The sequence below is a fragment of the Physella acuta genome, unplaced genomic scaffold (assembly GCF_028476545.2).
Source record: "Physella acuta isolate Inbredline_101_S28 unplaced genomic scaffold, ASM2847654v3 ptg000265l, whole genome shotgun sequence".
Classification (NCBI taxonomy): domain Eukaryota; kingdom Metazoa; phylum Mollusca; class Gastropoda; family Physidae; genus Physella; species Physella acuta.
The window spans coordinates 40,295-184,473 of NW_026731784.1; the positions used below are offsets into that span (position 1 = coordinate 40,295).

The following is a 144,179-nucleotide window of genomic DNA, read 5'->3' on the forward strand; positions in this document are numbered from 1 at the left end:
TATAATACGATGTAACCACATTTGCAATATATGAAAAGGATAAATAATAAAATATAGCACTATATATGATATGTCATAGGTCTATATACAGTATAACCATACCTAATTACGCCGGGACTTTAAAATGTATACATTGGAGTGACACGAATTATTGCAACATGTGTCCAGTAGGTATGTTCTACATGTCTCTAACGGGCCCAGCATATGTCTGGCAAGGGTCTTCTTCTTCTTCTTCTTCTTCGTTTTTAATTATTAGTGTTGAAGGGGATCGATATGTATCTGCCAGTGGGTTTGAACTCGAGACTTTGTTCGAATTTATCAACCATGAGCTTTTTGCCGACTCGACCACGCCTCCAACACAATTAAGCGATACGTGTCAACTGGTTATGCGCCATTGAGGCCATTGACTCCGATTTCAGCCTGCTTTTCTTTTTGGATTTGCTTCCATAGCCTTTGTCCAACCAAGGACAAACTACAAGGCATCAGTTGTTTAATTTTGGAGTTGTCTCTCCTAGAAGAGTGGCTGTCCCCAGCTAACGAGCCTCATCTTCCTGATAGTTCGAACTCGAGACTTTTCGGTTTAGCAACCATGAGCTTTACCGACTCGACCACGCCGACCCCAGATGACCACTGAAGCGTGTGGTACTGTTAGCAGTTGGAGATCGATGGCGTAGTGGTCAGTTGTAGAGTTGGTCAGTAGAGGGTGTAGCGGTCAGTTGTAGAGTTGGTCAGTAGAGGGTGTAGCGGTCAGTTGTAAAGTTAGTCAGTAGAGGGTGTAGGGCAGTTGTAGAGTTAGTCAGTAGAGCGTGTAGTGGTCAGTTGTAGAGTTGGTCAGTAGAGGGTGTTGTGGTCAGTTGTAGAGTTGGTCAGTAGAGGGTGTAGCGGTCAGTTGTAGAGTTGGTCAGTAGAGGGTGTAGCGGTCAGTTGTAGAGTTGGTCAGTAGAGGGTGTAGGGCAGTTGTAAAGTTAGTCAGTAGAGGGTGTAGCGGTCAGTTGTAGAGTTGGTCAGTTGAGGGTGTAGCGGTCAGTTGTAGAGTTGGTCAGTTGAGGGTGTAGCGGTCAGTTGTAGAGTTGGTCAGTAGAAGGTGTAGCGGGCAGACGTTTTAGTTCAGTCACAGTTGGTCAGTAGAGCATGTAGGACAGTTAAAATGTGGGTAGTGTTAGACCATGCATGTTTGTTACTTTGAGTGGAGTAATTATGTCCTTTATTTTTTTTTAGTTATAACACTATCACTTTAACACATGATAGAGACATTAAGGAGTCGGTTATTTATTCGAAGATTTATCGTCACTACAAATTTAGTATAAAATATTATTTTTGTTAAAATACGAAGAAACACTATATTTATTTAAAAGTACTTAGACTTATTGTTTTTAAACATACTTTGTACAAATAAAAAAAACTGTAGCGATTTTTAAAATTTTAGTCTATTTTTTGTATTGCCAAATTGTATTAAGTAAGAATTATTTGTCCATATCACCCAAATCCAGCCACATCAAAGTCTAGAAAAACTGGAAACTTTACTACGGATGATTATTGGAAAGGTCATGATTTAGAAATAACACAAAGTGATGCTGAGGATAAACAAAAAGAATCCTCTCACACTAATACAAAAATGTTCTAGATCTGTCAGGCTGCGACAAATAGTGAGGGAGATTTGTTCAGGAAAATGGGAAAGTTACTCTCACAACTAAGGTACCATAGTAAGGATATAAATATAACGGTCATTGGGAAAACCATTTGCGAAAAAAAAGCAACAACCGGATCGAAATTTGGGAAAAAGCAACGTTACAACTGAACAGTTCTTAATTTTAAAAAACACGTATACAAAAAAGTAAACGTTTTCTTTTATATTTAATCGCATTATAGTTTTAATAAAATATTAACTTTACTATTCATTGTATGCAAATTTGCATACAATAAACTTACTTTTATTTTTCTTAATCGTATAAACTATTGGTTGTGTAATATTATAACGTTTTCTTGTATTAAAGTAGATGATTTGCTGTTTACTTAGTTTTGTCTCCCTTACATTTTCTATAAACATGAAATGGTAAAAAATCTGTAAATATTTTATTTTAATAACATAATATTTATTTCGACATCTAAACTGATTGAAACATTTAATAAAAAAGATACGTATTGAATTATTTGATATGAAGGTAATAATGTAGGCTATATGATGAAGTAAATTTAGACATTTAGACACAATTAAGTAAAACACAGGAGAGGTGTAGAATAGTTTAGAATATTATCTATTTTAAGCAGTCTCAGTAGGTAGGAGTAAGTACCAATCACACAGCCGACCAATCAAAAGAGAGTCACGGTCAGTTGGTCAGAGATAGCGTCAGTTTGCAGTCAAGCGTGTAGAAAGCCAGTCGAGTGTTAGAAGCAGTTGAGCAGAGATAAGTAAGTTAAGTTACAGTTGTGGTGTTTCAGTTGATAGAAGTGTGAATATATTGTCAAGAAATAATGGAATATGTTTTATGGAATGAGAAGTGTAGTATACTAGATATCGATATAATTAAGACTTTGGTATTTGAAATTGTGTAAAAATAAAAACGTTATTTTATTGAACTTGGAACAGTGCCAGTGGTGCTATATTTCACAATGAAGAAACTCTCAGGCCTCACATAAGAAAGACAATACCCATACACAAATACAAACAGTATGTATAAACATTCTCGCACAACAACATATGGTAGAGCTGTGGAATTTACAGCCTGTAAAGTATTGTGTGAATTAATGTGAAAAGATAAGAAACTTCCTGTGTTTCTGTGTTTCATGTGTTACTAATACCTGTTTATTCTTATGGTCCAGTCCAGTTATTTGATTTATTTTTAGTAACACATCATAAGCACTGATATGAGTATATATGTTGAATATATAGACCTTACTTTAGTTTGTACGTGCTATGTAACTGTGATAAATAATATAGATTTACAATTAGTAAGTCAGCTTTCAGCTTTTCTCAAAAGTAAGTATGTCAATAAATAGCAGCAAAACATGATTCATTTTGACCGGCGAATGCACGTTTATTTTATTTACCGACATAAGCACTTTCTTTGCTTACCCTGACCGTGAGATCGTTTTGACAGATTGGGCGAACCACGTGACATAATTATCCAATCACACGCTGAGATGGATATTAGGGTTATTCGTATGGTAGGACTAGGGTTGGGGTTAGGGTTACATGCAATGTATGATTTTAGATACTGATGTCCGAAAATATAATTGGTGTTTTGGGTTGTTAGTAGTATTATAATCTCGACTTATGTTATTGTTAGAAATTAGGGTTATTCGTATGGTATGACTAGGGTTGGGGTTAGGGTTAGGGACAGGGTTAGCATTGACATTAAGCGATCAATGTGTGTATTTAGTTAACTACCAGTAACGTAACAACCCTTTTTTTTTTTTAAGATTCTATTATCAGACACAGGTATAAATATTCCCCCGTGAAACTATGTTCGCATCAACTACAACATATATATTCGGCTTTCTATAATTCGGATGACACGCTATGTGTAGGCCTATATTTAACTTCAGCCTGTCAGAATATATTAGTCTTATAACAGCATTTAGGATTAGCTAATAATAGATGTAGACTGGCTGATCTTCAGATTTCAGCAACAGTAAAGTATAATTATATAAGTAGATCAAGACCCGATAGCAATGTAATGTAAGGTAATTTTTGTATAGAATTATATGTTTACTTAATTAAAAAAAAAAAAAAAAAAAAAAAAAAAAAAAAAAAAAAACATGGAATACTCGTTTCAGGCTTGTTCGAATTTCAGAAAAAAAATTGGAAATACCTCTTTTAAAAAAAAAATTAAAACAAGTTTCACCAATATGTCATTTTTGTGAGTGCTATCGAAAATCTCTGTTTTAATGAATATTGACTATAATGCTTGCTGTCTGTTAGTCGGTAAAAATAATATTAAGTATGAAAGTTATGTATGTGTAATGGTTTCTCGCGTTATGTTTATTATTATGTTTTTTTGTATTTATACTATTAGTTTTAAATACATTTCCTTTTAATGCTTTGTCATTCTTTATTATGCATTTAAAATAAAAAAATTATAATTAAGAGAAAAAATTGCTTTTTAATTTGTTTAGTGCAAATCTATTAAAAGGTGCTTAAGTGCACACATATTTGACTATTTAAAAAAGAGAAATAAGTCATGGAAGTGGTTTGAACGTTTGCCTATCTTTCACGCGTTGGATTTATTTTCAAAGAATTTTGCCGACAACAGCGTGTGTTTGATTGTAGGAGAAAGAGGACTGGGGCTGGTGTCTATAGAATAAAGATAATCCAACCGCAGCTACAATATTCTTTTTACAAAACAACCATCAAGTCAAAAATGCAAGAAAATTATTTTTTTAACTGTAAAAAAAATTGATTTTGGTCGGCTGTGGGCCCCTAAACGGCCCGCCCCCCCCCCCCCCCCCGCACTACGGGGTCTGGCGGCACTGTAGTTCCGCCCCTGATAGCAAGCTGACCGACTTGATAGTGACGATGTAACAGATGTAACAACAACATTTACTAAATGAACCTCTACTGTTCACTGAGAGATTTGAGCAAATCAAAAGAAATGAAAGTACTCTGACGTTCATAGTCATAGTACATTCTCTCAACACAAAAACAAATGAGATTAACTTTGAGCTATTTGGAATTGATGCTGGTTCGCTTCAAATTAAGATTTGAAAACCAAACATTTGTGGAGCAGTAAGTTTACTGTTTGACTGACAGTATCATTTTTTTTTTTTTTTTTTTTTTTTTTATTTTTTTTTTTTTATTTATTTATTTATTTATTTTTTTTATTTTTTTTTTTTATCATTTAATACAGTTTTTTTTTTTTTTAAATACTTTTATTTGCAATTTAAAACAAGTACATCAACATCAAATTCTTACATAATTTCGAACATCAAATGAAAACGAAATAGTAATACAAAATATTACAATATATTACAATAGTAATATTTCTTTCTTACTTGTAGCCTGCTTTCATTCATTTAAGATGGTTTACATATACATAGATGTAATACAAAACGTCTAAATATAAAGAAAAATTAAAAACCAACCTGAAACTGAAAATGCAAATGTGTAATTAAAATTAAATGATGATTCAAGGGATTTTTTTCTCGGCGTGGTGGGCTGAGGGGACGAGGGGGGGGGGGGGAGAGGGGGAATTTGTTTTTTTTAAAGTAGAGCTGAAATGAATTTGGGATTACAGAGAATTAAAATGATACACATTTTAAGCAATCGGAAAAGTTATGTTATTACAACGAGACACATCAAAGCAAACATTCTTCCCTTTCAAACATCTATATCTATACAGTCCTCAATTAGTTTTTTTTTCCTTTTATTTTTTTTTTTTTTTTTATTTTATTAATTCAATTGTTTTAAACATTTAAATCAGTAATAATTATTTATTTGATAGATTTTACACAGCATCAAAGACATGAACATCAATTGCATATATAATAATCAAATGGAGAAAATAAAATGGCATAAGAACTAGAATAAAATACGGTGTGCAAACTAAGCCTCTCCTTACTGCTTAGTTTACTGTGCTTTGTCCTTAGCTGAGGAGTCAAAAGTTCACATTGTAGCCGCCCATGGACAGAAATAGAAACGACCTTGGGAGAAGTGTCTCTGCAGTACACATACTGATCCATCATTCCAAAACTTTCCATGACATAAAATTGACCCTTGGCAAAGAGGTCACGCTACCTTGAAAAATCCGCCAGTCCGGTTGAGTGGGGGGAAGTGTGTGTGTGTAGGGGGGGGGGGGGTGAGGTGTGTATCTCTTTCTGCCATTCAGGTTGTGCACTTTTAAAAACCTGGGAAACAGAAGACTGTTCTAATGTTAATTTACTTGAGGGCTGATCGAGTGATGTTTAGCTTGAGACTGTCGATATTAATTATGCATCTAGTTTATTTGCTTCTTCTGTAGTTCAAATGTTAGTTTCCTTTAAAAGTAGGATGTCAATATTGTGTTTATTTATTATGTTGTTTATATAATGTGTTTGTCCCTAGCCCCCCTGATGTTCATTGTTGCCAGAGTTAGCATGAATTATTTGGGGTTTTCTTTCGAACATCTGTTTCTGGAGGGCTGGATGGTGGTGGTCTTTTAACGCCAAACTTTCCAGCCGCTGGTTTGCTATCCCGTTGGGCCCTGGTCACGACCCTTTGAGGTGGCTTTACTGTAGGTAATTGATTTTTACTTGAACTGATTGCTTGACTATATGACAGTTGACCTGATACCTTTGTTGCTGATATACTTTGTGAGCTTTTAATTTTCTTTAGCGGTTTCGTTATGTTTTCTGAACTAGTGTTATCTTGAAGAATATCATTTATTGTTTCGTTGACAGCCTCCAAATTTTCTTGATTCCCATCTTTTTGAGACCCTGTTACTATGGAATTTCTGATCGATATTGTCTCCATGGCTTCGGCCTCTATGGTGGTTTCTGTTACGCTTTCGTTAATTTGCTGTGATGCTGCAGTAGTATGATGTGCTTCAGTTTGGCCATCTACTCCAAAGGCATCTTCTACCTCTCTATGCCTTGCTTCTCTAAGCATTTCATTTTGTCTTTCTCCGTCAACATCATAAATGTCCCAATGCTTTAAGAAATTTCTATTGTTACTTAGATGCTCCCTAACTTCTCATTTAATACAGTTGAAAAAAAATCCTCTAATTCATGGATTGTGTAACGAAATATTATATTGACCAAATCAGTTGTCTTTGAAAAATGTATAACGCTTGGCTACTGTTTTAAAATGAATTTATTCACCTCATATTTTAAGAAGCTTTAAAGAACAATGAAAACCCTGTTTGAGTATATCAACAAATTATTTAGGTAATTTAAATGTGGGCAACTATCAGCCCTTTTGAGTATATAAAAAGAAAATGTAATGATATAAATATTTGTTAAAGTTAATTTTTAAATTATCGCCCTTAACTTGATTTTGGAATAAGACATGTAGTATTTTGGAAGCATTCATTTTTATTGCAATTTTAAAATTACACAACTCTAAACTAATTGCGTACCTACTTAATATATATAGGAATATTTTCACTGAATGCAACACTGTATCAGATATATCACGTTAGTAATCAACGTCATTTCTACTGTTATGTTATAATTAAATTAAAATCCTACAAGTATCTGGCCAGAGACGCGGACAGTTATTGGGCTTGTAAGTTGTTAAAAGTAAGTTACCAAGTTCTCGCTCCAGTAGTTGCCAGCTAGCGTTTTTTTTTCAAACCAAATGAGAATATTATATTTTTTTTTTAAGTTATGAAATCTACTTTCGCTTTTAGAATCTAAACAAACTCGACGATGAGTTGTTTTAAGTAAATTAATTTAAAAATAACACACAAATATATCATATTTTATATAGATAGATCTAGATCTAGAATACACATGTTTTTTGACGTAGGACTAGACTCTGTATAATAATAATAATTTTTTTTTAAAAATAAAATATGAGATTTATAAAAGATTTCAATCGTAAATCAAGCCTAGATTTAATTATTAAAAAATAAATATAGATCTAGTAAATATAGCCAAGATCTAGAGTCTAGATTTCTAGATCTAGAATTATAGATATGCCATATAGACTAGATCTAGATCTATGACTTAAAAATAGTCATCTTCAAAATTCCGACTTAGACAGTAACATACGAAATACAGGATTTTTTTATTTTTATTTATAGACTCAAGTAGAGATTTAGATTCTAGATCTAGTCTAGTTTTTTTATTTTTTTTTTTATCTTACAATGTAGTTGAGTGTAGACTTGAGAATTAGGAATTAATTTACTAAATTAGGCCTAATAAATAGGCTACTTACTTTAAGACAACTAGACTAAAATAGTTTCAATATAAATGTATATATTATTATAATCTAGATTATTCTAGATCTAGTGAAGTTGAGTGTAGTCTTGTTGTAGAACTTAAGAACTAGATCTAGAAATTAGAGAGTAGTGAACTGTAGTAATTTAGATCTAGAATCTAGTAATGTAAATTATGCAGTAAGTGTAGATCTAGAATCCAGACACTGACTAGATTCTTCTAGATTTAGAATCTAGATTCTACGAAATTTATTATTATTATTATTAGGCCTATTTGTTAATTTATATTATCAGGTAAATGAAAGTCAACACATCTAGCCTAACAAAATGCCATGAATTTAAAATATATTATGACTTAGGGGTCGTCCATAAATGACGTTACACTCACAGGGGGTAGGGGTTCAGATGGTGCGACGTCACACTTTTGCATTATAAAAAAGCAATGTTAGAAAACGAATTATAGACGTTATTTCGCGTTTTAGAAAACTGATTTAATAAATTGCAATATGAATTGATTAAAATATTCTATTTTGAGTTCAGACAAGATTTTGGAAAAAAATATCGATGTTTAAAAGAAAAAATTAAACTGCAATTTTGAGGAGTGGGGATGTAGGCTGAGGTGTGAAGTCATTTTAGGGGGGGGGGGTTGGCTTTTTGTGACGATGTGTGACGGAGGGGAGGTAAAATCGTCCAAAAAAGCGTGACGTCATTTATGGATGACCCCTTAAATAAAGTTTGGTGAAATGGAAATTAAATTTTTAAATTTATTGATGATGTGTAACTTATTTATATTATTCCTTTGGAGCTGATAGTAATAAAAAGTTAATGCAATTGTATAGTTTTATCCAATTTATGTTTCTAAAGCCTTGCATGAACTTAATTTAAATATATTTAGATGCCCAGACAAAGAACCCAATGAATTTTCCAGAGTTGGCTTGTCGTTTGACTGATGGTAACAAATAGAATCACCCAGGATCGTTGCTGATAAGAAAATCTGAAGACATACCTTATTTTTCTATACCTAAATGTGATTTGTCTAATGAAAATATTAATTCAGTGACTATTGCCAAAGATATGTTAACATTATTGCATACATCATCTTCTGAAATTTCGTTTTTTATCTCTAAACCTTCCACAATTTCTTCAAGAGATATTTTAGCATCTGTATATACTTCCCACAGTTTGTATGTTCAAAATTTGCAATATTCTGAGAGAAAAAGTAATAATAAATTTGTACCCAGTGTTTTAGTTTCAGCTCTATTAAAATACAATTTCAAAATTAAATGTGTCTTATCCCATATAAAAGTAGTATGTTTTATTTAAGAAAAATCACCTTCAAAAATTTAAAGTTTGGATGTCAATAAAACATAAGGACATGGACTGGTTTGTGGGTAAGCTTTTATACTTAATGTACAATGAAGATTCAGTTTTGGTGTCAATATAGTTGCTTCTGTAATAATTAAACTATAATCAATGGCATTAATGTAAATATCTCAATGGCATTTCAGTATACTCATCATTGATTTCAAATAACAAAACAGATCTACAGTTTCAAAATTGGAAAAAAAAATGAAAAGAATTTCATAAATGAATGTGTTTTTAATTACTAAAACAGAAGATGCATCAATATAGAAATACAATGTATATAATTTATATTTGTTTTCATGGACACTCTTTAATTCTAAATTAAAAGTCAAATTCAGCTTCCTTGTGTCTAAAATTCCACATCCATGCTGTTTCATTTACCTAGAAATTAAATAAATAATACTTTAAACAACTTTCAGTATTATGAAAAAATTAATCATTGATTAAAACGTTTGAAAATGAAATAATATGACTTAATATTTGTGTAAGGAGCTGGAGAGCCACATTAACCAAAGGAGCCGCATGCAGCTCGCGAGCCGCAGGTTGCCGACCCCTGCCCTATGTTCTAATACATGGCAACTTTAAATAAATTAAATATTTTTTGTGTGTGAAGTCAAGCTTTTTACTTAACCAAAAAAGACAAAATGATGTCAAGGATAATCAGTATTTTGAATATTAAGAAATTGGAACAAATATTGAGCTGATTATTGTCCTACGTTTTCAAATGTACACATATCCAGACTAAAAGTTTCTGCAACATTGCATGTCAAGCTTAGTGTACACTTTTATAAAGAAGAATAATATTCTAGTTGCTTTTCCAGTTTCATGACTGTTCACTGACATGATAATTTAGCTCTAAAATATCCTTATCATGGCAATATAAATCTTGCACTGCTTTAAGAGTTTAGACAAACAAAACCCAATCTACATAGACAGTATAGTGCAACCCTGTGAGAATCCTGAATGTGAAGTTTTTTCTTCAAGAGTGTCGTCAGATTGTTAATTGTAGCACACCTTGTGACACGAACATATTGTTTATCCAGCGTGTGTACATAATTGTTTGGCTCTAGGCAATGAAGACACAAAGATACTGGTGGAACAAATGAATTTCTGTGAGAAACTGGAGTACAAGAACGTTTTTGGATAGGTGTGGAAGTAATAGCAATGGGTGTTTTGGGCTGTACCTTGGCTTGATTATTATTCACATTAGTAACCTCTTTCTTGTGTTTTTTCAAAGAAAGCGTTTTTCTCGTTTAAGCTTTCTTTTTTTCTAAGTGTGGCAAAAGAGCATATACAACATCTTGTAACAAACCATCTAGTCTGATGTGAACAAATGAATCAGTGGGGTAAATAAGAATAGCACACATTGGACAATTTAGGCTTCTTTCCAGATGTTTAACAATACAATTCTAGCACAACGAGTGCATGCATTCTGTGGTAGTACATGCTTCATACAAGTAGCCTTGACACAAGCCACAAATCAGATGTGGGTTTACAGACTGAATGGGTAGCCAGAGTATGTTGTTTTGGTCTATGCGCCTAAACAGTGGATGTTTCAACTCTTTGCTAGAGCACTCATTTGCTAGATTTTCTTGCATTTTATTATTTATTAAAATTAATAGTCTAGTCTATATTTCTAGTCTTAATTATAATCTAGATCGAGATCTAGATTGTACATCTACTCTCTAGATCTAGATTATAGAACTTGTGTAAATAAATGATGTGTAGGTCTTGAGTTTATTTTTTTTCAGTGTTTATACTTATATTATTAACATTATCTTTGTGTCATTGTTTTTTTACATATGTACATAAAACACATAGAACATGTTACTTTGTTCATATACAACTCAATGTTCACTACTCTATAAACAAAAATGTTTTAAATATTAGTCATTGTATTGCAAATACAAACATACACACGGGTAATATTTGACAATAATTGTATTCATTTTGCCCGACAGTTAAACCACATACGAAAACTTCCAATCATGACGTAATAACAATCTATCTTTATGACGCTTTAATGAAGCGCCACGAGCAGCCACCATATCACCTGGCCTAGAAAAATTATAGTAAGCCAAAATCACATTGATTGTAAGGTTAGACGGTATGGTAATAGGGCTGGTAAGTCTTGAGTTTATTGCTCTACTTTAAGACAGAAAAAATGATAAAAGTATGAATGTTAGAACGACATGTTCATTTTTCTTTAAAATACGATTACTGTAAAGTCACTGTTTTTCATGTTCACAACAACATGCAACTTATTATAATAAAAACGTAGGTAGCTCACAATTACCAAGTTATTTGTCATTACAATTTAAAAGTGTTCGTTTTATTTCTTATACATTTTTATTTCTGATTTTTTTAAAAACACTGTATTGATGGCAATGAACTTTATTTTATCTGTGTTGTTTCCCTCAGATTTAAAAAAAAAAAAATAGAACTGGTAACTGAAACAATATATTTAACAGACTCTATTACAACATAGTGCACAATTACATGCTTACAACTGTTGTTATAACAAGATGTATCGTTGTTACATAACAATGTATTAGCATCAACTACAACATTGTTAAATATTATTTCAGCTTTCTAAAACTTAAACGACATGCTTATGTTTATTTCTTTTCAGTCTCTAAGAATATATTAGTCTTATAGTGACATTTGGGATTGCCTTATAATAGTAGTGGAATAGATGTAGATTGGCTTTTCTTCAGATTTCAGCAGCCATAAAGTATGATTATGCAGGTAGTTCAGGATTTGATGGAAATAAAGTGTATGATAATATTTGGCATTATTATTTAATTACTTAATTAAACAAAAAAAAATCAACTAAACAGCAAGCTGAACGATCTGATGGTGACGATGTAACAGATGTAACATTAAAATTTACTAAATGAACCTCTACTAGACGGTTTACCTTTCAGTATATCACACGATCCTGACAACGTCTATGTTAGACCCTTGCTAGACATATGCTGGGCCCGTTAGAGACATGCGGGACATACCTACTGGACACATGTTGCAATAATTTGTAGCACTCCAATGTATACATTTTAAAGTCCCGCATAATTAGGTATGGTTATATTGTATATATGCCGTATAACATATCATGGATAGTGCTATGTTTTATTATGTATCCTTTTAAATATTGCAAATATGGTTACATCGTATTATATGACCATTTAAATGTATCAAATATAGTTACATTGTCTTATATTGAAATTTACATTTTTAATATTTCACTGTTTTATTTTATAATTAAAAACATCGTTTATCTTTCAGATCAGACTGACCAACTCTTGGTCAGCTGACCGTCCCACGTGACAGGTCAGTTCGTTGTACTGTTATTATATTGTTTCTGCCTGATCAATGAGAGTTTAATACATTTTATTGTATGAACGCTAACAATTATTAACCATCGAATAGTAAAAGTAGCTAATGCATAGATTGAACGGGTTGGATCCTAATTCTTTAAAAAACAATATACATTCAAGTCACAGTTTTTTAAATTGTATAACCTAATAAGTTTTTATATAAAATTTAGCTTTCTTGCTTAATTTTTCAAATATTTTCTTAAAACGTATTAATTTTAAATATTTATTTTATTAGCAATATGTTATTTCTCAAGAATATGTTGTTTAAAGTTTTTATAATATATAGCTCTGTTAGTTTGATCGATTGGTCTCCCTTTACCTTTTCTATGTAATAAGAAATGGCTATAGTAATATGTATTTTAAGTTTTAAAAAAAAAAGACTTAGTTCTAGACAGTATCTAAACTGTTTGGGAACTCTCATCAATACAGAAGAAAACTTTTAATTTCCAGATAAAACAGTATGTGATATGTATAACGTTAAAAGTTTTAATTTTTTGTTTGTTTTTGTTTTACTGTGAAACACACTACAACGCTAAAGAAGGAGTTTGTCGTATTCAGGCACATGTCTTACGACACAACGAAAACTGGGTTCGATCAAGTCCATTGAGAAGAAAATTAGCTCAGGTTAAGCTGCCACCTTTTTTTTTTTGAACTAAAAAAAGGAACACCGATCATGACAGAAGTAAACTATGAGATAACTAAACCAAAGTTGTTGTGGAAAAGTTTATAGGTATACACCAGCCGTTACATATTTACAGTATCTGTGATTGGTATTACGCTAGTGATATATTTATACATAGCCGTATTGGTTAGACCTCGTTCAAACTATAAATAACCATAACATAATCGTATTGTTAACTTTAACATATATGTTAATACAGACACATTTAAATATTAAAAAACTTTTATCAAAATAATAGAAGAATAAATATATGCTAACTATTTTCCATATTTTAGCGTTGTAAATTATAATTAGATAAGAAGGCCTAGACCAGATGGTTATGCGATGTAACATAATCTGTGACACAATCAGATGTTGAGTTAATACAAAACTAATTAACAGCAAGTTGACCGACCTGATGGTGACGATGTAACTACTGCGATGATTTCACGTGATGTTTGGCTATCAAACTACTGTGATCATTCCGCATGATGTTTGACCATCATTTTAATGTGATAACTCCACCTACACCATCATCTGATACTACGTTAATTAAATATATGTTCTGGTTTAAAGTTCGTTTAAGCTTTGTTGAAAAAAAAAACACAATAAAAAATAATGACAACATGTGATAGCGAGAACGGCAATGGATTTAACCGAATGTTTTGCTGGTCTTTGAATTACGTATAATGTAACATCACCGTTTTTGTAATTATGTAACACTATACAATTTTCTTCTAACTAAAACGTATACAACTAAAATAGCATGCATGTTTTAAACAAACCAATGAACAAGATTGTTACTCGATAGTCTATGAGTGTCAATGTTCGGTTGCCTCTCTTTTATTCCTTATATTTAAACAATGGGAAATAATTTGTGAACTACTTCTATATGTGCATCGTATACAACGCACATCGTAATTTTCAGCTTGAAATAAAAAGCTACATATATAATAAAACCAGATGACAACCCAAGTGTGTCAGCTATTCTAAAATTACAATTTAACGTACGATCACTGTTACCGTTTGTTCATGAACTTATGATTTCTTTTTTTTTTATTGTTAGACTGAACAACGGCGACCATAGATTATTGTCCCAACTTCCTTGACAAAACCTTTAGTTTATTAGTATTTTTTTTAAAATAACTATTGAAAAGTGTCGTCAAAACTACCATAGCAGTTATCCTTTATCATCACTAGCATCATCAGAGCTGAGGTAGTAGTATATAACCATTTGACCAAATTCATTTTACCTGGGTTTGTTTTGTACGGTCAGAACTCCGTGACCCTAACATGTTTTGTGCGGTCAGAACTCCGTGACCCTAACATGTTTTGTACGGTCAGAACTCCGTGACCCTAACATGACTATGTAGTGTGTGGTCAGCACATTTTATCTACACAACTCAAAAATGTAAACGTTTATAAAAAGTTACACATTTTTAAAGAAAATACGTTTTAACAATTTTAACAGCGTGTTTAATAAGTAACATGGGTAGAGTAAAATGATACGCCTTAAATCGTCGTCTATAGTGTGAATCATATCAATCTTTTGCAGCTGTAAAATCACCTAAAACACAGTTAGGATGTAAACGCCGCTGTTTCATCGTTGAATCATTTAGTTGTTAATAATGGAAAATGTATACCAATTAAAACAAGTGTTTTTATCACTTCCCATGTTGTTATATGCACCATATTAAGGGAAGTAACTGACAAGGAATTCCCTTAGTCAAAACAAAACAAAAGTACAACACTGATAGGCAAAAATAACTAAATACGCTACAGTATCTATAAATCATATGTTTTAAAACACTGCGTCTTTAGAAAACAAATCGTATGTATTTTTGCAGAACTTTTAAATAAATATAATGTTGCTCCGTATTATATAATTTTTAGCAGTATTAATAATTTACATACATTTTGTATTTAGCGTAATCCTTAAAGTTAATCAGAGTTACTTTATCGAATTTATTTGCGTCTTAAGTGATATATCATCTCTACTTATTTAAACTTGTGTGTATTTCCATTTGGAACCTTGTGTGTGTGTTATTTTTTTTCTTCACATTTTATACATTGTAAGTACTTTTTTATTTCTTGTGTGTGTTGCCTGGGCACGGGTGGGCCTCACGCACAACTATGTCGGAAAAATACATCAAACGGCTATTCCTGCCTAAGTTTGGCTTGGCAGGACATGCGCCAAAAACTCTAGAGATTTTCATAGAAGAGGGTTTTTCTTTAGCTACCTTCACAGCTGACGAACTAAAAAGAGAGCTATGTATGTTATGTAGCCTATCACCAGCTGAATTTGAAGGTCTGTATAACTACGGGACATTGCGTAAATGGTATGTTACCATTAGATCAAAGGAACTATATGAGAAAATGCACCTAAAAGAATTTCACAGAGATTTGCCACCTGGGGTAACATCCAGATACAGAGTGCAGAGAATATCAATAACCCACGCCGATAAATCTGGGCAAAGGGGCATGCTGAAATGGCTGCCTTCCAAGACAAGCGACGATGATATAATGGCGATTCTGAAATCTATAAGCAGTCAGGACTCAACACCAACATTTAAGAGAATAGACCAATCAAATGTGGTCCAATTCACCATCTCTCTTGAAAAAGAAGATGTGGAGAGTGTCCCACACTATATTATACTTACAAATGAGGCCAACAAAGAAAGCAGAGTCCTTATAATCCTCAATGGGAGGAGGGTGCAATGTTGCCACTGCAACACAGACAGGCACCTGCCTAAAATGTGTGAGCATTTGAGGACTCGCGCTCTTGACGGCGTCCAGCTAGTAGACGGACAGTACAGGGCAATTGAGCCTTGGGATGCAAATGATAAAGAAGAAGTTAGGGAGCATCTAAGTAACAATAGAAATTTCTTAAAGCATTGGGACAGTTATGATGTTGACGGAGAAAGACAAAATGAAATGCTTAGAGAAGCAAGGCATAGAGAGGTAGAAGATGCCTTTGGAGTAGATGGCCAAACTGAAGCACATCATACTACTGTAGCACCGCAGCAAGTTAACGAAAGCGTAGCAGAAACCACCATAGAGGCCGAAGCCATGGAGACAATAGCGACCAGAAATTCCATAGTAACAGGGTCTCAAAAAGATGGGGATCAAGAAAATTTGGAGGCAGTCTACGAAACAATAAATGATATTCTTCAAGATAACACTAGTTCAGAAAACATAACGAAACCGCTAAAGGAAATTAAAAGCTCACAAAGTATATCAGCAACAAAGGTATCAGGTCAACTGTCATATAGTCAAGCAATCAGTTCAAGTAAAAAACAATTACCTACAGTAAAGCCACCTCAAAGGGCCGTGACCAGGGCCCAACGGGATAGCAAACCAGCGGCTGGAAAGTTTGGCGTTAAAAGACCACTACCATCCAGCCCTCCAGAAACAGATGTTCGAAAGAAAACCCCAAATAACTCATGCTAACTCTGGCAACATTGAACATCAGGGGGGTTAGGGACAAAACACATTATATAAACAACATAATAAATAAACACAATATTGACATCTTACTTTTACAGGAAACTAACATTGGAACTACAGAAGAGGCAAATAAACTAGATGCATATATCGGTATTAAAAACTCACTGCACAGTACTGGTTCCAACTGCAGAGGAACCAGTATACTTTGTACATCAGACAAACACAAAATTAAAAGTACATACACGGATAAACAGGGCAGGATAGCATGCATCACATTGGATATTGACAAAACAGAAATAGCAATCATCAATATATACGCCCCAACACATAGACAAGAACAAAAACATTTCTACCACACGCTTAATGAACTTATAAATACCGAATACAAAAAAAAACAAGACGATACTTTTAGCAGGTGATTTTAATATGGTCATTGATGATACAGACCTAATAGGACAAAATGACAGGAAAACGAAAAGGCTAAAACACGATAAAGAACAAATTAATACATTAAACAATATAATAAAAACGACAAGCTTAAAAGACACCTACAAGAATACACTAAATTTCACTGAAACAACGCACTACAGCAGAACACATCATAGCGCAGCTAGGCTAGACAGAATATATGCTCATGAAAGCATAACGGTAAACAAAGTAAAACACCTCGCTCAGACACTTACATTTACAGACCACAAAATAGTTATTGCTCAACTACAAATTAACCCCACTCACAGAACAAAGAATACATATTGGAAACTCAACAACACTCTTCTAGAAAATAGCGAATACATCACAGAAATAAAGAAGCTAGCATCAGAATTCACACAGAGAGCATCAAACACACATGCACTAGAGCTCTGGGAAAATTTTAAATATACGGTACGGGAATACTCTACCAAAATAGCAAGGCAAATAAACACAGATAGGAAAATTGTGGAAGAACTACTAGACAGACAACTAGATACGTTAATCAGTCATAATGCATCGCAGGACGAAATTGAAAAAGTAGAATCAGAATTAAACAAAATACAAACACATAGACACAAGGGAGCGCTAATACGTAGTAGAATAGACATGATAGGCAACGAAGACCCCTCCCATTACAACACAATTTTGGAAAAAATACACTGCAACAGTAAACAGATACGTAGCATAACAGATGACGACGGGACTATAACAAATGACCTGGAAAGTATAAAACGTCAGTTTACTTTATACTATCAAAACCTCTTCAATAAGGAAGATACAGACTATGAAATACAAGAACATTATCTTAAGTACACAACAAGGCTAGACAACAATGACTGTACCAAAATCAACGCGCCAATTACTAAAGAGGAAATATCCAAGACTATAGACGTACTAAAACAAAATAAAGCTCCAGGACCAGACGGACTAACCAATGAATTTTATAAAACCTTCAAAAATGACTTAATACTCCTTTTACACGCTACATTTCAGGACATACATGAAAGAGAGGATTGTGCTACAGATTTTAACAGGGCATATATAACACTCATTCCCAAAAATGATACGGACAGGACAAAAATTATAAATTACAGACCTATATCTTTACTTAACAGTGATTATAAAATATTGACAAAAACTTTAGTTAAGAAACTCGAACCTTTCATATCTAAATTAATACACCCCGATCAGCAGTATAGCATACCAGGTAGAAACATACACAACCACACGCACTTAATCAGAGACATCATACATTATAGCACGCAGAAAGACACACAACTAGCGATTCTTAGCATCGACCAACAGAAAGCGTTCGACAGAGTAGATCATACATGGTTAATAAAAAACAATAGATGCTTACAACCTAGGACACTATTTTAAAACATGGATAAAAATAATATATAACAATGCACATAGTCATTTATTAATAAACAACAGTGTTACAAGCGCTTTTCACATAAAGAAATCAGTTAGACAAGGTTGTCCTTTATCTCCCCTACTATACATCCTAAGCTTAGAACCCCTACTAGAAAACATTAGACAGGACAACTCGATTAAAGGACTGTACATTCCAAACACGATAAGCAAGAAAATACTTGCATACGCAGACGACACTACTTTCTTAGTACAAACAGAAAAAGCAATACAGACTGTAATAGAAAAATTCAACAACTTTGGGAAAGGGAGCGGGGGAAAAATAAACGCAGAAAAATCAAAAGTAATGGGTATAGGTAAATGGAAAGGTAAAGATAACTATCACATAGACATAACAATAACTGACAAACTCAAAATTTATGGAATAACCTATACTAGCGATCCCACAATAAACGACCAAGAAACTTGGACCACACTGAAAAATAAAATAAATCACAATCTGGAAAAATACCAATACTGCAATACAACCATTTTTGCCATTTTTGCATTAGTAAACAGATATATCATTCCAAAAATAATTTTCGTTGCGACGAACTCTACAATACCAAACTCATTTATTAAAAAAACAAACAAGCACATTAGAGAGTTCATTTTCAAAAATACGATTTGAAACATTAGCCACAAAACCTTAATACAAAATAAATTAAATGGAGGTATAGGGCTACACGACATTCAAACTAAAATAAACACCTTCCGATTAAAACACCTGGATAGAATAAGGATAGAACCACATTATCATCCATTAGCACAATACTACATTGGGTTAAACATAAAGAGCATTTTAAAATTAAACATCATAACACCACACTATGGGGGAAATGACATAGGCAGCTTTTATAAAGAAACGCTAGCAACATTCCAAGGAAACAAAAGCATTATTGGGGAAGACACAAAAAAAATATACGACATCCTAATCAAACAACAAGCGACACCCTTATACACGAGAATTAGTTGGGCCAGGGAACACAATATAATAGACATTAAAGATACATTTAGAAACCTACATAATAAACGCATTACACCAAAAGAAAGGGAAGTAGCATACAGACTGATTTTTAACACAACTCCAGTTTCACGAAATACAAAGTCAAATCAAAATGTTAAAATAACATGTCAAACGTGTAAACAAAATATACAAGAAACTGAGAAACACATTTATTTAGATTGTATATTAGTACAGAAAACAAAGCAAACACTTGCGAAAATATTAAACACCACCAATCAAACAGCCACAACAAATAAAGCAATCACACTTAATTTAATTAACACGACTAGACAAAGAACAGAAGACGAGAACAGACTAGTAGCAACGGCTATTTATAGATCGACTATATGGCAAATTAGGAAAAAAGTCAGATATTTTTTCACAAAATACACGGACATCGAGTTAAAAGAAACATTTCAAGCAAAGCTAAGACATAGACTGGGAACTCTCACTTAACTGAGAAAAAAAAAGAAATATACAGGAAAGAAATAAATAAAGTATTAATTTTAATTTAGACAGTCTCAAGCCAAACATCACTCGATCAGCCCCCAAGTAAATTAACATTAGAACAGTCTTCTGTTTCCCGGGTTTTAAATGCACAACCTGAATGGTAGAAAGAGATACCCACCTCAACCCCCCCAACACACACACACTCCCCCCCCCCCCCCCCACTCAACCGGACTGGCGGACATTTCAAGGTAGCGTGCCCTCATTGCCAAGGGTCAATTTTATGTCATGGAAAGTTTTGGAATGATAGATCAGTACGTGATTACAGAGACCCTTCTCCCACAGTCGTTTCTATTTCTGTCCATGGGTGGCTACAGTGTGAACTTTTGACTCCGCAGCACACTAAACTAAGCATTGAAGAGAAACCTAGTTTGCACACCTTATTTTAATCTAGTTCTTATGCCATTTTATTTTTTCCCTTTGATTATTATATATGCAATTAATGTTCATTGTTCATGTCTTTGATGCTATGTAAAATCTATCTATATATTATTATTACTGATTTAAATGTTTAAAACAATTGAATTAATAAAAATAAAAATTAAAAAACAATCTACCCCCTCCTCTCTCCCCCTCAATCCACTATACCCCCAGACATGATAACCCCTCAATCTCTTTAACTGTTCCAACGACCCCACCACCCACCGCAACATCAATATCCAGAACATATTTAAAGTTCTATTATGTATCGGTTATTACCAAAAAATATGTTGCCAAGATACTACACTTCAATGTATGTCATGTTTTGGATTTCAAAGAAACATGTATGCATACAGATCACTGTTTCAAAATATATAATTATATATTTTTTAAAATTTTAATTTAGCAAACAGCTTCACAATCTTCACGGTTTTAAAAATAAAAAAAATATAATTCTTTTATATTTACCTGGTATTTTTCCTAAAACGTTTTAATTCTTTATTATGATGAATTAAATAGCGATTATTGTGCATCTCCTTAATGTTATCTCCCGTGTTTAGTTTAAGTATTAAAAAAGATATTAAAAAAAAGCTCCAAAATGACTCAACAATCGACTGCCGCCAACAAGCAGAGCAGATAAATAACAAACAGCAAATAATTTCTTTCTAGCCAAACAAGAGAATAAAGAATTGACGTTACTGCATGTTTTTATTTATGTTTTATTTTTTTATGTATTTATTTATTTATTTTTTTTAAACACAGTTTGACTAATTAAGAATAAACCATGGGTGATTAAAGAACCGTAAAAACGGACTAAAATTTATCAGCTGACTGTGATTGTGAGTTATGTTTCATAAGGTGATGAGCTACCTGTTACACGTTTTTTTTTAACTTCCCTAGACATAGGTAGCTACACGGGGGAATGTATGGCTAAGGTTGTGTACAACTACCTTTATAATGTGGAGTATGTGTTTTAATGAGTGTTGGATAATATTGCTGCCAGTGCCACTATTCTACACATGATGGCTATTGATTTTAATACAATTTATTTTGTTTTCAGAATCTGACAGTCATAAACTCAAAGATCAAAACTTGTCGATTAAAAACGAGAATTAAGGGCATGGGCGGGTGATGAGTACCAACTTCCTTATTTCCGAGTCTAAAGATGTAATACTTGGCTAATAGTTATAACTCAAAGAGTTAAGCATAAAAATATTTTTTTAAATTTTTTAAATCTTCCGTTGCCATGGTGACGGCGGCCATATTGGATTTTATTGACGATTTTTAAATGGAAATAACTCAAAAATGGTTTGTTCAAATTTCATGAAAACTTAATATAGTCTGCAGACACATGTGTTTAAGACTTCTGATAGATTACATTTTCAAAAAAGAAAATAGTTTTTTTTTTACTTTTTTTTTAAAAACATTACTGTAAAAATTTCATTATTTCGTCCAATTTTTTCACTATTTCAACAACAAAATTTTTTTTTTTACAAAAATTCCAAAAGTGTTCTATCAGTTTTCTTTGAACATATATAAAGAGTAACTGGAGCAAATTTAGTTCAGTTCTGATAATTATTAACAAAGTTATTTCAACAATTGTACAAAAAAACATCAAACTGAGAAAAACGCAAAAAACTAACAAAAAGTTGCAAAAAATGAACATTTATCGCTGTATGTCACTAAAATCGACCACATTTATAGCCTGAAGTATGGTGCTGCTGAATATATTCCTTCTGAGCTTGTTCGGCTGTTAGTTTTCTTTTTTTCTGACGCTGTTTGTTTTACCTAGAGTTGTAGTAAAGCTGTTGTCATGGCGTCTTTTTTCGCGTCTTCACTGGGTCCTCGACTATGGTTTCCTTCTTTTGACAGCAATGCCATAGCATGCCTGGGCCCAAAATTGAATTATGCTATCACAGAAACAGCAGTATATTTTGCATGGTCTCATGTCTAAAGCCAATTATGATAAGACGTCTTTGTTTATTGTGAAAGGCCTTGTTCTGGATTCTTTTGCAGTTGTATACTTACGGTTTACAACATTTTTATTACTGCCACACCATGCTTGAAGCAAACCCTTTACACTGTTTTCATCAATAGTAGCCACTACATCACAGTGTGCGAGGAGATGTATTGATAACATCAAGAAGCAAATCACAGTCGACAATAATTCTGCATGGCTGTGGTTTACAATTAGTACTACTAGTACTAGATGTAACAGTGCTTTCTTCTGTCTGTAAAAACTGTGTCTTACATTGCCGCAGTTTCTTAGTAAATGTGCATATTACATCTGCACCAGTGCTTGTCTGAATAGTGCTAGATTTAGTAGAGGTAGCTGCAATCAGTTGCATTCGGACGAGCCCTAGCTTTAGTAAATTAGTTAGATGTGTGTATCTATTTTTAGCGAGTATTTTGTTCTACGCATTATCGAAAGAGAAACAAATTAAATCGTCTCACTGCTTATGATAATTCACACAAACTAATCTAAACTGTTAATAGTATATTTAATTGAAATAATTATATGTTAAAATAATGTAAGTATTTTACAGAAGCTTAGAGAAACAAAACTAGATCAAACTTAGCAACGCGCTGAAACTAAGGGAATGTTTACTCCCGAAGCGAAACGACCAATCGCTAACTAGCTTCCGCCGTCGTATGCCAATGAAAAAATTGAGGTCAAAAATTTGCATACCGGAAAAACCCGACTGAGTAAAATAAACAACTTTATGACGTAGAAAAATAATCACATTAAAATATGTATTTTGATTGGTCATTTAATTTTAGAACAAATAAAGAAAGGAGGTCACGGCCTTTCCATTGATATGAAACACATTAGGTTTCCGCGAAGCCTAATAGTACTTTTCTAGGTCGAAAAATTGCTATTTTTACCAAAAAATTAAACAAAAGACCATGTACACACTACATTGAACCCGGTTTTTCATAATTAAATACTGTTTTTAGGGTCATAACAATGTCATTTTTAGATTCAACGATGGTTATTCTGTATAGATCAAGTAAAAGTGGGAAATCGATGATTTAGTGGATTTATGACGAAAAGTACACCCGCCCATGCCCTTAACTAACACCTGTGGTTTAAACTATAAAATGAACCATTTCGGTGCATCGATTTACTTCAGTCAAATACATGAAGAGACGCAACTTAGTTATGTGTTTTCATTTACGTTTTATTTAATTGAAAGTCAAAGTTTGAAGTTAAAAAAAATTGTTTTTAAATGTTTTTGTTTTCATGTACGAGTGGTTAATTTTCTACTTTCGATAAATTACAAAATGTAAGAAAAAACAAAACAATATATATGAAATTGTGTACACAACAAATATTGCACTCAATATTTCACTAAACGTTGGAGCTATCTTTCATTTATCATAATTCAGAAAGTCAATATTTTTTAACCAATAGCTTATCTAAAAATTTAAGTAAAGATGGGAATACGGTGTATGTATGGTTGTTTGTTTGTCTGTCAGTGTGTCTGATTTAGATTAAATGCTGTCACTTTAAATTCATTTCAATTTAATGAATGTCTTCAAACTTCACTGGTACTTGATAACTGACAGTGTTATTTAATACAGTTGAAAATAAAACACAACTGCAATGAATCCGTTCGAAAAAAAATGTATTTTCCATCACCCTTAAATGTGCCCGCCCCACACACACAATCAAATAAATTACATTTGATAGAGTGCACCAAAACATAACCCCTCACATCAACAAGTTTCTCTCTGTGTCTAATGTAGACAACAGGTTATGTGTCGATTAAAGACAACATGTTATACATTTTAATCCGAACAAGTCACACTGGTGAAAATAATTGTATTGAACATTACAACTCTCCCTTATGTTAATTGTTCCTTTGTCAAAATTAACTTTTTTATTTTTAATTATTCAATTATAATGTATTTTACGGGCATTTAAACAAATGATAAGTGACCAAATTATATATTTCTTTGACAAAGTATCAAAACTTACAATCATAATTGACTATTATTTATGCAATACTTCCTCAATAATTATTTGTGAATCCCATAAGTAGTTGTTTGTACCAGGCGTTCCATCAAGCCAATATCTTTTCCAAAAAACTCAAGGCGAGTCTGCATGCCGGAAATCTGTTTGCGATCCTTTAGGCTGTACCCATGTCATGTGACATTTCTGTTCTATTTCATCAATAGATCCTCTCACTAACCCAAGCCTCACAGCTTTCATTACTATCAGCTCAACCAGTTTTTGTTAATTTTGGCAGTCTGGACAATACTATCAAATGTCCGTTGTTTATCTGTTGCTGGCCTTTGGAATATCATCTCCATCAAACATAGCATATTGATCTTGTTTCCTAGTTACAAGTTCATTGACTTTCAGATCCGGCTGAGTAGACCATTTATCCTTCTGTCCTATGAAGTTGTCAATATCTCCGCTGTTAAAGGCATACAGAAGATCAACCAGCCATTTTTTATCTGTGCCCTTCAAGGATGTCAAGATATCATGGGCAAGGAGCTCATCAAAATTGTATACACCCTCGCCTATTACATCTGCTAAATAAAACAGTATTAAAAGCTCTCTCTACCTGCTCGGTTTTTGGCTTGACTTTCAGATGTATGCAGCCTAAGAACCTAAGGCCCACTTGATAGTATTGAGCATGGTAGCCCATTAGTTTATGATAGTTGCTCGTTAGTTCATAGAAGCGTCCATGTACTGTGGTCACTCCATCTATATCATTTAAAATCTTCTCTCACTCTTCCATTAGGGTCTTCACTGGAGGGAATTCTTTATTCCGGAGATAGATTTTACCCATTGTAGTCATACACACAATAATTGACCTCTTCACTGGCTTTAACTTTCTCTTTCATTTTCTCAAGAAATTCTATGGCTTGTTTTGGATTTGATAATTGTTGGACAACATAAACACAAAGTTCAGGCAAAGAGAGAGAGAGAGAGAGAGAGAGAGAGAGAGAGAGAGAGAGAGAGAGAGAGAGAGAGAATGGGGGTGGGGGGATAGATTCTGTGCTCAAAATCGGACAGGGAATTGTAATAAAGCCGTAGTATTCCATCTCCTTTTGAAAGTATATTGTGTCTTACAAACTGCAGTAGCCTTAGAATTGATGCCATATTTTTTGTTGTATAACTCTTGAGTCCCTATTCAGTGGAAACATCACCCGTACTTTTCTTTGTTGTTCTGCTAGATAACCAGCTACGTTAGGTATGATTGATATGTTTCTAAAATCTATTATTTCTATCGTCCACAGATATTTCTTTCTTTCTGTGACAACATTTGACGTTAACATACTAGAACGCAAGTCTCATTGTCAATTGAACAGACCTAATATGTTGTCTTTGATAAATGTATAACTCGTGGCCTCTGTTTTTGTGATTAATTTAGGCACCACTTATTTTAAGACACATATATGAATAAAGCTTTACCTGTTTCCGTGTATCAATATATTATCTTGATAATTTAATAGTATGCAACTATCGGCCTTTTTTAGTATTTAAAAATAAAAGCAAATGACATCAATTGCAGTTGAAGTAAATTTATAGCCCTTGATATGTTTTGGAATAAGACGGTAGTGTATTGCAGTATTAAAATTGAATATTGAAAAACCGAGTTGGCACACAATGACGTTATATTAATGTTCCATGTCAACTGCTTGAAATAACACATTATTAGATGACCTGACATATGCCAGATTAGGCTGTCATAAACTGAATTATATATGTAAAATATATGTTTCATTTATAATTATAAAGCTCGATATTAATTAACCAATCAGTACTTAACACGCATTTAATTAGACCAATCAGTAAAAGAGAAACATTGTCTCTAAACAAAATCACTGTTTCTATGATTGTATAGACAGCGGTAGATTATCCAAACTGGTACCCCTGGCTATAACAACATGTTTGTAAAATAAAGAACAATCTAGAAGTCATTATTGTAAAATGAATTTAATTAAAGGACATACACGAGTCTACAGTCACATAATGTTTTTCTAGGCCGACCCATATAATTTGTGAGACAATGTTTGAAATAGTTTTCCAATGTATGTTACATGTTGAATAGAACATGTGATTATATTGTTTGGTTTGTTTCTATGTCGTGCGTTTTATTATTGTTATGAAGATATTTAGAGATATGATAGAATTCACACTATAATTTTTTTTGACACAACAGTTATAGTTTTTAAATTTATCTTTTTACACATAAATGCATGATAGAGTTAGCAAAACGATTATGTTAAGGTTACTTATAGTTTGTACGCGGCATAGACATTACGAGTATACATAAATATATCTATGGTGTATTTACCTTTTAGTGATATTGTAAATCTCTAATGTTTGAGGAATAACTATAGATTTTACCACTACATTTTTGAATCATATCATTGTTCATATTATCGTCCGTTCTAAATTTTCTCTCAATCACATTTTGTAATTATTAATTTTTCCAAGGCAAAAAAAAAAAATTGCTTCTTTAGGGGTCATCCATAACGCTTTTTTAAAAGGATTTTTACCTCCCCCCCCCCCCCACCCTGCCACTCCCCTTAGTCACATGTAGTCACAAAAAGACAGATCCCCATAAAATGACGTCACACATCAGCCTACAACCCCCCCCCCTCCTAAACGTCCGTTGTATGTTCCTTAAAACAGTTATATTTTCCCATTTCTTGTCTGAACTCTGTCAACATAAAGTGTTTTAATTAATTTTTATTACAATTTATTAAAACATTTTTTGACGAGAAAGAACAGCTAAAATTAGTTTTCTAGCATTGCTTTTTACAATGCGAAACAACCCCCTCCCTCTGATCACACACCGTCACAAAATTACGGACCACCCCCCTTTCCTCCTAAGAGTGTGACGTCATTTATGGACACCCCTAACCCGAGATTATTTTCTTCTCAATCGGCTTATGACAAATTCAGAAAAAAAAAAAAACATTAACGAATTTCGATTGCCCGAACGCCGTTTGCTATAAGGACGTTTTACCAAAACGTATTTGCGACAAACTCCTTCTTAAGTGTTGCGGTGTTTTACAGTTAAAAAAAAAATTAATAACGCAATTTAAACGTTATACACATATTTTACAGTTATACCATAACAATTAATATTTCATACTGTATTGGTTGGAGTTCTAAATCAGTAAAGATTATGTCTGGAACAAAATGTGGTTGTTTTATTTTAATTTAAACACATATCTGTCAAAGACCTATGCCATTTTTTATATGGAAAAAATTACAAGGGAGACAACGCAAACGAAATTACTAGCCGGTTGGTTTTTGTACATTTTAGAAAGATATATTTAAAAAAAAAAAGGTCATAGTATGAATTATCTCACATAGCTTTTTAAAGGTTTTAGAAAATATAAAAAAAATAGTAGACACGCTAATATGCATTAAAAATCTTTCATGCTATAAAAGTTGAAAACAGTGACTTTAATGTATACATTTTTCTAAGACAAGCAATTTATTTCGCTTAAACAAATGCGTACTCTTCCTTCGCTAACCAATAACAATTATTTTAGCAGTAATAAATTCATATTAGTAATATAAGCCAGGGGTCGGCAACCTGCGTCTGGCGAGCCGCATGCGGCTCTTTTGATGTCAAAATGTGCTCTCCAGCTGCTTTCACAAATACTAATAGTTAAATTAATTCATTTATAATTTTTTTTAGTTATTAGCTTCCTACGGTCGAGCTGGGTACTGGACGGTAGGGTACGAGTTTACCCTGGGCTCTGTGGGGTGGAAGATAAGCCTGGTGAGAACCAAAGGACAGAAGTGACCGATACACGGTAATCGAGCCGATACCCAAGCCAGTTAGTCTGAGTTTGTAGTGTCGATGGATGCCTGGCTAATGGGAGACACATCCAGAGCCGGTGATATCCGTAAAGAAAAAAAAAAGTTAACAGCTTCTAAAGTGGATTGGGAGAGTCCTTTAGTTATATTATTTGATTTCTAATTGTATTACGCTGGCAAAACATGTGTATGCTTTTTGTATGAATAAATATTATCTCACAGTTAAAGCTAATTATTTAAAATAACAAATCTAATTTATTTATCTAATCCTAATCAAATACCAAATATTGAAATTAAAATGTGGCTCTTTAAAAACTGGGAAATAGATGTAGATTGGCTTTTCTTCAGATTTCAGCAGCCATAAACTATGATTATACAGGTAGTTCAGGATTTCATGAAAAGAAAGTGTAAGATAATATTTGGCATTATTAGTGAATTACTTTTTTTTTAAAATCAATTATAGAGTAAGTTGTCCGACCTGATGGTGACGATGTAACAGATGTAACATCAACATTTACTAAATGAACCTCTACTAGACGGTTTACCTTCCAGTATATCACACGATCCTGACAACGTCTATGTTAGACCCTTGCCAGACATATGCTGGGCACATTATACACATACGAGACATACCTTGCAATAATTCGTAGCACTCCAATGTATACATTTTAAAGTCCCGGCGTAATTAGGTATGGTTATACTGTATATAGGCTGTATAAAATATCATATATAGTGCTACATTTTATTATGTTTCCTTTTAAATATTGCAAATATGATTACATCGTATTATATACCCATTTAAATGTATCAAATATAGTTACATTGCTTATATGGACATTTACATTTTTGATATCTCACTGTTTTATTTTATAATTAAAAGCATCGTTTACCTTTCAGATCAGACAAACCCATTCTTGGTCAAATGATTAATAAAAATAAAAGTAAGTTTAATGAATGAAAATTTGCATAAATTGCATAGTAAAGTCAATATTTTTTTAAAAACTGTAATGCAATTAAATACATAAGGAATCTTTTACTTTTTTGAATACGTGTTTTTAAGAATTAAGAACTGTTCTAAATTTTTACGACTCTGAAAAATCCTCTATTAGTTTTTTTTTTCTTCTCGCAAATGTTTTTCCCAGTGACCGTTATGTCCTTACTTAAGTATGGTACCTTAGTTGTGAGATCAATGCAACTTTCCCATTTTCCTGAACAAATCTCCCTCACTATTTGTCGCAGCCTGACAGATCTACAACATTTTTGTATTAGTGTAAGAGGATTCTTTTTGTTCATCCTCAGCATTACTTTGTGTTATTTCTAAATCATGACCTTTGCAATAATCATCCGTAGTAAAGTTTCCAGTTTTTCTAGACTTTGATGTGGCTGGATTTGGGTTGAGTGATATGGACAAATAATTCTTACTTAATAACATTTGGCAATAAAAAATAGGCTAAAATATAAAAAATCGCTACAGTTTTTTATTTATACAAAGTATGTTTAAAAACAATAAAACGTAAAAAAAACTCGTCGAAGTACTTTTAAATAAATATAGTGTTTCTTCGTATTTTTACAAAAGTAATATTTTATACTAAATTTGTAGTGACGATAAATATTCGAATAAATAACCGACTCTTCAATGTCTCTATCATGTGATAAAGTGATAGTTTTATAACTAAAAAAATTAAAGGACCTAATTACTCCACTCAAAGTAACAAACCCGCATGGTCTAACACTACCTACATTTCAACTGTCCTACATACTCTACTGACCTACTCTAACATTACCCACATTTCAACAGTCCTACACGCTCTACTGACAAACTGTGACTGAACTAAAACGTATGCCCGCTACACCCTCAACTGACCCTCAATTCTACAACTGACCGCTACACCGTCTATTGACCAACTCTACAACTGACCGCTACACCCTCTACTGACCAACTCTCCAACTGACCGCTACACCCTCTACTGACCAACTCTACAACTGACCGCTACACCCTCTACTGACCAACTCTACAACTGACCGCTACACCCTCTACTGACCAACTCTGCAACTGACCACTGCACCCTCTACTGACCAACTCTACAACTGACCACTACACCATCGATCTCCAACTGCTAACAGTACCACACGCTTCAGTGGTCATCTGGGGCCGGCGTGGTCGAGTCGGTAAAGCTCATGGTTGCTAAACCGAAAAGTCTCGAGTTTGAGCCCTCGGGCAGATGAGGCTCGTTAGCTGGGGACAGCCACTCTTCTAGGAGAGACAACTCCAAAATTAAACAACTGCTGCCTTGTAGTTTGTCCTTGGTTGGACAAAGGCTATGGAAGCAAATCCAAAAAAAGCAGGCTGAAATCGGAGTCAATGGCCTCAACGGCGCATAACCAGTTGACACGTAACGCTTAATTGTGTTGGAGGCGTGGTCGAGTCGGCAAAAAGCTCATGGTTGATAAATTCGAACAAAGTCTGGAGTTCAAACCCACTGGCAGATAAATATCGATCCCCTTCAACACTAATAATTAAAAACGAAGAAGAAGAAGAAGACCCTTGCCAGACATATGCTGGGCCCGTTAGAGACATGTAGAACATACCTACTGGACACATGTTGCAATAATTCGTGTCACTCCAATGTATACATTTTAAAGTCCCGGCGTAATTAGGTATGATTATACTGTATATAGACCTATAACATATCATATATATAGTGCTATATTTTATTATTTATCCTTTTTATATATTGCAAATGTGGTTACATCGTATTATATGACCATTTAAATATATCAAATATTGTCTTATATGTACATTTACATATTTAATATCTCACTGTTTTATTTTGTAAGTAAAAGCATAGTTTACCTTTCAAATTAGACTGACGAACTCTTGGTCAGTTTGTTGTACTGTTATTATATTGTTTCTGTCTGATCAATGAGAGTTTAATACATTTTATTGTATGTAAGTTAAAAATTATTCACAATCAGAAGAGATATTCCAGGCAGCATTACCTAAACGGGTTGGATCTTAATTCTTTAAAAACGATATACATTCAAGTCACGGTTTTTAGTTGTAAAACCTAATGCGTTTATATATAAAGTTTAGTATTCTTGCTTAATTTTTTTTAAATATTTTCTAAAACGTGTTAATTTTACATATGTATTTTATGAGCATAATGCATATTTCTTAAGCATATGTTTTTAAAGGTTTTATAATATATAGCTCTGTTAGTTTGATTGATTGGTCTCCCTTTACCTTTCAATCCTAATATATAATTCCCCATGTGCGCACTTCTCTCTCTCTGTCCGCAAAATATTTTCGCCGGACATCACGTCAGAATCGGCAGCGATTTATGGATACCTTTATACGGACTTTTGTTGAAAATAATATGTTAAATGTTTTAAATGTATAACCACAATTTTATTTAAAGAAGAAAAATAAAAAATAAAGGCGTATTCGAATGTAGAGAAACAGTATTATTTATGCAACCGGAAAAGCATTTATAAATGTGAAAAAGAACGCATAAAACTGTGACGTCACTAATGTTTATACATTAACTAATGACGTCATCGCTTCTCGGCCTTTCGGCACGATCAAGTGATAACCTTTACGCATCCAACAATGTCACAACCTAGCTTGACGACATATGCAAATATAATCCACGCCAGCAAAGGGGTTGCGCCCTTGGATGTTCCCCCTGGGTCGAGAGACTTGGGGAGGAGCCACCCGGACTACGGTCCGGGGGGTTTAATGAAATCCAGGGCCCAACCCTTTTCAGCTACTACAGCCATATTGGACCTACCTGAAGAAGACTGCCCGGAACTATTTCCTGCTGACTCACCCACCATCCAGGTCACAATCAACTCAAATGGTCAACCCAATCTGAGACGTCATATCCTTCGTCAACTAATAAGCAAACAACAGATCTTCCTCTTTAACTATGGACGAGCAGACACCTGGTTCTTCACATCAACTGCCTTCGACGTCACTACCTTACATAACACACACAAAACACACGGCCCATACACACTATACTTCACTATACACGAAAAGGACAGGATCAACGGAACCCTTAGATGGGTCCCACCCACACTAAGCGATCGTACACTTATAAAAGCACTGCAACCCTACAGTAACAAAGAACCTTCCATATACACAATTCCTCTCACCACTAACCGCAGCTTCTCAATATACACTGACAACCCAGCAAACATACCTCACTACATACAAATAAACTACAAAAACAAGTCACTCAACATTCTAATAGCCATCAAAGACAGAAAACAAGCTTGCCAAACTTGCTCGTCTACCGAACACTGGACCAACCGCTGTCAAGATCTCAATTCAGAATCAACGCCCAGTGATCAAACACCAACTCAATCTACAGCGCCACCCGCTCTACAAGACCCCATGCCAAGCAATCAGCAACACTCCCCAATCGAAGTCGCAGCATCTAATCCAAAAACACCGCCCAAAAAACAGCCTCCAGCTCAAAAACCAGCGCCACCCGCCCAGCCAGCAACAACACCAAGTATGCCAATAAATCCCAGCACAAATACAACGGAATTACCAACCATCAAATCTACTGCATACCTAACTGCCTCATTAACCACGACGCAACCAAGCACTAAAGGGGCAATATTTACATCCCCAAACATGGCCAGCAAACAAAACAATCTTAACCCAGAGCCAGCAATGGACACAAACACAAGCTCCAAAAGAAAAAAAGAAGACAGCCCCACAGAAACTAAACCAATAACAAAAAACCTTAAACCCACAAGGTTGATTTTCGACAATACACATTGCAAATTTTGCACCAAGCGATTCGAATCAATATCGGAAAGGGAAATGCACGAAGACTCAGTACACCTACACCTCAAGCAGTGTAAGATGTGTGGGCACAAAGAACACTACACGAACATACTTAAACATTATGAAGAAAAGCACCCCAGCGAACAAATGTACGATTGTAACGTATGCACAGTATCCCTCCCACTACAGGGAATACAGGAGCATACAAAAAACCACCACCCGAATGCCCAAAGTTCAAAATCGAAGAAACAACCACGAGGAAGATGGGTAATAAGTTCATAAAAATACCAATTTATATAGACGTTTTGTATTAGGTACGTAATAACCTGTATAATTTGTATATATTGTTCATGCAACCTCTCCACACAGCTAGCTCCCGGCTAGGAGTGAACTGTGTGGAAGGAAAACTATTAAACGCAAAAAAAAAAAAAAGTATCTGTTCTTATCAGCTTAATATCTGATACGTGGCTCATTGAGTCACTACGATATTAAACAGATTTTTGGTACTCGGCGGGATGCCCGGGGCTTGCTCCGCTCTCGCCACGGGTCGGCCCGGTATTGCAGTTCTTCCGGGAATGGTCCATTCAATTTCAATAATGTACGATTGGTCTCTCTCAATAAAAACAGCTCACTGCTGGTCAGTCAGAGTGATGTGGTGTTTATTCTATACCAGTCACTGCTTTCTTAAAATGTTAATCGTTTGAGCTGAAAAAAGAAAAAAAGTCATCGCTTCTCGGCCTTTTGGCTAAGATCAAAGTGTAGTATCTGTTATGGATCTACACGGATCTTGGCCATTTGGTTGGTCAGCCCTTTTTAGGGCTGGCTACCGGGGTCGAGAGGCGGTCAAATCTACTACTCTAACTCACGCAAATCTCGCCAACGACCGCTGTGGGGTTGCTCCCATACATCCCTCGAACGCACATGCTCTCGAGATGAGTCACCCAGTACTTGTACTGGGTGACTTCAATATACGAGCGGCTAATTTTCAACCTTCTTTTTTTCAGACTGACGACACCCATCTAGGAGAAATCTTAGGTGGGAGGTCTGTCAAAATCGCCAACAAATCGAACTCATCTACTACCTCAAACGCAACTAGATCGTTCAACAAATCGAACTCATCTACTACGTCAAACGCAACTACCTCGCTCCCAACAAACTCACTACCACTCTGACGACACCTACCTAGGAGAAATCTTAGGTGGGAGGCTTCCGTCAAACACTAGCAAATCAACTAACCATCTCTCAAGATCAACTACTAAACTTACCTAAACAAGCGCCAACAGCTCTACTTCGCCCACTTCAAACACTTCACCAAGCTCAAAACCATCGACTCAGCAACATCAGCAAACTTCACTCTTCAACGTCACCTCGCTCAACTCAATTCATCGAACAACTCTACTACTAAGCGCATCATACCTCATCTCAACGCAAGAACACTACCTCAACCACCCTCCCCAAGTTCTACACCATTCGACCAACTCCACCATCATCGACAAGACACCAAACTCACTCTCACCAAGTACAACTACCAACCAAGAATAAACCACTATCAAACCAAGAGCGTATCAAGGACAAGAAGCAAGGCCAAAAAAACAGAGAAGCGATCATGTTGTCATAAAAAAGAAAAAAAAAAAAAAAAAAAAAAAAAGTCATCGCTTCTCGGCCTTTTGTCCAAGATCGATATACTATTTCATCATCCCACAATGACATCACCTCGCATGTCATACGCAGATATAACCAACGTCAACAAAGGGGTTGCGCCCTTGGATGTTCCCCCTGGGTCGAGAGATTTGGGGAGGAGCCACCCGGACTACGGTTCGGGTGGCTTAATGAAATCCAGGGCCCAACCCTTTTCAGCTACAAGTTCAACCACCCTAACGATCGAGTTACCCGAGGAAGAGAGTCCAGATTTGTTTCCCAGCCAACCGAACACAATCATGCAAGTGGAAGTCCAGACAAATGGGCATCCAAACCTTCGAGGGCACACCATCAGGAAACTGATTAGCCCACATCAGATTCTACTAATGAATTACGGCCGCAGCGACACTTGGTTCTTTTCGTCAGACAATTTCAACGTAGCAACGATGGACAAAACGAGCAAACAGCATGGGCCCTACACTCTGCACTTTACGATCTATCACAGAGACAGAGTCAATGGCACCCTCAGATGGGTCCCGCCAACTTTAGGAAACGACGCCCTACTAAAGGCCCTAAGAATCATCAGCAAAAAAGAGCCAACAGTGAACAACATTCCTTTCACAAACAACCGCAGTTTCCCCATATTCTCAGACACCCCGAGCATCATACCACACTACATCAAGTTTAACTACAAAAACAGACCCGTCAACATACTCGTGGCCATACCGGGTAGACGACAAGCATGTCAATCATGCGACTCAACTCAACACTGGACAAGCCAATGCCTCCTATCCTCACCAACAGCTGAAACAGAGCCACTAAGAGTCACACCCCCTCCGCAGCAGCCAACAGCGTCCCAAAATCAGGCGAACCAACAAGTTGAACCAACCGCAAAGCCCAATGATCAACCCACAGCACAGGATATAGCAACACCTGCACCACAACTCCAGACACCAAGCAAACTACAGGGACCTCCAACAACAGACCTAGCCTCAGAAATGGAAACCAGCTCGTCAATGAAAAGGAAAAGCTCAACCAGCCCCACTGAACTAGGGAAAACAACTAAAGAAAAAAAAAAGGAGATGACGTCAAATGTGCGTACTGTGGTGAAACCCTCCTAACACACAACACTTTTCACCACATGTTAGAGCACCTCATAGACATCATGAATGAGGAACAAAAAGCAATACTACTTAAAGGCGTAAAGGACCAAAAAGCCCCTGAAGAAAAAAAATTGGGAAACTAAAAAGACACTGCTATGCTATCCTTGTTAAACGTTTAGTATTAGGCACAATTGAACTGGTATATTTTGCATTAATGTTATACTATGTATTACATTATAATTTATTTTAAACATGCAAACCTATCCATACAATGGTAGGAATTCTATTAAACGCCAGAAAAAAAAATATTGTTTTCGTTATAAAAAAAAAAAAAAAAAAAAAAAAAAAAAAAAAATATTTTTTTCGTTGGGAAAAATATTAACCGATACAAAATCAAGGGTCTCACACACACGTTGTCAGGATCGTGTGATATGGTGGTAGGTAAACCGTTCAGTAGATGCTCATTTAGTAAATGTTGATGTTACATCTGTTACATCGTCACCACCAAGTCGGACAGCTTTCTATTTATTATTTTTTTTTTTAAATTAAGTAAACATATAATTCTATACAAAAATTATGTTACATTACATTGCTATCGGGTCTTGATCTACTTATATAATTATACTTTACTGTTGCTGAAATCTGAAGATCAGCCAGTCTACACCTATTTTATTAGCAAATACTAAATGTTGTTATAAGACTAATATATTCTGACAGACTGAAGTTAAATATAGGCCTACACCTAGCGTGTCGTCCGCGTTATAGAATGCCGAAGAAATATGTTGTAGTTGATGCTGCCATAGTTTCATGGGCGAATATTTATACCAGTTTCCGATAATGGAATCTTCTTTAAAAAAGGGGTGTTAGGTTACTGGTATTCGGGCCTTTGTCGCATTCGGGCAAGTGTCCATTCGGGCATTTGTCGCATTCGGGCATGTGTCCATTCGGGCATTTGTCGCATTCGGGCATGTGTCCATTCGGGCATTTGTCGCATTCGGGCAAGTGTCCATTCGGGCATTTGTCGCATTCGGGCAAGTGTCCATTCGGGCATTTGTCGCATTCGGGCATGTGACCATTCGGGAAATCGGCCTTCGGGCTAAAGGTATTCGGGCAAGTGTTATTCGGGAAATCTTCGGGCTCCTGATCCAAAATGTCACTAAGAAAACGACACCAGTCATAATTTTGTGAGAACCTTGAAGCTGTACAATGTGGTGAATACAAGATAACTTAGGTAAACAATAACATTTGTAATAATTTTTTACTTAAAACAAAATGTCAAAGAAAATGCATATAAACAATATATTTACATGTTGGTTATTAATTAATAGAAACAAAATGCATTTTCAATGTCAACAGTTAATAATACCAGAGTCCGATAATATAATATTCTTTAAAAAAGGGGTGTTAGGTTACTGGTATTCGGGCATTTGTCGCATTCGGGCAAGTGTCCATGCGGGCATATGTCGCATTCGGGCATGTGTCCATTTAGTTAACTAAACACCCACAGTGCTGGTTAATGTCAAAGCTAACCATGTCCCTAACCCCAACCCTAGTCCATAAGCATAACCCTAATTTCTAACCATAAAATTAGTCGAGATTATAATACTACTAACAACCCAACACACCTATTTTATTATCAGACATCAGTATCTAAAATCATCCGTTTCATGTAACAACGACAAGTAATGTTATAACAACAGGTGTAAGCATATACACTATATTGTATTAAAAGCTGATTAACCCATTAAAGCCCAAAAGAAAACTATATGTAACAATTACATTTATTTTATTTATTATGACATATTGGGTAGATTAGCACATGCATTACAAAAATACAGAGAAATTCACATAGCCAAAAAGGTAAAGGGGTGTACTCAGCTGGGTACACTGGGCAGATTAGGAGTGAAATTGTCCAAGGTCGTTCAACACAATGTTTTTTTTTTTTTTTTTTTTTTTTTTTTTCATTTTTCACATCGCCAGCGGATCCAACTATGGCACATAACACAACGAGAGAGAACCCTATTGTAGAGAACCCTATGTGCAGGTCATCCAATATGCGGACCCCGTGTGCTAAGACATGCACTGGGAAACTTTGGGGGCTCAACCACACATGTACGTGGGGCGCCGACACCCCAATATTTAAACCATGTTAGGGCTATGATATAAACCTTTTGCGGGACTGTTAACTATTTAGGGAGTGGGTTCAAAGTAAAATTGTAAGAAGTGTATGGTTTACGTATAAACTGATCTTTTAAATAATTGTGACAGTCATAATTACTCAGTCACATCATGGTTTACCTTACAAATCGGATAATGAACCAGTGTGTTCTAATCTTAATGGCTATTTCACTGGATTACTAGAACTGTGTCTCTAACTGGTCCAGCATATGTCTGGCAAGGGTCTAACATAGACGTTGTCAGGATCGTGTGATATACTGGAAGGTAAACCGTCTAGTAGAGGTTCATTTAGTAAATGTTGATGTTACATCTGTTACATCGTCACCATCAGGTCGGTCAACTTGCTGTTAATATGTTTTGTATTTACTCAACATCTGATTATATCACACATTATGTTACATCGCATTACCATCTGGTCTTGATCTAATTATCTAATTATAATTTATGTTCCTGAATTTAAAAAAATAGTATTTTTTCTTCTACTTATTTGATAAACGTGTGTTAATATTTAAATGTGTATTTATAAGTATGTTAGAGTTAACAATACGATTATGTTATGGTTACTTATAAATAGAACGAGGTCTAGCCAATACGGCTATGTATAATTATATCAGTGACTTAGTTAACATTCACTGATACTGCACATCAGTGACGTTTGATGTTTAACTATAGACTTCATCACAACTAATTTGGTTTAATTGTATATTAATTCCTTTCTGTCATGATCGTTGTTTCATTTTAAGATCGGACAAAAAAATACAAGAAAAATAAAAAAAAAAAATAAAAACATGGTGCGTCTTAACCTGAGCGAATTTTTGTCTCAATTGACTTGATCGAGTCCCAATTGCCAAAGCCTCATTTGCCGAAATAAATAGGCCCGAATGCGACAAACTCCTTCTTAAGCGTTGCTGTAAAAAAAAATGCGTTAAACGTTATAAATATCACCCTAAATGTTTCATACTGTATTGATTAGAGTTCGCAGACAGTTTATGCACTGCCTAGAACATTTTTTTAAAGCTCAAAATACATATTACCATTGTCCTTTCTTAATGCGAAGTAAAAGTACAGGGAGATAAGTTAAAGAAACAAACAGAGCTATTTATTTTATTAAATTTAAAAATCATAAACTGAAAAAAATGGGCTGAGTACAAATAAAAACAATTACAAGCTTTTTTATTCAGAAAATAGTATACTAATTAAGCACGAAATGTAATTAAAATTATAAACCGTATTATGTTATAAAATACGAAAACTGTGACTTAAATGTATACATTTTTTTAAAGACAATCGATTATTTCTACTAATATATGTTGTTTCTTTAATACATGTGTATACAAAAAATGTCAACGTTAATACATGAAACATTAAATTTGTACCCCTTTTAATATGATAATCTTTAGATCTAGTCTATCTAGATTCTAGATCTAGAGAATCTAGTCTAGACTACTAGAATAGAGATCTAGATTGTGCGCTACACGAATCCATCAGATTGTCAAGATTCTAGCTATATTTTATATATAAAGGTGGCACATACGATTTCGAATGATAAAACAAATAAAAAGACTTTTTGTCACCGTGGGAACCACACAATTTGATTCACTGATCAAAGAGGTTGCATCAGTTCCTGTTCTGGATGTGCTAGCAAAACTTGGCTTCACTCATAACAATTTGCAAATAGGAAGAGGAACATATGAGCCAACGGAAATTGCAGAAACAAATATTACACCATGTATAACCTACTATCGGTTCAAAGATTCCCTTGTTGATGACATTGCTGAAGCAGACCTTGTTATTTGCCATGCTCTACGTGTTCTACATTTAACAATTTATCGAATATGTTTATTTCCTAAAAACGGTATAACTAAAAAAAATTAAAACAAATACTTTCTTCTTACTATTTGATGTATAACAAAAATGTGACGGAGTTATCGAGTGGTTGTTTCCATAGTTTCTAACACGTCAAGTGTGAATGTTGTGTCCACCCAGTACCTGACTCAAGGTGAGATAAAAACATTGTCGGCACGGTTGATTGCACGCCACACAATAGGTGTGGACCACACACTACATAGTTATGTTAGCGTCACTGAGTTTTGATCAAACAAAACAAACCCGGATAAAAGTAGTGTGTTCAGATTTTTATAAAGAACTACCTCAGCTCAGATTAGGCCAGTTGATCAAATATATCTACAATGGTCAACTTGACGGCCATGTTCTCCAGTTATGAAATAATCCTAAGCCCTACTTTTAAGTCACACTACATCTCTCTCACTCTAAGCTAAGAATTAACTAAATGTCTTATTAGAGAAGTGATGAAAGCAATTTTCGGTAGCCGTCGTTGAGGGTAAAGATATGAACGTGAAAAATTCATGGACATAAAATATGAACACACGAATAAACAACCGGTAACAGTGATCATCCATCACATTGTAATTTTAAAATAGTTGACATCCCGTGTTGTTATCTTGTTTTATTCTATCTGTAACTTTGTATTTCAAAACAAATTAAATGTGGGATATGACTACATGTCATTAACACAACATTAACACTTTTAGATTCAAACATTTAAATTGAAATATAATAGACACCCATTTGCGCAATGCTACGTATGGCAGAGTAATACAACTTTATTAAAACAAACAGACACCACACACCATTAAGGAGGGACAGCAAACTTTAAAGCAAAAATAAGATATAGATGGACATTCAGATAACATATGAAATTAGGCTGAAACAACATTTTTAAGAACGGCACCATATAATAAGTTTGACCAGAGAAAAGAAAACCGTATCTATTAGTAACACGTATAGGAATCTACATAGTGAACACATCTTTTAGCAAAATAGTAGTAGATAAATATGAGGTGACAAACCGACACTCATTAACCTAAGTGTCCCATTGTCTTTAAAATATGATTAATAAAGATACTTTTTAAAGTTCATATCAACATTCAATTTTTATTAACAAACACATGGATAGCTCACAATTTCCAAGTCATTTGTTATATAACAAGAATAAGCTTTTTTGTTTTATTTCTAATGTTTTTAATTGTGTCGATTCTTAAAACCACACTTTGTTGATAACCATGGATTTTATATTAGTTGTTTACCTTAGATTTTCGGAATAATTGAAATGATGAGTGACTGAAACAACATATTTAAACAACTTATATTACAACATGGTGTACGTGCTGACAGCTGTTGTTATAACCAAACTTGTCCTTGTTACATGAAACTATGTTAGCATCCACTACAACATTGTTAAATCTTCTTTCGGCTTTCAGGACGGCAAGTTTTAGGTATATTTATGGGTATATGGGTATATTTCACTTCAGTATGTCAGAATATATTAGTCTTATAGCAACATTTAGGGTTGACTAATTATAGTAGTGGACTAGATGTAGACTGACTATTCTTCAGATTTCAGCAACCATAAATTATGATTATACGGGTAGATCAGGATTTGATGAAAATACAATGTATGATACGTTTGAACAATGTCGAGTTATTATTTTATTAAAAACTAAATTAAACAGCAAGCTGGTCTACTTGATGGTGACGATGTAACAGATGTAACATCAACATTTACTAAATGAACCTCTACTAGACGGTTTAACAGATGTAACATCAACATTTACTAAATGAACCTCTACTAGACGGTTTAACAGATGTAACATCAACATTTACTAAATGAACCTCTACTAGACGGTTTACCTTCCAGTATATCACACGATCCTGACAACGTCTATGTTAGACCCATGTCAGACATATGCTGGGCCAGTTAGAGACATGCGGAACATACCTTAGACATGGAAACCCATGGTAAATACATGCTAGATACATGTATCAATAATACGTAGCACTCTATTGTATAGGTATTTAAGTACCGGCGTAATTAGATATAGTTATTATAGTATACGATTTAATAGTATAAAATTGATATAAAATCTTTTAGATAGTGATGTATTGTATTACATTGTATTATATGGCCATTTTTACATCTCAAATATGGTTACATTGTATCTAAACCAGATGCCAACGTCAGAGGCGTAGCGACCGGTTCAGATGCTCGTGGCGAACTATCAACTTTGCTTCCCCCATTTCTATAGTTATATATAATGCCGAGATCCTCTCCCACACAGTTGTATAGTTATTTATATTGGGAAAAAATCGTCCTTTCCCCACCCAATTAGGACATGTTGGAGGCGCATTTTACCAGTCACTGTCATTTAATGGTTTTTTTTTTCTATGTTGGTGTCAAACAATTGATGCTGAAAACAGCTAAATAAACCCGTCTTTTTAATTAACTTCGACTGTATGTAATTAAGTATACCAATTCAAAATCGGCTTTTAAAAAAGATCTACCAGTACGCTTCGCCCTCACCACCCCACCCCCTCGCAGCCCCACAAGAAAGGTTGGCGCCACCGGCGGCCGGCCCACACGAGCTTCCATAGCTACGACTCTGTAATATGTATTTTATCAAATTCTCATGTGCGTTTTATGAACATGTAAAATTATTATGGCAAATAAACTTTACGAATTATTATTTCCCATTGATTTTATGTACAATGTGGAAGAAAGACAACCGAACGGTAATACACATTGAGAGTCTTTTCAAAAACTGCACGCTTTATTTAAACTACAAATTTCTAGTTTTGTTTTCAAAACTAGAAGTTTTATGCGTTTTGTAATTCTGTAATTTTTGTTTATTCGTACACTATTTATATATAAAAAATATAGAAAAGGTTTATATTATAAATACTTTGAGATTAGTTTACAAATATTTTAAAGACAAGAGAAAACTTCAATGTAATTACCTTACTGGTCTAACTTTAATTTTCACAATTATTTTAAAGAAATGTCTGAGGCACACAAATAAAAAAATAAAAAAAATTAAAGAAATGAGAATTGGATTGTGTGGTACACTCCGCTTTGCCCACGTTCGCCCAACCATGTACGTTTACTAATGCGTTGTTGCAGATGTCTTATTGGTAAGGAGATTTTGAAGATCCATTCGGAAGCGAGAAAGAATAAATTTTGTTAACGTTGTTTTTTTTTTTGCTCTGTCACTCGTAGATCATTATCTACAATTGTTTTTTTTAAGTTACTATTTTCTTTTTCTAAATTACTGGCAATATAATTAGTGAAATTAAATATAATTAAAACGCCTCTGCCGTTGAATTAGGTTTTATTTATATTGTAACTTTTAAAAAAGAAATTAGCCCCACGGGACCATGTTGAATTTCGTTTTAACATGTAATTCAATTTTCTATAGAAGTAATATTAGAAGTAATGTTTTTTGTACGTTTTTCTGTGATTAGTGTTATTATTCATTTATAGTAAACTATTATGCTATTTAACCTTATAATAATAAACTTAAACTATAAAAAAACGAAAAAAAAACTGAACAAAAGACAAACCATATCGTATTCACTCGGCAACGCTCTAACCCCCATGTGGTTTATACAGATAATTACATTTTAATGTGATGCTAAATATAAGTCACATTCATGCATTATATTGAGAGAAGTATCAACACGTTGGGGAAAGTGTTCAAACAATGCTATAGCGACCCAGACTTTGCTTTGTTAACAGGAAAATGATCTCAGGACAAACGATCTCAGGACAAAATATACCAGGACAAAGTATATTAATGCACATGATCTCAGACAAAATATTTCAGACCAATATCATTCAATAATCATATTCTAAGTCAATTACATAGAGTAGATGTATATATTTTTCTACACTAAACTGGTCGATTTAGATATATACACTGTTGATTGCAAAAAATATGTTTAATTTAAATCAATACGATTTACCAATCACTTACCATTTATTGTTTAGAAAAAATATAAGGGAGACAAAACATTGAAATATATATCCAGCTGTAATATTGCAAATTTATAATAAAAGTAAAAAGAAAAGGTGCAGTAATATAATACAAAAGTTGACTTTGTCTTTTAAAAAATGATTTTGAATACATAATGTTTAAAAAAAAATTGCATCATTAAAATGTGAATAGAACAGTGTGTTTATTTTATAATGTTTATAACAGATGCAAAAATTCACATTAAGCAATGTTGTTCCAATCATTGAGCAATTTAGAAATATGTGGACTACTAAAACATACGGTTATACTGGGTGACACAACAAATGATCTTAGGACAAATGATCTCAGGACAAATGATCTTAGGACAAATGATCTCAGGACAAATGATCTTAGGACAAATGATCTCAGGACAAATGATCTCAGGACAAATGATCTTAGGACAAATGATCTCAGGACAAATGATCTTAGGACAAATGATCTCAGGACAAATGATCTCAGGACAAATGATCTCAGGACAAATGATCTTAGGACAAATGATCTCAGGACAGACCTGTTATACGGATAAAAAATATCAGACACAGTATCTCACAGCAAAATATTTTATTATTTAGGATAATTTTAGTCAATTAAAAAAATATGATCAGATGGATTGCATGTGATTTTTTTGTACACATTATAATTGTGAGATACTAACTTAAAAAGTTAAACTACATTTTTAAATAGCCTTTTGTATGCTAATAGTAGGCCTACTATATTGATAATTCATATGAAAATATTTAAAAAATGATGGTAGCCTTAGCCACATATTTTTTTGAAGCACGTGAAATAATTATCGAAAACGTGATTGTTTCTTCAGGCTCGTAAAGTAAAAATTATGTTTTTAGTGCATCATCAACCCACATGTAACGTTAACCTATCTTTGCTGGCTGTTGTCTAGCGTAAATCTGACTTCTTTAAAGTGTAGACGTCATTCTGTGATGTAGCGAAAGGCTGGGTAATCACCAGTGATACTGCTTTGTTTACATGCACGCTATGATTAATTTTACTCCACAAGGACTGTGATACTACTTTTTTTTACATGTACACTATGATTCATTTTGCTCCACAAGGACTGTGATACTCAGAGGCGTAGCGAGGGGGGGGGGGGCGGGGGGGACATATGTCCCCGGGCGCCGACCTTAGGGGGGGCGCCAAATTGAAAGTTTGAGGGGGGGGGGGTGCAAATGAAAAGTTCGAGGGGGGGGGGGTGCAAATCGAAAGTTTGAGGGGGGGGGTGCAAATGAAAAGTTCGAGGGGGGGTGCAAATCGAAAATTTGCTCCCGAGGGGGGCGCCAAATTGAAAGTATGTCCCCGGGCGCCGGGAAGGGTCTCTACGCCTCTGGTGATACTGCTTTGTTTACATGTACACTATGATTAATTTTGCTCCACAAAGGACTCCTGTCGTTTAAATTAGTATGTGTCACATGATCACGAGAGTGTGACCGAAATATCTCTATTGACTTGAAATGATAGCTGTATTGTTCACGAGGAGCAAACATCTTCTCCTTTAGGGCATGTCTTCTCCCATAAAACGAACGTCCACCTTGCTACATAGGTGTGTCTCCACAGATCTTTCATCAATAGATAAGCTGACCCTTTGATCTAGTTTTGTCCACTTGATGTGGTAGGATTGTCTCATGTTCGGCAAGCCCATCTACACTGTAGTTTGAATTAAGAATATTATATTTCTAATTTCAATTTTAATAGGTTTAACGTAATGCAACAAAACCTATTTCACAATTAATATGTATAACAAAAAGTAAAAAAAAAAATCAGAGTCATTTTATTAATTGTTAAAATTGACAAAAACCATCCTAAATACTACATTATTTTGATGTGGAATAGTTTGTCTAAGTTCATTTGTCCGTGATATCATTTGCCCTGTTATATGTTGTCCTAATATCTTGTGTCCGTGATATCATTAAAAATGTGCCCTTGAGATCATTTGTCCTGTTATATGTTGTCCTAATATCTTGTGTCCGTGATATCATTAAAATGTGTTGTTGATATCATTTGTCCTGGGAACATTTGTCCTGTAACTCGTTGGACTATTACGGTAAATTTAGAGTCAGAAGTCAAGTTGAGAATGGGTAAGTGTGACAGTCAACGCTGATGACTTGAAAAATCCACAAATTAAAAATGTGCGGAAGTCGATTCGCGTTGTTACATTGTTGATTTCAGTTGAAGAAATATGTATAAGATATTATATTATGTCTACATATATCTAGTATAATATACTACTAATTCCTAAAATATATTCCATTATTTCTTGACAATATATTCACACTTCTATCAACTAAAACACCACAACTGTAACTTAACTGACTTATCTCTGCTCAACTGCTTCTAACACTCGACTGACTTTCTACACGCTTGACTGCCAACTGACGCTATCTCTGACCAACTGACCGTGACTGCTCATCTCTCTTTTGATTGGTCGGCTACGTGATTGGTACATCCTCCTACCTAGTGAGACTGATTTTTTTTTTTAAAGCGTTTGTTCTACATTATTCTACCTCACTCCTTAGTTTTACATAATTGTGTCATATTATGTTTACGTCACAACATACATCCTTAACTTGATATCAAATAAGCCAATACGTATACTATCAATTCATTGCTTCCATCAGTTTAGATATCGAAATAGTGTGTATGTAATTACAGTACAAACCTACATATTAATTTGTATAAGGGAGAGAAACAATATAATATAGCAATTATGTGTACTTTATTAGATCTAAAAACTAAAATACAACACAAATAATACTTATAATGATAAATAAAAATTAATATAATTGTTTGGTAGTAAACGTTGAATAGATTAAATAGTAAGTTAAATATTGTGTTAAAAAGTATGTGTTTACATATTAAGAAAACTTTTACTTTTTTGTATACGTTTTTCTAAGACGTAAAATTTGTTTGGTTATATCCACACTTATAATTGGACTAGCCGTCCCGGCCAGGCCCTGCTCTGGCTTCTGTGAAAAACCTTTCCGTTAAAGACCATTACCTGTGTGTTTAGTAATCATCATAAACCCGGCATTGCCCACCCAAACCACAACCAACCAAAACAACAAAACGCAAACATAACGCTAACACAATTAGAAATACAAACGAAAACAAAAACCTAACAACAAACCCAACCACAACCACAAACACCAATACAAACACAAAGAAAAAACAAACGAAAACAAAAACCTAACAACAAACCCAACCACAAACACCAATACCAAAAAAAACAACGAAAAAGCAAACGAAAACAAACCAAATCCAAACGCAAAACCAACCAAAAACACAAATACAAACCCAAAAAAAAAAAAAAAAAAAACGAAAAAAGAAAGAACAAAAACGAACCAAATCAAAACGCAACCACTAACGCAAACCCACCTAAACACAAAGAAAACACTAACGCGAACATAAACGCCCGGGGCAGAATCGCCTGTTTTAGCTTAATAAACGACTATAGTACCCCAACTTATTCATAGTTTTTGCACTCACTTAAACGAACGCGCCTGTTTCAATTTAATGAACAATTATAATACTCCAAGCTTATCCGTAAAATACCTAAAACATTTGCACTTGATCAATCCCCGCTAATTATGTAATTATTTTTTTCCCAACACCAAAACAAAGTAATTAAAAAGTAAATGCTTTTCAACTAATGCAATGGTTTCATAAAGGGAAGTAATTGTGTTTTGCCTAATTTATCAAAGGGAAGTAAGCGCTATAGGACTAAATAAAAACATAATTAGAATTTTTGTAAAAGATGATATTTTTTTAAAACTTGTGTTTAATGAACATGCCGACAATTATTACTATAATTTGAAAAATGAAAATGATTTCCCAACACTTTTAATAGTAATTTTTTAACTCATAAATTTAGACAAACGCGCACGATAATTGATCTAACACTTAAATCCGTAGAAATGCCAACGACAAACATATGCGTTACAGAATTGAGCTTTATATATTATTAGACTAGCCGTCCCGGCCAGGCCCTGCTCTGGCTTCTGTGAAAAACCTTTCCGTTAAAGACCATTACCTGTGTGTTTAGTAATCATCATAAACCCGGCATTGCCTACCCAAACCACAACCAACCAAAAACAACAAAACGCAAACATAACGCTAACACAATTAGAAATACAAACGAAAACAAAAACCTAACAACAAACCCAACCACAACCACAAACACCAATACAAACACAAAGAAAAAACAAACGAAAACAAAAACCTAACAACAAACCCAACCACAAACACCAATACCAAAAAAAAAAACAACGAAAAAGCAAACGAAAACAAACCAAATCCAAACGCAAAACCAACCAAAAACACAAATACAAACCCAAACAAAAAAAAACACAAACAAAAACGAAAAAAGAAAGAACAAAAACGAACCAAATCAAAACGCAACCACTAACGCAAACCCACCTAAACACAAAGAAAACACTAACGCGAACATAAACGCCCGGGGCAGAATCGCCTGTTTTAGCTTAATAAACGACTATAGTACCCCAACTTATTCATAGTTTTTGCACTCACTTAAACGAACGCGCCTGTTTCAATTTAATGAACAATTATAATACTCCAAGCTTATCCGTAAAATACCTAAAACATTTGCACTTGATCAATCCCCGCTAATTATGTAATTATTTTTTTCCCAACACCAAAACAAAGTAATTAAAAAGTAAATGCTTTTCAACTAATGCACTGGTTTCATAAAGGGAAGTAATTGTGTTTTGCCTAATTTATCAAAGGGAAGTAAGTGCTATAGGACTAAATAAAAACATAATTAGAATTTTTGTAAAAGATGATATTTTTTTAAAACTTGTGTTTAATGAACATGCCGACAATTATTACTATAATTTGAAAAATGAAAATTATTTCCCAACACTTTTAATAGTAATTTTTTAACTCATAAATTTAGACAAACGCGCACGATAATTGATCTAACACTTAAATCCGTAGAAATGCCAACGACAAACATATGCGTTACAGAATTGAGCTTTATATATTATTATAGATACATGTGTCTGTACATTTTTTTCTCACAAAGGATTTACCCAAACTAATTCCATACAGATATAACTCGATAGCATTATTTAGCGAACACACAATTATTACGTCTAATTCTATATATTAAGTGTTAGAAGCAGTTGAATATCTCACAATGAACAAACTGTCAGGCCTCACATAAAAAAGTAAATGCCCATACGCATTTCTCTTCATATGCCGATGTCACAGAAACAAGTAAACTCTACTTCCCTTGCCCCATAGACCGTCAGGTTTGAAAGGAAAATATACACATTTACAAACAGTGTGTGTAAACATTCTCGCACCACAACATATGGTAGAGCTGTGGAATGTTCAGCGTGTACAGAATGTGTGAATTTAGCGCATCAGCACAAAGTGGAAGAAAAAGTGGCGCTGTCGACCTAAGTGACACATTACAATGAGCATTGTCAAACGGCCGCTGATAAAAACAACTCAGTCAAAAAAGCGCCAACAAAATAATTATACCAGACATGTGAGTTACACGATGCGACCAAGACGTTTAAAGGGAGACAAACAATAAAATACACAACACTAAAGTACATTTAGGTAACTCCCCCTGGTTCCTATGCAGCCACACTACATCATTAGACACGCACCACACGAATACACTACCCTCAAAAATATGTCAGACTAAAAATGCGATTATGAATAACCTTTTTAATTCGTTTATAGTCATATTTATTATGTTAAATGTGTATTTTGCTTTTAGCAGGTGGAGTTACTGTAGTAACATTACAAATGTATAGAAAAAAAGTGCACATATTTATTGCAGCACTTCTAAATAAATATAATAATGCTCCGTGTTTTAAAACATGTAACATTAATAATATTTTATGAGTAATTTTATTTATGATAAATCGTTGTTTAAATCATTGTTTGCTGAATGCTTTAGATCGGTAAAAATTACACTTTTTATCTATATGTTACCGAGTCTATTTGCTTGTAGTGCCAAATGTTACCGATTTCACTGCTGACAGAGCCAAATGTTACCGAGTGTATTTACTCGTGCTACCTTTGACCAGCACACAACATCGACCACAATATAGATACTCGGAAATGCAGGTTTACATTGATCTCTTTATTACATGAATCAATAGAAATGCTCCACATAACAATGTACCAATGTTCCATAAGAATACAATGAACCAACTGACCCCCACTGTCCTCACTAGTCCTAACATAACAGAATGCACGTGTCCATCGTTCCTATTCTCACGAATCACACACGTCTACACCGTTCAGTAACCAACTGGGTTCTGCCGGGTTCTCAACTGTCGCCTTCCTATTTTATCTCCTCGTATTCGTAATCGTATTCGTAATCGTATTCGTAATCGTATTCCTAATCGATTCTAATCGTTGCATCAGAATATTAATTGCGCAGCTCTGTCGTACAGTCTGATTATTAGACCACCTGCACTGTTGCGTCAGCCCAGTTTGGCCTTGGTCATGTCAAAGTTGACAGACTGTAATACGTTCTTATGTCTCTGGTAACTCTACTAGTTACATATAAAAAAAAGAAAAAAAAAGAATTAAAAAAAGAAAAAAAAAGGTGATGAAAACTGTAAAACTAAGCGAACAAACACAACTGACGCTGTAAAATTCATGTCTGAGGCGAAGAAAAATAAACAATAAAAAAAAAACTTTTTTTTCCAACGAGTCCTCCCCCCCCCCCCTCTATGTGATACCAACACCTTTATTTTACCTTACCCCTTTTCGGTAAATCCCTTTAAATTCGGATTACCACTTATACGACATATGACAGCCTGTAAAATATTCATCATGTACTTTTGTAAAATCCTTCGTTTTCATTTGATGTTTTGAATTTATGTAAACATGTTGATGTATTTGTTTTAAATGGCAAATACATGTTTTGAAATTTAAAAAAAATATATCTAAATTTAATTACATATTTGCATTTTTAGGTTTAAAAATAAAATTGTATTTTTAAAATGAGACTTTTTTGTATTGTGTATAAATAACTCTTCTTAGATGGAAAGCACATGTGAGAGAAGTATTACTATTGCAAATATGTATCAGTCCTCATAAGCTGATGATGAAATTGAAATTACTCCTAAGGCAAACACATTTGATGAACTTTTTTCAAGTATAATAATGCAATTACAAGGTAAATCAACAACACATAGCTGACTGTGTTGTTAAAGTATGATAGATACACACACATAAAACTAAAAAGTACATTAGTAAGAAATTACTAAATTACAGATTTTACAAAATAATATAACAATTATGTATTTAGAATTCGAATTATACGATATTATAAAACATTCAGTAGGCTTCATGGTTTTGCAAAAATGGCGTAATTGTGTTTTTTTTTTATTATTTAAAGATGTATTGTATAATTAATTAGGTTAAAGAACATTACTACATACATTTTATACCGTTTTATAAGTACATATTTGATTGCATTCACGATGTTTTTCGGTTAGTATTTTTTGTCTCTGTTGTTTCGTACATAAATATCAGTCATTGTAGCTTCCAACACTATTGTGAAAATGTTGTATTTTAAAATAGCTAAAACATGTTTGTATTTATACAATAAGGTTATGATAACTTAATATCGTACGGCGCTGATAGGCTGACATTCAAAACGTTGTAGTTGTATTTTTGGTTGTACTAGTCCTCTTTGTCTTTGTTACTTCTTGTGTGCTGGATCGTTACCTGGGTGCCAGAGTTTAAGATGTGCTTTTAGCTGTTTCTTTGTTGTAATGACAGCGTCTGGGGTCTCACAATATGAACACTTATAGGTTATTACCTTTGTGTATTTTGTTGTAACATTGTGCATGTTTGTCTCCATCTCTAGAACCAGACACTGATGTACTACATACCTGCCGTGTGTGTGTGTAAGTCAGCTGACCAGTGTGGTCAACACAAATGTTATTGTTTACCTAAGTTCACTTGTATTTACCACATTGTACAGCTTCAAGGTTCTTACACAATTAAGACTTGTGTCGTTTTCTTGGTGACATGTTGGATCAATGCTAGACGCTAGTTAAACCTTTGCTGGACAAATTTTGGATCACTGCTAGACGCTAGTTAAACCTTTGCTGGACACATGTTGGATCACTGCTAGACGCTAGTTAAACCTTTGCTGGACACATGTTGGATGGTGGATACTAGATGGTATGGCAGATGATAGATTATTGTTTGTGTAACATACATGATGGACTAATGCTGGAGACCAAATGGAACAACACTGGACACATTATAGATCCAGTCTAGGAACAGAATGACATAGGCTACCGATTAAGACGTTACTAAAGAATTGTCGGTGTATGTTAGAAAAAAAAAATTATAAAATTATGCACAATGTTTATGTAACTAGGGGAAGTTACCAGAGACATAAGAACGCAGTACAGCGCTGTCAACTTTGACACGACTGATGCAATAACGCAGGTGTTGGCTGATAACGATCAGAAAGCCAAGGCGTAGTATCTTGGGAAGCGATACGATAAGAACGCAATACGGTTTGTCAACTTTGATGTGACAGGATGCAGATGGCTTATTAAATCGGACTGTACGACAGAAGCGGCGTAATTAACATTCTGATGCAACGATTAGAATCGATTACGATTACGATTATGATAGAACCGAATACGATTACGAATACGAAGGGGATATATAGGAAGGCGACGGCTGAGCTCGATGTCTCTCGCTCTCTCTCTCGATCAGTCAGTCAGTGTGGCAGTATCAAGTTGGTTATTGAACGGGTTAGCCGTATTGTGTTAAGAAGGACGATAGACATGTGCATTCAGTTATGTGAAGACTAGTGAGGACTGTTGGGGGTCAGTTGATTCAGACTATTATTGTGAAGCATTCCTTTTGATTCATTATATTATTGTGAAGCATTTCTTTGATTCATGTAATAAAAGGATCAATAGCGAACCTGCATCTTCGAGTATCTATACTGTGGTCGATGTTGTGTAGAATGAGTGGTTAGACTCGGTAACATTTGGCGTTGTCGAGCAGAACTCGTTAACATTTGGCACTACAGGCAAATAGTCTCGTTACATTTATAATTATTTATTTTCATTATGATAAAAGTTATTACGTCGCTTATATAGCACCAAATTGTAACACGATATATACAGCTTGTAATCGTGTTGAGAAAATGCAATACTTATGTGAAAATATGTTGAGATTATTTAAAATACAGTAGAGAAATAAATAGTACACTTAGTTGTCCTACTAAAGACTTCGTTAAACAATAAAATACACGTAATATAAGTAATGTATAACTATTTAATGTTAACTCTGTCTTAGTGATTAACTTGCCAACAATCTTGACCGTTGAAGTAAAATGCCTGACTGTCCAGTAAATAAAAAAAAAGCACGTGTGTATGTATAATATATTCGATGATTACTGTTTAATCTAACATGTCAAAATGACAGAGACACATGAACACGATTTAAAAAGACGCAGCCAATGCTAACTAACAGTCACATCATTGCTCTTAACATTCCTGCACTATTGAGAGAACTGTGACAACAGATGGGGTTTGTCGTTAACAAACTCTCTAACGATCCACACCTTTCACATGCCACTGTTATTACTCTAGATACAAAGAGCTGGTCTAATGAATCGAAACTAGTATGACGTTTTAGCAGGACCAACATTTATTTCCCCACAGTCTGGAAATCAAGTTGACCACCTAGATAGTGCCAATGTTTGGAAATCAAGTTGACCACCTAGATAGTGACAATGTCTGGAAATCAAGTTGACCATCTGGATAGTGTCAATGTTTGGAAATCAAGTTGACCATCTGGATAGTGCCAATGTTTGGACATCAAGTTGACCATCTGGATAGTGCCAATGTTTGGACATCAAGTTGACCATCTGGATAGTGCCAATGTTTGGAAATCAAGTTGACCATCTGGATAGTGTCAATGTTTGGAAATCAAGTTGACCATCTGAATAGTGCCAAAGTTTGGAAATCAAGTTGACCATCTGGATAGTGCCAATGTCTAGACATCAAGTTGACCACCTAGATCAGGGGTTCCAAACTTTTTTTTTTACTCTAGAGCACATTCTGAAATATCGGTAGGGTGGAGGGCACCACCTATTTTAATTCGACAAACTCTTTCCATAACTAGTCATTTTCCCATCTATATATATAATTCTCTTCTGGGAGCCGTTAGAAAACAAGCTGCAAGCGCCTCCTTGCAGTCCCCTCTCTTTCTCTCTGTCACAATCACTACCACCCCCACCCCACCCCCACATTGTCTAGTGAGCTGTGGTCACGTTGTTTACATTTTACAATCATAAGGACGGGTTTGGTGACGGCTATTAGGGGCAGATAATTTAGTTTGAAACGATTTTAAACTTAGAGGAGGTAACTAAGAGGAGGCTGCTTTCACGTGGGGGGGGGGGGGGGGGGTTAGTGTTTTTAAGCAAATATTCTCAATGGCAGCATTGGTACTGTCGAATTCACAAATTATAAATTACTGAAAAGTAGAAAAAAAAACAACTAAATAGCGGCGTTTGATACGCAGCGGGTCGGCTCGTAATTTTTATTCCTATTCTTATTTTCTTATAGTCATAATGTATTAATAAATAATAAACAAAAATGTTTCAAAATAATAAAATCCTTTGGCATTTTTTTCGAATTGCATACACACAGAGATATGTATTTAGAAAACGTAAAGAAAGTAAACAAAACATACATACAAAGAAAACATTTAATTAATCGGCACCAGTCAAAAATAGTTCCTTAAACAACTCACCATCAATGAAATGTTTCTTTTTTTTTTTTTTTTTGCAAGCATGTGAGATATTTTGAAAGAAGCAGTAGTAGCATTTTTAGAATTGCCCACATGTCTAGTGAAAACAGTCTTGATTTTAGATTACACATTTTTTTCTTTCTTACTTCAGATTTAAGAGGATAATTCACATTAAAAAGGCCATAATTTGTCTGAAAGTGTCGTTCACTGCAATGTTACTACCACACAACAAACAAACGCATTTATTTTTCAAATTAACGAAACAATATGATTCCTCCCAGTCAGTGTTAAAATTATAAGCTTTTAGCCGGTTCAGTATTTTTTATAGAAAACTCCTAATTCGTGTGACGTCTGACGAACCTATCTCTTATCTAACTGTCGCGACCCGAACAGGGCAGCAATCACAATGACAACAACGCGGTTCCAGGCGGGGAATGATTTTTGCACATCACTCCATGTACACACGGAAAACCAGAAGTGAGCCGATGATAGCCGAAGCAATCAGAGTTATGTGCCTTGTGATTTGGCGCCTTCGGCGTTTATCGGATCATTTCGTGGCGTTCGTTATATTCGTTCACTTCGGGTTTTCTGCGTGTACAAGGTGTGATGTGCAAATGGCACTAGCCTTTCCAGGCTAGCGTAAATAGTGCAGTCTGGCCGCCGCTAGACAAGTTGGGACAAGTATCGAACATATGTAATGAATCTTGGCAGTGAAAAAAATCAAAACTGTAACAAATGAATCATATTTTAAAATGTTTATGAAAAAAATTCTATCTCTGCCGAATAGTGAGAGGCGGGCACATACGTGTTTGGTACCATGGGGTCAGTGTGGTCCAGGGTGAAAGACCAGAATAACACTTCTTTATAATTTTATGTGGTTTACCTTAACAGAATACGATAGGACAATATGTTACCTGGTCCAAATAAATATTGCACAATTTCATGAGTGAGCTTTAAGTTATTTCAACCCCTGTCAGAAAATGTTATTGCTGGCATTTAGAGCGTACTTGCTTGGTATATTCTTCGCACAGAAACTGATCGCAATCATTACAGACTACACATTGATTCCTGGGTACCAGAGCACGGCTAGACAAGATTTAGTATGGGAAATATTTTCTGCAATAAATAAATTAGTATAACAAAGAATGTACTATGGAACGGTTTTAAAAGGTATGTTTCGGATCTTGAAGAAAATTATCTGCAGGTACGCTACTGTTTCACATTATATAACTATAGACAATCATAATTTTTTTAAAAAGAAAGCAGTTTGCTTAATAATATCGAAACTTTTTAAAATTCAAAAACACTTTTCTTACATTTACTGCGTTTTGTTCCTATTACGTTAAACGTAGATTTTTGTCCATGAACTTGATATCGATAAGTATGCACGTTTGTTAGTGTTGTCTCCCTTCAATAGTTGAAATTCAAGCAAAGGCAACTCATGTTTTGTTTTAAAAATTGATACACAAAAGTACATAACTACGGCAATTCTAAACTGATTGACAATTTTAATTGAAAATTATTTAATCGTTTAGTTTAAATACAACACTATATAGGCCTACACTGTAGGCTTTATGTATCAGTATCAGCTAAACAGGCATTAGGTTAGTTTCCAACTTTCTTTGGGGCCCAAACATGACTCAATAATTGACGGCCTAAAATTGGTCAGCTGACTGTGATTGTGAGGTATGTTTCACCAGATGATGAGCTACCCGTTACACTTTTTTTTAACTTCCCTAGACATGGGTAGCTACACGGGGGAATGTATGGCTGAGGTAGTGTACACCTAACTTTATAATGTGGAGAAAATGTTTTAGTGAGTGTTGGATGATATTGCTGTCAGTGCCACTATTCTCTACATGATGGCTTATGATTTAATACAATTTACTTTATTATCAGAATATGACAGTCATAAACTCAAAGATCAAAACGTGTCGATTAAAAACGTGAATTAACCAACAACTGTGGTTTAAACAATATAATGAACCATTTCGGTGCATCGATTCAGTTCAGTCAAATAAATGAAGAGACGCAACTTAATTATGTGTTTTCATTTACGTTTTATTTAACTGAAAGTCAAAGTTTGAAGTTAAAAAAACTGTTTTTAAATGTTTTTATTTTCATGTACATGTGGTTAATTTTCTACTTTAGATAAATTACAAAATGTAAGAAAAAACAAAACAATATATATGAAATTGTGTACACTACAAATATTGCACTCAATATTTCACTAAACGTTGGAGCTATCTTTCATGTATTATAATTCAGAAAGTCAATATTTTTTTAACTAATGGCTTATCTATAGATTTAAGTAAAGATGGGAATACGGTGCATGCTTGGTTGTTTGTTTGTCTGTCATTGTGTCTGGTGTAGATTCAATCATGTCACTAAGTTTTAATTCATTTAAATTTAATGAATGTCTTCAAACTTCACTGGTGCTTGATAATTGTCCGTTTCATTTAATACAGTTTTGAAGTAAAACACAACTGCTATGTATCCGTCCGAAAAAAATGTATTTCGCATCACACTTATATGTGTCCACCCCCCCCCCCCACACACACACAATAAAATAAATTGCATTTGACAAAGTACAATGAAACATATCCCTTAACATCAACCTGTTTCACCTTGTGTGTAATGTAGAAAACCTGTTTTGTGTCGAGTGTAGACAACAAGCCATGTATCGATTAAAGACAACATGTTATGCATTTTAATCCCAACAAGTCACATTGGTGAACACAATTGTATTGACCATTACGACTGTCCCTTATGTTAATTGTTCTTTTGTTAAAATGAACTTTTTTTAAAAATCAATTCAATTATAATGTATTTCACGGGCATTTAAACAAATGATAAGTGACCAAATTATATATTTCCCCAACAAGGTATATAAACTTAAAATCATAACTATTATTTCTTTACATATAATAAAGCAACCTAGCTTTATTTATACTTATATACTTGCAGTTGTTTATGGTTAATGAAAAAAAAATCGATCTAAAACTAAACAAAGAGTTAAAAAAAGAAGAAAAAATGCAATACTGCCTCAATAATTATTTGAGAATATCATAAGTAGTTGTGTGTACCAGGTGTTCCATCAAGCCAATATCTTTTACAAACAACTCAAGGCGAGTCTGTATGCCGGAAATCTGTTTGCGATCTTTAGGCTGTACCCATGTCACGTGACATTTCTGTTCTATTTCATCACTAGATTCTCTCACTAACCCAAGCCTCACAGCTTTCATGACTAACAGTTTAACCAGATTTGTGTTAATTTTGACAGTCTGGGCGATACTATCAAATGTCCGTTGTGTATCTGTTGCTGGCCTTTGGAATGTCATCTCCATCAAACATAACAGATTGATCTAGTTTCCTAGTTACAAGTTCATTGACTTTCAGATCCGGCTGAGTAGACCATTTATCCTTCAGTTCTATGAACTTGTCAATATCTCCGCTGTTAAAGGAATACAGTAGATTAACCAGCCATTCTTTATCTGTGCCCTTCAAGGATGTCAAGATATCATGGTCAAGGAACTCACCAAAATTGGATACATCCTCGTCTATTACAGCTTCTAAACCAATATTAAAAGCTCTCTCTACCTGCTCAGCTTGTGGCATGTCTATCAGATGTATGCAGCCTAACAATCTAAGGGCCACTTGATAGTACTGAGCATGGTTGCCCATTAGTTTATGGTAGTTGCTCGTTAGTTCATTGAAGCGTCCATGTACTTGGGTCACTCCATTTATATCATTTAAAGTCTTCTCTCACTCTTCCATTAGGGCCTTCACTGGAGGGAATTCTTTATTCCGGAGATAGATTTTACCCATTGTAGTCATACACAAAACATTTGACTTCTTCACTGGCTTTAACTTTCTCTTTCATTTTCTGCAGAAGCCTTAGAATTAATTGATGTCATAATTTTTGTTGTATAACTCTCGAGTATAACTCTTCAGTGGAAACATCACCCGTACTTTTCTTTGTCGTTCTGCTAGATAACCAGCTACGTGAGGTATGATTGATATTTGTTTTCTAAAAATCTTTTGTTTATATCGACCACATATATTTCTTTATTTCTGTAGCAAAATTTGACGTTTATCATACTAAGACGCAACTCTCATCGTACATTGAACTGACCTAATCTGTTGTCTTTGATAAATGTATAACTCTTGGCCTCTGTTTTTTGTAATTAATAGCCACCACTTATTTTAAGACACTTATATGAATAAAGCTAAACCTGTTTCCGTGTATCAATATATTTTCTTGATAATTTAATAGTTTGCAAATATCGGCCTTTTGCAGTATATAAAAATAAAATTCCTTGGCATCAGGTGCAGTTGAAATAACTTTTAAGTTATCGCCTTTAAAATGTTATGGAATAAGATGGTAGTATATTGGAAACATTCATTTTTATTAGGTTAGGTTAGGTTTTCCTGTCGCCCCTCCTGGCAAGAGATTTCCTCTGTCCTGGGCTCGGCTCTCTACATATATAAAACCCAGTTGGCATAAAATAAACGTATAGTCATGTTCCATGTCAACTGCTTAAAATAACAATTTATTAAGTGACCTGACATATGCCAGATTATGTCATCTAGCCATCCTAATACTAAACAAGTCATATGAAACGTGAAATTGAAATATATATGTAAAACATATGTTGTATTTATAATTATAAAGTTCAATATTAATTAACCAATCAGTAATTAAAATTGTTTTAATTAGACCAGTAAAACAGGAACATTGTCTCTAAATAAAATCTCTGTTTCTGGAAATAATATAAAGCTTATAACACGAAAACAAAATATGATTGTATAGACAGTGGGAGCTTGTCCCCACTGACACCCCTGTCCATAACAAAATATTTACAAACTCAATAACATTATGGAAGTCCTTTTTGTATGATGTATTTAATTAAAGGACATACACTTGTTAACAGTCGCAACATGTATTTCTATGCCAACCCACATAAGTTGCGAACATGTATGTAGTAGTGGCCCAATGTTATATTTTATACTGAGTTTGAATTTGATTTGAAATATGTTCATTAGAAACAGTGTTTCTTCCAGACTTTTTTCTCAGGGGGGGGGGGGGGGGGGCGGACACTGTTAAAAGTATATATTTTCTATATAAATTATATAAATTTCATTTCGTTCGGGAAGAAAATCTGATTAGAAATAAATTAATATGTTTAAATTTTAATGATGCATAAAATGTTGTAGCGCTTAAATAGAAAATGTGATTATATCGTTTGGTTTGTTACTATATAGTGCGTTTTATTATTGTTAGGAAGATATTTATATACATAATAGAATGCACACTTTATATTTTTTTGACACAACAGTTTTACTTTTTAAATTTCTCTTTTTACTCCTAAATATATGATAGAGTTAGCAAAACGATTATGTTATGGTTACTTATAGTTTGTACGAGGCCTAGACATTACGAGTATACATAAATAAATGTATGACGTATTTACTTTCAGTGATACTGTAAATCTCTATCGTTTGAGGAATAACTATAGATTTTACCACTAAATTTTTGAATCATATCATTGTTCAAATCAATGATCCGTCTAAATTTTCTCTCAGTAACATGTTGTAATGATTAATTTTTCCATCGTAAGCGATCCAAAAAAAAAATACTTTCGAGCAATTACAAAATGTAAGAACACAAAAAAATTGTATATGAAATTAAGTAGGCCTACTTAACAAGTATTGAACTCAATATTTCACTATACGTTGGAGTTATCTTATTTTATCATAATTTAGAAAGTCAATATTTTTAAAACAAAAATCGTATCTTTAGAAATATACAAAGAAGGGAATAGAGTGTATTTGTGGTTGTCTGATTGATGACTGTATTCAAACTTTACTGGTACTTGCATAACTGACTATCATTTAGTACAGTTTAAAAAATGTGTAAGTCCAACAATGTATTTCCAATCAAACTAAAATGTTCCCCCCACAAAAAGAATCTAAAAATTACATCTGACAATATATTTTTTTTATTTTTTTTTTTATTTATTTATTTATTTATTTATTTTTTTTTTTTAAAGAAGACTATCTTTAAGGCAACACGAAAATAAGGGTATAAACGCCACTTCAACCGACCTGATCGGTTGTCTTTGATAGATGTATAACGCTTTACCACGGTTTTAGTAATTAATTTATTCACAATTTTTTAAGACATATATAAGAAAAAGATAATTGATGTTTGCTAGCATCAATATATTATCTTGATTATCTATATTGTGTGAAAATATTTGCCCTTTTTGTTATAAAAGAAAAAAAAATGAATGTTATTAAAATATCATGAGGTTAATTTTTAAGTTATCGCCCTTAAAATGTTTTGAAATTACTAGACATTAGGACTTTTTTTATTTATTGCAATACTAATTGCATATTTACTTAATATTGGGATATTTTCACCGAATGTAACACTGTATCAGATGTATCACGTTAGTAATCCACGTCATGTCAACTGTTATTTCATAATTGAATTGAAATCCTGCAAGTACCTGGCTAGAGTCGCGGAAAGTTATAGCAGCTTGCCATTTTCCTGACATAATCTCTTAGAAAGTTGATAAAATACTACATTAATACAACTGTTTTTTTTTAAACACATACGTTTAAATCATGTATGTGTTTAATATATCTGCAATCGAAATGTAAAAATGCTTCTTCATTGTGTCTTAAATGTGTCTTGAATGTATTTAACATGTGTCTTACATATGTCTTAATTGTTTTCTGTCTACAGCGGGATTAGCATATAACTAATACAAGAGTTTAAAATAGCAGTGTTAGTTTTATAAAGTGTATCTTTGTTAGGACCTTTATCGTATGCAGCCGGCATTGGCCACTCATGTATCTATCGCCCATCCACCCATCACCCCACACCTACCACTCATGTATCTATCACCCATCCACCCATCACCCCGCACCTACCACTCAAATATCTATCACCCATACACCTATCACCCATCCACTCATCACCCCATATCTACCACTCATATACCATCTGGTGTCAACACAGTCCTGATGAGATTACACTGATGTAACATCATGAACAGAAATCTTGTTTAATAAGAGACGTACACAATCTCTAGGTCTCTAGTTTTACTTGCAAACATTCTACCATGGCATGTGCACATCTTTGAAGCTCTGTGTGTAGATTACACTTAATCCGTGTTATGCCACGATGATATACATTGGTCTCCAAATATGTATTCGTTATTTACGTTTAGTAGAACATTAATACTTCAATAACAGCATATCGCTCTGTATGGTACAACACATCGAAATGTTTCCGCTTTTAAAATAGCACAATATACATCGTGTTCACTTTATTCTAAGAGCCGCACAGATCTCAGATCAAACCAAATCAAGACCCGCTTACTTTGTGATGTTTATAGCAAGTATTATAGCGTAATGGTTCTTAAACTAGGTACGATCGAACCCCAGGATTCGGTGAGTCAGTCTAAGGGGGTTCGGCGACGGTCAACACAAACACCCGACTCATATGATTCAAGATCGGATTTTCTCATTCAACAGAATAGGAGAGAGAAATAACACTATATTCAAATAAACAGACACCACACCACATTACGGAGGGACAGACTTAGTCCAATTCTACACAGACACACTAGCAATATTTAAAGCAAAAATAAAATATAGGTAACATTTCAAAAATAACAACTGACATCATACTGAAACAACAATTTTAGAACGGCACCATAGAATAAGTTTGGCCAGAGAAAACAAAACTGTAGCTATTAGTAACTCGTATAGGAATCTACATAGTGAACACAGTATTAGGCAAAATAACATTAGATATATATTTCTTTGAGAGCCGTTCATTCATTACACCGAAGTGCCCTATTGTCTTTAAAATATGATTAATGTATATGTAATGTTTCTAAGATAGTATTAACCTATTTTAGATCTATTATCAGGTCTATTATTAGATGCTCGATGTCAATTTCTGATTGGATTGTCTAAAAATAGATGCTAATTGCATCATTCTCAAAGTGACTAAACCATTTGAATTTCTTTTACGGACAAAAAGAAACATAACAGTTAATAATTTAACCTTGGTTAATTTTTTTTAATTATTAAAATAAAAGTATTACATGGCCCTCAGTGGCCCATGTGAGCCTTTGGGGGTAGAAACAGACATTTTTATTTGCAGCCTAATCGCACCCTACCAGGGCGCCAAGGACACGCCTGATTCAATTGTAAGCGTTTGTAACGCCCCATCATATCAATTGTCTATCACACTGTTTAGACCAAACGTATTCACCATAGTGCTCACAGGAAAGACCAGGGCGCCAGTGCGCATCTTGCTGGGGGGCCGCCTATGCAAAATTAAATCCCCCCTTCCCCACCACCCACCCACCCATTTTCCTCTCTCCCACCCCAGAAAACTTCTAGGGAGTATTCATCAACTCCCTAAAGTTTTATGTCACCGGGATAAAATGTGTCGAACTGCAATCGTCTTTTATTTTTATATACCGTATAAAGAGAAAAATCCCACCATTCCGTGGCGCCGCCCTTGCAAAATTAACAAAAATAAAGATTATTTTTTTACAGAAACCTTCCCTGGAGTGTTCTAATCAAGCCCCTGAAGTTTGATGGCTATCGGATGAATGGTGTCAAACAAAATCAACTTTTATTTTTATATACTGTATACAGTCAAAATCGCACCCTCCCGTGGCGCCGCCCTTGCGAAATTAAACATATTTTTTTACAGAACCGTTTCCCAGAGTGTTCTAATGAACTCACCAAAGTTTGATGGCGATCGGATTAATGGTGTCAAACTAAAATTGACTCTTTTTTAATATTCCGTATATAGAGAAAAAACAAATCGTGTCATGTGTGGAAGTGTGTTTTGTGAAATTTAGTTTTATTTTATCTAAGCTATAAGGCCTCTTAACCTCTAGTCGATCAAAAGAATATAAAACATGTAAGCTTGATACGTTTGATTGTAGAAGAAAGAGGACTTGGCTTTCACAGTCGATTAAAAACAAAGGGAAAAAGAATATGCAAGAGCATGGGCAGGTGTCTATAGAATGAAAATAATGCAACCGCAGCTACGGTAATCTTTTTACGAAACAACCACCAAGTAAAAAATGCAAGAAATTAAAAATAAATTAACAAGAACAAAATTATAATGGTCGGATGTGGGCCCTAAATGATCCCCCCCCCCCCGCATTGCGGGGTTTGGCGGCACTGTAGTTCCGCCCCTGCGGTGTTTCACAGTTTAAAAAAATGAAAATAATTAATAACGCAATTTAAACCTTATGTAGACATGTTTTACAGTTATACCATTACAAGTAATATTTCATAATGTATTGGTTAGAGTTCTAAATCAGTAAAAATACTGTCTGGAACAAAATGTGTTTTTTTTTTTGTTTTTAAACTTAAATAACTATCTGCAAAACCTTTGCAATTGTGTATATGGGAAACATTACAAGGGAGACAACGCAAAGCAAACTACTGAGCTGTCGGTTTTAATAAATTTTTAAAATATATATTTAAAAAAAAATAGTCATAGAACAAATTATAAGACAAAGCTACGTAAAGGTTTTAGAAAATATTTAAAAAATAGTAGTCACGCTAAAATGCATTAAAAATTTTTCAGGTTATAACATTTGAAAACAGATACTTTATTGTATACATTTTTCTAAGACATGCAATTTATTCATCGTAATCAACGTTCAGTCCAGCATTCTTATTCCGAAAACAATTATTGTAACAATAATACATAATAAAAGAGAAAAAAAATTAACAATTATACATTCATATAAGCTATAATTCTAATTCTCAGCCAATAACACCCTTAGGGCAGGGATCGGCAACCTTTTGCGACGGAAGAGCCAAAAGCTACAATTTACAAAATTGCCAGTTTTTAAATCGTTTAATATAAAGAATTAAGTAAATACATTTGATTTATGATTTGAAATAAATAGCGACAAATATGAAGTCATATTGATTTATATAAAAACATACATATGTTTCGAACAAAAGTGTTTTAGCTAGCTCTACTATGATAATATTAGTAAGCATATATTATAACTATATACCTATCCCAATACACTTTAGAAGCCAATAACTTTTTCTTTTCTTACGGACACCACTGGCCTAGAAGGTGTCTCAACACGGCCTACTTCGAATTAACTGGTTTGTATATCGGTTTGATTAGAGTGCATCGGTCGCTTCTGTCCGTCGGTTCTCACATGGCTTATCTTCCACCCTACCTGTACCAATAGTCCAGTAAAAGGCTCAACCGTAGGAAAATAATAACTAAAATACGTCACTCCGGTCAAATCAATGCATACGGACAGGTATATGAATGCATTTGGAATAAAATAACATTCCCCCTTCGACAATATTTAAACAATCGGCACTTGGACTATGGCAAGCATGGACTTGCTGCCAAGCGGCTGTCCGCTGTCCGTATACTATCTGCCTCATCTAATCCCTCTGTTCTCTGATGAGTGTTTTTATCCTGTTTATGTTTTTTTAAGTTGCTTTTTTACGGAATAATATTTTTTTATGAATGTTTAAAACGAAATTAGATAATTATTAATATTTGTGCATGAGACTGTAGAGCCGCTCTTTTGATGTCAAGATGCGGCTCTCCAGTTCGATGAACAAATACTGATCAAATTATTTTATTTTCAAAACTCATAAAAAATAGGAATGTAGGACGACATGTTGACCAGGAGTAAGTAAAGCTCGTGGTTGTTTGCTAAACCGAAAAGGATCGAGTTCGAACCCCAAGGCAGATAATGCTCGATTGCTATGGAAAGCAACTCTTCTAGGAGAGACAACTCCAAAATCAAACAACTGCTGCCTTGCAGTTTATTCTTGGTTGGACAACAGCTCTGGAAGGAAATCCAAAAAGAAAATCAGGCTGAAATTGGAGCCAACGGCCTAAAAAGTTATGAGCCAGATTTAACCACACTTTCAAAAGTCATGGAAGGTCAATGCTTCCATTAATGTAACTACTTTAAGTAGTTCAATAATTATAGTTAGATTATGTGATTTCTAATTACATTGCCAAAGCAGAACTAGTAAAAAAAAATGTTATAGGTTTAGTGCGAGAAAGTTGTGTGTTTTTATTTGAATAAATATTATTTTATAATAAAAGCTATATCAAATAATAAAATCAAATGTATTTACCTAATCTTAAACAAAAACAAAAAATTCAAATAAAAATGTTAGTGGCTCTTTAAAAGCTAGGGCATTTTGTATATTGTAACTTTTGGCTCTTCCGTCTCAAAAGGTTGCCGACCCCTGTTAAAAAAAATATTGAAAGGAAAAATAATAATGCATTATTATAAATAATTGTCATTTCAAGGTTTAGTTGATATTCTTAAAGGGGGTTTATGTCGGGGGGTTTATGTCGGGGGGTTTATGCCCAGGAGGTTTATGTCCAGGGGGTTTATGTCGGGGGGGTTTATGTCCAGGCGGGTTTTGACCGGGAGCCTCGGAGAGGGAAGGAGAGTTTTCTTGTGCTTTTCTGGATCTCCAACTCTTTTTTTATTTTCTCTTGAACTTACCACTCCACAAGTCTACCCCCCCCCTCCACCGAACGAAATGAAATGCATGTTGAAATCATATACTATTAGCAGTGCCCCCCCCCCCCCCCGGCGACATGCTAGATTTAATTATTTTATTGATTTATTAGTTTAACACTAACCCTAACCCCAGTTTAAGAACCACTGAGCTTAAATACTAATTGCAGTGGACATCTAATAATAAGCGAGTCATGATTAGGTTCGATATTTGGAAACTTAAAAAAGTAATACAATCGATGAATTTAAATTGCTTGAAGTAGTTAAAAGATACACATTAAAACACGACTATATGAATAAGAAAATAACTTATTATTGGTCTTCTTTTCTAACTGTCTAAATTGACTACTGTAGTGTAGGTTCCTGGTTCTACATTTATAATTAATAACCAAATACGCAGTTTTTCTATCTACCAACACGAAGTTTTGGGTTAAGCCCACGCTTTCCTTCCAGATGCGTATCCGGTAGTATTTTATAATTGACACGTACCAATATTCATCCCACCCTCACCCCCTTTTACACCCCTCAACTGATAACCTTGTTCAGCTTTCCCTTCGCCTATTGCTACCCTGAATGTTTGTTGTTTAAGCACTGAATGATAGCGACACAAGTCCATCGTCGTCAATAGCTGTAACTTAACGTAAAGGATTGTCATTCTGTAGGTCCTATCCTCCTCCCCCCCCCCCTCCCCCTCCACCCCTGCCTACTCCACCCTCTGCCATCTTTATCATTTTCAGTTTTCTTATCTTTTTAAACATTAAGTAGTTTTCAATTACCTTATTTCATTCGCCATCAGTGAAATGAATTTCAAATGGTTTGAAGTAGTAAAAACATACACATTATAGAAACTCAATGCGAATAACAATCAATTCCTTTGTTTGTTTTTAATTTCTAGACGCTTTCCGGTTGCACTACAATCATATTAGACAACAAAGGCCTACCCACCTAGCCCACCCATCCCATTCGACACTCCTTAACTGATCTAACCTTGGCCAACTTTCCCTTGGCCTACTGCGTTCCAGATTATTATACATTACTTTAGCACGATAATAAAAATCGTAACTAAATTATACAGGCAATTCTCACCACAATGATATACATTGTTGTTCTAGAGCAGGGGTCTCCAAACTTTTCAGTCCGAGGGCCGCATTAACTATCAAATTTCAGTTCGGGGGCCAGTTTATTCCAGGCATGTCTTTGATTTTTTCACCAACAAACGTTTTTTCCGTGGACAAAAAGATCTCCGCGGGCCGGATAAGAGGACCTTGCGGGCCGCATCCGGCCCGCGGGCCGTAGTTTGGAGACCCCTGTTCTAGAGGCTGCCAGGCTTAAGTGTTTAATGTTTAAGCTCTAAAAAATATCGACACAAGTCAATAGCTGTAGCTTAGCTTAGAAATGGTAGTCATTTTTGGGGTCCATGGGGGGGGGGGTATTAGCCCCTTTAACCCCCCCCCCCCCCTGCCTACGCCACTGACTGTTATTATATTGTTTCAGCTTGACCAATATAGGTTAATGTCTGATCATATACGTATTACCGTTAAGAAAAGTTCGCATGGAAGTGTGTTCTCTGGGCATTATTACTATATCGGAATCATCAATTGTCTAATACAATCTTATTTACATAAGACACTGTTTTCAATGTTTATAATTTAAGCATTTATGAATGAAATTTAACATTTGATCTTAAATGTTTAATTTTACGTAAGTTTTTTTTTTAATTTCCTTTTATTATTCTTTAATAAAATGGGCAATTAAAAAAAATAATTAAATATCTATCAAAACGAATTTCTTATTATATTTTTTTATGAATCGTCTCCCTTATATTTTAATTCGAAGTACTAAATGGCAATAGTTATTTATAAATATGCCTATTTATTTTATTTAAACTACAATTTAATTTGTTCAAGACAGTATCTATGCTGATTGAGAACTCTAAGCGATACAGTATAAAACATTTAATGCATGGTAAAAAAGTAAAATAACAGTTTTACTGGGCTAGTGACGTGACACAGCAGGTGTTTCCTGCATTAACAAAGACATGCTGTGTACATCTAGGGCTCAAATATCCGACTTTAGAACGAGTTATTTAGGCTCTCTAGATTCCACGTGTACAATCTAACAAGAACAGATACAATCCTACATTTAACTGATAAAATACAACATGCATCTGATACAATCCTACATGTAACTGACAAAAATACTACATGTAATTGATACAATCCTACATTTAACTGATACAATACTACATGTAACTGATAAAATACAACATGCATCTGATACAATCCTACATGTAACTGACAAAAATACTACATGTAATTGATACAATCCTACATTTAACTGATGCAGTACTACATGCATCTGATACAATCCTACATGTAACTGATACAATCCTACATGTAACTGACAAAAATACTAAATGTAATTGATAATTTTCTTGCATATTTCGCTTCCATCTCACATATGCCCAGTCTAGTATATGTATTTTTTTAAACGCTAAAACGCTTTAAAAAAGTTCTGGGAAAAAGTCCAGGAATTAAGGGGTCGAAGTCATAAAAATAATTGACAAGTATTTTCTTTTAAAAACCGTTACCTTTCATGCACAGAAGTATAAAGAAAAATACACAGCAAATATGTTGTTAAAAATAATTTAAGCTAGTAATTGCTGCTGACAGAAACAAGCAAACAACAGCATATGATGACGATGATGTCCCAGAGCGTGTAGGTAACTTTGATGAATGTTCACATAATTAAATGTATAGTTCTGTAGCAAAGGCTAACCTCAAAGCTGGCATGAGCTATTTTTAGTTAATTTAAAAAAAAAATGGTTGTATAGATGTAAACCCACTTGTATATTAATTTAATGACATTATTATTCAGGTTAACATTATGTAAATATTGATTTATTGTTATAATATTAATTCATATTTGATGGTTATGTCCCACTTTAAAAAAAATCTATTACAGAAGAGACACACGCCAAACATAGTTTTAGGGAAGTAATACAAGAGGGCTAGGACAGGCACTTAAATCTATCTCAGCGTCTGATTGGATAATTATGTCACGTGGTTCGCCCAATCTGTAAAAACGATCTCACGGTCAGTGTAAGCAAAGAAAGTGCTTATGTCGGTAAATGGAATAAACGTGCATTCGCCGGTCAAAATAAATCATGTTTTGCTGCTATTTATTGGCATACTTACATTTGAGAAAAGCTAAAATATGACTTACTACATGTAAATCTATATTATTTATCCCAGTTACATAGCATTTACAAACTATAGTAAACATCTATTTTTGAACATATATACTCATATTAGTGCTTGTGATGTGTTACTAAAAATAGATCAAATAACTGCACTGGACTATAAGAATGAACATACATGAGCAACACAGGAAACACATAAGACAGAAACACATCTGGTACAAAACAAATCCAGCACGAGTCTAATCCCATACGTTTAAAGCGATTAAGGAAGTTTCTTATCTGTTCGCCATTTTTATCCCACTTTGTGCTAATCCGCTAAATTCACACAATTATGTACAAGCTGAAAATTCCACAACTCTACCATATGTTGTGCTGCGAGAATATTTATTTATACTGTGTGTATATGTGTATGGGGACTGATTTTCTCATGTGAGGCATGACAGTTTCTTCATTGTGAAATATAACGTTTTTATTTTTACACAATTTCAAATACCAGTCTTAATTATATCGATATCTAGTATACTACACTTCTCATTCAATAAAACATATTCCATTATTTCTTGACAATATATTCACACTTCTATCAACTGAAACACCACAACTGTAACTAAATTGACTTATCTCTGCTCAACTGCATTTAACACTCGACTAACTTTCTACACGCTTGACTGCCAACTGACGCTATCTCTGACCAACTGACCGTGACTCTCTTTTGATTGGTCGGCTATGTAATTGGTACTTACTTCTACCCACTGAGACTGCTTAAAATAGATAATATTCTAAACTATTCTACCTCTCTCCTGTGTTTTACTTAATTGTGTCTAAATGTCTAAATTTACTTCATCACATAGCCTACATTATTACCTTCATGTCAAATATTTCAATACGTATCTTATGTATTAAATGTTTCAATCAGTTTAGATGTCGAAATAAATATTATGTTATTAAAATAAAATATTTACAGATTTTTTACCATTTCTTGTTTATAGAAAATGTAAGGGAGACAAAACTAAGTAAACAGCAAATCATCTACTTTAATACAAGGAAACGTTATAATATTACACAACCAATAGTTTATATGATTAAGAAAAATAAAAGTAAGTTTAGTGTATGCAAATTTGCATACAATGAATAGTAAAATTAATATTTTATTAAAACTATAATGCGATTAAATATAAAAGAAAACGTTTACTTTTTTGTATACGTGTTTTTTAAAATTAAGAACTGTTCAGTTGTAACTACTTTTTCCAAAATTTCGATCCGGTTGTTGCTTTTTCTTCGCAAATGGTTTTCCCAGTGACCGTTATGTCCTTACTTAAGTATGGTACCTTAGTTGTGAGATCAATACAACTTTCCCATTTTCCTTAACAAATCTCCCTCACTATTTGTCGCAGGCTGACAGATCTACAACATTTTTGTATTAGTGTGAGAGGATTCTTTTTGTTCATCCTCAGCATCACTTGGTGTTATTTCTAAATCATGATCTTTCCAATAATCATCCCTAGTAAAGTTTCCAGTTTTTCTGGACTTTGATGTGACTGGATTTGGGTGATATGGACAAATAATTCTTACTTAATAAAATTTGGCAATAAAAAAAATAGGCTAAAATATAAAAAAAAAATTGCTACAGTTTTTTAAGTGTACAAAGTATGTTTAAAACCAATAAAAAGTAAAAAAAAAGTCGAAGTACTTTTAAATAAATATAATGTTTCTTCGTATTTTAACAAAAGTAATATTTTATACTAAATTTGTAATGACGATAAATCTTCGAATAAATAACCGACTCTTCAATGTCTTGATCATGTAGATAAAGTGATAGTTTTATAACTAAAAGAAATTAGAGGACCTAATTAATCCATTCAAAGTAACAAACCTGCATTGTCTAACACTACCCACATTTCAACTGTCCTACATACTCTACTGACCAACTCTAACACTATCTACATTTCAACTGTCCTACATGCTCTACTGACCAACTCTACAACTGACCGCTACATGCTCTACTGACCAACTCTACTGACCAACTCTAACACTATCTACATTTCAACTGTCCTACATGCTCTACTGACCAACTCTAACACTATCTACATTTTAACTGTCCTACATACTATACTGACCAACTCTAACACTACCCACATTTTAACTGTCCTACATACTCTACTGACCAACTCTAACACTATCTACAATTCAACTGTTCTACACGCTCTACTGACTACCTGTGACTGAACTAAAACGTGTGCCCGCTACACCCTCTACTGACCAACTCTACAATTGACCCCTACACCCTCTACTGACCAACTCTACAACTGACCGCTACACCTTCAACTGACCAACTCTACAACTGACCGCTACACCCTCTACTGACCAACTCTACAACTGACCACTACACCCTCAACTGACCAACTCTACAACTGACCACTACGCCATCGATCTCCAACTGCTAACAGTACCACACGCTTCAGTGGTCATCTGGGGTCGGCGTGGTCGAGTCGGTAAAGCTCATGGTTGCTAAACCGAAAAGTCTCGAGTTCGAACCCTCGGGTAGATGAGGCTCGTTAGCTTGGGACAGCCACTCTTCTAGGAGAGACAACTCCAAAATTAAACAACTGCTGTCTTGTAGTTTGATCTTGGTTGGACACAGGCTATGGAAGCAAATCCAAAAAAAAAAAGCAGGCTGAAATCGGAGTCAATGGCCTCAATTGCGCATAACCAGTTGACACGTTGGAGGCGTGGTCGAGTCGGCAGAAAACTCATGGTTGATAAATGCGAACAAAGTCTCGAGTTCAAACCGACTGGCAGATACATATCGATCCCTACAACACTAATAATTAAAAACGAAGAAGAAGAAGACCCTTGCCACACATATGTTGGGCCCGTTAGAGACATGCGAGAAATACATACTGGGCACATGTTGCAATAATTTGTAGCACTCCAATGTATACATTTTAAAGTCCCGGCGTAATTAGGTATGGTTATACTGTATATGCCGTATAACATATCATATATAGTGCTATGTTTTATTATTTATCCTTTTAATATATTGCAAATGTGGTTACATCGTATTGAATGACCATTTAAATGGGAGCCGGACGTTTTCCCGAAAGACACTTGCCCGAATGCCGTTTGCCCGAAGGCCGATTTCCCGAATGGACACTTGCCCGAATGCGACAAATGCCCGAATGGACACTTGCCCGAATGCGACACATGCACGAATGGACACTTGCCCGAATGCGACAAATGCCCGAATGGACACTTGCCCGAATGCGACAAATGCCCGAATGCCACTTGCCGTTTGCCCGAAAAATGTTAATATTGGAAAATAAATAATATTACCAAGTAGACATTCTCAATCAATTCAAGTTTGAAATTTTGATAATAAACACAATTCTAAGCATAAAAACAAAGTTTTTTTTTTTAATTTAGCTTTAATTTTTTTAAAACTGAGAAATCGCTGTAAAACAACTTTTCCTTTAATACATATAAGGTGATGTTGGCGGCGGTATCGTTACATTCTTTTGATGAATGTTTTGAACACGTTGTTTAGCCGACGTGTTGCGGTGGTTATACAGCGCTTATGACACGGTGTGGGCGGCGCGGCGTCTCGCAACATTGAACCGAGGCGCGTTTGTTTTATTTGTCTTGTTATGCTTAGCTTGTGTGGTGATCATTTCACAACAGAACTAGGCGTGGTCTAGGCGGCGAATTTAAAAACTAAAGGTAGTCAGATATGTTTGAACTCCATTTAATGCACCTTGTTTAGACATTGTGTTGAAGCGATTACTTAATAAAGAAAGCAAAATTCATTTTAAAATCCTGAGATATACGAAAATGGTATTATTGTTTCGTGTTGTTTCATAGATTGGAAAGAAAATATATTTTTACACTTTTTATATAGCAAATAAAAATGAATTAAGAATGTCTGCGTGGTAATATATAACATTATTTTATTCTTTTCTTTTTGTTTAGATATGTATTGTTTACTAAAATTTCAAATTTAAATTGATTACAAATGATTATTTGGTAATATATAATGTTAACATTTTTCGGGCAAACGGCCTTCGGGCAAGTGGCGTGCGGGCATTTGTCCCTTTCGGGCAAGTGTCCATTCGGGCATTTGTCGCATTCGGGCAAGTGTCCATTCGGGCATTTGTCGCATTCGGGCAAGTGTCCATTCGGGAAATCGGCCTTCGGGCAAACGGCATTCGGGCAAGTGTCTTTCGGGAATGTGTCGTAGACCCCATTTAAATGTATCAAATATAGTTACATTGTCTTATATAAACATTTACATATTTGATATCTCGCTGTTTTATTTTATAATTAAAAGCATAGTTTACCTTTCAGATCAGACTGACCACAGCTGACCATCCCACCTGACAGGTCAGTTCGTTGTACTGTTATTATATTGTTTCTGCCTGATCAATGAGAGTTTAATACATTTTATTGTATGAAAGTTAAATTAGTCACTATTAGATGACACTTACGACGAAACATTAAATGAACTGGTTGGATCTTAATTCTTTAAAAACGATATACATTCAAGTCACGGTTTTTAGTTGTAAAATCTAATGCGTTTATATATAAAGTTTAGCATTCTTGCTTAATTTTTAAAATATCTTCTAAAACGTGTTAATTTTACCTATATATTTTATGAGCAATATGCCTATTTCTTAAGCATATGTTTTTAAAGTTTTTATAATATATAGCTCTGTTAGTTTGATTGATTGGTCTCCCTTTACCTTTTCTATGTAATAAGAAATGGCAATAGTAATATGCATTTTAAGTTTTAAAAAAAAAGACATGTAGTTCTAGACACTATCTAAACTGTTTGAAACTTTAATCAATACAGAATAAAACTTTTAATTTCCAGATAAAACAGTATGTGATATGTATAACGTTAAAAGTTTTAATTTTTTGTTTGTTTTACTTTGAAACACACATTGCAACGCTAAAGAATGAGTTTGTCGTATTCGGGCATATGTCCTACGACACAACGAACACGGGATTCGATCAAGTTCATTGAGAAGAAAATTAGCTCAGGTTAAGCTGAACTGAAAAAGGGAACAATGATAGTGACAGAAGTAAATTATGAGACAATTAAACCAAAGTTGTTGTGGTAAAGTCTATAGTTATACATCAAACGTCAGATATTTACAGTATCTGTGAATGGTATTACGCCAGTGATATATTTATACATAGCCGTATTGGCTAGACCTCTCTTAAACTATAAATAACCATAACATAATCGTATTGTTAACTTTAAAATTATAAGTTTATACAGACACATTTAAATATTAAAACACTTTTATCAAAATAATAAAAGAATATTTATAGGCTAACTATGTTTCGTATTTCAGCAATAGACTTTATAATTGGATAAGTAAGTCAAGACCAGATGGTAATGTGATGTAACATAATCTGTGACACAATCAGATGCTGAGTTAATACAAAACAAATTAACAGCAAGTTGACCAACCTGATGGTGACGATTAACTACTGTGATGATTCCACATGATGTTTGACTATCTAACTACTGTGATGATTCCACATAATGTCTTGCTATCAGTAAAATTTGATGATTTCACATGATGTTTGACTATCATTTAAATGTGAAAATTCCACAAACACCATCATCTGATACTACGTTCACTAAACGTTCTGCTTTTAAAGTACCTTTTAATTTTGTTGCAAGAAAACATAATGACAACATGTGATATCGAGAACGGTAATACATTTAACCAAATGTTTTGATGGTTTTTAAAATATATATAAAGCAACATCACCGTTTTTAAACAAGTTAACAATATATTTTTTTCTCTAACTGAAACGTATACAACTAAAATAGCATGTAGGTTTAAACAAAATAATGAACAAGATTGTTACCCGATAGTTTGCATTTTGTTAGTAAATAATGTGCGACCATTTAAAAAAATAAGATCTCTATGAGTGTTAATGTTCGGTTGCCCCTCTTTTATTCCTTATATTTAAACAATGTGAAACAATTTGTGAACTACTTCTATGTGTACATCGTACACAACGCACATAGAAATGTTAAGCTTGAAATAAAAAGCTACATATATAATAAAACAAAATGACAACCCAAGTGTGTCAGCTATTCTAAAATTACAATTTAACGTACGATCACTGTTACCGTTTCTTCATGAACTTATGATTTCTATTTTTTTTTATTTTTAGCCTGAACAAAGTCGACCATAGACTGTTGTCCCAACTTCCTTGACAAAACCTTTAGTTTATTAGTATTTTTTTTTAAATAACTATTGAAAAGTGTCGTCAAAGGTACCACAGCAGTTATCCTTTATCAACACTAGCATCATCTGAGCTGAGGTTGTAGTATATGAACATTTGAACACATTAATTTTACCTGGGTTTGTTTTGTATGATCAGAACTCCGTGACCCTAACATAACTATGTAGTGTGTGGTCAGCACGTTTTATCTATACAACGCAAGCAAATGTAAGCGTTTATAAAATGTTACACATTTTTAAAGAAAATACTTTTTAACAATTTTAACAGGATGTTTAAAAAGTAACATGGGCAGAGTAAAATGATACGCCTTAAATCGTCGTCTATAGTGTGAATCATTTCAATCTTTTGCAGCTGTAAAATCACCTAAAACACAGGATGTAAACGCCGTTGTTTCATCGTTGAATCATTTAGTTGTTAATAATGTAAAATGTAAATCAATTAAAGCAAGTGTTGTTATCACTTCCCATATTGTTATAAGCACCATATTAAGGGAAGTAACTGGAAAGGAATTCCCTTAGTCAAAACAAAACAAAATGCATGTCGGTTTAGAGTAGCATTACTTTTCTACACGGCAATTAAAATACTGTTCAGCTGAAGCAAAATGTCGACACCAAACAGTTGTGACGTAAGGGTGTATACATTTTGATGTTAGCTCTGTAACATTGGTACCATCCAGATGGTCAGCTTGATTTCCAGACATTGGCAAAATCCAGATGGTCAGCTTGATGTCTATACATTGAGAATATAAATGTTGGTCCTGCTGCAATTAATGGCGCTACAAGGTTAACCATACTTGTTATTGAATTATTTAATTAGGATTATTATTTTTTTGGATTGGTCTATTAGATTTTTTGGAACCAAATCATGCTCCGCTTACTAAAAGATGTCCACAGCAATTATTCTATCTCAGTGGTTCTTAAACTAGGGTCGATCGAAACCCATGGGTTTTATGAGTCCGTCTAAAGGGCTCGGCTGCTGTCTAGACACACACCAATCTCATATGTTTCACATTAGGATTGTTCTTAGTCGGTACGATATTAAAATTAAGAAGGTTTCGATGATTGCGTACATGACATTAGTGGGGGTCGGTACCTTTACAAATGTTAAGAACCACGATATATGTGTGTTAATCTACTAGATGATTGTTGTGCACGGTTTCAATATATTATATCAACTGAATCGATAGTAATACCATTTTATTTTTAATAAACATCAAATTACTGTAACTGCATTGTAACCAAATAAAAAAAAATGCACGCATTTAAATATAGCATGTCACAGTTTATAGATACTGTATTGTATTTTGTGTGGAAATAAAATAACCTATTTACAATTGTTAGTAGCCAACATGATAAAAACAAATATATGCAGTGGCTTATACGGTTTACTTAGCATTGTGAAGGCCTGTAATATTGCTCTAGTTTACAAACACACCAACACAATGACAAAATCAAATAATATTTATTTTTATAAAATATAGGCACACATCAAATGATACCTAACTGTAATCTCCAACAGTTTTCTGACATCATGATGTGTCCTACACTGGGGCGTAGGGAAGGGCGGGGGGGGGGGGGCGGAACGCACCAGGTGACACCATTTAGGGGGGGGGGGGGGTGACACCAAGGCAAAAATAGCAAAACATATAGAGAAAAACTCGAGGGGGGGGTGCAAATCGAAAGTTTGAGGGGGGGGGGGGGTGCAAATCGAAAGTTTGAGGGGGGGTGCAAATCGAAAACTTGAGAGGGGGGTGCTAATCGAAAATTAGAAAGTTTGTCTCTGGGAAGGGTCTCTATGCCTCTGGGGGGGGGGGGTGACACCATTAAGTGCCGCACCGGGTGACACCCGACCTCGCTACGCCACTGGTCCTACACGTTAAATAGACTAACCGACACAAATGCGCTAACCTTGACCAATGGTCAGCTGACTGTTCCACGGGACCAGTCATTACGTTTTAATGTTATCATGTTGTATTTGTTTTTGTCCATTGGGGCTTATTGTCTGAGAATCGGTTGCAAGTATTTATATCCGGAGAATGACATAAGTGCACTGTTACGTTCCGGGTTAGTTTCAACTCAAGAGACGATTCGTGTTTACCTCAATACTTTTATTCGGTCTCAATTCTTTACACATAACTGAACAGCCCTCGTCCTAACCGCTACCAACTAACCGCTGCCTGACCCCCCCCCCCACAATCACTCACTCGCCCTTTTATACCCGCATTCGACCTTGGGATTACAATACATAAACACACCGGGGTTACTACACATTAGGGTGAACTCAACTCACACACGCACTCCCCGCTAAGTTCGAGACTATTCTACCCTATTCTAACCTGACCTCAAACTGACCCGTAACATATACGAACGTCCATTCAGACGAATTCATCCCTTGTCCTAGAAAAGTGTATACATTAATGTTACTGTTTTCTAAATGTACATTATAAGCAATTTGTAATGTTTATTAGCTATAAAAATTATTTCTTTTAATTTTGTCTGAAACTGAAATTGTGTTAGGTACGTTTTTTTTTTTTCAAAACTAAAACTTTTATTTTTAATTGTAGTGTATTTTAATTTATTAAAACTGATAGCTCTGTATTTTTCTCTGCGTTGTTTCACTTGGTATTTTTTTTTTTTCAAAATAAGAAACGGCAAAAGTGTATATTAATTGTGTACAACTACATTTTTTTTCAGGCAGTAGGCCTATATTTGCTGATTTAGAACTCTAACCAATACATTACTGTTCAGCATTTTGTAACAGAGAAATATTTTAATTATTTAAATGCCCTACAAAAATATTCACGATATTTTTTCTAAAAAAACTTAATGTCTGATTCAAACTTTATGTAGAAACAGTTGCGTATTTAGTTATATGTGCCCATTAGTATTGTTATTTATTTTTGTTTTAACTAAGGGAATACCTTTTAAGCTACTTCCCTTAACCTAATTCAAATAACAAAATGGGAAGTGACAAAAACAATTGTTTTAATAGATATACATTTTACATTATTAAACAACTAAATGATTAAACGATGTAATTACGGCGTTTACATCCTAACTGTGTTTTAGGTGATTTTGCAGCTGCAAAAGATTGATATGATTCACACTATAGACGACCATTTAAGGTGTATCATTTTACTCTACATACACCTATGTTACTTTTTTTTTAAAATATGCTATTTCAAAATGTATTTCAGCAAGAGTTTTTAGTCAATACCACTTAACCCATAGCCACACAATACATGTATAAGCCATGCTCTATTTTTGTAACTTTTTGGCCCATTCCCTCTGTCCATAGAAAAGTAAATTAGTAATTAATACATTCTTTAAAATAATTATAATTATTTGTATAATGTTTAAATAAACAATTGCCCAAATCAAATATAGACAACATGTATTCCACACACGTCATAGTTATGTTTGAAACACGGAGTTCTGAACACACAAAACAAACGTTGGTAAAATTTCTGTGTTCAGATTTTTATAAACAACAACCTTAGCTCAGATGAATCCGCTGACAAAGAGGCTGATAATTGTTGCATTGGGCCCAAAAATCCTAGCTACGCCACTGTGTGTCGTCTTTGGCCTGTTAGAGTATTGTAGTCTAGTGGCAGATTATGTGTCTCCCACTTTGGTCTATTATAGTATTGTAGTCTAGTGACAGTTTATGTGTCTCCCAATTTGGTCTATTATAGTATGGTAGTCTAGCGGCAGATTATGTGTCTCTCTCACTTTGGTCTGTTAGATTATGGTAGTCTAGTGACAGATTATGTGTCTCTCACATATAAACGTATATGTTAAAGTTATCAATACGTTTATGGTGGTTATTTATAGTTTGAACGAGGTCTAGCCAATACGGCTATGTATAAATATATCACTGGCATAATAACAATCACAGATACTGTAAATATGTGACGTTTGATGTATAACTATAGACTTTACTACAACAACTTTGGTTTAATTGACTCTTAATTTATTCTGTCACGATCGTTGTTCCCTTTTTGAGTTCAGCAAAAAAAAAGGTTGCAGCTTAACCTGAGCTTATTCTCTTCTCAATGGACTTGATCGAATCCCGTTTTCGTAAGACATGTGCCCGAATACGACAAACTCCTTCTTCAGCGTTGTTATATATTTCACAGTAAAACAAAAACAAACAAAAATTTAACACTTTTAACATTATACATATCACATACTGTTTTATCTGGACATTAAAAGTTTTATTCTGTATTGGTGAGAGTTCTCAAACAGTTTAGATACTGTCTAGTCTAAAACTAAATGCCTTTTCTTAAAACTTAAAATACATATTACGATAGCCATTTCTTATTACATAGGAAAGGTAAAGGGAGACCAATCAAGCAAACTAATAGAGCTATCTATTATAAAAAAACTTTAATAACATATTCCTTAGAAATAGGCATATTACTAATAAAAAAATATGTTAAATTAACATGTTTTAGAAAATATTAAACAATTAAGCAAAAACGCTAAACTTTTATATAAAAAAGTAGTAGGTTATATAATGAAAAAAACTGTGACTTAAATGCATATCGTCTTTTTTAAAATAAGGATCCAACCCATTCAACCAATGCCTTGATTCCATTTCGCACTCGTTTATAAATAATTTAGTAAAATCTTATTGATCAAGCAGAAACAATATAATAACAGTACAACGAACTGACCTGTCACGTGGGACGGTCAGCTGACCAACAGCTGGTCAGTCTGATCTTAAAGGTAAACGATGCTTTTAATTATAAAATAAAACAGTGAGATATGAAATATGTTAATGTCCATATAAGAAAATGTAACTATATTTGATACATTTAAATGTCATATAATAAGATGTAACCATATTTGAAATATAGAAAAAGGATACGTAACAAAATATAGCACTAGCTATGATATGTTATACGGCATTTATACAGTAAAACCATACCTAATTGCGCCGGGACTTTAAAATATACATTGGAGTGTTACGAAATATTGCAAAATGTTTCGAGTAGGTATGTTCCACATAACTTGCCCAGCATATGTCTGGCAAGGGTCTAACATAGACTTTGTCAGGATCGTGTGATATACTGGAAGGTAAACCGTCTAGTAGAGGTTCATTTAGTAAATGTTGTTGTTACATATGTTACATCGTCACCACCAAGTCGGCCAGCTTGCTGATTGTTTTTTTTAATTAGGTAAGCATTGAAATAATATGACAAATACTAATTTACATAACCGTTACAGTTGCTGATAAAATCTTTAAAAAATCCAATCTACTTCTAGCCCATTACTACTATCAGTCAATCATAAATGTCGTTAAAAAACGCTAAATTCTGACAGACTAAAGTGATATATGCACATAACGTGTCGTCCGAGTTATAGAAATCTGAAAGAAGATTTTACAATGTTGTAGTTGATGATAATATAGTTGTATGTAACAAGAGCAAGTAATGTTTTAACAGCAGATGTAAGTATATAAATTATGTTGTACTATAAGCTGTTGAAATATATTGTATCAGTCACTCACAATTTATATTTTTCCAATTAAAAATACATTTTAAAGGAAACAAACACAAGTTGTGTTGTTATAAACAAATAAACAACACGTTATTACAAGTTGAATGTTGATATAAACAATAAATACATTGACTTTATAATACTCATTTGTACAATACAAATTAACATTTCGGTTGAATTAATTTATATTATTCATTTTTGAAGTTTTATTTGAATGCATTCAAAGTTGCCATGTAAAAGAACTATTTTTATTTTATGAGAAGATATGCAATGAATGAAATTGATAGCTCTATTTAGCGAATGCGTGTTCTACACAATTAGTAACGCGTATATTTAAAACAGTTTTGTGTTTTTAGAGTTGCGTCCCTTTTAGTGGTCACAGAAACAAGTGAACCCTACTTCACTTGCCCGATCGACCGTCAGGTTTGAAAGGAAACTCTACTTCCCCTTTAAGTCAAACTTCCATTGTCAAACATGCACATTCCACAGAGTTAGGATAGACTATGTTCTCTAACTAGATGATGTATCATACAAAAATATACAAACGACAAACTTGAATACATTCAACATACATTTTCAAATCTGAGTAGAGAGATAAGCACACACCCGTATATTTTACTGTTCAAACTTTAATAATGTACCCCATGTTACGATAAAGTGTATATTTTATTCTGTCAGAGAAAAGTACATAAAAACCTCTCTTACATAAACTCATCTCCTATATAAACCATCTCCTATAATAACTCATCTCGTACATAATCTCATCTCCTACATAAACTCCTCTCATAAATAAACTCCCTCCTACATAAACTCCCTCCTACATAAACGCCTCTCCTATATAAACCATCTCTTATGTTAACCTTCTCATACATAAACTCATCTCCTACATAATCATTTCTTCTACATACACCCCTCTCCATCATCAACCATTCCCTACATAAAGTTCTCAACACAACCCCTCTCCTACATTAAACCTCTTCTACATAAGCCCATCTCCTACATTAAACCTCTCCTACATAAGCCCATCTCCTACATTAAACCTCTTCTACATAAGCCTACCTACTACATTAAACCTCTCCTACATAAGCCCATCTCCTACATTAAACCTCTCCTACATTAAACATCTCCTACATACACCCTCTCTTACATACATCTATTGGTCTTCGTGTAAGGTTCTGAGTTATATATGGCTAAACGATTGTTGATTAAATACTTTCTTATAGTATTACTTAAGCTATCGATTTATTATTATTCAGCATCCAATGGTACAATTTGTGCCTAAGACACGTGTAATAAATGCAGTAGAGTCCCTCTGTTTTTATAACTTCGGCCAACAAGGGGATAATGTGATCAACATTATGCTCAGCCACCTTTGTTTCTTTAGCTTAAGTCAGGTACCCATTATATACGGGTGGACTCAAGAACATCATAAGCCACAATACCTAACCTAATATAAACAGAAAGTGATATTTCAACGCCAAGGGTAGACAAAGGTACAGAAAATAGTCAAAGTAAAGACTATGTGTATCAGACCTTTGCAGCCTAAGATCCTAAGGCCACTTGATAGTACTGAGCATGGTAGCCCTTTAGTTTATGAAAGTTGCTCGTTAGTTAATAGAAGCTTCAATGTACTGTGGTCACTCCATCTATATCATTTAAAATCTTCTCTCACTCTTCCATTAGGGCCTTCACTGGAGGGAATTCTTTATTCCGGAGATATATTTTACCCATTGTAGTCATACACAAAACATTTGACTTCTTCACTGGCTTTAACTTTCTCTTTCATTTTCTCAAGAAATTCAATGGCTTGTTTGGGAATTGCTGGACAACATAAACACAAAGCTCCGCCAGATAGAGGAGGGGGGGGGGGGGTGATTTTATGCTCAAAGTCGGACAGGGCATTTTCATACAACCGTAGATTCTCATCTCCTTTTCAAAAGATATTGTGTCTTACAAACTGCAGAAGCCTTAGAATTGATGCCAAATTTTTTGTTGTATAACTCTTGAGTCCCCATTCAGTGGAAACATCACCCGTACTTTTCTTTGTTGTTCTGCTAGATAACCAGCTACGTTAGGTATGATTGATATGTTTCTAAAATCTATTATTTCTACCGTCCACGTATATTTCTTTCTTTCAGTGACAAAATTTGACGTTAACATACTAGGACGCATGTCTCATCGTCAATTGAACAGACCTTATCTGTTGTCTTTGATAAATGTATAACTCATGGCCACTGTTTTTATGATTAATTTAGTCACCTTTTTTTTTAAAGACACATATAAGAATAAAGACAAACCTGTTTCCGTGTATCGAAATAATCTCTTGATAAGTTTATTGTATGGAACTGTCGGCCTTTTTTAGTATTTAAAAATAAAAGTAAATGACATCAATTGCAGTTGAAGTCAAATTTTAAGATATCACCCTTGATATGTTTTGGAATAAGACGGTAGTGTATTGGAAACATTCATTTTTATTGCAGTATTAAAATTTAATATTGAAAAACGGAGTTGGCATATGACGTTATAGTAATGTTCCATGTCAACTGCTTGCAATAACACATTATTAGGTGACCTGACATATGCCAGATTATCATAAGTTGACGTGAAATTGAATTATATATGTAAAACATATGTTTTATTTATAATTATAAAGCTCGATATTAATTAATCAATCAGTACTTAACACGCATTTAATTATACCAATCAGTAAAACAGAAACCTTGTCTCTATACTGTTTCTGGCAATAATATAGAGCTTATTAACACGAAAAATATGATTGTATAGACAGCGGTAACTTATCCAAACTGGTACCCCTGGCTATAACAACATGTTTGCAAAATAAAGAACAATCTAGAAGTCATTATTGTAAAATGTATTTAATTAAAGGACATACACGAGTCCACAGTCACATAATGTTTTTCTAGGCCGACCCACATAATTTGTGGCGAAAATGTTTGTCATAGTTTTCCAATGTTACATGTTGAATAGAACATGTGATTATATTGTTTGGTTTGTTTCTATGTCGTGTGTTTTATTATTGTTATGAAGATATTTAGAGATATGATAGAATGCATACTTTTTTTTTATTGACACAACAGTTATAGTTTTTAAATTTCTCTTTTTACACATAAATACATGATAGAGTTAGCAAAACGATTATGTTATGGTTACTTATAGTTTGTACGAGGCCTAGACATTACAAGTATACATAAATATATCTATGGTGTATTTACCTTTTAGTGATACTGCAAATATCTAACGTTTGAGGAGTAATTATCTATTTTACCACTACATTTTTGAATCCTATCATTGTTCATATCTTATTCCGTTCTAAATTTTCTCTCGATCTCATTTTGTAATTATTAATCTTTCCAAGGCAAAAAAAATTGCTTCTTTAGGGGTCATCCATAAATGACCTAACGCTTTTTTTTTACGATTTTTGCCTCCCCACTGCCACTCCCCTTAGTCACACATAGTCAAAAAAGACATATCCCCATAAAATGACGTCATACATCAGCCTACAACCCCCCCCCCCCTCAAAACTTCCGTTGTATGTTCCTTAAAAGAGTTATATTTTCCCATTTCTTGTCGAAATCTGTCAACATAAAGTGTTTTAATTAATTTTTATTACAACAGTTTTTGACGAGAAAGAACAGCTAAAATTCGTTTTCTAGCATTGCTTTTTATAATGCAAAATTACCCCCTCTCCCTCATCACACACCGTGGCAAACATACGGACACCTCCCCCCCCCCTTTCCTCCTAAGAGTGTGACGCCATTTATGGACACCCCTAACCCGAGATAATTTTCTTCTCAATCGGCTTATGAAAAATTCAAAATAAAAAAAAAATAAATAAAAACATTAACGAATTTCGATTGCCCGAACGCCGTTTGCTGGAAGGTCGTTTTACCAAAACGTATTTTCGACAAACTCCTTCTTAAGTGTTGCGGAGTTTCACAGTTTAAAAAAAAATAAAAATAATTAATAACGCAATTTAAACGTTATACACATATTTTACAGTTATACCATTACAATTAATATTTCATACTGTATTGTTTAGAGTTCTAAATCAGTAAAGATTCTGTCTGGAACAAAATGTGTGTGTGTTTTTTTTTATTTAAATAAAGTTCTGTCAAAGACTTTTGCCATTTTTATATGGAAAAAAATTGCAAGGGAGACAACGCAAAGCAAATTACTAGCCGGTCGGTTTTTGTAAATTTTAGAATGATATATTTAAAAAAAAAAACGGTCACAGTATAAAGTATCTGACAAAGCTTTTTAAAGGTTTTAGAAAATATAAACAAAATTAGTAGTCACGCTACTATGTATTAAAAATCTTTCATGCTATAAAAAGTTGAAAACAGTGACTATAATGTAGGCCTATACATTTTATTAAAGACAAGCAATTTATTCAGCTTAATCGATAATTGATTGTCCTTTTTCTAGCCGGAAACAATTATTTAACAATAATAAATTCATATCAGTAGTATAAGCCAGGGGTCGGCAACCTGCGTCTCGCGAGCCGCATGCGGCTCTTTTGATGTCAAAATGTGCTCTCCAGCTGCTTTCACAAATACTAATAGTTATATTAATTCATTTTAATTTTTTTTTAGTTATTAGCTTCCTACGGTCGAGCTGGGTACTGGACGGTAGGGTACGAGCTTACCCTGGGCTCCGTGGGTTGGACGATAAGCCTGGTGAGAATCAATAGACAGAAGTGACCGATACACGGTAATCGAGCCGATACCCAAGACAGTTAGTCTGAGTTTGTCGTGTCGATGGATGCCTGGCTAATGGGAGACACATCCTGAGCCGGTGATATCCGTAAAGAAAAAAAAAAGTTAACAGCTTCTAAAGTGGATTGGGAGAGTCCTATAGTTATATTATTTGATTTCTAATTTTATTACGCTGGCAAAACATATGTATGTTTTTGTATGAATAAATATTATCTCACAGTTAAAGCTAGTTATTTATAATAAGAAATCTAATTTATTTACCTAATCAAATACCAAATATTGAAACAAAAATGTGGCTCTTTAAAAAACTGGGTAATAGATGTAGATTGGCTTTTCTTCAGATTTCAGCAGCTTTAAACTATGATTATACAGATAGTTCAGGATTTCATGAAAAGAAAGTGTAAGATAATATTTGGCATTATTAGTGAATTACTTTTTTTTAAAATCAATTTACGAGCAAGTTGTCCGACCTGATGGTGACGATGTAACAGATGTAACATCAACATTTACTAAATGAACCTCTACTAGACGGTTTACCTTCCAGTATATCACACGATCCTGACAACGTCTATGTTAGACCCTTGCCAGACATATGCTGGGCCCGTTAGAGACATGTAGAACATACCTACTGGACACATGTTGCAATCATTCGTAGCACTCCAATGTATACATTTTAAAGTCCCGGCGTAATTAGGTATGGTTATACGGTATATAGGCCGTATAACATAGCATAGATAGTGCTATATTTTATTATGTTTCCTTTTAAATATTGCAAATATGATTACATCGTATTATATAACCATTAAAATGTATCAAATATAAATACATTGCCTTATATGGACATTTACAATTTTGATATCTCACTGTTATAATTTATGATTAAAAGCATCGTTTACCTTTCAGATCAGACTGACCAACTCTTGGTCAAATGATTAATAAAAATAAAAGTAACTTTAATGTATGAAAAATTGCATAAATTGCATAGTAAAGTCAATATTTTATTAAAACTGTAAAGCAATTAAATATATAAGGAAACTTTTACTTTTTTGAATACGTGTTTTTAAAAATTAAGAACTGTTCTAACTTTTTACAACTCTGAAAAATCCTCTATTCGTTTCTTGCTTTTTTTTCTCGCAAATGGTTTTCCCAGTGACCGTTATGTCCTTACTTTAGTAATGTACCTTAGTTGTGAGATCAATGCAACTTTCCCATTTTCCTGAACAAATCTCCCTCACTATTTGTCGCAGCCTGACAGAACTACACCATTTTTGTATTAGTGTGAGAGGATTCTTTTTGTTCATCCTCAGCATCACTTTGTGTTATTTCTAAATCATGACCTTTCCAATAATCATCCGTAGTAAAGATTCCAGTTTTTCTAGACTTTGATGTGGCTGGATTTGGGTAGAGTGATATGGACAAATAATTCTAACTTAATAAAATTTGGCAATAAAAAATAGGCTAAAATTTTAAAAACCATTACAGTTTTTTTTTTTATTTATACAAAATATGTTTAAGAACAATAAAACGTAAAAAAAAGTCGAAGTACTTGTAAATAAATATAATGTTTCTGCGTATTTTAACAAAAGTAATATTTTATACTAAATTTGTAATGACGATAAATCTTCGAATAAATAACAGACTCGTCAATGTCTCTATCATGTGGTAAAGTTATAGTTTTATAACTAAAACAAATTAGAGGACCTAATTAATCCATTCAAAGTAACAAACCTGCATGGTCTAACACTACCCACATTTCAACTGTCCTACATACTCTACTGACCAACTCTAACACTACCTACAATTCAACTGTCCTACACGCTCTACTGACTACCTGTGACTGAACTAAAACGTATGCCCGCTACACCCTCAACTGACCAACTCTACAACTGACCGCTACACCCTCTACTGACCAACTCTACAACTGACCACTACACCCTCTACTGACCAACTCTACAACTGACCACTACACCCTCCACTAACCAACTCTACAACTGACCGCTACACCCTCTACTGACCAACTCTACAACTGACCGCTACACCCTCTACTGACCAACTCTACAACTGACCGCTACACCCTCTACTGACCAACTCTACAACTGACCACTACACTCTCCACTAACCAACTCTACAACTGACCCCTACACCCTCTACTGACTAACAGTTTTATTATTTATCCTTTTTATGTATTGCACATGTGGTTACATCGTATTATATGACCATTTAAATGTATCAAACATTGTCTTATATGGACATTTACATATTTAATATCTCACTGTTTTATTTTATAATTAAAATCATAGTTTACCTTTCAGATCAGACTGACCAACTCTTGGTCAGCTGACCGTCCCACGTGACAGGTCAGTTCGTTGTACTGTTATTATATTGTTTCTGTCTGATCAATGAGAGTTTAATACATTTTATTGTTTTTTTTTTTTTTTTTTTTTTTTTTTATTGTATGAAAGTTAAAAATTAGTCACAGTTAGATGACATTTACGACGCAACATTATTTAAATTGGTTGGATCTTAATACTTTAAAAACGATATACATTCAAGTCACGGTTTTTGATTTTAAAATCTAATGCGTTTATATATAAAATTTAGCATTCTTGCTTAATTTTTTAAATATTTTCTAAAACGTGTTAATTTTACATATGTATTTTATGAGGTATATGCCTATTTCATAAGCATATGTTTTTAAAGTTTTTATAATACATAGCTCTGTTAGTTTGATTGATTGGTCTCCCTTTACATTTTCTATGTAATAAGAAGTGGCAATAGTACTATGCATTTTAAGTTTTAAAAAAAAAGACATTTAGTTCTAGACACTATCTACACTGTTTGAAACTTTAATCAATACAGAATAAAACTTTTCCAGATAAAACAGTATGTGATATGTATAACGTTAAAAGTTTTAATTTTTTGTTTGTTTTACTTTGAAACACACATTGCAACGCTGAACAAGGAGTTTGTCGTATTAGGACACATGTCCTACGACACAACGAACACGGGATTCGATCAAGTCCATTGAGAAGAAAATTAGCTCAGGTTAAGCTGCAAACTTTTTTTTTTTTTTGCTGAACTGAAAAAGGGAATAATGATATTGACATAAGTAAATTATGAGACAATTAAACCAAAGTTGTTGTGGTAAAGTCTATAGTTATCAATCAAACGTCACATATTTACAGTATCTGTGATTGTTATTACTCCAGTGATATATTTATACATAGCCGTATTGGCTAAACCTCTCTCAAACTATAAATAACCATAACATAATCGTATTGTAGCTTTAACATTATAAGTTTATACAGACACATTTAAATATTAAAACACTTTTATCAAAATAGTAGAAGAATAAATATAGGCTCATTATTTTTCGTATTTCAGCAATATACTTTATAATTAGATAAGTAAGTCAAGACCAGATGGTAATGTGATGTAACATAATCTGTGGCACAATCAGATGTTGAGTTAATACAAAACAAATGAACAACAAGTTGACCGACCTGATGGTGATGATGTAACTACTGTGATGATTCCACATAATGTCTTGCTATCAGTAAAATGTGATGATTTCACATGACGTTTGGCTATCATTTAAATGTAAACATTCCACACACACCATCATCGGATACTACGTTAAATATAAGTTCCGCTTTTAAAGTACCCTTTAATTGTGTTGAAAGAAAACATAATGACAACATGTGATAACGAGAACGGCAATACATTTAACCAAATGTTTTGCTGGTCTTTAAAATATATATAAAGCAACATCACCATTTTTAACAATTTAACAATATTTTTTTTTTTCTAATTGAAACGTATACAACTAAAATAGCATGTAGGTTTAAACAAAATAATCAACAAGATTGTTTACTCGATAGTCTGTATTTTGTTAGTAAATAATATGCGATCATTAAAAAAAAAGATCTCTATGAGTGTCAATGTTCGATTGCCTTTCTTTTATTCCTTATATTTAAACAATGTGAAACAATTTGTGAACTACTTTTCTATATGTACATCGTATACAACGCACATAGTACATTTCAGCTTGAAATAAAAAGCTACATATATAATAAAACCAGATGACAACCCATGTGTGTCAGTTATTCTAAAATTACAATTTAACGTACGATCACTGTTACCGTTTCTTCGTAAACTTATGATTTCTATTTTTTTTTATAAATTAGCCTGAACAACGTCTGCCATAGATTATTGTCCCAACTTCCTTGACAAAACCTTTAGTTTATTAGTATTTTTTAAAATAACCATTGAAAAGTGTCGTCAAAGGTACCACAGCAGTTATCCTTTATCAACACTAGCATTATCTGAGCTGAGGTAGTAGTATATAAACATTTGAACACATTAATTTTACCTGAGTATGTTTTGTGTTATCAGAACTCTGTGACCCTAACATAACTATGTAGTGTGTGGTCACATTGTATATACACAACTCAAGCAAAAGTAAGCGTTTATAAAAGGTTTCACAGATTATAAAATATACTATTTATAATTTACAATACAGAAAAGTCAAGTCTATGTTTCCCTTTTTTATCGTTCAGGATTTTTGAGCGCCATTTACAGTTAAATCCCTTAAACAATTTTAAACATAATGTACTGATAAAAAAGTTTTAGATTATACTAGTTTACTATTTCAAAATTGTGGTATGTTTAAAACAATATTATTTAATGTGGGCTATAGATTTTTTTTTTTAATTATACAAATACAAATCCCATATTTCAACATTTTAAACTTAATTATTTTAAATAATAGGTTAATTAGTAATTTGCTATTCCGTTGACAGAGGTTATGGGTCACAAAAGTTGTAAAAATAGAACCTGGCTTATACATGTATTGTGTGGCTTTGGGTTCTTTTCAGTAATTCATAATTTGTGAATTCGACAGTACCAACGCTGCCACTGTAAATATTTCTTTAAAACACTATAAGTAGCTCGTTAAGGACCATAACCCCCCTTCCTTCCCCCCCCCCCCCCTACGTTTAAAATCGTTGGCTCTGCTTGTCAACATTTAGAGTGAACACAACTCACTAAAACCATGTAGGGGTGGGGAGGTAGGGAGCGCGTTTGCAGCTTGTTTTCTAGCGGCTCCCAGAAGAGAATTATATATATAGATGTTATTGACTTTGAGAAAATTTGTAAGTTAGAAAACCATTTAAGGTAAAGCATGGAGTTTGTTATCATAATGTGTTAACAAATGTTTAGTTTGTTATTGGACCTTGTATTTTGTTAACTGATTTTCATGAACATAACAGTTGTGTATTTCTTTTACACTTTATATGGTAATACCAATGGATTCTATTGTTGTTTCAAGTTGTATTCAATTAACAGAGCTTAACTATGTGTTTGGAGTTTTGACTTTAACATATTGCTTTCATAAGGAAAATGGATTTGTCTAGGAAAATTATGTCAAGGAAAGCTAACCTGTAAAGGGACAGCACAATATACTAGCTGATTTTTTTCTTATCAAGACAGATTGAAGATGAAAAAACAAACATGGAACTGACAAAAGAAAATAATGACCTGAGACATATCAGCCAATTCTTATAAGGAAATTTTGAATAATGTGGTATGTGATGTGTACTTCCAGAGAACATTAACATTTTAAAAATGTCAGCAAGATAGGAAGTAGTCATAAAATGACTTGTATAAATATGTTTTACCACTATTTTAATTTAGTAATGAAAATGAACATACATTTTATTGTATTTTATGATTTGTATGTATATCTTATCGCTCTACTCAGTTTTTTTTAAATTTATGTTGAATGTATTCAAATGTTTCCTTCAGATATTTGGTATGGTATGCTACATCGTCTAGCTAAAGAACATAGTATATCCTTACAATTTACAATCTGCCTGTTTGACAATGGAAGTCTGACTTAAAGGGGCACAACTCTAAAAACACAACAGTGTATCTAATATACGCGTTACTAATTGTGTAAAACACGCATTCGGTAAATAAAGCTATTTATTTCGGTCTATAAAAAAATCTTCTTTTAAAAAAGACACAATATGTTCTTTTACATGGCAACTTTCTTAAGAAATTCTATGGCTTGTTTTAGATCTTGGATTTGTTGGACAACATAAACACAAAGCTCCGCCAGAGAGAGAGAGGGTTGATTCTGTGCTCATACATTTATCATACAGCCGTAGTATTCCATCTCTTTTTGAAAGTATATTGTGTCTTACAAACTACAGAAGCCTTAGAATTGATGCCATATTTTTTGTTATATAACCCTTGAGTCCCCATTCAGTGGAAACATCACCCGTATTTTCCTTTGTTGTTCTGCTAGATAACCAGCTAAGTTAGGTATGATTGATATGTTTCTAAAATCTATTATTGCTATCGACACACTGAGAAAATTCAATCGTAAATTAAACCGACGTAATATATTATTTTTCATAAATGTATATGTCTTGGTTACTATTTTGTGATTCATTTAGTCGCATCTTATTTTACACACATAAGAATGAATCTAAACCTTTTTCCGTGTATCAACAAATGTGTTTAAATTATTTAATAGTATGCAACTCAGGGGCGGAACTACAGTGCCGCCAGACCCCGCAATGCGGGGGAGCCCACGCCGTTTAGGGGCCCTTAGCCGACCATAATAAATTTTTTATAGTTAAAAAAATAATTTTCTTGCATTTTTGACTTGACGGTAATAGCTTTTGTAAATAACAAACAGATCTACTACAGTAGTGATGATATACAGTAGCTAATACATGCTGTTGTGTAAAAAAATACATATGTCTGAGCTGTAGTGTGAACGATAGGCAAACGTTCAAAACACTTCATGACTTATTTCCCCTTTTTAAATAGTCAAATAGGGGTGCTCATAAGCTCCTTTTAATATATTTGTACTAATCAAATTAAAAAGCAATTATTTCTCTTAATTATTATTTTAAAAAAATACATACTAAAGATTGACACAGTATAAAAAGGAAATATATTTAAAACAAATAATACAAATACAAAAAAACAAAAATAAACATAACACGAGAAACCATTACACATACAAAGCTTTCACGCTTTATATCCTTTTGACCGGCTAACGAACAGAAGGTATGCAGTATTACAACAAACATTAAATAAACTAGTACTAAATTTAAAAAAAAAATTCAAAACAGACTAATGCACTCACACACATGACGTGTTGTAGTTTGATTAAATTGAAAAAAAAGACTTGTTTTTTTTTCAAAACCCGATCAGGCCAGAAATGACTACCCAATGTTTGTATTCTGTGTTTGTATATATATATATATATATATATATATATATATATATATATATATATATATATATATATATATATATATATATATATATATATATATATATATATATATATATATATATATATATATATATATATATGTACTAGAATACCCGTCATCCGTTGGATAACTGTGGGTTTCGGGGGTCATCCATCAAAAAACATCACGTCTGTCACTCAGAGGCATAGCGACCCTTCCCGGCGCCCGGGGACAAACTTTTCGATTTTAACCCCCCCCCCCCCCCCAAGATTTCGATTTTCAACCCCCCCCCCCCTCAAACTTTTGATGTGCACCCCCCCCCCCACTCAAACTTTCGATTTGAACCCCCCTCAACCTTTCAATTTATTTTTCCAAACCTATTTGGCACCCCAACATATGTCCCCCGCCCGCCCGCCCCCCTTCCCCCCTCCACACAAAAAACAGACCCCACATTCAAAAATATGTTTTTTATCTTTTAAAAACACCGAAAACACCGATTTCGGACTATCCCTTCATATACTGACGTCACATGTGACCTACTTAACTCTACTTCACCTGCCCAGTGTCCCGCCAAGTCTCAGACAACATGTTTTTATCGTTTAAAAAACGATTCCAGCCGAGCATATCTCTGACAACACTATCCCTTCATATGCTTAGGACAAAGAAACAGATGAACTCTGCTTCACCTGCCCTGTAGGCAACTTTATCATTCACATCTAAAAAAAAAATTGAAAAAAAAATATCATTGACATATTGGTCTAGAACCTGTGCCACCCGCATGAGAGCGGACTACGCTACCAACTTACCTATTTACTCGTGACGTCGCAAATGAATTTTTATACTATACTTTGATGCAACTTGATTTACGCGCATAGATCTAGATCTAAGTCTAGTAGTAGTAACTTTCAAATTAAATTTTATCTTAAATTAGCCAAACAAAGATTTATATAAAATAATTAAGGCCTGAAATAGATTCTAGATGTAGAATTTACATTAAGTCTAGATCTAGAATTTACAGTCTAGTGACCTAGATCTAGGCTAGATCTAGATTAGATCTAGATCTAGGCTAGATTCATAACTTTCTTTCGACAGCTGATCTTTAGATCTAGAGAAATTTATTGTAAAACTAAATGAAAAAAGACAGTTTAAAATTGATATAAGTGTTGGAACGTAATAAATACAGCAAACGGACGTATTGTTTAAGTTATAGCCGGCAGAAAATTAGCTTTGTAACGCGTTAAACTTTTGAATGGGCCACAAAGTCTATGATGGAGTCCGCCATTTTTATTGTACCAAAAAGTAAACACACCAAGGGACGTCACTATTCCCACAAAGTTTAGTCAATGTTTTAACATTTTTAAAAAAAATGGGTTAATCTACCTATGAATAAATCAATACATTAATTAACGTCTTTAAATAAATTTGTGATTAACAGTCTGTCTGCATTAAAAAATTATTCTCTACCTACATACTATTTTACAGCTCTCCAGATAGAGTCGAACATATCACAATACTCGATCGGACAAACAAAAAAACAAACAAATAAATATTCAAACATGTAAACAAACTTGACTTTTAGTAGTATTAAGATATATATATATATATATGTATATATATATATATATATATATATATATATATATATATATATATATATATATATATATATATATATATATATATATATATATATATATATATATATATATATATATATATATATATATAGGAGGGGGGGGGCCAGAATTTTTTTTTTGCGGGGTGGCCCTTTTTTTCTAGTTCCGCCACTGATGCAACTATCGGCCTTTTGAAGTAAAAATAAAATTCAATGATATCAAGTGCAGTTGAAGTTAAATTGATGTTATAGCCCTTAAAATAGTTTGGAAATAGATGGTAGTATATTGGAAAAATTCATTTTTATTGCTATATTAAAATTACAAAACTCTAGCCTAATATGGTCAGGGGCGGAACTACAGTGCCGCCAGACCCCGCAATGCGGGGGGCCCCAGGCCTTTTAGGGGCCCACCGCTGACCATAATTAATTTTTGTTTTTAAATTTTGCATTTAATTTTCGTGCATTTTTGCCTTGATATTTGGTTTGTAAAAGAAAAACACTGTAGCTGCGATACGATTATCTTTATTTTACAGTCACTATACCACGCTCTTCCGCAAAAAATAAAATCCATTATAAAACTGCAGTGTAAAATATAGGCAACTCTTCTTTGACTCGTTGCCCCCCTTTGATAGCTAAATAGAGGACACGTAACTGTTTGACAGATCCTCCAAAGTGTACTGTGGCGGATGGGGCAGGGGATGGGGACCAAAAAGGGGGCTCAAAAATTGTCGTCAAATTTATTATATATTTAAAAAAGTTATTTATAGTTGTATTTTTTAACCATCGTCAAGGCTGAGTTCTATTTCCCTACGATCAAACACACGCTGTCGCCGGTAAAATTCTTTAAAAAAATAAAACATTAAAGTCCATAGCACGTGAAGCCGCTTCATATGAAGCGGGCTTTCATGATGCGCGGTTCTTCTTTGCGGCATGGATTAGGGACCCGAAATCCATTGCACATTTTTCAATGTTAATATTTGTGTGTGATAGGGGTTGAATTTGTATCATGTACTATTTTGTATCCTACAGATAATAAAAAATAATATAATACTAGAAACTTCAGTTTTATATACGTTTACTTGTTTGTGCTTTTACAAGAAATATAGTAAACTTTTAATGCTTATACTTGGAATTATCTCCCTTGAGTAAGTTTTCTAATGGCGATGCTGACGTACAAAGGCGTTTTATTGTCTCTTTCAAGTTTTTTTTCCCTAGCCGACCCCCATCCCATCCCTCTTTCTTAGCCTCGCAAGTATCGAGTAGATCAATGTATCGTTTATGAACTACTTCCTAACCGTACGATTCACCACTTCAGTACATTTTGTCAGACATTAGACAGCACTAGTCAACAGATATTAATTTACTTGCATAGTATTAGGCTATTATGTGCATCTAATTCACAAAACAGGGAAGGTAAGATTATTTTATATATAACTATTTAGTTTAGAAATTAATTAGAATGTTTAGAATTAATTGAACATTATTAATAGTCAATTACTATTTATAAATGACGTCATTCAGGTGGGTGTGTGTGAGAGTCTGGCTTTTTGTTAGTCGTTAAAAATGTGACGTCATTTGGGGATTCCCCCCCCCCCCCCCCCCTAAATCAGAAGGTTATCCGACGCGTGAGCTGGCCACATACAGTTGTACATGTGAAAAACATGTTTCTGTCTATTTTGCATTACTGCATCATTCACCCAATTGCCATGAAAACTTGGGAAGCTGTTGAGTACAGCCCCGCAAAGGTTTCTGTCATAGGCCTAACATTTGTTTACATATTGGAGTGGGGACGCCTAACGGAAATATGTGATTTAGCGCCCCAAGATCCTACATAAGCGGATGGGGTTAGTACTTGAATTCAGTGTTTTTTCCAGACTTTTTTCTCCGGGGTTTGGGGGGGGGGGGGTTGAAATTTTCGGGTGGGTGAGCGGTCTACATTTTTCGGGGGGGGGGGGGGGCGGACACTAGTAAAAGTGTATGTTTACTCAAACGCTTTTTTTACGATTTTTACCTTCCCCCCGCCACTCCCCTTAGTCACACATAGTCACAAAAAGCCAGACGTTCCGCCACGGCAGCAGATGTGTTAGCTAAGGATGTCGTTGCATTTATGGCAACCTCCATTTCTTATTCAATGTTCTCAAGATCTTCCTCAGTAACTATTTTATCGAGAGCCTCTCTAGGTAGAATTGAAGTGCTAAGTCCCACTTTTGCTTTGCTTCGTATGGCGATTATTGGATTCCTTGATGAAAAGAACGATTTTTAATACATTGAATGAATTTGAGACTCACAGCCCAATGAGCTGATTCATTTGTTTGCATTCATGTCATCATCATGTTTTGAACATCTTGGTTGGCACGTTCGACTGAACCTTGGCTTTGGCTATGCCTTGGTTTCCGTGAACTAGTTTAAGTTCAGGCCACATGTTCTTTAGTTCAGAAATAACTTGATTCACAAATTCTCTTCCATAATCCGATTGAAGCACACTTGGGGCACCAATAGTCGTGGTAAGCAGCTGGTAAGCAACTTCTTCTGCTCTTTTGATTTCCAAAGCTCGAAACAATATGAACTTGGTTAAATGATCCTGGTAACTGAGTATAAACTTGTATTTGCCGTCTGGGTTACTTTGCATATCAATAAGATCTACTTGGCATCTTGAGTTAAATTCTTTATATATCAAGGGTTTGGAAACAAGACCTTTCTTGGGATTAGACAATTTTGTCTGACAAGGCTTGCACAACCGAATATACATAGTAATGATTTCTTTGGTGATATTTTTGTACTTTCTCTTGAGCTCTTTCCATCCTTGTGCGACCTCCATATCCGATTTTCAAGTGAGTTTCATTGATCAAGTCGAACAACTCTTCTGAGTGCACATAGTACAAAATAGCACCATTGTCTTCTGTTAGTGGTACAATAAGTTTTTCTTTACCGTCAACTTCAATAACATCATATTTGTTTAGTCGACGATAGTCAACAGTTTTTTTTTGTCTGCTTTGCTTTAGCCTGTTTAACGTCCTCTATAATAGCAATGTATTTGTCTTTGCTGAGAATAAAGCTATTGTTTGGTTTTTCATGCAGTACTGTAGTCAAATGATCTAAAAACATAGTTTTCATGTCAAACGTTGGTTCGATATTTGCATTTTTTTTTCTTTTGACAGCCATCTGCTATGTCTGTCTCATGGTCTGGCGGCCCTTTTGATCCATGTCGCCTTGCATATAGAATGCTATACAAACAAGAGCTAAACAATACGGTACTCACAATGAAACCGCACCCAGAATAATTAAAACGCGATCACAACTTAGTCTAGATACAACATTGGCCAGGACATCCCGGCCAATGCGCGCATTGGCCGGCCAATGTACAAAATACGCTGTCAAGTTTAAGTACTTCGGACTTTGGCCAGTACGTCCCGGCCAGTGCGCGCATTGACCAGCCAATGTACGAAATACGATCTTAGTTCTAAGTTCTTCGGGCTTTGGCCAAGAGAGCCGGCCAATCCGGGGTTTGGCCGCACTTCGGGCTTTGACCGTAACATATATAATGCTGGAAAAAAATTTGAACCCCCCCCCCCCCCATGAGACGATCCTGGCTACGCCACTGGCGTACCATCACTCAAGACAAAGTTGAAATTAAGTTATAATATAATGATTTAAAACTAAAAATAATGACACTAGGTTCGATTTTAGTAACATTATACGATTTTGAGTTTAATTTTTTTAACTACGAAATTCATCTATTTCGTAATGCATTATAGTATAGGCTTAAATCTAAAAATCGTGGAAAGCGGTATCGCTAATGTTTCGGCGCTATATGCGTTGGTATTTAGATCAATGAAAATGAGAAAACTGTACTTAAAAAAAAAACTGTACCGTTTTATTATTCTAAACATGCGTTAACCTTGAGTCGTGGTCAGCTGACCGTCACAGGTGACCTATTCAGTTCATTCCAATGCTATCATATTGCATATGCTTGTCCTTAGGGCAGGGGTCGGCAACCTTTTGAGACGGAATATACAAAAGTTACAATTTACAAAATGTCATAGTTGTTAAAGAGCCACTAACATTTTTATTTCAATTTCGGTATGTGATTAGCATTAGGTAAATACATTTGATTTTATTATTTAAAATAGCTTTACATATGAAATAATAGTTATTCATATAAAAACATACAACTGTTTTGCACAAAACATATTAGCGTATTTTTACTAGTTCTGCTTGATATAATTAGAAATCAATTAATATAACTATAATTATTGAATAATATTTAAAGTAGTTACATGGATGGAATTATTGACCTTGCATGACTTTTGAAAGCTTGGTTAAATCTGACTTATAACTTGTTGTTTACAGTTTATAACATGCCTCTAGATTTGTATTTGTTAATTGGCTTCTTACTTTACGTTTTAATATATTTATGCAAGTGAACGCTCGTTCTCACGAATATGCTTATCTAAAGATCGTCAGCACTCCAGATGTCAACTTCTCCTACCTTACTGTTACATTCTAGAATTCCATGCGTCACATATGAGTGCCTCAACTCGCTTCCTTTAATTTTAGAGTTGTCTTCTTGTGCTTTTATTGACCTCCAACTCTTTTTAATTTGCTCTTGAACTTACTACTCTACAAATGTTTCGTTTTCAAATACTGCTATCGTATTTAAAGCGAACCAGCATCAATTCTAAATGGCTCAATGTTGATCTCATGTGTAGCTGTTTTGAGAGGACTTACTATGAATGCCAGAATAGGCCCCTACTTTCATTTGTTTTGAATTGCTCACATAAAATGGTGGCTGTTCGATGAGGAATAAACATATTTTTCAAGAATAATAGTATATGTAAAAGGGAGGCAAATAAAAACAAAACTTACAGAGCAATACATTGTAATAGAACTTTAAATATAGATATTTTAACATTTTCTATATTTAAAAACAGTATAGATAATACTATATTGTAGACAAAAATAAAAAAAAAATTAAGTAGGCCTACTTGAACTGATAAATATTTTTAACAAGTGTAGAATAGAAATTATATAAAACAGTGACTTTAGTGCATACTTTTCTCTTATACAAGCGATCAATCCCATGTAACTGTACTGAACTGTTCTAACATATCGTCTTGCAAGAAAACTTTTTTTTACAAGCTTTTATTTAACTCACTTCCTCGTCAGTCTGTCTAGACGGAAACGCAGGAGTGAACATTCGGACAGTTCTACTTGACTGATACGATTCACAGTTGGCACGTGGGTCAAGACATGAAGACAATGCAATCTGAAACTAAATTTGACTTAATTGGATGCCTAATTAATTTTTTATGAATTAATTAAAATTTGGACCGAATTAGTAGGCATGTCTAGCCAACCACACCACACGCGTCATCACCTTCAATAGCTGCGCCATCACGTAATGGCTGCGCTCAAAAACCATTGCGCGCCTACTGAACGTGATGTTCGGTAGGCGCGCAATGGTTTTTAGTCATGTAACTCTATTGTAAATAAAACATGTAAAGTACTGAAAAAAAAATTCATAAAAAACGTTTTAATAACAAGCTTTTATGTAATGATGCACTAAAAAGTAGAAAATAAATTATAGACTACTATTTAAATAACTATAAAGAAAAGCGTGGGTGTCTTCCTTAACATTAGTAAAGGTATCCAATAGATACTAAAGTGACCCACGCTTTTCTTTATAGTTATTTAAATAGTAGTCTATAATTTATTTTCTACTTTTTAGTGCATCATTACATAAAAGCTTGTTATTAAAACGTTTTTTATGAATTTTTTTAATGATAATACGTATATTATATATAAAAAAAAAATTTAAAAAATTTTTTTTTAAAAATTAACAAAAAATATATATTTAAAAAAAAAACAAACATTTTCGACACTAAAAAAAAGCACGAAACTGATTTCATCTCTACTTATTTAAAATAGTGTGTATTTCCATTTGGGCTATGATAGAAACCTTTGCGGCACTGTTGTTAAATAATTAGTGAACGGATTTAAAGTAATGAAGTATGCAGTGCATGGTTAACGTACAAACTATTCCTGAAACTATTGCGACAGTCATAATTACTCAGTCACAACATGGCTTACCTTACAAATCAGATAATGAACCAGTGTGTTTTAATCTCAATGGCTATTTCACTGGTTTACTAGAACTGTGTCTCTAACTGGCCTAGCATATGTCTAGCTCTAACACAGAGGTCGGCAACCTGCAGCTTGCGAACCGAATGCGGCTCTTTTGATGTCAAGATGCGGCTCTTCAGCTCCATGCACAAATATTAATAAATATTTTTTTTTAAATATTTAAAACTCATAAAAATATTAGTCTGCAACACTCGGTATTGAACGATATAATAATACATATAACCAATAAACACTTACTATTCGATTAAAATATTTAGTTACTCCCTATTTCTAAATACTTCCTTGTTTTCCAAAATTGAAATATTTAAATGTAAACAATGCCTGTGCTTTGATCATGCTTATCAGTATAACTACAATACAGCCCTTGAAAGCTTTGCGTGCTCATTAATCACTCACCGTAATATCACCGTTAATCACTCTCCGCCGAAGTGTCGGAGACGGAAAGTCGAATTTCTTGTGTCGCATTATCATTATTGTAGGGTGCTCCTTAAAATTAGCATAGGCGTGTAGTACTCGCGGGATAGCCCTGGGCGCCAAATTGCACCATGCAGAGACGCCGGATGACGCACCTGATTCGAGTAAATAAGCGACTAAAGCAACTCATTGTATCCATAGCCTATCGCGCTGTTTAAAATTAACGTGGCCGTCGTGGTGCTCACGGGTACGCCAGGTGTCAATCGACTTTTATTTTTATATACCGTATACAATGCAACAGTAAACAGATATGTAGCATAACAAAAGACAACGGGACTATAACAAATGACCTGGAAAGTATAAAACAGTTTATTTTATACTATCAAAACAACTTCAATAAGGAAGATGCAGACTATGAAATACAAGAACAGTATCTTAATTGCACAACAATTAAACAACGATGACTGTACCAAAATCAACGCGCCAATTACTAAAGAGGAAATATCCAAGGCGATAGACGGACTAAAACTAAATAAAGCTACAGGACCAGACGAACTACCCAGTGAATTTTATAAAACTTTCAAAAATGACTTAATAATCCTTTTACACACTATATTTCAAGACATACATAAAGAGAGAATTGTGCTACAGATTTTAACAGGGCATATATAACACTCATTCCTAAACATGATAAGGACAGGACAAAAAATACGAATTACATTCCTATTTATTTACTAAAGAGTGATTATAAAATACTGACACAAACTTTAGTTAAGAAACTCGAACCTTCATACCTAAAATAATGCACTTCAATCAGCAGTACAACATACATCTACAATACCTAACTCGTTTATTAAACTAACAAACAAGCACATTAGAGAATTCATTTTCAAAAACACATGCTTAGAAACATTAGCTACAAACCTTAAAACAAAAACATTAAATGGAGATATATACATGCCATTCATACAAAATACACACCTCCCGATTAAAACAACAGGATAGAATAAGGATAGAACCACATTATCATCCATTAGCTCAAAACTACATAGGTTTTAAAGTCAAATGTGGTAGAAGATATATTAATGTTAGAAAAGCAAATTGTTGACGAGTTGTAGAAATTATGATTTTTACACATACCAGGATATAACTTTGGTAAGGTTACACCAAACTCTATTTAGTCTGTACTTTTTAGTGCAATATTTTTGTCATATGTGATTGTTTGTGTGATTTCCGAATATAATAAAAGCGTATTCATAAGCACATATCTGATAGCTTTTCTGGGGTAGTGTATTCGTGTGGTGCGTGTCTAAATGATGTAGTGTGGCTGCATAGGAACCAGGGGGAGTTACCTAAATGTACTGTAGTGTTGTGTATTTTATTGTTTATCTCCCCTTAAACATATCGATCGCATCGTATAACTCAAAAATTTTGTTAAATAATATACATCACTTATGGGCAGAAAAAACTATATTCGCCACTGTTTTAAAAGAATATGCTTAAAACTGTAAATTTATAGAAAAAGAAAGCACACATTTTTTGCAGCACTTCTAAATAAATATAATGATGCTCCGTGTTTTAAAACACGTAACATTAATAATATTTTATGAGTAATTGTAGTTATAATAAATCGTTGGTTCAATCGTTGTTCTGCTGAATGGTTTGGTGAAAATGATACTTTTTATCTAAATTTAATTACATAATTGCATTTTTAGGCTTAATATAAAATTGTAATTTTAAAATGAGACTTTTTGTATTGTGTATAAATAACTCTTCTTAGATGGAAAGCACATGTCAGAGAAGTACTACTATTGCAAATCTGTATCAGTCCTCATAAGCTGATGATGAAAAATGAAATTACTCATAAGGCAAACACATTTGATGAACTTTTTTCAAGTATAATAATACAATTACAAGGTAAATCAACAACACATAGCTGATTGTGTTGTTAAAGTATGATAGATACACACACATAAAACTAAAAAAGTACATCAGTAAGACATTACTAAATTAAAGACTATACAAAATAATATAACAATTACGTATTTAGAATTCGAATTATAACAATTTCAGTAGGCTTTATGATTTTGCAAAAGAGCGTGATTGTGTTTTTATTTAGTATTTAAAGATGTATTGTATATTTTATTTTCGAATATTGTTGAATGGGGAATATTATTTTATTCCAAATGCATTCATATACCTGTCCGTATGCATTAATTTGACCGGAGTGACGTATTTTAGTTATTATTTTCCTACGGTTGAGCCTTTTACTGGACTCTTGGTACAGGTAGGGCGGGAGATAAGCCCTGTGCGAAACGAAGGACAGAAGCGACTGATGCACTCTAATCAAACCGATATACAAACCAGTTAGTCAAAGTAGGCCGTATTGAAACACCTTCTAGGCCAGTGGTGTCCGTAAGAAAAGAAAAAGTTATTGGCTTCTAAAGTGTATTGGGATAGGTATATAGTTATAATATATGCTTACTAATATTATCATAGTAGAGCTAGCTAAAACACTTTTGTTCGAAACATATGTATGTTTTTATATAAATCAATATGACTTCATATTTGTCGCTATTTATTTCAAATCATAAATCAAATGTATTTACTTAATTCTTTATATTAAACGATTTAAAAACTGGCAATTTTGTAAATTGTAGCTTTTGGCTCTTCCGTCGCAAAAGGTTGCCGATCCCTGCCCTAAGGGTGTTATTGGCTGAGAATTAGAATTATAGCTTATATGAATGTATAATTGTTAATTTTTTGTTTTTTTTTATTTATTTTTTTTTTTTATTATGTATTATTGTTGCAATAATTGTTTTCGGAATAAGAAAGATGGACTGAACGTTGATTACGATGAATAAATTGCATGTCTTAGAAAAATGTATACAATAAAGTCTCTGTTTTCAAATGTTATAACCTGAAAGATTTTTAATGCATTTTAGCGTGACTACTATTTTTTAAATATTTTCTAAAACCTTTACGTAGCTTTGTCTTATAATTTGTTCTATGACTATTTTTTTTTAAATATATATTTTTAAAATTGATTAAAACCGACAGCTCAGTAGTTTGCTTTGCGTTGTCTCCCTTGTAATGTTTCCCATATGCACAATTGCAAAGGTTTTGCAGATAGTTATTTAAGTTTAAAAACAAAAAAAAAACACATTTTGTTCCAGACAGTATTTTTACTGATTTAGAACTCTAACCAATACATTATGAAATATTACTTGTAATGGTATAACTGTAAAACATGTCTACATAAGGTTTAAATTGCGATATTAATTATTTTCATTTTTTTAAACTGTGAAACACCGCAGGGGCGGAACTACAGTGCCGCCAAACCCCGCAATGCGGGGGGGGGGGGGGGATCATTTAGGGCCCACAGCCGACCATTATAATTTTGTTCTTGTTAATTTATTTTTAATTTCTTGCATTTTTTACTTGGTGGTTGTTTCGTAAAAAGATTACCGTAGCTGCGGTTGCATTATTTTCATTCTATAGACACCACCCCATGCTCTTGCATATTCTTTTTCCCTTTGTTTTTAATCGACTGTGAAAGCCAAGTCCTCTTTCTTCTACAATCAAACGTATCAAGCTTACATGTTTTATATTCTTTTGACCGACTAGAGGTTAAGAGGCCTTATAGCTTAGATAAAATAAAACTAAATTTCACAAAACACACTTCCACACATGACACGATTTGTTTTTTCTCTATATACGGAATATTAAAAAAGAGTCAATTTTGGTTTGACACCATTAATCCGATCGCCATCAAACTTTGGTGAGTTCATTAGAACACTCTGGGAAACGGTTCTGTAAAAAATATGTTTAATTTCGCAAGGGCGGTGCCACGGGAGGGTGCGATTTTGACTGTATACAGTATATAAAAATAAAAGTTGATTTTGTTTGACACCATTCATCCGATAGCCATCAAACTTCAGGGGCTTGATTAGAACACTCCAGGGAAGGTTTCTGTAAAAAAATAATCTTTATTTTTGTTAATTTTGCAAGGGCGGCGCCACGGAATGGTGGGATTTTTCTCTTTATACGGTATATAAAAATAAAAGACGATTGCAGTTCGACACATTTTATCCCGGTGACATAAAACTTTCGAGGTGATGAATACTCCCTAGAAGGTTTCTGGGGTGGGAGAGAGGAATAGGGGTGGGTGGGTGGTGGGGAAGGGGGGATTTAATTTTGCATAGGCGGCCCCCCAGCAAGATGCGCACTGGCGCCCTGGTCTTTCCTGTGAGCGCTATGGTGAATACGTTTGGTCTAAACAGTGTGATAGACAATGGATAGAATGGGGCGTTACAAACGCTTACAATTGAATCAGGCGTGTCCTTGGCGCCCTGGTAGGGTGCGATTAGGCTGCAAATAAAAATGTCTGTTTCGACCCCCAAAGGCTCACATGGGCCACTGAGGGCCATGTAATACGTTTTATTTTAATAATCAGAAAAAATTAACCAAGGTTATATTATTAACTGTGATGTTTATTTTTGTCCGTAAAAGAAATTCAAATAGTTTTGTCACTTTAAGAATGATGCAATTAGCATCTATTTTTAGACAATCCAGTCAGAAATTGACATCGAACATCTAATAATAGACCTAATAATAGATCTAATAATAGGTTAATACTATCTTAAAAACATTACCTATACATTAATCATATTTTAAAGACAATGGGACACTTCGGTGTAATGAATGATCGGCTCTCAAAGAAATAAATATCTAATGTTATTATGCCTAATACTGTGTTCACTATGTAGATTCCTATACGAGTTACTAATAGCTACAGTTTAGTTTTCTCTGACCAAACGTGCTCTATGGTGCCTTTCTAAAATGGTTGTTTCAGTATGATGTCATATGTAATTTTTGAAATGTTACCTATATTTTATTTTTGCTTTAAATATTGCTAGTGTGTGTGTGTAGAATTGGACTAAGTCTGTCCCTCCGTAATGTGGTGTGGTGTCTGTTTATTTGAATATAGTGTTATGTCTCTCTCCTATTCTATTGAATGAGAAAATCCGATATTGAATCATATGAGTCGGGTGTTTGTGTTGACCGTCGCCGAACCCCCTTAGACTGACTCACCGAACCCTGGGGTTCGATCGTACCTAGTTTAAGAACCATTACGCTATAATACTTGCTATAAACATCACAAAGTAAGCGGGTCTTGATTTGGTTCCATGTGAGATCTATGCATGATGTATATTGTGCTATTTTAAAAGTGGAAACCTTTCGATGTGTTGTACCATACAGAGCGATATGCTGTTATTGAAGTATCAATGTTCTACTAAACGTAAATAACGAATACATATTTGGAGACCAATGTATAGAATTGTGGCATAACAATGATTAAGTAAAATGGTTCTTTAATCTACACATGGAGCTTTAAAGATAGTGCGCAAATCATGGTAGAATGTTTGCAAGTAAAACTAGAGACCTAGAGATTTTGTACGTCTCTTATTAAACAAGATTTCTGTGCATAATGTTACATCAGTGTAGTCTCATCAGGACTGTGCTGACACCAGATGGTATATGAGTGGTAGGTGCGGGGTGATGGGTGGATCGGTGGATGGGTGATAGATACATGAGTGGTATGTGTGGGGTGATGGGTGGATGGGGGATAGATACATGAGTGGCCAATGCCGGCTGCATTAAATAAAGGCCCTAGCAAAGACACTCTTTATAAAACTAACCCATTTTTTTTTTAAACTCTTGTATCAGATATATGCTAGTCCCGCTGTAGACTGAAAACAATTAAGACACATGTAAGACACATATACAACATATTTAAGACACATTTAAGGCATGTTGAAAACTCAATTCAACATGTTGATTATAAGATAATATATTAAACACATACATGATTTAAATGTCTATGTTTAAAAAACAGTTGTATTAATGTAATATTGTATCAATTTCCTAAGAGATTAAGTCAGGAAAATGGCAAGCTGCTATAACTTTCCGCGACTCTAGCCAGGTACTGGTTAGATTATAATTCAATTATAACATAATGGTAGAAATGACGTTGATTACTAACGTGATACATCGGATACAGTGTTACAATCAGTGAAAATATTCCAATATATATTACGGAGTGGGGGGGGGGGGGTCGAGGCGTGTATCTCTTCTGAAATAGATTGTATTAAGTTCAAAAAGCGTCCTCGTAATAGCTGAAATCACTTTATTTTTGTTATTTATGTTTTTTAAGTTTGGGAATTTTGTACTTTGTAGCTTTTGGTTCTTCCGTCGCAAAGAGTTGCAGAACCCTGCCCTGGGGGAGTGGGGGGTGGGGGCGGTGGTTATTTGCTGAGAATTAGAATTATAGCTTATATGAATGTGTAATTGTTAAAAAAAAATCGGAACAGAAGGTGAGACTGCTGCCTTGATAAAGATGAATAAATTGCTTGACTTTTAAAAATGTAATTATTAAAGTCACTGTTTTCAAATTTTATAACCTGAGAGATTTTTAACGTATATTAGCGTGACTCCTAATTTTTAATATTTGTTAAAACCTTTAAATAGCTGTGTCTTATAACTCATACTGTGACCACTTTTTTTAAAAATATATCATTCTAAAATTTACTAAAACCGACAGCTCAGTAATTTGCTTTTCCTTGTCTCCCTTATAATTGTGTCCATATAAAATATGGCAAATGTCTTTGGAAGATATGTGTTTAAATAAAAAAACAAAACAAAAAAAACCCACACATTTTGTTCCAGACAGTATCTTTACTGAGTTAGAACTCTAACTAATACAGTATGAAATATTAATTGTGATGGTATAACTGTACAATATGTTGAAATCATGTTGACCGTTTGGATGATGTCAATGTTACAGAGCTAACATCAAAATGTACACACCCTTACGTCATAACTGTTTGGTGTCGACATTTTGCTTCAGCTAAACAGTATTTTAATTGCCGATGTAAAAAAGTAATGCTACTCTAAACCGACATGAATTTTGTTCACATACAATCTGCTAGTTGGCGTTAGGGAAACGAATATGTATGGTACCACAACACACACCCTTTGGCGTCCTTGGTTACGGAGGTTACATGTAAGTGTTTTGGGTCGCTAGAGAGACCGTTGCTGACAGTGGTATGATGCAGGAATGTTTAAGGCACCGTTTTGTTGTATTGTGTTTGATCCTATATATCAGGTGATTTATGCATTAGACACCACAGACTTTGATTTATTGTCAAAGAGAAATCAGAACCAAATGATAGCCTAAATATAACTAACCATGCTCTGGTACTTTGAAAAAAATCACGTGTTTGGTACCATGGGGTCAGTGTGGTTTAGGTTGAAAGTCCAGAATAACACTTCTTTATAATTGTATGGTTTACCTTAACAGAATATGATGTGAAAATATGTTAGCTGGTAGAAATAACTATTACACAATTTCATGAGTGAGTTTTAGGTTATTTCAACCTCTGTCGGAAAATGTTATTGCTGGCATTTATTGCGTACTTGCTTGCAATATTCTTCGCACAGAAACTGATCGCAAGCATTACAGACTACACATTGATTCCTGGGTACCTGGGCACGGCTAGACAAGATTTAGTATCGGAAAATATTTTCTGCAAAAAATAATAATACATTTGTATAACAACACTGACACAATAAAATGAAAAGGTATGTTTCATATTTAAAAGCGAACTGTGTGCACGTAGGCTACTGTTTCACATTATATAACTATAGACAATTATAATTTAAAAAAGAAAGGCGTTTGCTTAATAATTCATCTATTTTAAAAATATAAACTTTTTTTTACATTTCCTGCGTTTTGTATCTTTTACATTAAACGTAGATTTTTTCCATGAACTTGATAGTGATGATTATGCACGTTTGTTAATGTTTTCTCCCTTGAATAGTTTAAATTAAGGCAAAGGCAACTGTTAAAGCAAATTTCGTTTTGTTTGAAAAATGGATTTTAAAAAGTACATAACTACGGCAATTATAAACTGACAATTTTAATTTAAAATTATTAAATCGTTTAGTTTTGTTTTAAAAATTGATATAAAAAGTACATACCTACGGCAATTCTAAACTGATTGACCATATTTATTTAATTGTTTCCTTTAAATACAACACTATATACACTGTAGGATAAACAGCTAAACAGGCATTAGGTTAGTTTCCCAACTTTCTTTGGGGCCCAAACACGACTCAATAATTGACAGCCTAAAATTGATCAGCTGACTGTGATTGTGAGGTATTTTTCACCAGATGATGAGCTACCCGTTACACGTTTTTTAACTGCCCTAGACATGGGTAGCTACACGGTGGAATGTATGGCTGAGGTTGTGTACAACTACCTTTATAATGTGGAGAAAATATGTTTTAGTAAGTGTTATAAGATATTGCTGCCTGTTCCACTATTCTCTACATGATGGCTAATGATTTTAATGCAATTCACTTTGTTAAAATTAATATAATCTAAAAGTCCTACACTCAAAGATCACATTTTGTCGATTAAAACAGCGAATTAACCAACAACTGTTGGTTCAAACTATTTAATGAATTATTTCGGTGTATCCGTTTCGTTCAGTAAAATAAATAAACACAACTTAAGTATGTGTTTGTATTTATGTTTTGTTTGTTTGAAAGTCAAAGTCTTGAAGTAAAGAAATATTTTGTTTTAATGGGTTTTTTTATTGTACATAACAAGTGGTTAATTTTCTACTTTCGATCAACTACAACATTTAAAAACAAACAAAACAATGTATATGAACTTGTGTATTCAACAAATATTGTACTCAATATTTCACTAAACGATATAGCTATCTTTCATATATCATAATTCAGAAAGTCAATATTTTTTAAAACAAATATCGTATCTATAGTTATAAATACAGATGGGAATACGGTGTATGTTCGGTTGTCTGTATGTCTGTCAGTGTGTCTGCTGTGGATTAAATAGTTACCTCAGTTTAAATTTATTTCTATTTGATGAATGTCTTCAAACTTCACTCATACTTGATCAATGACAGTATATTGTAATATAGTTGGAAAAAAAAATGTCCGTCCAAAATAAATTATTTCAATCACACTAAAATCTGCGACCACAATTTTTTTTACTATAAACATGTAATATCTTTTGATTACAATGGTGAACGTGTATCAGATTCTTATAGCACAAGGAGCATAGGCATACATAAATGACACATTCAACTACTATCCAGCACATAAAATGAATGATTGTGATACTTTGCTGGTAAAGAACTCGAAAGTGGTTAACATTGTTACAGGATGGTTAATGATTACCACATAGCAATCGGTGTATCGATGGAAAGTTATATTGATGAGAATGGTGTTAAAAAGACTCGTTAGCCCATGGACTTTATCAAAACTGGTAGTCTTCTACTGGAAGTTTATAAGCCGCTTATCATTCAATGCTGAATACTTCAACGTGCACCATGAAATAAGGAAAAACCTTTTTTTGAAAGTGTAGAGATAATGATACAAATGTAGTTGTACTAACATCTATATGTACTTTTGATAGAATACAAATAGGATTGGAATTATTATTATTATTTTTTTTAATAAAATAAATTATGGGATAACAGTAGAAGGGGTGAAGGTCAAATGAAAGTGTCAGGACTCCGTGTGGGGAGTGGAAAGGTAATTGTTCAAAGAGGGAGGGGGGGTTGGGGTGGGGTGGGTTAATGGGACAGTGAAGCGTTTTCTATGTAAGGAAACAAAATATGTTGACCAGTTTATATAGTATATAAACTGGTCAACATATTTTGTTGTCGCATTGAGTTTTCAAAAGGTTCCTGTGTGAAAGATGAAGGGTAAGAAGCAAGATTTAGAACTTTAAATAAGTAAATGGGGTGGGTGGTGGGTGTGAGGGTTGATGAATATCCAAGAAATGCACAACACAATTGCAGTTAGATATCACAGTCCTTTATTTCTCTATCCTTCAGTCACCAAATCAACCTGCCTTCTTTCGTGCCCAATCTTCAACTGCCCGCCGCATTCATTCCTCCACACCACATTTCTCTCGCTCACAACACAGCCACTGTCACCCGACCAGTCGCTTCCCTTGTACCCTCGTTCACTCCGTACAACAACATACACGTCAACACACCCGGCCTCGTGTCACACTACAAGCTACATACACGCAGTGACCCGTTCCACATATTCACCTTTCATACACATTACATCACCACAGTGGGGTCGTTGGAACAGTTAAAGGTGATGTGGGGTTATCATGTCTGAGGGTGAAGTTGACAGAGGGGGAGGGTTAGATGTTTCTGAAGAGGCGTGGAGAGGGTGTCTGTGTTTAAGGCAAGCCAAGCGTCAAATTATGTGCTGTGTGATCTCACATCACACTGCTCCCACAAAATGAAACTAAAAATTACATTTGACACTAAGAAGAAAAGTATATAGGAAATTCTCAATAAGTTAAAGATATTGTCAATTGAAGTTACCCAATTGATGGTCTTTGATATATGTAACACTAAAATCATCCAATACACTATTAAAATGTTGCTGTGAGATATTTTGTCTGAGATCATTTGTCCATGATGTCATTTGTCCTGATACATTTTGTCCTGATATCTTTTGTCCGTGTGATCATTTGTCCTTGAGATAATTTGTCTTGAGATTATTTGTCCTGAGATCATTTGTGCGTGAGATATTTTGTCTGAGATCATTTGTCCTGAGATCATTTGTCATGGAACCCTATCTTAATATTTAGAAAAGAAACTAAGTGTACTCGCGTAATGTCCAATTTCACCAACCAGTTCCGTTAAGAAATGACGCGACTAGATCTTTGTAAGATTCTTACGATTCTCTTAACTTCAACGTGAGAGACAAAATACTTTAACTTGATTGCATTACATCTTGTCTGGATTACTGTATTAAAGAAAAATAAATATCACGGATCCTTGAATAGCTCTCTGATCAGTAAAAAATGGCTAACGGTCGGAGAGGGTGGGCGGAAGACGATACTCTAGCCTAAATTTTAAGAGCTAAAAACATATTAAGTCTAATAAATCAGTTTTTTTTATTACTTGTTTCATAACAAGTCCAAATACTGCAATTTTCACTAGACCTGCTAAACGATGTAAAAACAGCACGACAACAGCTGATGCTTTGTCGCTTTTTTCAACCTAACTGAGGATTTAAAACAATAATACACTATTATCGAAATTGTTCTAAAGACACAACCAAAAGTAGACCAAATAAGCTCGTATTATAAAGCAGTAGTTTTTAACCTTTTTGGAGGTCCGAACCCTATCAGTTTCATATGCACCTTCACCGAATCCTTCTTGATAGTTTTAATTTATCGTCAACATTTTCGAAATCCGATCTTGAATCATAAGTCGGGTATGTTTCTTTAGGGTTCGATAGAACCCAAGTTAAGAACCACTGCTCTAAGCTCTTCTAATTTTCTTCGTTTCGGTTTCCTAAGGAGCATATGCACCAACTTCATTGATTATTATGAAGATAGAACCCCAATAATCCAGCCTCTCACATCTCTATTTCAACCGATTTTCTTCAGACTTTTTTTTTCTCCTTTTCTTTCTCTTTCCCCGTGGACTTTACACCAGCACCTGCTCAGTGATGTTATTTACTGATATGTGCCCTTAACCACCACTTTTTCCATGCTCTCTGTAATCTAGCTGCGAGCCATATAGTAAAAGAGATTTCATATTTAGCTATAAATCCTGAATGAATTTTTTTGAGAATGTACTTGAATAATTCCACATTGTTTTAGAGTGTTAAAACGCGTTTTATTGCTGCTTGTTTTTAATCAGAACATCATTTGCTGTGCCACTATCATTAAACTGGTTATTACTGCTTCTTCAATCAGTATAATTACTTATGCATTAGCTGTTGACTGTGGAATTAGTTATGCAATGGCTGTTGACTGTGGACGAGAAGACATCGCACATCTGCGAAATAAATCCAAGACTTCGAGCTGTTAACATCCGTCGGATTTCAGTTTGTTTCCTTTAGCTTGTTTCGTTATACCATCAATCAGTCAACGAAATACCCATGTCGTATTCCAATGTGTTTTGAAAATAAGATAACTTGATTATTAGGATTAGTGCATGGAACTGGAGAGCCGCATCTTGACCTCCAAAGAGCCGCATCCGGCTCGCGAGCCGCAGATTGCCGACCCCTGGCTTATATGAATGTATTTAAGTTAAAATATTTTTGTTTTGGAAAAAAAAAGAGGCAGCAGCAACTATGATTAAGCTGAAAAATTGATTGTCTTAGAAAAATGTATACATTAAAGTCAATGTTTTAATATTTTAAAACATGAGAGATTTAAAAACAAAAATTAGCGTGACTAATATGTTTTAAATATTTTCTAAAACACTTACATAGCTTCGTCTCTTAGCTCGTACTATGACTATTTAAAAAAAAAAAATATATCTTTCTAAATATTACTAAAACCGACAGCTTAATTAATAATTTGCTTTGCGTTGTCTCCCTTGTAATTTTTTCCATATAAAACATAGCAAAGGTCTTTGGTATATATTTATTAAAATAAAAAAAAAAGTGTTCCAGACAGTATCTTTACTGATTCAGAACTCTATCAAATACAGTATGAAATATGTATTGTAATGGTATAACTGTACAATATATGTATAACGTTTAAATAGCGCTATTAATTATTTTTTTTTAACTGTGAAACACCGCAACGCTTAAAAAGGAGTTTGTCGCAAATTCGTTTTGGCAAAACGGCCTTCAGACAAACAGCGTTCGGCCAAATGAGATTCGTAAATGTTTTTATGATAATTTGTCATAACCCGATTGAGAAGAAAATTATCTCAGGTTTGGGGTGTCCATACATGACGTCACACTCTTAGGAGGAAAGTGGAAAGGAGGAAAACTAGAACATACATGATTTAGCTTTAAACATTCCAAAATATAACCCTGTTTTTTTCGTAAATAAAATGGACGTGTACACACTAAAACATGAATGGTTTAGCTTAAACATTATTTCGATTATAATTTGGATGTTAAATGTAACACCTTTTTCAGTTGTAAAATGACTATTCATAATAAACCACAATGTTTTCTCAAAGGCATACATCAGTAAACAGTATCTACACATATTGGGCGACAAAATAATATAAATATATTTTTGAAAACACATAATATTACTAACCTTTATAATTTGAAAACATGGTTTAGTTTATATATATTAATAACAAATACATTAAGTGTTTATATACATTTCCTTTTTTATTTTGTTTTATAAAGAGTTCTTTGTAGCTTACCACTTGAATACACCAGTAAACATATTGTGACGTTATTGTTCCATTACAACAGCTTGAACAAACACATTATTAGATGACCTGGCATAGGCCAGATTAAGATGCCGTCATACCACATCTAAGGCGCGATGCCTTTCAACACTAAAAATTCAGAACGACGAAGAAATACCATCTTTAAACAAAAACAATCCATCTGGGGAGTGAAATTTAATTAAATCTGTAAATCATGTTTGGTGTTTATAATTGTGAAGCTCTATAATAATTAAACCATTATTTAGAGTTAACAATAGGATTATATTGTGGTTAATTATAGTTTGAACAAGATCTATCCATTACGGCTATTTATAAATATGTGAACGGCGTATTTACCATTGACAAATACTGTAAATCTGTGACGTTTGATGTTTGATGAATTATATGAATACATTGTTTAAAAACAATTTATCAATATATATATATATATATATATATATATATATATATATATATATATATATGAAAAGCAATGTATATATGTCTGTCTGTCACGGGCAATTCCTGAAAATGGTGACATTTGTTTTACAGAGCCATTATAATGGCTTTCTCCTAATTCATTTAAACCAAAACCTTAGAGAATTGTCTATTACATTTTACAGTCTAGAGTTTAGATCTTTGACGTTTGTAACTAAGTTTATCGCTTCCCCATCTCCGTCATATCTTTTACGATAACTAACTGAACCTAACTCTCAAAACCAAAGTTTCTTCGCATCTCGGCGGGAGGGGGGGGGGGGGTTCAGCCATTCCCGAAGAAAGTCTACCACCCCCCGAACGAAATGGAATTTATATAGAAAACATATACTTTTACCAGTGTCCGTTGTCCCCCCCCCCCCCCCCCCCGCAAAAGTTGTCCATCCCCCCACCCGGTATATATCAAGTGCCCCTCCGCTCCTGGGAAAAAAGTCTGGAAGAAACACTCAAAAACCTTTTGTCCTTAAAAACAAGTTTGAGTATGTAGGTAAGCTTGCCATTCAAATATAAGTAGAAACAACACATTATACACAACCAATTCTACATGCCGTCTTTAGATAGCAATATAATTCACACATATAGGCTTACTTTTAATACAAAACTACCAGTACTAATCTTAATGAACTAAATAATTTATGTAAAAAAAAAGTCACATTTGATTTTAGTCAATTATTTTAAAGTATATACATGTGTATAAATTATATACATACACTGTAAATTTCAAATTATTTTAATTTTAAAATTAAATTAATATTTACCGATCACTTAACATTCCCCTTCTGAAACAATAACAGGGAGATAACAAACTGATTTGTACAACAAGCTGTATTAATGAATATTTAAAATAATATTTAAAACAATAGTCCCAAATAAACTGTACGTTTTGAAAATGACATTTTATTTTAATAGTTAAAAAAAAGTTATTGATAGAATAATTTTATTTAAAACGCTAATGATTCATCTGATCAATCTGCTTTCCAGACATCAATGAAATAATTGTGCAACTGTATAAAAACACACACAATTTAATTTGTTTTAATAGTGTTAGTTCAAAGTTCTCTCCAATACTATGTTTATTACTTCAAGGTAAGGGATGCTACTTTAGAAACAGTTCAGAAACTCTCAGAAATAAATTAATAACTAAATTGTACAATTGAAACATTGTCGTTATTTGTACAAATTATAATTGCTTTAAAATATAAGTGATATTATTGTATCATTCGAACTGATTTTAGATTTGTATCGATTTTAAAATTGTATCTGGATCATAATTAAATATTGTAACCATAACTTTCTTTGAAATTCTTTGTGTCATAGTTGAGAACCTTCTGATTTTCGATAATCGATTAGATAGATTGAGAAGCAAAATACTATGTATTTCTTTGTATTTGATCAGGCACAAGGGAAATACAAGGCCTCAAAACTTCAAGTATCAGGCAAAAAGAAAGAAAAGCATGGCAAACCTAAAGGAGTTATAAAAAAAGGGTCACCTACAGATAGCATCTAAAAAGGCACGTTTAGTAAAAGATGCCAAGTTAAAAAAGGATTTGGAGAAGGGTATCAGAGCGTGTATTGAAGAAGTTACAGCAAACACAGTTTCCTTGGTACCACGATCTTTAGCAATGTTAAAACCTTCCACATCAAAGAAAACAAAGAAAAATAAATCTTGATTTTAATATTTTTTTTTAAAAATTGTATTTGATCTACACGCCGAGGAAAACAAATCCATTGAATCATTATTTAATTACACATTTTCATTTTCAGTTTCAGGTTGATTTTTTTTTTTTTTTTTTTTTTTTTTTTTTTACTTTTAGACGTTTTGTATTAGATCTATGTATAAATAAACCATCTTAAATAAATGGAAAAAACAGTATTTCTTTGTATTTCTTGAATTACGAAATATCTCAGACAAAATATCATTCGATAACCATATTCAATTTAAAACAATTATATAGAGTTGATGTATATCTTTTTCTAAACTAAAATGGTAGATTTAGATAGATACACTGTCGATTGCGAACTATTTTTAATTTAAATTAATATTTTCCAATCACTTACCATTTATTGTTTAGAAAAAAAAGTAAGGGATATGCCACACTGGTAGATATATCCAGCTTTATGAATGTTTAAAACAAAAGTAAAAAGAAAAGACGCAGCAATATAAAAACAAAAGTTGACTTTATCTTTTTAAAATTATTTTTGAACATAATATTTAAAAAAAAAATTGACATTGATATCATGCCATTATTAAAAATGCGAATGGAAACAGTGCGCTTATTGTATAATTGTTTGAGATGCGACATGTTCCTATCATTGATCATGTTAGAAATATGTTGAATACTGAAAAATACGGTTATAATGTTTGACAGACAATCGATGTCGGATTTTTTTTTTTTTTGTTTCGTTCAGCCACTGCATAACTGACAGTATCATTTATTACAGTAGAAAATAAAATATATAATGTGTCAGTCCAACACACTAAAATGTGCCCCCACGAAAAGCAACTAAAATTACATTTCACAGAAAGATGAAATTTGTTTTTAGTTTTTATTTTTTTTATTTCTTCTTTTTAGAGCCGAGTCCTGCCAAGCGGTGAAACCGCACAAGTAGCATCGAGGACATAGGACGACGGAGCAAGATGAAATTTGTTAAGGCGATAAATAAAGCTGGATGCAACAATATCTATATTGACCTTGTCGGTTGTATTTGATAAATGTATAACGCTTTGCCACAGTTTACTTAATTTATTTAGTCACCTTATTTTAAGAGTCATAAAACAAAAAGACAAAACCTGTTCGTTAGTATCAATATTTTATTTAAAAACTTTAATTGTGTTCGACTATTGGCCCATTTTTCAATACGAAAAGAAGATCCAATGATATCAAAATATATTGAAGTTAATTTTTTAAGTTATTGCCCTTGAATTTATTTAGAATAAAACGGTGGTATTTTGGAAACCTTTTTTTCTCATTACAATATTAAAATTACAAAACTCTAGCCTAATTGCGCATCCACTTAATATGTATTGGAATATTTTCACTGTATTAACTGAATGTAACACTGTATCATATTTATCACGTTAGTAATTCACGTCATTTCTACTCATATTTCAAATTTTTTTTTTTTTTTTTTTTTTTTTTTTTTTTTTTTTTTTTTTTTTTTTTTTTTTTGTCTTATTTCATAATTGAATTGAAATCCTACAAGTACATGGAAAGAGACGCGGAAAGTTAGAGCAGCTTGCCATTTTCAAGACTTCGGCCTAATCTCTTAGGCTGGAGTTTTGTAATTTTAGTTTGTTTTAGTGAGGGAACATTTTAGTGTGTTGGGAAATACATTTTTTTGCGCGGACACATTTTTTTTTTTAACTTTATTAAATGATGCTGTCAGTTATGCAAGTATCCGTGAAGTTTGAAAACATTCATCAAATTGATATAAATTTAAAATTAATTTACACCAGACACACTGACAGACAAAAAGACAACCAAACATACTCTATAGATATCTATAGATACGACTTTTGTTAAAAAAAATATTGACTTTCTGAGTTATTGAACATAAAATTTATAGCTTCAACGTTTATTGAAATAGTAAGTGCAATATTTGTGGAGTACACAGTTTCATATATATATATATATATATATATATATATATATATATATATATATATATATATATATATATATATATATATATATATATATATATATTGTTTGTTTGTTTGTTCTTACATTTTGTAATTTATCGAAAGTAGAAAATTAACCAATAATTATGTACATGAAAAGAAACACATTTTAAAATATTATTTAAATCTTTCTAGTTTAAGACTTTGACTTTCAATTAAATAAAACATAAATAAAAACTTATTATTAACTCGTGTTAATTCATTTATTGTACTGAACGATACCTGTGCACCGAAATAATTCATTATATAAGTTAAACAACAGTTGTTGATTTTCATGCATGAGGCAATCACGAACATAAATACAAATGTAGGGCTATTGTTATTAGGATCTGTTAAAATTTTTGCGAAAAAATAAATATCTTTTTTAGTATTAAAATGTGTGATTAGATAGAAATAAAATATCTGAATGAATTAATACCATTTAAAAAGAACATGATAAAATTCGATTTAAATGATTTGCTTTATTTTGCCGATTCAGTTAATTTTCTTTTTATACACACGCTACAGACTTGCACAACCTATGTTACACTTGGTAAATCAACAACACATAGTTCATTGTGTTGTTAAAGTATGATAGATGCATATAAATAAAAGTAAGGAGTTCCTCGGTAAGAAATTATAAAATTTAGAAAATTACAGTTTTTTTAGAAAATAATATAAGCTAATGAATTTACATTTGAAATTATAAGATATTAAAAATCAATACAAAAATAGCAGTAGGCCTTATGTTTTTTATTTCGTATTTGAAGATGTATTGTATAATTAAATGTATGTTAAAACATGATTACATACTTTTATTCCGTTTTATACTTATATATTCGACTACAATTACGATTTATCGGTTTGTATTTTTCTCTGTTGTTTTGTACACAATTAGCAGTCATTGTAGCTCTACTCTTCAAACACAATTGTGAAAAAAAATGTTATTTTTAACAGTTAAACATGTGTCTCTCTCACTTTGGTCTGTTAGAATTTGGTAGTCTAGTGACAGGTTATGGTTCCCACTTTAGTCATTTATTTACGTTATAACATTATGACTAGTATTTCTTTAAATGATTCGCTTGACATTGATGAATATGATTAATTTAATGTTTTCTTCCTTTCGATAAATGTTTAAGTGTACGTATGTATTATCATTGATTAGTGCATGTTTCATTATGATTACAATTAATATTACACTGTATACATTGCATGATTTACGTATAAGCTAAACAATCTATAGCTAAGGGACATCACCTTGATTGGAGCCCCATTGCAGCTCACCAATTAACTGCAATACTAGCAGAACAGATAAATAAAATACGACAGTACTAGAAATTGTTTTTGAACGCCTTGTGACTGTTATAATTACAAAGAAAAAGCATAAGGCCTCTAATATTACTCCAGTTTACAACACAACAACACAACAAGTTCAAATAATATTTCAACTTATTTAATTATCTGCTTACATTTTTTTATTCATAACTTCATTTTTTTTAAACGGTACCGTTTTACTTTTTAAAGATGCGTTAATCTTGAGTCAAGGTTAATGCATCATTAAAAAATGGTCAGCTGACCGTCACACGTGACCAGTCAGTTTGTTCCAATTCTATCATATTGCATCTGCTTGTCCCTAGGGCAAGGGTCGGCAAACTTTTAAGACCTTGTATTGGCCGTGCATGCCTTTTGAAAATTGTGTTAAATCTGGTTTATAACTTGTTGTTTACAGTATGCAGCATGCCTCTAGATTTGTGTTTGTTAATTGGCTTCTTACTTTACGTTTTAATATATTTATGCAAGTGAACGCTCGCTCTCACGAATATGCTTATCTAAAGATCGGCAGCACTCCAGATGTCAATTTCTCCTACCTTACTGTTACATTCTAGAATTCCATGCGTCACATATGAGTGCCTCAACTCGCATCCTTTAATTTTAGAGCTGTCCACTTATGCTTTTATTGACCTCCAACTCTTTTTTAATTTGCTCTTGAACTTACCACTCCACAAAGGTTTCGTTTTCAAATACTGCTATCGCATTTGTAGCGAAGCAGCATCAATTCTAAATGGCTCAATGTTGATCTCATGTGTAGCTGTGTTGAGAGGATTTACTATGAATGCCAGAATAGGCCCCTACTTTCATTTGTTTTGAATTGCTCACATATGTCTGTTCGTCGAGGGGTAGGCCTACCTTTTTTTTCAAGAATAATAGTATATGTAAAAGGGAGACAAATAAAATCAAAACTTACAGATCAATACCTTTTAAGAAAACTTTAAACATAGATATTTCTAAAAAAAAATATATTTGTAAAAAGTACAGATAATCATATATTCTAGAGAAATTTTTAAAAAATATTAAGTAATTAAACTGATTATTATAAAAAAGTGTTAAATATAAATTATAAAAACAGTGACTTAATTGTATATGTTTCTCTTATACAAGCAATCAATACAGTATAACTTTACTGCATAGTTCAAACAAATCATCTTGCGAGAAAACTTTTTTTTTAAAATGATAATTAAAAAAATAAAAATAAAACATAAAATAGGTAAATTTAAGCTATAGTTTTAAGTCAATAACCCCGCATTGTTCTAGAACAGGGGTCGGCATCCTTTTGAGACGGAAGAGCAAAAAGTTCCAATTTACACCATTTTCCAGTTTTTAAAGAGCCACTAACATGTGTATTTGAATTTTTTTTATATGAATAGGATTAGGTGTATATTTTAGAAGACTATACCGTTCGTCACATAATAATGCCTCAACTCGCGTATTTCTTTTAGAGCTGTCCAGTTATACAGCGAAACATGGATGTTTTACTGGACCTCCAACTATTTTAACTTGCTTTTGAGCTCTGTCAAGTTATTACTCCACACATATTTGGTTTTCAAATCCAGCGATTTTATTTGAAGCGAACAGCATCAATTCGAAAAGCTCAATGTTGATCTAATTTGTCTTTTCTGTTTAGACGATCTACTATAAACGTAAGAGTACTTGCATTTTTTGAATTGCTCTAATCTCCCAGGAATCCATCATTCATGGTTTTTATAGTAATGCTGAAGTAATTCATGTCAATAGTAGCATTGGTTTCATCATTTTTTTTTCAGACTTTTCGAAATTAAGTACATTGCTCTCCGTGTCTTCAACGAAAGCAAAAACATTTTTTTTGAAACAATCTACTTCTTCAAGCAATGCATAGGCTGGGTTTTCCTTTCCTTGCAGTTTTACATTCATCTCGTTTAGTTTCTTGTTGATATCCACCGTGACGTGGAATGCTTCAATTCGGGATGGACAATTTAATAGGAAGTAAATTGAAATAGGGAGTAATTACATTTTCTAATAGAATAGAGGTTGTTTATTGCTTATTTTTATTATCATATCGTTCTTTACCGAGTGTTGAAGACTAATATTTTTATGAGTTATAAAAATAAAATAATTATTAATGTGTGCATGGAGCTTAAGAGCCGCATCTTGACATCAAAAGAGCCGCATGCGGCTCGCGAGCCGCAGGTTGCCAACCCCTGTTCTAGAAGAAACAATGGAACAAACTGACCTGTCACGTGTGACTGTCAGCTGACCAAGCGTTAGCAGTTGGTCAGTCTAACGTGTAGGACATAGTCGCATATCAGAAAATAGTTGGATATTGAATACAGTTAGGAATAATTGTATGTATGCCTATATATGAATAAACTGAAATGTTATTTGAACTTGTCATTGTGTCGTTGTGTTGTAAACTGGAGTAATATTACAGGCCTTAACAAAGCTAAGTGAAGAAGAAAGTCGATGACCTGACACATATATAATAAAACCTTAGACTTCTCCCACCACACTGTGGTTGTTGGGTATGTTTCAGCAAAAAGATAAGTTGTAACAAAACGGTTATTGTTCCCACTGTTAGTGTATGGCTTGCAGGAAAATGATCCCATGTTGCTACAAGTTCAAGTAATCCAAGGAAATAGCCATTAAGAGTAGAACACACTGGTTCATTATCTGATCTGAAAGGTAAACTATTCTTTTAATTAGTTATTATGACTGAAACAACTAGTTCAAATACATTATCCAGTATTGTCGAATTTTATTTATCTACAGCTAAAGATTATTGAAGTTTTAGACTTATAAAACAATCTCTATATACCGACATAGGATGTATTTATAAGAACAATGTAATTATTGTGAGCTGGATACTATCCTGACTGTCAATATGACTTGTAAAGGAATACATTTGCAAGCATCAGGGACTTTATTGAAAATATGGTTGCCATGACCTTTGAATGAATAAGACGAACGATCAATCCGGTTGAATTAAAGTTGTCCTGATAATGCTATTTCATGACATTTTTTTTAAACGATAATACGTACATGCACGCTATAATGACCAGATAATAACCCCACATTGGTCAAGTAGAAACAATATAATAACAGTGACGAACTTACCTGTCACGTGTGACGGTCAGCTGACCAAGCGTTAGGAGTTTGTCAGTCTAACGTGTAGGACATAGTCGCATATCAGAAAGTAGTTTGAGATTGAGTACAGTTAGGAATTGTCTCATATACGCCTATATATGAATACACGGTAATATTATTTTGCTCTTGGAACTTTGGAGACAAAGGAAAATATAACTAACAAATACCGGAGAGATGCAATATGATGGCGGATATTGAATTATTCTTACGGGACGATTAGGATTGGAAAACAGTGATTTCTTTTTTCTTAATTACATACGCAGCGTTAATTACATACGTTACAAAATATATCATTAATATCAATACATTCCTAAATGTAAAGTTAGACACATGATCAAAAAGTGCAAGTCACCCATAATGTCGAACAATCAGACTTGTATTGCATTTGTACTGAATGTATCCCATTAAAGGAAAATGTACATGCATAAGACACATTAAAAAAAATTGTAGCACTTTCAATGTGTAAAAATAACAGATTTTACATCATCGTTTGTATTAATTTTAAGGTTCCAAATTTTAAGTAATTACAATTATCGAAATAATTTTTTTTTGAAAATAGTGTACATAGTATTGGCTGTTTATACTGCTTATAAACATATTCTTAACGTGATGAATGTTACATATTAATTCTTTTCTATTCTGTTAAATGAAAACGTGAGCTAATGTCTCAAGACATTTTCAATCTAGTCAACATACAAAGAGCTGTGTGTCAAGGGTTAACTTTCTGGTGTGTTAGGTATAGACATAGAGAAGGTGGACGATCTAAACTCGACATTGTTAAAGCTGATTCAACTATCTGGTGTGATAGGTATAGACATAGAGAAGGTGGACGATCTAAACTCGACATTGTTAAAGCTGATTCAACTATCTGGTGTGTTAGGTATAGGCATAGAGAAGGTGGACGATCTAAACTCGACTTTTTAGCGCAATTTCCATTCTGGAGAATTGCGTTTATTAACTCGTCATTTCTGGGAATGGATGGATGGATGAATGTGTGTCCGGGCTTTAAGTCGTATCTCCTCCTCAACGAAGCAATATCGATGACTAGTTCCAAAAGCAATTATGTTAAGCAAGTTACGAGAATGAGCATAGGCCATAAAAATTCCGGGTTTCTTTCATGTATTTCCCGTAAAAGCCAAAAAACCTCGAAAAAATGCAGTTTTTGGCCCATATCTCGGCAACCAGACCACTTAGCGACTTGAAACATGTACCAATCGATTCCTGCCATAATTTAGAACAGTATTGCCGAAGAAAGTTTTCAAAAATATCCTCTCGTTCGGTCACAAATTTTAAAATTACATAAACACCTACAAACCGATCGCTCTTCAAGCTTGAACGCACCCAATCATTATACGTCAGAGCTATTTTTAGATAACATAAGGAAATTGCGCATAAATGTCACTAGACTTTTTTAATTAACTTGTTTAAAGCTTATTCGCCAAATTGGTATCATGATCATTTCCCTCGTCGTCATCACCACCATCACAACCATTACCATTACCATAATTTTTACCTCCACGTTAGGGCTGTGATATGGCCTGCTACTGTGGTTAGGTGTTCTACTACTATGCAAAGTCGGTTCTTCCGAAGAGATGCCTGGAAGAAACTCTTGTCACTACTATGTAAAGCCTACCACTACCATGTAATGCATGCCACTACCCTGTAAAGCCTGTCACTACCCTGTAAAGCCTGCCATGTCACTGTAAACAGCCGTTACACATCACAATAATACAGATTATAATCGCTCGACAAAATGGGTGGGCGATTGATACATGATTGGACAATTCCGGTTACATAAAAAAGGACCCTAACACAGACATACTTATAAAATTAACACTGCGTTTTTAAACTCTTGTATCAGATATAAGCTAGGCCTGATGTAGACTAAAAGCAATTAAGACACATGTAAGACAAATGCAAAACACATTAAGACACATTTAAGGCACGTTGAAAACGCGCTTCCACATTTCGATTGTAAGATATATTAAACACACACATGATTTAAACGTGTGTTTAAAAAAACAATTGTATTTATGTAATGTTTTATCAAACTCCTAATATATTATGTAAGGAAAACGGCATGTGCTAATACTTTCAGCGCCACTGGCCAAGTACTGGTAATATTTCAATTCAGTAATGAAATAACAGTAGAAATGACGTGGATTACTATATATATATATATATATATATATATATATATATATATATATATATATATATATATATATATATATATATATATATATATATATAGTACATGATTAGGCTAGAGTTTTGTAATTTTAATATTGCAATAAAAACAAATGTTTCCGAAAGTCTTAGTCCAAAACATTTCAGGGGCAATAACTTAATAATTGACTTCAAAATATTTTGATATCATTGAATTTTCTTTTTTTAAAATAAAACGGGCTAATAATTGCACACAATTAAATTACAAAGATAATATATTAATAATAGCAAAAAGATTGTGCCCTGTACTTATATGTGTCTTAAAATAATAGATAATAAAATTAATTACGAAAACGGTAGCCAAGCGTTATACATTTACCAAAGACAACCAATTCGGTCGATTGAAATGTTGTTCTGTGCAGTTTTTCAGGATTAATGCCTAAAGAATTTTTTTCTGTCAAATGTAATTTTTATTTTCATATTTTGGGTGCACATTTTTAAGTAATTTGAAATACAATATTTGGACGGACACAGTTTTATTTACTTTTTATTTTTTTCAACTGTATCAAACGATACTGTCAGTTATGCAAATACCATTGAAGTTTGAACACAGTCATCAAATAGAAAGTAATTTAAAGTGACAATATTTAATCTAATCCAGACAGACTGACAGACAAACAGACAACCAAACATACACCGTATTTCCATCTTTATTTAAATTTATAGATACGATATTTGTTTTAAAAAATATTGAATTTCTGAATTGTGATAAATGAAAGATAGCCGTAACGATGCACCGACATAGTTTAACCCTGTATTTACGGAATTAGGTTATGAACGAATTTTTTTTTCTTTAACAATGTATTATCATATTGCTTTTGGCACACATAATTTTCTAATGTCCCAAACATATATTGGTACTTATAAGACCGTCAGGAATGTGGGACATGTTTTTGTACGATGGTGACGATGTAACAGATGTAACAGATGTAACATCAACATTTACTAAATGAGCCTCTACTAGACGGTTTACCTTCCAGTATATCACACGATCCTGACAACGTCTATGTTAGACCCTTGCCAGACATATGCTGGGCCAGTTAGAGACTTGCGGAGCATTCATTTGATATCTTGGAGACCCATGGTAAATACCTGCTAGATACATATAGCAGTAATACTTAGCACTCTGTTGTATAAGTATTAAAGTACCGGCGCGATCAGATATATTTATATAGTAAACTATTCAAAAGTATACAATTCATGTAAAATCTTTTAGATAGTGATGCATTGTATTATCAAATATCTCAAATACAGTTACATTGTATTAAATGGCCATTTGAATATCTCAAATATGGTTACATTGTCTTATATAGCTATTTAAATGTATCAAATATGCTTACATTGTATTATATGGTCATTTACACAAACCAAATATAGCCACATTGTATCATATGACCATTTAAATATATCAAATATGATTACATTGTATTATATGGCCATATAAATGTATGTCACAATGTATCTAAACCAGATGCCAACGTCAGAGGCGTAGCGACCGGTTCAGGTGCCCGCGCGAACTATCAACTTTGCTTCACCCATCTCTAGAGTTATATATAATGCATATATCCTCCCCCACACATTGTATAGTTATTTATATTGGAAAAAAGTTCGTCCTTTCCCCACCCATTTTGGAAATGTCGGGGGCGCTTTTTACCAGTCACTGTCATTTAATGTTTGTTTTTTTTTTCTATGTTGGTGTCAAACCATTGATGCTGAAATCAGTTAAATAAGCCCGTCTTTTTTTCTTAGCTTCGACAGTATGTAATTAAGTAATGCAGCAAAAAAAAAATGGGCTTTAAAAAAGTCCCACAGTTCGCTACGCCCCCACCTCCGAAGAAAGGGGGCCCCACCCGCGCTTCCATAGCTACGACTGTGCCCAACGTGTACACCATTTGATGTAGCGAGAATAAACATGTTCTTTTTGTAGTTCATTTTAAATGGCATTAACTATGTATAATATGTGTTTAATACAAGTATTAGGTGGGTCTATGAACATGTTACATTTTTATGGCAAACTAACTCTACGAATTATTTCCCATTGATTTTAAGTAAACAGTAGAAGAGAGACAACCGAACTTTAAAACACATTGACAGTCTTTTCAAAAAGTGCACACTTTAATTAAACCTCAAATGTCTAATCTTTTTTATTTAAACTAGAAACATTATGCGTTTGGCACTTATATACTTTGTGTTTATTCGTAAAATATTATTTTAAATACAACTGTTGCATTGGTTTAATTTTTAAACGCTTCGAGATTAATTTACAAATATTTTAAAGACGAGTGAAAACTTCGATTTATCTACGCTTTCTTTATTTTTTTGTTGTTGACTATTATTTTAAACAAATACGAAAAAAAAATAGAACAGATGACTCACCATGTCGTATTCACTCGACAACGCTCTAAACTCTAAACCCAAAGAGAAAGAAACAAATAGGTAATTATATTTTAATGTGATGCTAAATATAAGTCACATTGCCGCATTTTAATGTTAGATCAACACATTTGGGGAAAGTGTTCAACCAACTCTAGAATCAGAGAAGTATCAACACATTTGGGAAAGTGTTCAACCAACTCTAGAATGAGAGAAGTATCAACACATTGGGGAAAGTGTTCAACCAACTCTAGAATCAGAGAAGTATCAACACATTGGGGAAAGTGTTCAACCAACTCTAGAATCAGAGAAGTATCAACACATCTGGGAAAGTGTTCAACCAACTCTAGAATGAGAGAAATATCAACACCGTGGGGAAAGTGTTCAACCAACTCTAGAATGAGAGAAGTATCAACACATTTGGGGAAAGTGTTCAACCAACTCTAGAATGAGAGAAGTATCAACACATTGGGGAAAGTGTTCAACCAATGATGTAAGTTACTTTCCTTAACCTAATTAAAATAACAAAATGGGAAGTGATAAAAACATTTTTTTTAAATAAATATAAATTGTACATTGTTAACAACGAAATGGTTCAACGATGTAATCACGGCATTTATATCGTAGCTGTGTTTTAGGTGATTTTGCAGCTGCAACAGATTTATATGATTCACATTATAGAAGACAATCTAAGGTGTGTTATTTTACTCTACATAACACTCCTGTTACTTTTTAAAATATGTATTTCCAAATTTATTTCAGCAAGAGTTATTAGTCTATACCACTTAACCAAGATCCAAGTTTATCACTGTATATATGATTGGTGTCTTGAACAACTGACGGTCAAGTTTACCACTGTAGATATGATTGGTGTCTTTTGTTGAACAACTGACTGCCAAGTTTACCACTGTAGATATGATTGGTGTCTTGAACAACTGACGGTTAAGTTTACCACTGTAGATATGATTGGTGTCTTTTGTTGAACAACTGACGGTTAAGTTTACCACTGTAGATATGATTGGTGTCTTTTGTTGAACAACTGACGGCCAAGTTTACCACTGTATATATGATTGGTGTCTTGAACAACTGACTGCCAAGTTTACAACTGCAGACATGATTGGTGTCTTTTTGTCTTTTGCTGAACAACTGAAGGCTAAGTTTACCACTGCAGATGTGATTGGTTGTATTGACCTCAGCTGTGTTTAGGTAGTTGGTGTTTCTAAAATCATCAACACATTTCTGTAACATAATGTTAAAATTGGCTTTTGGGCTTTCTAAACCACAGGTTAACAGATACAATTGTATGTGTAACAATACTGACACTCAAAAAATCTTCAGCAAAATCGTTTTACATTAGAAAATCTGCATGCGAGTGATCTTACTAAAAGGTATGTTGAAATATTAAATTTTGTGCCATTTCTATTTATATTTATTGCAGACAAATATAGGGACATATATTTCTAGCGTTTGATTTTCATCGTTTCTAATACGTCAATTCTGATGGTTGAATCCAACCAGTACCCAACACAAGGCGGGATTTAAGCAATGACGGCTGGACATAGTGCTGACCACTCAATGTATGGGTAGTTGGATCATTGGTTGGCCCCTACTCCATCATCTATTTACACTGCTCTCTCTATGTCTGATGTTATTTCTTTTGTTGACTTGTCTAGCCTGGGGACTCTAGTGATAGTCTGAATAACCGTAGTGGTCATGTGTCTTAGGCACGAATAGTAACATTGGATGCTAAATAATAATAAATCGGTACTGTTTCTACTCTATTAAAGAGCTTAAGTTGTACTATAAGATAGTATTTAATCAACACTTGTTTAGCCATATATAACTCAGACCGTTACACTGAGACCAATATATGTATTTTGGAGAGTGTATATGTAAGGAAAGGTTTATGTAGGAGTACACATTTTTTCACCCCCCCCCCCACCCTTATGGATATCGCTTAGTTCGCATTATTGGTAGCGCCGGTCCTGATCAGCTGACAGTTACACGTGACAAGTCAGTTCGTTCCGCTGTTATTTTATTGTTTCGACCTAACCAATGAGGGGTTATTGGCTTATAACTAGAGTTTAATAAATGTGCTATTGTTAAAAAATAGATCACAATCGAATTTCGCAGCATACTCCAATGTTAAAAAATGGGTTGGACCTTTTGTCAATTAAAACTGCTTCAATGAAAGGAAGGTCAATGTTTTGAAATTGAATAACAAATACGTTTTTAATAAAAGTTAGTTTTCGTGCTTTACTTTTAAATACTTTTAAATATTTTCTAAAATTAACTATATGGTTAATTTTTTTAAAGTATTTGTATTTTATTTAATACGAGCCGACCCGCGGCGTATCACAGTAATTCTAAATTTGTGAACTCGACAGTACCATTGCTGTCACTGAAAAAAGGTGTTTTAAAACACTAAAACTCTTATTTCCCCCCAACCCCCAACCCCACCCCGTGAAAGCAGCCTCCTCTTAGTTACCCCCACCCCTAAATTAAAAATAGTTTCAAACTAAATGATCTGCCCCTAATGGACACCAGTGAGTTGACGAAAATCCTTCCGTATTGTTGTTGACATGGAATAAAAATGTGCTTTTTTAGATTTAGGACCATAAAAATAATAAAAGATAAAATTTTATTAAAAATTTAAGCCTAAAATTAATTCAGAAATTTAATATTTTTAGAATCAATGCAATACAAGTTGCAGATCCAGAGAACTTGAAAATAATTTGTTGAGTTTAAGGCTACATTTCTATTTATTTTCATCAAGCCTAAGTTATCACCCGATGTTTCACTTTCGCAAGACAAACATTGATTGGCTGTAAAGGAACTCCGTGATCGATTTCTGACAGCCCCACTTTATAGTTTTTTTGTTTACAAAACTTTGCAGATCAAGTTTTTAAATAACAATGCAAATTTAAACACCATGACCTAGTTTTTCTATTTTAAGCTTACAATGTGTACTATAAAATTTATGGCGGCCTATCGAATAGCAGGATGATATTGTTTATGTCGCCATTACACGTGAAAACCAAGTTGTTTCTGCTTTTTTAAAAAAAAATATTTAGTTACCGAAAATGTTAAAAACATCAAAGACATCCAATCTTTAGTAAAGTCCGAAAAAAACCAGACAGACAGGGATTTATAACCATATTAATTGTAACTACGCCGTGCAAGATTTTTAAATTAATTTATGCACCTCTCAAATACCTTTGAGACTTTTCTCGCTGGTGTCCATTGGCGTCACTAAACCCGGCTCTACGATTGTAAACATGTTGCGTGAACCACAGCTCACCAGACCATGTGGGGTGATGGTGGTTGCGATATGCCTAGAGAGGAAGAGAGGGGACTGCTAGGCGCGCTTACAGCTTGTTTTCTAACGTCTCCAAAAAGAGAATTATATATATAGATAATATTTGTTTCTGTTTGTTTGATTTGTCTCCCATGACCTTTTCTTCAAGATAAGAAATCGCAATAGTAATATGTATTTCAAGTTTTCATAAAAAGACATTTTGTTTTAGCTATTATCTAAACTGGCTGAGAACTTGAATAAAAATATTTGATTTCCGGATTAAACAGTATGTGATATTCGTTACTTTAAACACGTGCATTTTTTTTTTATGAGAAAGAGCGCGCTACAAAATAGTACTCAACAAAATTATCTCAATACAAGAGGTAGCTTCACATGCACTAATATGAGTATATATGTTGAAAATACCTTACTAAAGTTTTTATGCGCTCTGTAACTGGGATAAATAATATAGATTTACAATTAGTAAGTCAGCTTTCAGCTTTTCTCAAAAGTAAGTATGTCAGCAAAACATAGCAGCAAAAAAAAAAAAAAAAAAAAAAAAAAATAATTTGAACGACAAATTCCTGTTTATTTCATTTCCCGACATAAGCACTTTCTTTGCTTACCCTGACCGTGAGATCGTTTTGACATATTGGGCGAACCACGTGACATAATTATCCAATCAGACGCTGAGATGGACTTAAAAGTCACTGTCCTAGTCTGGTTTGTTATTTCCCTAAAACTATTTCTGGCATGTATCTCTTCTGAAACAGATTGTATTAAGTTCAAAAGGCGTCCTCTTATTAGCTGAAATCATTGTATTTTATCGATTTTTTAATTTTAATTTTAATTTTTGGAAAAAAAAAACAGGAAACAATTATGCCCAAATTTGCTGATTTCCAATAACATTAGTAGAATTAAATGTTTCGCTTATCTAAGTAGATTATATTTATTAACCACTAAGTTTTTGCGTTTTTATAAACGTAAACACATTTAACCAAAAATAAATAGTAAACAGTCATTTTTAAACAACTATTAAGAATTGATTAAAATACTTCTATATATACAAAAGTACAATGTGTTATTTCTTTTGCTGTTTACTTAATTTATTCAGATGCCTATATAATTTAATAATTTGTTATTTCCCTTTTAACTTTTTAGAAAAATAAATGGGACATAGCCATTCAATATTTCTTAATAGTATACAAATAAATCAAAATTTACACAATGTTAACCTGAATAATGTCATTAAATTAATATACAAGTGGGTTTACATCTATACAACCAGTTTTTTTAATTAACTAAAAATAGATCATGCCAGCTTTGAGGTTAGCCCCTGCTACAGAACTATAACGGTCATTTACATATAATTATGTGAACATTCATCAAAGTTACCTACACGCTCTGGTACACCATCGTCATCATCGTCATCACATCATCGTCATTATCGTCATCACATCATCGTCATCATCTGCTGTTGTTTGCTTGTTTCTGTCAGCAGCAATTACTAGCTTAAATTATTGTTAACAACATGTTTGCTGTGTATTTTTGTTCATACTTCTGTGCATGAAAGGTAACGGTTTTTAAAAGAAAATACGTGTCAATTATTTTTATGACTTCGACCCCTTAATTACTGGACTTTTTCCCAGAACTTTTTAAAAGCGTTTTAGCATTTAAAAAATACATTTAGTAGACTGGGCATATGTGAGATGGAAGCGAAATATGCAAGAAAATTATCAATTACGTGTATTATGTTTGTCAGTTACATGCAGGATTGTATCAGATGCATGTAGTACTGTATCAGTTAAATGTAGTATTGTTTCTGTTCTTGGTAGATTGTACACGTGGAATCTAGAGAGCTTAAATAACTCGTACCAAAGTCGGAGTTTTAAGCCCTAGATGTACACAGCACGCATGTCTTTGTTAATGCAAGCAACACCTGCTGTGTCACGTCACTAGCCCAGTAAAACTGTTATTTTACTTTTTTACCAGGCATTAAATGTTTTATACTGTATCGCTTAGAGTTCTCAATCAGCATAGATACTGTCTTGAACAAATTAAATTGTAGTTTAAATAAAATAAATAGGCATATTTATAAATAACTATTGCCATTTAGTACTTCGAATTAAAATATAAGGGAGACAATTCATAAAAAAATATAATAAGAAATTCGTTTAGGTATTTAATTATTTTTTAAAATGCCCATTTTATTAAAGAATAATAAAAAGAAATTTAAAAAAAAAAAATGTAAAATTAAACATTTAAGATCAAATGTTAAATTGCATTCATAAATGCTTAAATTATAAAAATTTAAAACAGTGTCTTATGTAAATAAAATTATATTAGACTATTGATCAATCCGATATAATAATGATGTCCAGAGAATACATTTCCATGCGAATTTTTCTTAAATTTTAATTATCGGTAATCCTAATTTTTTTTTTCAGCTCTACTAAAAAAAACAAATTACACCCCCCCCCCTTTAGCTATTATTGTTTTAATGCATGAGAAATGCATACAGAGCCATTTTAGTTTCACTCTCCTACTTCATTCAAAGCAAACACTTCAGGTTATTGAATTTTAACTTTTACAGTCTAGAGTTTAGATCTTTGACTAAATATTTTGCGTCACACATATTCTACATACTGTACTTGTTCTCGATTTATACTACATTATTGATTACACTACTGTGGTAGATTCTAGGTTTATATGACCAGGGTTTCAATAAAGTCCATACACCCCCCCCCCCCCACCCACCAAATAAAATAAACCATGCAGAGAACTCCCACAAAAGCAACACGGAAAACTTCCTAAGAAGACATCCATAAATGATGTCACGCTTTTAAAACAATTTTTACCTCCCCCTTCCCCTTAGTCACACATCGTTACAAAAAGCCACACCCCCCTAAAATGACGTCACACATCAGCCTACAACCCCAATCCCTTAACATTGCTGTTGAATTTTCCTTAAAACAGCGATCTTTTTTCCCATATCTTTTTACAATTTATTAAAACAGTTTTTTTTAAACGCGAAATAACGGCTAAAATAGTTTTTTTTTTATAATGCAATCTGGTGACGTCACACTATCTGAACACCCCCTCAGAGGTGTAGAGACCCTTCCCGGCGCCCGGGTACAAAGTCGTTTTACCAAAACGTATTTTGCGACAAACTCCTTCTTAAACGTTGGGGTGTTAAAGTTTTTAAAAAATAATAATAATAACGCTATTTAAACGGTATACATATATTTTACAGTTATACCATTACAATTAATATTTCATACAGTATTGGTTAGAGTTCTAAATCAGTAAAGATAATGTCTGGAACAAAATGTGTTGTTTTTTGTAAACTTAAATTCATATCTGCAAAGACCTTGCCATTTTTTATATGGGACAAATTACAAGGGAGGCAACGCAAAACAAACTACTGAGCTGTCGGTTTTAATACATTTAAAAAATGTATATTTAAAAAGAAATAGTCATTGAACAAATTATCAAACAAAAATACGTCAAAATTTTAGAAAATATTAACAAAATTAGAAGTCCCGCTAAAATGCATAAAAAATCTCTCAGGTTATAAAATTTAAAAACGGTAACTTTAATGTATACATTGTTCTAAGACAAGCAATTTATTCAGCATTATCATACGCTATGCAATTGAGGCAATCTGACTACAAAAATTATGTTAACAACCCTTTTTTGTGGAATTCCATTAAAATGCTACATAACACTAAAAAAAAAAACTTTATTTTCTCCATTTGATTATTATATATGCAATTGATGTTCATGTCTTTGGTGCTGTGTAAAACTATCAAACAAGTAATTATTACTGATTTAAATGTTTAAAATAATTGAATTAATTAAAAAAAAAACAATTGTTTTGAGGACTGTATAGATGTAGATGTTTGAAAGAGAAGAATGTTTGCTTTGATGTGTCTCGTTGTAATAACATAACTTTTCCGATTGCTTATTAATTTGTATCATTGTAATTCTCTGTAATCACAAATTTATTTCAGCTCTACTTAAAAACCCAAATTCCACCCCACCCCCCCCCCCCCACCCACCACGCCGAGGGAAAAAAATCCATTGAATCATCATCTAATTACACATTTGCATTTTCAGGTGTTTTTTTTTTAATGTTTTTAATTTTTTAATATTTAGACGTTTTGTATTAGATCTATGTATAAGTAAACCATCTTAAATGAATGAAAGCAGGCTACAAGTAAGAAAGAAATATTACTATTGTAAATCTGTATCAGTCCTCACAAGCCGATGATGAAAACTGTAATACTAAAGCGAACACACAACTGACGCTGTAAATTACATGTCTGAGGCAGAAAAAAAATACTAAACATTCATTTGAATTGTTGATCGACAGTTCCTTTTTAGTAACGTTCACCATTGTGTTCATGTTATGATTGTTTATGTTAATCTTTGAACTATATTAAAGACTAACACACACGCGCACACAGTTTTTTATGCTGATGTAATTGTTTCTGTTTGAAAATAAAAGTATTATAATAAAAAAAACAGGACAGAAGCGACCGATACACGGTAATCAAACCGATATCCAAGCCAGTTAGTCGGCATTTGCCGTGTTGAGGCCTGACTGGCTAATGGGAGACACCTCCTGAGCCAGTGGTGTCCGTAAAGAAAAAAAAAAGTTAAGAGCCCCTAAAGTGGATTGGGATAGTCCTATATTTGTATTATTTGATAACTAAGTTTATTATAGCATGTGTATTTTTTTTATATGAATGCAAATTATTTCATATTTAAAGCTATTTATTTTAAATAAAAATATTATACTTATTAACGTAATCCTAATCAAATACCAAATATTGAAATAAAATGTTAGTGGCTCTTTAAAAACTGGAATATTTTGTAAATTGTAACTGTAACAGTCAAATGTAAGGTGAATGCATGTTTCGAGTATGTTTCATAATAAACCGGGAGTGATCTCCCCTAAACTTTCTCGAATATTCTTATATAAAATAACAGGGGATGGAAACTCGGGCTATAGACATGATTTTTAATCCATTTTAAATACTTAAAGTTTTAAAAATAGAATAAAATCTCGTAGACAAATTAATTGCACACCAAGTGAACGCAAATAAAAAAAGCGCATAATAGTGCGCAATATTATTAGTACTTTTAAAATTTACATTAGTTTTTTGAGAAATCGGAAGTAGCGTAAATTACTACTTCCAGTCAACGGAAATTACTCAAAATTTAACAGAAGGTAGAGAATTAGATCTTTTACTTACATGTGAAATTTCATTTATCTATCTGAAATAGTACTCAAGTTATAGGCTTTTAAAAAATTCAAAGTAGGAAAAGTACCACTTCCGGTTATCGGAAATCGCTCAAAAGTTGATACGGATCTACGATTTTGATAAAATACTTATATATGAAATTTCATCAACCTAGCTGTAACGGTACTCAAGTTATCGTGTTTACACACGGACAGACACACACACGGACAGACACACACACACACAGACATACGGACAAGATTGCAAAATTATGTTTTTCCGTATCAGTGAGGTGTAAAACGTCGAGATTTGTAAAAATCTCGATTTTTTTTTTGCACGATTACAATACTTTCTCTATACTACGTATATACGAGAAAGTAAAAATGCGATATAAATATAAAATATAGTGTGGGTGTGCGCATGCGCTAAAAAAGGAAGCAAGGGGGTAGAGAGCGGGAAGAAAATGGCGATTTTTCGGCAGTGAAGTCGTTGTATCAATGAACCAATAAAATCATGAAAATTTCCTGAACGTGGGTTGTTTAATGTTATAAATCAGACTATAATATGTAATAACAAAGGAGGAGAGCGATTGGTATTTGTTTTTTTGAGTTTGTGCCATGATAGGCAGCAAAAAAGGCTGTGACAGTAACTTTTGTCTCTTACGTCTCAAAAGGTTTCCGACACCTGATATAAGCTATAATTCTAATTCTCAGTCAATAACCCCCCCCCCTTCCTAGGGCAGGGGTCGGCAACCATCGCCTCGCGGGCCCCATGAGGTTCTTTTGATGTCCAGATGCGGCTCTCCAGCTCCTTGCAAATATTACTAGCTATATTATTTCATTATCAAAACTCACCAAAAAAAAAATACTGTAAAGAAACACAACTTTAAACAAAATAAAACACTCATCAGAGAACAGTGAGAGTAGGTGAGGTAGAAAGTAAATGGACAGCTGACAGCCGCTTGGGCACCAGGCCTAGCCCCACAGCCGCGCTATAGCCAGCCCTTAGCAACAATTCAATGCTTGCCACTGCCCAAGTGCCGAAGTTTTTAATATCGTTAAATGTGGAATGTTATGTTATACATAATACCTTTCTCTATCTGACAGTTATCCTTAATTTGACCTGAGTGACGTAGTTTTTTAGTTATTAGCTTCCAACTGTTGAGTCGGGTACAGGACGGTGGGGTACGAGTTTACCCTGCGTTCAGTGGGGTAGAAGATAAGCCCGGTGAGAACCGAAGGACAGAAGCGACCGTTACACCGTACTCAAACCAATACTTAAGCCAGTTAGTCGGAGTTTGTCGTGTTGAGGCCTGCTTGGTTAATGACAGACACATCCTGAACAGCTGATGTCGATAGAGAAAGAAAAAAAAAGTTAACAGCTTGTGTAACGGACGCCTTCTGTCAGACGCAGAATCGGCGAACGTCCCCAGGTTCGTTTAAAGTAGTCAGACAGAAACCTTTCTCGACAGTATGAGTACACCTACATCTACGTGGGCTTGTCTCAAAAGTCTAGGGGTATTGACACGTAAGATAGATGAAACTCAATTTAGGTTAAACTGACAACTACTATTTTAATTTATGCACAAGAATGTACAATAGTCAATAAGTCAACACCAAAGTAAACTTCATTAAGAGCAATAAAATAAACCATAAAAATATCACTCACAGATAACTCAATGATACTGTAATATCTCTAACAATTAGATATTAAAGTCACAGGTAAAGCCGTGGTGTAATACCACACCTAAATACAATATCATAAACTTGGAATGACCATACAACTTGGTGAAATAACACACCTAAGCAACATCTCATAATCATTTGAATAATCACACAACTTGGTGTAATATCACACTTAAACAATATCATAAGTCCTGGAAAGACCATATACTTGGTGAAATAACACACCTAAGCAATAACTCATTAACACTAGAAAAATCACACAACTTTGTGAAATATCACACCTAAACAATGTATCTTAAACACTGGAGTGATAAACAACTCCTATGGTGAGGAATTAATATATATCACCACGAACTGAAACATTCAACTTAAAACCACACACACACACACCGCACTGTTGCCTCCCGGAGTCTAGGTCAAAGTCCTTCCTTAGAAGTCGTGTCTCGACCTTTTATCAGAGATCAAACCCAAGGGAGGCTACTATAATGTAGCAAGGCCATTGGTCGAGGATCGGTTAAGGATCCGCAATACTAAACAACCATTGGCCGAGGTTCTGACAAGGATTAAAATCCAAGTCACATGCCGTGACTGAGTTCAGTTGACCGCTGCGTACCAATGAACTGATAATTCTCCCAAGGTCAATAATAAAACTCAGGAGACTAAATAATAAAAAGAAATAAATAGACCTAAGTAGGTCACACTTGTAAAGTGGATTGGGATAGTCCGATAGTTACACTATTAGATTGCGCGTTTTGTAGTCGTTGATGACAGATTATGTGTCCAGTGTAGACAACATGTTATGTGTCGAGTGTAGACAACAGGTTATGTGTCGAGTGTAGACAACAGGTTATGTGTCGAGTGTAGACAACAGGTTATGTGTCGAGTGTAGACAACAAGTTATGTGTCGAGTGTAGACAACAGGTTATGTGTCGAGGGTAGACAACATGTTATGTGTCGAGTGTAAACAACAGATTATGTGTCGAGTGTAGACAACAAATTATGTGTCGAGTGTAGACAACAGGTTATGAGTCGAGTGTAGACAACAGGTTATGTGTCGAGTGTAGACAACAGGTTATGAGTCGAGTGTAGACAACAAGTTATGTGTCGAGTGTAGACAACAGGTTATGTGTCGAGTGTAGACAACAGGTTATGTGTCGAGTGTAGACAACAGGTTATGTGTCGAGTGTAGACAACAAGTTATATGTTGAGTGAAGACAACATGTTATGTTGCAATACTGCAATACTGTCTCAATAATTATTTGCGAATACCATAAGTAGTTGTTTGTACCAGGCGTTCCATCAAGCCAATATCTTTTCCCAACAACTCAAGGCGAGTCTGCATGCCGGAAATCTGTTTGCGATCCTTTAGGCTGTACCCATATCATGTGACATTTCTGTTCTATTTCATCAATAGATTCTCTCACTAACCCAAGCCTCACAGCTTTCATGACTAACAGTTTAACAAGATTTGTCTTAATTTTGACAGTCTGGACAATACTATCAAATGTCCGTTGTGTATCTGTTGCTGGCCTTTGGAATATCATCTCCATCAAACAGAACAGATTGATCTAATTTCCTAGTTACAAGTTCATTGACTTTCAGATCCGGCTGAGTAGACAATTTATCCTTCAGTCCTATGATGTTGTCAATATCTCCGCTGTTAAAGGCATACAGAAGATCAACCAGCCATTCTTTATCTGTGCCCTTCAAGGATGCCAAGTTATCAAGGGCAAGGAACTCACCAAAATTGTATACACCCTCGTCTATTACAGCTGCTAAACCAATATTAAAAGCTCTCTCTACCTGCTCGGTTTTTGGCTCGACTTTCAGATGTATGCAGCTTAAGAACCTAATGGCCACTTGATAGTACTGAGTATGATTGCTCATTAGTTTATGATAGTTGCTCGTTAGTTCATAGAAGCGTCCATGTACTGTGGTTACTCCATCTATATCATTTAAAATCTTCTCTCACTCTTCCATTAGGGTCTTCACTGGAGGGAATTATTTATTCCGGAGATAGATTTTACCTATTGTAGTCATACACAAAACATTTGACTTCTTCACTGGCTTTAACTTTCTCTTTCATTTTCTCAAGAAATTATATGGCTTTTTATGGATCTGGTAATTGAACAACATAAACACAAAGCTGAGCCAGAGAGATAGTTAAAAAATAAAAATAACAAAAACTTTGCCATTTTTAAAATTGGGAAAAATCACAAGGGAGACAACGCAAAGCGAATGTCTGAGCTGTCGGTTTAAGTAAATTTTAGAAATATATATTAAAAAATAAATTAGTCACAATATGAATTATCTGACAAAGCTATTTATATGTTTTAGAAAATATTAAAAATTAGTAGTTGCCCTAATATGCATTAAAATATCTCATGCTATATTATTTGAAAACAGAGACTTCAATGAATACATTTTTTTTAAAGACAAGCAATTTATTCAGCTGATTTGACGTTCTTTATCTTGTTCTTGTTCCAAAATAAATATAGTATTTTACATACAGAATTGAGCTTTATATATTAGAAAATGGCCGCCGTAGCATGTGTATGAAAATAGTGCTCCGTATATTTCCATTTTAATGTGTTATTTGTGACACTTTTGTGTTTTCTTTATTTCAAAATTTGGATTTTAAATGACAGTGATTGAATCGAGATACCCTTGTTATCTTAATTTAGTCTGCGTGTTTTTATGTCTGCCTGTGGACTTCATTTGTAAGTAAATTTTCATACTAAACAAAACAATTGAAACTTGTTGAGTGTATTTTGGTCCTGGTGGGGCCAAAACACAAAAACAAAGAATGGATGAAGATAACTTATTCTTTGACGTCTGCATACCCGGATTCAAACTCTTCTTCCACGAACCAAATACGGTAGAAATTATAATCCTTCAAGGCCGATGGCTGACCACAATTACAAATGCCGAGTTTCTAACTCAATTTGCCAACATAATAGGCTGCCAGGAGTTCAAAAGGGTCTACAACTATGGAGAAGTAAATATCTGGTATGCCACACTGGGTTCAAGGAAAATTTACGAGTCTGATGCTCACTGAATTCTACGAGCCAAAGACACTAACCAATGTAAGGACGCAGAGGTTATTTAGAGTAAGCGTCACTCACGTCGACAAAAAGAACTGTGTTAAATGTAAACTGAGATGCGTTCCCCCTCACATTAGTAAGGCTGAACTGGAAACAGCCCTTCAGGGCCTATGTGAAGAGGGGACCACCCCAAACATCAAGACCAAAGACCGAGGGAACAACTATAAATTCATAATTAAGCCCAAAATGGACAAAGAGAAAAAAAACATCACGTTATAAGATTTAAAGATGCTGAAGGGGCGGCACAGGTGGCAGTGATCCACCTCTCAGAGAGAAGGATGTTGTGCCCCAACTGTAAAACAGATAGGCACTACCACACCATGTGTAACCAACTTTACGCCCGGTTCATGGAAGGGATTCAAAAGAAAGACGGGAGGTATAATGTAATAAAGCCTTGGGGGGGGGGGGGGGACGAAAAGGCAGCTCAACGACAACAACTACATGAAGATAATCGAATAGTATAACTATAGGACTATCCCAATCCACTTTAGAAGCTATTAACTTTTTCTTTCTGTATCGACATCAGCTGTTCAGGATATGTCTGTCATTAACCAAGCAGGCCTCAACACGGCAAACTCCGACTAACTGGCTTAAGTATTGGTTTAAGTACGGTGTATCGGTCGCTTCTGTCCTTCAGTTCTCACCGGGCTTATCTTCCACCCCACTGAACGCAGGGGAAATTCGTACCCCACCGTCCTGTACCTGACTCAACAGTAGGAAGCTAATAACTAAAAAACTGCGTCACTCAGGTCAAATTAATGATTACTGACAGATAGGGACATGCATTCTGAATAAAATAACATACTCCATTTAACGATATTGGAAAAAGTCAGCACTTGGGAACTGGCAAGCATTGTACAGCTGTGGTGCTGGGTTTGGTGCCCAAGCGGCTGTCAGCTGTCCAAATACTCTCTACTCCCACATATTCTCATTCGCTGTTTAGTGTTTTTATTATGTTTACAGTTCTGTTTCTTTACAGTATAATATTTGTTATGGGTTTTGAAAATAAAATAATACAATAATTTCTAATACTTATGCATGGAACTCGAGGGCCGCCACTTAGAATCAAAAGATCTGCATGCGACCCCTGGCTTATATGAACGTATTACTTTTTTTTTTTTTTTTTTTTTTTTTTTTTTTTTTTTTTTTTTTTTTTTAACTATTTAATTAAATTTTCCGATAGTATTAAACGTTAAAATAATTAAATTACATTGCTTGTCTTATAAAAATGTATACATTAAAGTCACTGTTTTCAAGTTTTAAAACCTGAGAGAGTTTAAATGCATTTTAGCGTGACTACTAATTTTGTTAATATTTTCTAAAATTTTATCGTAATTTGCTTAATAATTTCTTCTATGACTTTTTTTTTTTAAATAACTATTTTTAAAATTGACTAAAACCGAAAGTTTAGTAGTTTGCTTTGCGTTGCCTCCCTTGTAATTTTTCCCATATAAGATATGTATTTAAGTTTTTAAAAAAAAAACACATTTTGTTCCAGATAGTATCTTTACTGATTTAGTACTCTAACCAATACAGTATGAAATATTAATTGTAATGGTATAACTGTAAAATATATGTATAACGTTTAAATAGCGTTATCATTATTATTTTTTTAAAAACTTTAACACCGCAACGCTTAAGAAGGAGTTTGTCGCAAAATACGTTTTTGTAAAACGACTTTGTACCCGGGCGCCGGGAAGGGTCGCTAGATAGTGTGACGTCACCAATTTGCATTATAAAAAACGAATTTTAGCCGTTATTTCGCGTTTAAAAAATGTTTTAATAAATTGTAAAAAGATATGGGAAAAAGATCGCTGTTTTAAGGAAAATTCAACAGCAATGTTAAGGGGTTGGGGTTGTAGGCTGATATGTGACGTCATTTTAGGGGGGGGGGTCAACTTGTTAGGGCGTTGACTACAATTTCAGCCTGCTTTTCTTTTTGGATTTGCTTCCATAGCCTTTGTCCATCCAAGAACAAACTACAAGGCAGCAGTGGCTTGATTTTGGAGTTGTCTCTCCTAGAAGAGTTGCTTTCCATAGCAATCGAGCATCATCTGTCTTGGGGTTCGAACTCGAGCCTTTTCGTTTTAACAAACAACCATAAGCTTTACTTACACATTTTAGACATGTCGTCCTACATCCCTTTTTTTAGTTTTAAAAATAAAATAATTTGATCATTATTTGCTCATCGGACTGGAGAGCCGCATCTTGACATCAAAAGAGCCACATGCTACTCGCGAGCAGTTGGTTGCCGACCCCTGCCATGGGGTTGGGGGGGGGGGGGAGTTATTGGCTGAGAATAATAATTATAGCTTATATCAGGGGGTCGGCAGCCTTTTGAGCCGGAAGAGCCAATTTTCAAATGTTCCCAGTTTTTAAAGAGCCACTAACATTTTTGTTTCAATATTTTGGCATGTGATTAGGATAAAATGTATACATTTGATTTTTTATTTGAAATAAATATTTTTAAATATAGGATTATCCCAATCCACTTTACAAGACAATATTTTTTTTTTCTTTCTTTACGGACACCACCAGCTCAGGCTCCCTAGCCAGGCAGCCCTGAACACGACAAACTCCGACTAACTGGCTTGGGTATCGGTGTGATTACCGTGTATCGGTCGCTTCTGTCATTTGGTTCTCACCAGGCCTATCTTCCACCTCACGGACTGCAGGGTAAAGTCGTATCCCACCGTCCAGTACCCTTCTCAGCCGTCAGAAGTTCATAACCAAAAAAAAACTGCGTCATATTAATGAATACTGACAGGTAGGGAGATGCATTCCCTATAAATAACATTCCCCATTTAACCATATTCTAAAAAGTCGGCACTTGGGCAGTGGCAAGCAATGAATTGTTACCACGGGGCTAGTAACTGCACAACTGTGGGACTGAACCTAGTTCCCAAGAGGTTGCCAGCTGTCCATATACTTTCT

General features: G+C 33.8%; 1 protein-coding gene, 1 non-coding gene and 4 pseudogenes across 2 annotated transcripts; 2 read left to right on the forward strand and 4 right to left on the reverse strand.

Annotated features, from left to right (window-relative positions):
- Positions 1-9,976: 9,976 nt before the first annotated feature.
- LOC131939138 (polycomb group RING finger protein 6-like) lies at positions 9,977-10,819 on the reverse strand (annotated as a pseudogene).
- Positions 10,820-24,546: 13,727 nt separating this feature from the next.
- LOC131939139 (26S proteasome non-ATPase regulatory subunit 13-like) lies at positions 24,547-25,683 on the reverse strand (annotated as a pseudogene).
- A 7,842-nt stretch (positions 25,684-33,525) lies between these two features.
- Positions 33,526-33,711, forward strand: LOC131939183 (U2 spliceosomal RNA). Its single transcript, XR_009386394.1, has one exon. It is a non-coding gene; the product is annotated as a U2 spliceosomal RNA (small nuclear RNA).
- Positions 33,712-33,847: 136 nt separating this feature from the next.
- Positions 33,848-33,975, forward strand: LOC131939184 (uncharacterized; annotated as a pseudogene).
- A 23,780-nt stretch (positions 33,976-57,755) lies between these two features.
- LOC131939140 (26S proteasome non-ATPase regulatory subunit 13-like) lies at positions 57,756-97,691 on the reverse strand (annotated as a pseudogene).
- Positions 97,692-139,641: 41,950 nt separating this feature from the next.
- On the reverse strand, positions 139,642-140,028 carry LOC131939142 (26S proteasome non-ATPase regulatory subunit 13-like). The gene has a single exon (XM_059297353.1). It carries the CDS (start codon positions 140,026-140,028, stop codon positions 139,642-139,644), a length of 387 nt encoding a protein of 128 aa, XP_059153336.1.
- Between the last annotated feature and the right edge of the window lie 4,151 nt (positions 140,029-144,179).

Bases quoted from the DNA above. Each gene is read 5' to 3' on its own strand.
- LOC131939142 (XM_059297353.1), bottom strand. From the start codon at position 140,028: ATGAGCAATCATACTCAGTACTATCAAGTGGCCATTAGGTTCTTAAGC.